The sequence below is a fragment of the Python bivittatus genome, unplaced genomic scaffold (genome assembly GCF_059951505.1).
Source record: "Python bivittatus isolate LINGU-HERP-01145 unplaced genomic scaffold, Pbiv_v1 ctg000020_np1212, whole genome shotgun sequence".
Taxonomy (NCBI): Eukaryota; Metazoa; Chordata; class Lepidosauria; order Squamata; family Pythonidae; genus Python; species Python bivittatus.
Genome location: NW_028277030.1, coordinates 130,898,148 through 131,026,124, shown reverse-complemented (window position 1 = coordinate 131,026,124; position 127,977 = coordinate 130,898,148). Strand labels below are relative to the sequence as shown.

At 39.8% G+C, this 127,977-nt stretch overlaps 3 protein-coding genes across 7 annotated transcripts; 1 reads left to right on the top strand and 2 right to left on the bottom strand.

Annotated features, from left to right (window-relative positions):
- Nucleotides 1–6,693: 6,693 nt before the first annotated feature.
- Nucleotides 6,694–25,428, bottom strand: PEX13 (peroxisomal biogenesis factor 13). The gene is made up of 5 exons (XM_007423571.3): nucleotides 25,363–25,428; nucleotides 24,577–24,772; nucleotides 16,504–17,201; nucleotides 15,249–15,374; nucleotides 6,694–13,054 (listed from the first exon to the last, which is right to left on the bottom strand). Exons 2-5 carry the CDS (start codon nucleotides 24,624–24,626, stop codon nucleotides 12,759–12,761), a joined length of 1,170 nt encoding a protein of 389 aa, XP_007423633.1. The 5' UTR covers nucleotides 24,627–24,772; nucleotides 25,363–25,428; the 3' UTR covers nucleotides 6,694–12,758.
- A 91-nt stretch (nucleotides 25,429–25,519) lies between these two features.
- Nucleotides 25,520–56,687, top strand: PUS10 (pseudouridine synthase 10). 4 transcript variants are annotated; one of them, XM_088149673.1, is made up of 18 exons: nucleotides 25,520–25,540; nucleotides 29,550–29,692; nucleotides 30,888–31,154; nucleotides 33,925–34,011; nucleotides 34,454–34,488; nucleotides 37,326–37,437; nucleotides 39,387–39,448; nucleotides 40,407–40,452; nucleotides 43,664–43,728; nucleotides 45,442–45,527; nucleotides 46,967–47,092; nucleotides 47,844–47,900; nucleotides 50,254–50,330; nucleotides 50,759–50,814; nucleotides 51,890–52,007; nucleotides 54,073–54,215; nucleotides 54,635–54,734; nucleotides 55,332–56,687. In XM_088149673.1, exons 2-18 carry the CDS (start codon nucleotides 29,567–29,569, stop codon nucleotides 55,368–55,370), a joined length of 1,602 nt encoding a protein of 533 aa, XP_088005799.1. In that variant the 5' UTR covers nucleotides 25,520–25,540; nucleotides 29,550–29,566; the 3' UTR covers nucleotides 55,371–56,687. The 4 variants fall into 4 exon arrangements, with proteins under 4 accessions (XP_088005799.1, XP_088005791.1, XP_088005808.1 ...); XM_088149665.1 differs by having other exon boundaries at nucleotides 25,528–25,631; XM_088149675.1 differs by lacking the exons at nucleotides 25,520–25,540; nucleotides 29,550–29,692 and adding an exon at nucleotides 25,566–25,631.
- A 9,149-nt stretch (nucleotides 56,688–65,836) lies between these two features.
- On the bottom strand, nucleotides 65,837–122,505 carry REL (REL proto-oncogene, NF-kB subunit). Of its 2 annotated transcripts, XM_007423577.3 has the most exons (10): nucleotides 120,582–122,505; nucleotides 110,490–110,632; nucleotides 107,025–107,173; nucleotides 97,425–97,516; nucleotides 79,956–80,096; nucleotides 78,453–78,557; nucleotides 74,362–74,574; nucleotides 72,792–72,860; nucleotides 71,911–71,979; nucleotides 65,838–70,522 (listed from the first exon to the last, which is right to left on the bottom strand). In XM_007423577.3, the coding sequence occupies exons 1-10, from the start codon at nucleotides 120,586–120,588 to the stop codon at nucleotides 69,714–69,716; spliced, it is 1,797 nt and encodes a 598-aa protein (XP_007423639.1). In that variant the 5' UTR covers nucleotides 120,589–122,505; the 3' UTR covers nucleotides 65,838–69,713. The 2 variants fall into 2 exon arrangements, with proteins under 2 accessions (XP_088005788.1, XP_007423639.1); XM_088149662.1 differs by lacking the exon at nucleotides 78,453–78,557 and having other exon boundaries at nucleotides 65,837–70,522.
- Between the last annotated feature and the right edge of the window lie 5,472 nt (nucleotides 122,506–127,977).

The following is a 127,977-nucleotide window of genomic DNA, read 5'->3' as shown; positions in this document are numbered from 1 at the left end:
TGCGTTGCGATCTTGTTTCGCTGCCTGCGGCCCCGTTCCTTGCTGGCTCGCGCCGTTATCAGTTTATAGTTAAAAACTTCCGCTGCGGTTTTCCTGTTTGGCTGGGCGCAGGTGGCCCGTTAATTAGCGGCGCTTTCGGTTCCTCTTTTCCCCGCTAGCTACCGCCGGTGGATTCCGCGTGGTCTGGCTGCGAGCTTCCCTGCAGCCCCGTGCTTCCCTGAAGCCTCGTGCTGACCGAACCTGACATGCCGCCCCCCTGAAGACAACTCCCCCCCCCCGGCTCTACTTCGGCTTCCCGGGGTATTTATTGTAAAAGTCCCGCACTAGGTCCGGCGCCCTTATGTGGGTTTTACTCACCCATTCGCTGTGGGACTTGGGGAAATGTTTCCATTGCACTAGGAGCTGGGTCTGCCCCTTGTGCCTCCGGGCGTCCAGTATCTGGTTGATCTCGAAGTGCTGCTCCCCCCCGACCATGATGGGTGGTGGCACTCCCTCTGCCTTGTGCCAGGCGTTCCCCGGCTGGTGCCGCTTTAGCAGGCTGCAATGGAACACTGGGTGGATCTTCCCGAGGCTTTTCGGGAGCGTCAGCCTGACGGTCACCGGATTGATGATCTCTGCAATGGGGAACGGCCCCACAAACCTCGGGCTGAGTTTTTTCGATGCCTGGTGCGTCTTTAGGTTTTTGGTTGACAGATACACCTGGTCCCCCACTTTCCATTTCTCCTCGGGGAGCCTCTTGCGGTCCGCGTGTTTCTTGTAGTCGGCTTTGGCTCTTTGCAATGCCGCGTGCGCCGCTCGCCGGGTCGCGTCGATTTGGGCGAACCAGGCGTCCAGGGAGTTGATCTGGGATTCCGGCTGAGGCAACTCCGGCATGGGGATGAAGTCTCTCCCGGTGGCTACTTTGAACGGAGAGAACCCGGTACTCTTGTGGACGGCGTTGTTGTATGCCACTTCCGCAAATGGTAGTAGCTCCGCCCAATCGTCCTGTTGGTGCCCCACGTAGCAGCGCAGGTACTGTTCGAGCCCCCCGTTCAGGCGTTCCGTGGCTCCGTCCGTCTGCGGATGCGCCGCGGAAGAAAGGGCTTGTTTCGTCCCCACCCGCTTCAGGAACTCCCTCCAGAACCGCGCGATGAAGTTGCCGCCCCGATCGCTGACGATCCGTCGGGGCGCGCCGTGTGGTCGGTAAACATGTTGCACGAACAGTCTCGCCAACCCCTCGGCCGTGGGGACTCGCCGGCACGCTACAAAGTGCGCTTGTTTGGAGAATAAGTCCGTAACCACCCAAATGGCGGTCTTCCCCTTACTCTCCGGGAGCTCCACTATGAAGTCCATGGCGACCTCTTGCCATGGGCCGTCGGGTTCTGCTACCGACTGGAGTAGCCCTCTAGGTTTGCCTTTAGCCCCTTTCGCCGTCGCGCACACCGGGCAACCCCCCGAGTACGCCTCCACATCCTTCCGGAGCGTGGGCCACCAAAACTGCCGCCGGATTAAGTGGAGCGTCTTCACGAAGCCGTAATGCCCCGCGCTCCGACTGTCGTGGGCTCTTTCCATGACCTCCCGTCGGCAACCCTCGGGCACGTACAGCTTTCCTTCGTACCACCACAACCCCTCTTGGCTGGTTAGCGCCTCTCAGTTCTGCTTGAGCCAAGCGTCCCGCTCCGCCGCCTCCGCGAACCCTTGCCTTACTTCAGGCGCCGCGTCCCGTCGCTCCCCCTTGGTCTGGCTTCGGGTCACCGCCTTTGCAGCCAGTCTGCTGGCCGGGATGATGGAGTCCACGATCTCCTCCCATAGGCTGGCGTGCTGGGGCATGCGAGACAGTCCATCTGCTAGGAAGTTGCACTTCCCGGGGATGTGTTTTAGGGTGAACCTGAACCTCCCGAAGAATTGGGACCACCGCGCCTGTTTGGGGGATAGCTTACGCGGGGTCTTCAGGGCCTCGAGGTTCTTATGGTCCGTCCACACCTCGAACGGTTCAGCTGCCCCCTCCAGTAGATGCCTCCATGTGGCCAGTGCCCACTTGACCACGTACGCCTCTTTCTCCCACACCATCCACCTCCTCTCCGTCTCGGTGAATTTGCGGGAGGCGTAGGCGCACGGGTGGATGGGCCCCTCCGGGCTGGGCTGGAGCAGGACTGCCCCCGTTGCCACGTCTGACGCATCTACTTGGATTATAAACTGCCGGTCCGGGTCGGGATGGCGCAGGATCGGCTCCGCTGTGAACCGCCGTTTTAGCTCCTCAAACGCCCCCTGGCATTCTGCAGTCCACGCAAGTGCCATGCTGGGCTTGGGGGGTTTCCCAGTGCCCTTGGTTTTTAGCAGGTCGGTTAGGGGAAGGGCGATTTGGGCGAAGTTCGGGATAAACTGTCTATAGAAGTTCGCAAACCCTAGGAAGCTTTGGAGTTGCCTCCGGGTTCGCGGCGCTTCCCAGCCCAGGACATCCCTTACTTTCGCCGGGTCCATCTCGATTCCCCGGCTGGATATTCGGTAGCCGAGGTAGTCTAGTTACTCTCGATGGAACTCGCATTTCGATAGCTTTGCGTACAGCTGTGCCTTCAGCAATCTCTGGAGCACCGTGCGCACCAGGCTCACGTGCTCCGCCAGGGTTTCGGTGTAGATGAGGATGTCGTCCAGGTAGACCAGGACGCCCTGGTAGAGTAGGTCGTGCAGCACCTCATTTATTAGCTGCATGAATACCCCCGGGGCCCCTTTTAATCCGAACGGCATCACGGAAAACCGGTAGCTTCCGAGCGGCGTGTTGAACGCCGTCTTCTACTCATCTTTTGCGCGGATCCTGACTCTGAAGTAAGCTTCGCGCAAGTCCAGTTTTGTGAACACCCTCCCCTTAGATAGATGCGACATCAAGTCCTTCATCAGGGGGAGGGGGTATTTGTATTCCGTGCTGATTGCGTTCAGCCCCCGGTAGTCCACGCACATTCGGAGTGAGCCATCCTTCTTCTCCCGGAATAGCACCGGGGCCGCTAATGGTGACTTCGCGGGTTGGATGAATCCCCGCGCTAGGTTCTTGTCTATGAACTCCCGCAAGGCCCCCATCTCCCTCCTTGACAGGGAGTACATTTTCGGTTTAGGCAGGGTCGCTCCTGGCTCTAACTCGATGGCGCAATCACTGGGCCGGTGTGGTGGGAGCTGGTCGGACTCCTTCTCCCCGAACGCTGCCGCCAGGTCTCGATACTGCCTCGGGATTCCGCCGCCCATCGTGGGTTCCCCGGGCCCGGCCTCTCGCTTTGCGGTCGTCTCGTCAGTCGCCGCCGCCTCCCCACGCCTCGGGATCGTGGCGGGTCTCCGGGGTCCCGGCGCTGCCGCTGCTGCCGTTGCCGCCCGGGTCTCAGGCTCCATCTGCTCTCGCCCCGTCTCCCGGTGTACCGGACCCTCCACTTGCCCGCCGGTGGTTGCGGCCACCTCCGTCTCCACGGCTCGGTCCCCTCTGCTCTCGCACCTCGCCGGTCTGTCGACCCCGAACCGCACTGCCTCCGCCGTCCAGTCGACTCGTGGGTTCCGCCGCCGCAGCCACGCCAAGCCGAGTACCACCGCGTAGTCAGCCACCGGGACCACCACAAATCTCAGTTCTTCCCGGTGGCTCCCAATCGTCATCTGGACTGGCTCGGTGTAATACTGAGCTGCCCCCCCCCCTGCCAGCGTGCCATCTAGCTGGCTGAATGAGATGGGGTCCCGGAGGCGCCTCAGCTGTAGTCCGAGCCCCGAGACCACCGCTGGGTGCATCAAGCAGTGGGTGCAGCCTGAATCCAGTAGCGCCCGCAGCTGTGCCTCCCCTCCGGATCTCACCCCCCGGATGTGTATTCTCACCCGGAACGGTGGGCAGTCCTCATCTCCTATTGGGTCCGCGCGTCTCGACTCCCCTGCTCGCACTGGGACGCCGTTCAGTGCGAGCGCGCCTCGTTTCCCGCCGGCTCCGAGTCTTCTCCGGAGGACGCCGTCTCCGGGGTCGACCACCCCCCGCGTCCTTTCTCGGTCACCGCCGCCACTGCCCCCTTCCGCGGTCGGTCGCCGGTCCTTTTCCCGGTCGCACGCGGGGGCTTGACTTCGGGCCGTGGTGGGGCTCCTTCCCGCTCCGTCGGGCACTGCGCCGCTCGGTGGCCTCTGCCTCCGCACCGGAAGCACAGGTTTGGGGCTCAGGTCGCCTCTCGCCCCCCGGTGGACTGCCGCCGACTGCTCCGCCTCTCCTCGGGGGTTCTCTCCCTCGGCTGGTCCCTCGTCTGGTCCCGTCGTCTCGCGCTCTGTTGGATCTGCCGCCATGCCGATTCCGCCGTTCCGGCCAGCCAGATCCAATCCTTCACTGTGGGCGGGTCGTCCCGTCCCAGTGCCCGCTCCAGGATCTCTGGGTTGAGCCCCCTCTTAAAATACTTCACCTTCAGGGACTCCGGCCAGTCCGTGAGCTTCTCTGCCAATCTCCGGAACTCCAGGGCATACTCCGATACCGATTTGCCCCGCTGTCTGAACTGCAGGATGTCGTCCTCCACCCGCTTGGCGCTCAATGTGTCCTCGAATCTGTCCCGGAGCGCCTGCATGAAGTCCGGGAAACTCCGTAGCTCCGCAGCGTTGGCATCGTACAGTCCGATCACCCAGCTAGCTGCTTGGCCATCTAGCAGCTCGGCCACGTAGGATACTCTGTCCTTGTCTCTAGCGAATAGGTGACCACCCCTCTGCATGAACCCCCTGACGTGCGTCAGAAAGTGCGGCAGCTGTTCGGGGTCCCCTGAGAACTTCCCCGTGATGCCTCCAAGTCTCAGGGCGTCTGCCGCCCGTTGGTCCTCCGACCGGGGCGCCGTGGGTGGTGCCGGCGGGGGTGCCGGACCGCCACCCCTGTTGCTCGCCCCATCGCTCACCGTCGGTGGTCCCACTCTTTGTAGCAGGGTCTGGAGCATCGCTTCCATGGCGTCTAGGCGCCGCTCGACTCTCTCTAGTCGGGTGAACTTCTCACTCCACTCGCGGTTCCGGAACCCGGAACCTCGGGTCATCGTGACACCTGAACCGTCTGGCCCTTGGTACACGCCCATCGACCACCGCTCGGATGGAGGGCGCCTGGCCCTGGTCGCTGCCCCGTCGCTCCCGGGTGGCTCTGGCCGCTCCTCCTCGAGCCTGGGTTCCTCGCGCTCCAGCTGACCCCCGGATTCCTCGTCGCTGGTCATGCCTGTATTGAGAAAAGAAATGCTCCTCGGTGGTACCGGGTAGTGCTAACGGTGAGTCCTGGCTTTATGTGAGGTTTGCCCCGTTCGACAGAGAAACTCTCGTGACACGTGTGGTTCACAAAGAAGGTTTACTCATGCGTAACGTAGTAGTCACAAGCAAAGCCAGGACTGGCTTGGTACAATTGCATCACTTGTTATATTCCCCCCTTCCCGCGCTTTTTCCCGCCCCGCGATCACGTTGCAGCTGCGGATTATTGGCCCCCCAATAATCCCCCTTGATTGTTCATGATGGCAGGATCGGTCAGAGTCCATTGTCCTTGATCTCCAGTCCCCCTCCGGCTGGGTTGGTTCCTCCCCGCTACGTGCAAGCCCGTGGGTACTGTGCTGCGTTGCGATCTTGTTTCGCTGCCTGCGGCCCCGTTCCTTGCTGGCTCGCGCCGTTATCAGTTTATAGTTAAAAACTTCCGCTGCGGTTTTCCTGTTTGGCTGGGCGCAGGTGGCCCGTTAATTAGCGGCGCTTTCGGTTCCTCTTTTCCCCGCTAGCTACCGCCGATGGATTCCGCGTGGTCTGGCTGCGAGCTTCCCTGCAGCCCCGTGCTTCCCTGAAGCCTCGTGCTGACCGAACCTGACACCTCTCACCCAACCCACCTCACAGGGTTGTTGTTGTGGGGAAAATAGGCAGGAGTATTAGGTATGTTTGCTGCTTGAATTGACCAAAAATATATTTTAAAAGGTGGAATAAACATCTAATAATGATGATAATGCCTTTCCTGCTGGACCTAATGGGATGTGTAAAGGCGGGCTCTCAAATAACCTAGCCCCATGCGATGAAGGGCTTTATAGGTCATGACCAGCACCTTGAATTGAATCTGGAAGTATACTGGCAATCAGTGTAGCTTGCGGAGCAGTGGTATAATGTGCTGAACAAGGAGCATGCATAAGTGCCTGTGCCTCTGCATCATACCGGCTGCAGCTTCTGGATGGTTTTCTGTTGAGCATTTCAGTAGAAAGACAAGGTAATTTGAGTGTTTTTTTTGTTCCTGATTGGGCTTAAAAAGACTTTTCTGGCAGTCATGCTAGGTCTCTACTGCATCATTTTCTTTACTTCTTTATTTATTTAATCACTTTTGTATAGCTGCCTATTTCACATAGTGACTCTGGGTGGTGTATATAATAATAATCAAGACCACTAAAAAACCACTAAAACAACTAATTTAAATTACGTGTTATAAAAAAAGACTGCTTTTAATGTCTTCATCAGAACACGCCCCTTCCTGAATTGTTCTCTTGACAAAAATGGCAAAAGCAGGAAGGAATTCTACTCCTCCTTTACTCACACAACTCAAAGAAACCACAGAATGCTTCGTACTGGTGACCAAGGCCCATAGAAAACATTTCTCCCCATCATATGGTTTTGTTTGCAAAGCAATTTGGCCAAAAAGAGAAATGAAATATAAATAATTGCAAAGGCAGCTCACATAAAGTAGTTGCTGAAAATTAAATCAAGACACTGAAATCCTCATCCTGTAATTAAACTTTTATTTATTTAACTTAGAGTACAGCTGATCTTAAGAGTCCCTTGGCAGTTTACAATAAAAACAAATGTAAAATAAGACATTAAAATATTTAATAAAGCCAATAAAACAAGTATAGTAGTAAAATTAATAATGAAAGTGGATAAACTGTTCATAAATGTATGTTTTAAGGGCCCTTTTAGCTTCTATGAATGGATGAAGCTATGAATGAAAATATGTTAGATCAGTCAGCTTTATAAGGAGTGTATTCTTAAGAACTGGGGAGGCAACAGAGAAAGTGTGACCCCAATCACTGCCAGACAAGCTCATGGCATTCATAGACAAATTTCTCAGGTGATCTCAGTAAGCTTGGAGGTTCATGTAGAAAGAAACTTCTCAAACAGCCTGGACCTAAACATACTTAGGGATTTGAAGGAAAACAATTATTAGCTCAGCGCTTTAAGCACAAGTGTAATACAGTCTACACATTTACATACCAACAGAGGTTTCTGCACTAGACACGAAGGTAGAGCACATTACCAGTCAACCCTCTGTGTTAGTACACATGTAAGTTTTAAGGTAATTTTCTATCAGAAAAGGATGCAGTTAGTGTATCAACAGAAGCTGATAAAAAGTACTCCTGGCCATTGTTTCAGTCTGAGAAACCAGAGACTGACCCAACTCTGTACCTACTATTTCTGGGAGAGTGTAATCCCATTCATGACAGATAGAACTATCAACTCTCCAGAATGATGGGCCCTAACAATAAATACTTCCATCCTTTCTGAATTCAACTTCAGTTTATTACTCCATATCCAACCCATTACTGACTGCAGGCAGGGGTTCAGTAGAGCCATGTTACTTCCTCTCTGTTGAGTATTTCCAACAGAAATTATTGGACAATAATATGGGGCTGCTTCAATGGGACATACCATAATTTCAACCCTAATTCAATTATGCTGAGCTATTTTGTTTTTCATTTTTCATGAAGCCTGCCTCCAAATGAAGCATTGCATTAACATTGAATATGGAGTAACTTTCTCAGGAATATGGACTGTTTGATTTCCAATTTACTGGGTTTGATATTGGTCCTATTTGTGGCTCATACAATAATTCTGTACCCAACTTATCTAAGTATAGTTTAACATGGCCAGAATAAATTGAGCATCTCTATGTCAGTGAAAGGATAGGAGTTGATCACTGGGCATTCTGAGTTAAGTGAACTGTCCTGCTACCCATACCTTGAAAGACTATTCCTAGAGTTTTAACATACGAGACATGTTCACATTTGTGACCATCTAGGGACCAATTAAGAGATTTTGAGCACTTTGCAAACACCATCACTTTAGGCTTGATATACTTTAATTATAACGACAGCTGTTTACAATAGAATAAAACAAAATACAAAATACACCTTAGCCCAGCAGGAATTTGAGAAAATAAAAGTAACATAATCTGCATAAAACAAAGTTCATAATTGCCTACAGTATTTGTCAAACTGCAGTGAATGGTAAATCATCCAGATATGGAGCAGCTAATGGTTAGCCACACAGAGTCATGTGTCAAGTGGGCAGCTATATAAATTTAAATAATAAAAAACTCAAACACATTAATGTAAAAGTAAATAGTTGTGGGACCAAGATGTACCCTTGTCTCACCCCTCTTCTAATTGGAATCTCTTTGGTTTAATATCCTGATATATTGCAATCTGCCTTTAGGAAGGAACCTCCATGTAATTTCTACACTAGTATGAAAAACCAGTGATTTTGGATATCAGAACACATGTACTTCTGATATCTACAAAGGCAATAACCTTTTATGGCTTGATAATATATTTTTATGCAAAATGTTACAGTATTGATGCCCGATTTACAGTGGAACGGCTGATCCTAAAGCCAGCCTACTCATTGTCAAAATATTTTCATGTTCAAATGAAATTTATACATTCTTGTATAAATCAATGAAATCAAGGTGAAGTGGTTACGGTGCTAACTGGAAGCAGGGAGAACAATTTTAAATCCCCATCTGTCTGTGGAAACCATTTGATGGTTCCTTAATCAAATTTACCTCTCACTGTACTGCATACATGTATAAACTTGTGCAGTAAGACTGCAGTCTTATATATACATAGAAATAAGTTGCACTGAACAAGTAGACATGCATAAGAAGCAACATTAATTAACATTAAGAAGCTTAACAAACCATACATATCTGTACTGCAAAAATCCAGATGTTGCTACATAGGAGCAAACAGATACATAAGGCTCTGTGCTGCCATCTTATGGTCATCAGATTTTTGCAACCCATATATGCTATACCTAGTATCAACAAGGAAAGTGCAGGATGTTTTCAGAAATAATTGAGTTGGTACTAGGAAAACATTGAGAATCTGCCAGTGCCCTGTCCAGATTTGAGCACTGCAGACAATTTACTGTATGCACTCTCCTTCATTGTTTAATACAGTGTTTCATAAACTTTTTTTGCTCAGGACCCTTTCCCACTTTTAAAAATTATGGAGGACCCCAAAACAGCTTTTATTTGTATGGGTTATATTTATCAATATTTACCATATTAAAAATTAAAATTGACATATTTGCTGCTGTTTCTCACAACTGTTTGATGGGATTTTAATATTTATTATTTTTCAATATAGGCTGGCAAATAATTTTGATTTCGCAGACCCTGATAGGGTCTTGGGGTCCTAGGATCACACTGTCTAATAGATTACTGGAAGGCAAATTCTGAAAAATTCAGTAAATTTAAAAACAAAGTTTTAAACTGCTAGGAACAAAGAAAAAAAACCCATTATCTTTTCCCAGAAAATGTTGCTTTCAGATTAATTTATTTATTAACTTACTGACTTTATATGCCATTCCAATCATAAGCAACTTTGAGTGGCTCACCCTCCAAAATACAATATTTGGATTAAAAACATAATTAACATAATACAGCAACAATATAGCCTTGAGGAACAGTCAAAACAGCAATCAATGATACCTCCAAAATGGACCAGAATTTATATCAACCCCCAAAGCCCATCTGGTAAAGCCAGGTCTTACTGGCCTTCCAAATTCTTAGCAAGATTAAGGCTACTTTAATCTCTGGGATCATGCTATTCCAAAGAAGGAGAGGAACAACAGAGAAGGTCTGCCATTATGGAGCCTGATGGTTTCACTTTATAGGGGTCAGGATTTCATAATCTTAATTTTTCTTTTAATATAGTAACCAGAAATATAGCTTTGTTCCAATGCCATACATTTAACAGTAACTATGTCCCATTTTGTTCAACACCATCATCACAAAGGTTAACACATGCACGCACACATATTCTCTCCTAAGGGATAAATACATTGTGTTTCTATGGGATGTGTAAAATGCCAGAGGAAAAAAATATTCCTGAGTTTGTTAGATTACTATGTAATACAGAAACACAAAATCTTTTCCATCTAAAATGGTTCCAAGACCCCAATTAGCCTTATTCCACCTAAATCAGAAGATACTCATGTATATTTACCAGAATGTATTTTGTGTGTTATCTTTTGAGCTCCAGAAATTTTCAATTATAGCAACCAATACTGTGTAATATAAAAAGATGGCTGGAACATACTGCCAGCACTAATACATATCATAGTTGTAAGACTGCTTTTCATTTCAAATTGATATCCTACTTGCAATTTTACTGTGAATGTAAGATTCCTAAGAAAAAACAAGGCTGTACTCAAAATTTAGTGGAATTTAATAGATTTAGCAAAGTCACTTCAACTGCATGATAAAATTTTCACTAAAAGCTAAATCATTATAACCATTTGCATTCTGGCTCCACTAAAGCAAGTATGAAGTTAAAGGTTCAGAATTCTGATACACTGATATGCATAGATAGCTACTTCGTTAGTTATAATGAAGTAAGTTCACATATGATAAAGATTGTAAATTCAAGTAAACTTCCGAAGAAGTGAGACCTAACAAATTCAAGACTATTCAATTAAATATTTTTTAGGATCAGGCTGAAAGTCAATGGTCCTTTTTATTAGAATTCAACCCACTGATAATAGTAAACTATCAGAAAAATCAAGTATTTTAAGCCTTGATTTGAAGGCCAATTACAAACTGGAACTTACCCTTTTTCACCACCAATGCTAGTTTCAGTAGGCAAGAAAAACTGGTTTCAGGTATTAGATCTATATCAACATCTTTACTTAAATTTCCTAGTATGTTTTTGGAGGAAAATTGGGGTACCAATTTATGTCACAGAGTTCAATACAAAAGCACCTAATCATGTAAATAATAAAGAATTGCTTGTGAATAGTTGTTCAGGCCTGACCCATCTTCAGTCTAATCCTGGTTTTTCATTTTTCTGGCCTACAGCTGCTAGTCTTATCAAATCAGAAATTCAAGTATTTTAATTAGAAATTACTGCATTGGTTCATCATTAAATGAAAGGGATCAAAGAAAATTCTTCTTTCAAGGCCCTTAGCACAATGATGAATTATACACTGACTGAACCTGAATGCTATGGGGAAAAAATTATTTCCAGCTAAGGTACTCTTTTTTAAGCTCTTTGTTCTGTGCTGTAATTTACCTCAAGTTACAAAATTGTTTAGAATTCTTTAAAAAATTAGGTTTGTAGCAAAGCTGCACATAACATATGTGTAGAAGAATTTTGATTTAAAATTAAGGATGTCAATTTGTATTTTCTAATTTGGAAATTCATTTATTTTAAGATGGTTAGAGAAAAAAATGAACATATAATTGTGTTGCATTGCAAGCTCAAACCATTTTAAGCTATCAATACTATAGAACAATATTATAGAACAGAAGTCTATGTATTTCATCTAACACATTTCACCCTGTAATTAGTTTGTCACTTATCAAGCGCTCTTCAGAATAAACTTGGATTTTTATTGTGGCTGTTCAGAATGGCATGGCCTCAGTATAGTATTAAATGTGATTTTTATGAGCAGAACTTTTATTTTCATATCAGTCTGGCTTTGTAAACATACCTCACACTTTTTGGATACAAAAGCCATGTTCAGTATTCTCACCAGAGCAATTACTACAGATTTACTAAGCAGAATGTTAAGTGAAATGACACTGTTGGCATTTGTAATGTTAAGAAACCAACTACAGAAAAACATGTATTTATGATTTTTATCAATCAATAGGCTCAGATTGCATGTGACAGTGACAGAATTAACTTTAAAACACACAGATATACTGCCATTTTATGCTGAGTTTGAGCCTCCGTGAGATATTCTTGACAGAACATGTTTCAGTAAAAAGACAGAGGAAAGTTGTTACATAATTTATCTGGACGAACAAGTGGCAATGTAGCTTTTTAACATATAGCAAATATTTTCCAATCTAAATAAGAGGACTACATCAGGCTTCAAATGCAATGCTATAGAGCAGTAAAAAACAAAACAAAACCTGACCTTCCAGCTTTTACAATGTTCATATGTGGCATATGAAAAGAGGATCAAGTGATCTGTCAGTATATACCTCAGAACAACAATTAGATGGACTTTTGCTGGTTTTTAAGCACATTACGTATATTGTTTCTATCTAGTGGACACATTAGTTTCAACCCTGTAAGTTTTTCTATTGCTAGCTCATCTCCCTGAATCAGAGATTCTCCTTCCACCTCACAAAAATGTTGTACAAAAAAAGACAACCACAAGGTATGCTCAAAACCTTTGAAAACATTTTCCCTCAATACCACCACAATGCTACTGTATGGAGCAAATTCTTTAGACTTCAAAAATGGCTTCAGCACAGAGAGCTGTCTGAAGCCTTAGTACCAGCTTCTTCAGATCAGAAGATAGGTATTTTGATTCTACAGTCGTCAATGTCTGAGATAATACAATGGACCTTAGCATGCTTTACCCAACTGCCTAATGTTCAATAGACCTTATACAGGTTTAGAGCCAATAACAACTGTCCCTATGACTGACACTACCAGGTATGAATAGCACATTACCTGGATACTGTCAATAACAGTGTTTTGCTACTTACTACTGAATGGCTACCCTAAAGTATTATTGGTGAATGCAGTCCAGTAGCTCTGATAAATCTTCAAGCATCAAAAATCTTTATCTCCACTAAGCACAGAAGAATTTGATCTGACAGGAATTTTATTTGTTTCCACAAAAACAGACTCAAAGGCAGCCTCTTGCTCCTCCAAAGCACCAGCAGTTGTGCTTTCCTGAACCAAAGAGGTATTGCTGAATGTGGACTGATGCTCTGCAACCTTCTCCATCGCTAAGGTTCTTCTCCCTTTTCTTTTACCAAGTATTCGGACATAATTAGCTGGTATGAGTCCTGTTGTTTGACCATCACGGCTGGCCAAAAGCCAACCACGTATCTTGGGTTGTCGTTCTAGTAAGAAAAACAAAACACATGCAATTACCAGAAAACTCTCATGCAGCAACAGTGAACTATAAAAGTGTATTAGAGAACTTAAAATAGTTACATTAGATTTATGTAATACTCCTAAGCTTTTCAAAATGCAATGAAAACCTGTCTGAAGAATGACTTAGAATGTTTATCATTAGCAATAGTTTATTATTTTATATTAATTAATTTTTTAAAATTAATGTTTAAACAAAACAATAAATATATATATAGCCAAATGCAGTGTTCAAAAAGGGACTGGCAAATTTCATTGAAAAATATTAAATCAATTCTCAAGTTGACTGACACCTGGTGAAAGAAATGCATCTTTACGGTTTTTGTAAATACCAAGAAAGTAGTAGCCAACTGCAACTTCCAGATGAGTACATTCCATAGATAGGGAACAATGCAGAAATACTTTTTGTGCATGTCATAAAGACAGATCTAGGACAGTGAAGGCATCTTTAAAAGGGACTCACCTACAGATCTCAACAACCGAACAAGTTTGTAACAGGAATAGAGGTCTTTAGATAGTCAGGCCCTAACCGATTTTAGAGGTTAGCAAAGAAACTGGCAATCTGTGCAGAACTTTCAGTGCACTGTAACTTACAAGAATCCCTGTAACTTATACCAGTTAGCAGCCTAGCTGTCCTATTTTACACAGACTGACACTTTTAAACACATTTCAAGGGTAGCATGTTATTAAAGTCAGAATGATATATAATCAAGGTGTGAGTAACAGTCAACCAGTTGAGGAGAGACTGTAGCTGATATATCAGGTGTACCAGGCATAACTGCATGGAATGACACCTTGCCACAGTTGCCATATACAAATCCAAGAACAGCTGAGGATCAAGATGTACTCCCACACTGTAAATTTGTTTTTTGGGGGGCAATGCAAAGGCTGAATCTTAATCCCAGTTTTCTGTTCACCCATAGTACCTCCATCTTCCAGGTTTCTCTCAGCCAGTTATGACTGAATTTACACAACACTGAATGGCTTACTTCAGAGCTGAATGCTAAAGAGCAATATTGCTGGGTGTCACTAACCCCACTGCAAAACTATTGAGGTCAGAACTTGAGAAAAACAGCATATTATGCTTGAACTCATGAACAGAGAGTAAGAAAAAGAAGAAGAGGTACCAAAACAGTAGAGAACAGAAGCAGTACAACTACGATCCTTAAGAGAAATATAGCCAGATTCAAAACAGATATATTGTTATTGGCCAATTTAATCAGGCATCACCAGTTTGCATCCCATTTCCCAATCACTTTTTTTGTGTGTCATGTCCTTTAGAGTCTAACCTTAAAAGCAGAGGCTGTCTTGTTTTTTAAACACAATTTAGGAAACATTTTTAAACTCAACCACTGCAAAATATGATTTTAGGTTCGAATATACATATGGCAGGATCATTTCCTAAATACAACCTTGTTTCTGGTTACTTGGTCCCTTCTCGGTAAGGAAGGCTTGGGGTATCCCTTGCAGGGTTGTTGTGAGGATTATATAAATCAAATCAAATTGATAACATTACACTATGCATTTGATGGATAAAGTTGCTTGGATCTATTTGGAGTTGAACTACAGCTGTGCTGGTCCTGTGGAGATAACTGGAGTCCAGTCCTGACAAGTTATCTGGGCAGAGTTTGATCTGGTTATACCTGAGGAGGTCGATAGGGTCCTTGGGAGGTTGGGTACTGCCACCTGTATGTAAGATCCATGCCTCTCCTGCTGGGCCCTGGCCTCCCAGGAGGTAACATGCAGCTGGGTTCAAAGCAGAGGTAAATGCCTCTTTGTGGGAGGTGGTTGGTTCTACCTGCCTTGAAGTAGGTAGTGGTTCACCTCCACCTCAAGAGGCCATTGTTGGACCCAGCTGTACTGGACATTTTTTTTCCCAGTCTGCACATGAAGGTGGCTCCAAAGGGCTCTACAGGAAGCGGATTATATGTACCCACTATATGTACCCACTGCAGTTGGATCTCAGGCTGGGGTACAGCACTGAGAGGGCACTGATCGCGTTTATCAGTGATTTCTGCATCCATGAGGTCAAAACAAGCTTTCTCCTAATTTCTCAATAACAGTTAAATTGACCCAGAAAATAAATATATTTTCTGTTTTGATTTCTACACATTGCTTAGAAATTTGACAATGCAGGAATATTTTAAAACAAACTTAACTTACCTCTTGGTGCCAATTTTAACATTTCACCTGCACGGAAAGAAATTTCTTCTTCTGAAGTAGCATTGAAGTCATATTCTGCTCTCCCAACAACATGATCATCCTCTCCACTGGCCCAATCACTGGAAACTGTTTCACAGAACAAAGATTAAGCAACTCAATAATCTTGCTGGTGAGAATGCAATCCTTGAATTTACTACTTGAGAGGCATAGTGTAAGAGCAGTCTTTACAACTAAATACAGGAAACCCACTTGAAACCTTTATAATCCACTCTGTAAATATTTAAAAGCTAGAAATGTAAAATTTGCACAATGCATAACTAATATTTATGGTATATAAATTAAAAGAAAAAAAACACAGTTGCTTGGAAACATTTTTCTTTTTCCAAAGTTGTCCAAGCAAGTAACTTAGAAACCTGGCTCCAAACTGCTCTGTAGAAGTCTGGATGTAGATTAAATAAATATGTTATTTAACAGATTAAATTAACTTTTGATATGTATGGTGTTACACCTATGAAACTTTAGCTTGTATTTTATTTTTTGCAAATTCCACACAAATCCATTAAAACAGTTCAGATCTCCAGTATTCCTGTCATTTAAGCCTCTGGCCTAAAATTTTTTTTAAAGATTTTTTAGATCTTCTCCCTACTTCTTGGAAGGAGCTACACTTATAACAGTCAATTTGACTTTTGAAAAGCTTTTGAGAAGTCAAGAAAACCACTTGAGATTCAGGTTATTCATAGTTACACACTATATTATGCCAGGTCCTAATAAGGATCTTTTAAGTGTCTTAAAATTAATTTATGTTATCCTTTCCCTGCCATTATCTGTCATTTTACCAAACAATTTTAATCTTTTTTCCCAGTTATCTTATGCTTTTATAATTTCTATAAAATGCTTTGACATTCCTAAACGATGAAGTTGTAAATAATTCATTTAATAAATAAATAATAAACTATCTATACCAGCAATTATCAAGGTAATTCATAACAACTAAATCTCTTTTACCTACCTTCTTTCTTCCACATGACATCAAGATTCCATTAGGTATTCATAAATGCATGCATTGCTTCCCACAAATACATATTCAGATAAATGTACTTGCCATTAAAGGCTGCCTTAATATTATTTCACAATTTTCTATTTTAAAAAAGATACTAGGCAATTTGCAAACCCTGCTCATCCTTAGTACCCCGCAGCTTAGTAGCAGAGGACAGAAGACAATGCTTCTATTCCAAATCAGACAGATCTCCTTTACCTGTTTCATCATCACTGTAGGTGGATAGTAGCTTCCATATAAGATAGGGACCTCCTAGAACAACAGCAAAGAATAGGAAAATGGGCCAGGATTTTGCAGAATTAGCTGCCTTTTCTTCGGTACCAATGCAGGCCACAGTTCCTTTGCTTTCTGCCCATAAATCATCATTCTCCGAGCTCTTTCTCATACCCAGTAATCTCTGTAGCCATCTGTAGAAATACCTTATAGTTCTGACTAGTGCAAAGGCTGAAAACACCTTGGTAAAATGTATTTTGAGCCTGGAAAAGTGATTGGCAACATCCAATACAGCTCGGAAACTGTTGTAGACAGCTGAAAAGGTAGCATCCATCATCATGCTGACAGAGGCAAAGGCATGGACTATGCTTTCAATGGACTGAAATGCACCCCGGCTGCTTTCCTCAGCTTGCTGAACAAATCGGCTGCTAGGAATATCATCCATCCGAAAACGATTGTAGCCCAAGCCACCATATCCGTAATTATATGGGCTGTAACTTCCATAAAAAGAATTTCCATATGTGCCATAGCCTGAAGAAAAAGGGCTGCTATATGCAGGCCTGAAGGTATTCAGAGCAGTGCTCCCAGTCTGTTGTGAAGGCCTTGGCAGAATAGGAGGTGGAATTCGAGTGAGTGTGGGCTGTCCAGGTCTAGGCAGTTGACTGACTCCTACATCAGCAGATCTAAAATTGAGAAGTCCACTATTAATATACAGGATAATTCTTAAAACTAAACATAATTCATATCCGCCTCTGTGTATGTTTACAAACTGATACTAACTATCCCTACTCTACCATTTTTTAATTGCTCCTATTAAGTCAGTGCTGGACCTAAAATTCCTTTTACACAGATTTTCAGAAGTACTCAATATAGACACTGCTGATTTCAAGTTCAAATATTAAACAGTTCTGCAGGTATAGAACATGGAAATAAAAAAGGTAAATAAAAGGGAGGCAGAAGGAGAGGCTATGAAATATAAGGACTCATCATCATGTCCTGCTTGCCCTAGTGCAAGCAGAGACTACTTAGCAATTCTAGACAACATGTAGTGATGAGAAACTTGGAGCAATTACAAGTATTATCCTATGGCAAGAGAAGGTTAGTAGAGTACCAAAAACAAAAAACAACATATACAGGACGTGGAAGTGAGGCCAGGCCACAAAGGAAGAGTAGAGACAGGTATCCCAGAACTGTCAGTGAAAGCTTGGAATAAACTAAAGTTTAACAAAGGATGCTAACAATATCACAAATAGCTTCTCTGGATATATTGAATGTAAAAGGAAAAAAGAATCAATGTACCAGCCTTCAGTGAAGAAAGAAAAATGCTAACAGCTAACAAAGAAAAGGCAAAGCTACTTAACTCCTATTTTGAAATTCACCCTTTTCCAACATAAATTATGTCTTCCACCAGGAAACTGTGAAGGACCAGAACTGAAGCTTGACATTGACATAAACATGGTAATGAATGAGTGTAAAACTCAAAGGCAAGATTAAATACATTCTAGAGTATTGAAAAAAGTAGCAGAGGGTCTGACAGTATACTTATGAATGAGCTTTGATAAAACCTGGAGTAGTGGTAAAGCACGGGATGACTAGAAAGCAAACATCCCTATCTTTAAAAAGGAGAAAAAGGAAGATCCAGCAAATTATAAATCAGTCTGACACTTGGTAAGATTCTAAAGCAAATCATAAAGAGACTGATCTTGAAAACAATGCAGTGATTACCAAGTCAGCATGGGTTTGTCAAGAACAAATTTCACCTCATTCTTTTGATGAGGTAACTTTCTTAATAGATTGTGAAAATGCTGTATAAATAATATACCTTTACTTTGGAAAAAAAAATTACAAAGTAACCCAGCTCATGTTGATTAGTAAGCTAGTTAAGTGTGGGCTGAATGGCATGACAGTGGATACATTTTTGGCTCAAAAATCATACTCAGAATGCTCATTAAGAGTTTCTCATCAAATTGGAGAGAGGTGTCAAGCTGGGTACCATAAGGCTCAGCCCTAGATTTTCTCATCTTCAAAATTTTCATTCATGATTGGTTGGAGAAGTTGAGGATCTGCAGATGATATAAAATTGGGTGGGAAAGCCAATATGTTAGAAGACAGAAATACAAGCCAAAAAGATCTTGTTAAGGTTGGAGAAATGGGCTGAAAATAACAGAATGAAATTTGACAGGGACCAGTGCAAGTTGTTCACTTAACTAACAGAATTTAAATGCAGAGATAGATGACGGGATACCTGTTTTGGTAACTGAACTTGCAAAAGAGTTTTTGAAATGTAGCTGATTGCAAACTGAATATGAGCCATAAGTATGGGGTGGGTACAAAGAAGTTAAATGTAATTTTAGACTGCATCAGCAAAAAGGCTGTGCAGAGATCTGGATTCAAAGGGTAACGTGATTCACAGTGATGTAAATATCCATGTAGGACCTATCAGGAACACCTTAAACCAAATGCATCTTTTGCTAGGATTGTGCGCAAGCCGCAGAAGGCAGCTGTATAAGCTCAGAGAAAGATATAGTTGTTGCAATAGGTTAACCCATGCATGCTCTGAATCACATCTTGCTCTTTGAATCCTGATCTCTGCCAGTTTGGTCCAGCTAAGGCACCAGGCTAGAAACCAGGAGACTCTGAGTTCTAGCCCCACCTTAGGCATGAAAGCCAGCTGGGTGACTTTGGGCCAGTCACTCTCTCTCAGCCCAACTCACCTCACAGGGTTGTTGTTGTGGGGAAAATAGGAGGAGGAAGGAATATAAGGTGTGTTTGCTGCCTTGAGTTGTTTATAAAAATAATAAAGATGGGATAAAAAAAATCTAAAAAAAAAGTCCTAATCAACAGAAGTATAATTGCCAAATCACCAGAAGCAATGTGTAGTTCTAAGTACCATAGATTATGAAGAATAAGCAGAAATTAGAACAGGTTCAGAGAAGGTCAGCAAAGATGACTGAAGTATTATGGAGAGAGACTAAAGGAGCTGTTCAGCCTTAAGAAAGAATCACTGGGAGGTAAGAACGTGATACACTTCAAGTACCTAAAAGGATGTCACACAGAATGTGAATGTCTGCTCTTTCATATTCCAAAGTACAGGACATAGAATAATAGATTTAAGAAGAGGAAGGAGATAATATAGAGGTATCATGGCTGATGAACCCGATAGACTTCTCCATGAATTTGTTCAATCCCTTTTTGAACTGATACAATGAGTAGCCATTATAGTACTATATTTTGCAGGCAAATTTCCAGAGTTTAATTTTGCTGTCTGAAGTTCTTCCTTCTACCTGTCCTGAATCTCCCATTGTTCTGTTCCACTGATTCTAGTATTATGACAAAAACTTTTCCCTGACCATTTCCACAACAGAATTGTGTACTCTACCATTTCTCCATCCTACTTGCCTTGTTTCTTAGCTAAAATGTCCTGGACATTGTAACTATTTCTTATATGAGAGCACCAGCTCCTTGACTATTTGGCTGTACTTCCTCTTTGTACTCATGTGGATATTTTTCTCCGCCAACTGAAAGCCTATAAAGCTTACTTTATCTGGCATCCTTCATTCTGCCACTGCCAACTACAAACTATTGTCTAGAGCCATAGCTGGGAATGGAAGAGAAAATCCACTGCTGCTTAACAATATTAACCAATACTGTAATATGTTTTTCCAAATACTTTTTCTAAGTTACAAATATTTTTAGTGGCTTTTTCCCTTCTGCCACCTGTATGAACTCTTTCACAGGAAGTGTGCTGACTGCTATTGAATACTCTTGCAAGTCCTGGATTTTGGGCACAGCAAGCCTGGCTGTGTTGTCTCATCTTCGGTATAATGGGCACTAGGGCCTGGTTGAGTCTCTTGAAGCAGCTTCTATTGTTATCTCTTTCATACTTTGCTTCCTCATGGTATTTGCAAAGAAACCCTTGCCTTTAATTAATTATTAAGGATATCATCACTAGCCATTAATTCAATGGAGATCCCTTTTCTGTTTCTTTTGGCAGAGAAAAGATGCAAGGCAACCTTTGGGTGCATTGAGGTACTCAATCATGACTACTGCTAGGAGGAAATGTGGGACATGCTACAGTGGGGCAAAAAAGTATTTAGTCAGCCACCAATTGTGCAAGTTCTCCCACTTAAAAAGATGAGAGAGGCCTGTAATTTTCATCATAGGTATACCTCAACTATGAGAGACAAAATGGGGGGGAAAATCCAGAAAATCACATTGTCTGATTTTTAAAGAATTTATTTGCAAATCATGGTGGAAAATAAGTATTTGGTCAATATCAAAAGTTCATCTCAATATTTTGTTATATATCCTTTGTTGGCAATGACAGAGGTTAAATGTTTTCTGTAAGTCTTCACAAGGTTTTCACACACTGTTGCTGGTATTTTGGCCCATTCCTCCATGCAGATCTCCTCTAGAGCAGTGATGTTTTGGGGCTGTCGCTGGGCAACACGGACTTTCAACTCCCTCCAAAGGTTTTCCATGGGGTTGAGATCTGGAGACTGGCTAGGCCACTCCAGGACCTTGAAATGCTTCTTACGAAGCCACTCCTTCGTTGCCCGGGCGGGGTGTTTGGGATCATTGTCATGCTGAAAGACCCAGCCACGTTTCATCTTCAATGCCCTTGCTGATGGAAGGAGGTGTTCACTCAAAATCTCACGATACATGGCCCCATTCATTCATTCTTTCCTTTACACGGATCAGTCGTCCTGGTCCCTTTGCAGAAAAACAGCCCCAAAGCATGATGTTTCCACCCCCATGCTTCACAGTAGGTATGGTGTTCTTTGGATGCAACTCAGCATTCTCTCTCCTCCAAACACGACGAGTTGAGTTTAGACCAAAACATTCTACTTTGGTTTCATCTGACCATATGACATTCTCCCAATCCTCTTCTGGATCATCCCAATGCTCTCTAGCAAACTTCAGACGGGCCCGGACATGTACTGGCTTAAGCAGGGGGACACGTCTGGCACTGCAGGATTTGAGTCCCTGGCGGCGTAGTGTGTTACTGATGGTAGCCTTTGTTACTTTGGTCCCAGCTCTCTGCAGGTCATTCACTAGGTCCCCCCGTGTGGTTCTGGGATTTTTGCTCACCGTTCTTGTGATCATTTTGACCCCACGGGGTGAGATCTTACGTGGAGCCCCAGATCGAGGGAGATTATCAGTGGTCTTGTATGTCTTCCATTTTCTAATTATTGCTCCCACAGTTGATTTCTTCACACCAAGCTGCTTGCCTATTGCAGATTCAGTCTTCCCAGCCTGGTGCAGGTCTACAATTTTGTTTCTGGTGTCCTTCAACAGCTCTTTGGTCTTGGCCATAGTGGAATTTGGAGTGTGACTGTTTGAGGTTGTGGACAGGTGACTTTTATACTGATAACAAGGTCAAACAGGTGCCATTACTACAGGTAACGAGTGGAGGACAGAGGAGCCTCTTAAAGAAGTAGTTACAGGTCTGTGAGAGCCAGACATCTTGCTTGTTTGTAGGTGACCAAATACTTATTTTCCACCATGATTTGCAAATAAATTCTTTAAAAATCAGACAATGTGATTTTCTGGATTTTTTTTCTTATTTTGTCTCTCATAGTTGAGGTATACCTATGATGAAAATTACAGGCCTCTCTCATCTTTTTAAGTGGGAGAACTTGCACAATTGGTGGCTGACTAAATACTTTTTTGCCCCACTGTATGTCTGTTTCCTCCTTCATGTATACTCTTCACTACGAGGTAGAAAGAAAAAAGCATGCACAGGCTGTCTTTTTGTTTCACTGAGATTAATTCACTGAAAGTGATGCTTGCAGGAATTTGTTTTCTTTAAGTTCACCTTGAGTGGCACTCTCCTTCCTGCCCGTGTTGTATGGAACAGAAGAAGAGAAGAATGCCCTTTAATCACATGTTGTTCCTGCTGCTGCTCCTCCCCACCTAGCTTTCACTCTCACATGAGGCACAAGAAACAAAACAAACAAACAAATTAAAGGTGGGAAAGAGTAAACATGAATTTACTTTAAAAGTACAAAGAGTGGATTAAATATAAGGGAGTCATAATCTATTAACTAATTTATATTTTTTGTTCTGGTTTCATTTACTTTATGAAATATAGCCACCAACACAGAACTGAAATGCCAATGTGGCCTTGGCTCAGCAAAATTTTGCATTGCTACTTTAAAGAATCACAGATTGATTGTTAGTTTCATTTCAGAATTAGTCCCACTAATACTTTAGTCCCTGTAATACTTTCAAGTAAATAAGAACTGGTTTTTAAAATGATTTTATGTAACAAAGGAATTTCAAGTGACTAGAGTTGCAGATTGAGATCAAAGGTTAATTGCACAACTGCCTGTCTTCATTTCTGCCCATATATATTACAATGTGTATCTGAAACAAAAAAGAAAACCAGGCTGGCACTTCTAAACTCCCCCCAAAACCAAGGATATTGTTTAAAGCACAGCAAACAATAGAAGGGAACAACTGATTGGACAGCTGGACTCAAATATATGTTCAAGACTGAGGTCATCCAAGGAGTTACTGGGTTTCTTTTGCCAAAACATTATATCCAAATTTCAGTTCCTTAACTAAATGAGCACACATCTGTGAAGAGATCAATGAAAATAACATGTCTGCAAGTAACCTGTATGCCAATGTACCATTTAAATAGCTTCTAGTCTATAAGAGAAAATGTTTGCAAAGCTTGATTTGCTTGCTGGTCATGAAAGGAGATATATGGATAATTAAAAATTTGCAACAATTCATTACTTCACAGAACAGTCCTTGGACAAGGTGCTGTTTATTTTACAGAATGAATTAAAGGAAATTGTGTATTTATTTGATTTTTAGACTGCCACGATCATGTGACTCTTGGTGGTTTACAAGAAATAAAAACATCCATAGTACAATAAAAATAATTCATAATTGTCTTAAAACTGGAGCACAGAAAAAGCTTATAGACACCCAAATGTGATTTCTGCACAATATCTTTACAACAAAATTCTATATACGGATGTAAATGTTAAGACTGACAACATTCAGCTGCCTCCGAAGTTAAGTATGGATAGAAATGTGGCGTACGCAGGTATATTATGCAATCTTAATTATCTAGAGAACACAAGTAGGAAACAATGAGGAGTAAGTGCTCTACCCCACCTATTTTGAGAAAAGCAAACATGTCATAATAGGTATAAACTAGCACAATATGCAAGCTACAAGTTGTTGCACTTTCAGGAGGGACAATCCCACTAGAAAAAACCTTTTAAATTAAATTTCCTAGAGCAAAATGTAAAATAACAGAAGTCAGAGAACTTAAGCACATAGAACTTTAACCCACAAACTCAGCATTCTTCCAGATATACAGTCACAGACTTTTCCAGAACAAGCACACAAAGCTGACAAAGTCCAAGGTGGGAAAATAGAAAGTAAACATAAATATTTATATTGATGCCACCATCCAACTCCGTTTTGTCCTTTCTTCCCCAAAGCAAAAAACTCTACTTGAGAAATAAACCTGATTGAGGGAGGCTAGAAGAAAAAAAGAGGAACACTTGAATTTATGGGGAAAAAACTGTCTTTGCCTTGAGGGAGTTCAAACCAAAGCAACAAACCGTTTATGTTTCCAGTCATAAGAGAAAGAGATGGAGGATAATTTGTGTGAAATACAGTAATGAAATGGGGGAGATTAGCGAACCCCCTTTCCTTCTTCAGCCTGCCAGGCTTTTGCTTATTCTCACGCTACAGGATGGAGTAACAGTTGTTCCTCTGTTGCACCCTCACCTACTCAATAACCGAGTGAATCTGGAAGGGCGCCGGAGTGGCGGAGGTGGAGACTTAGAGATTTCATAAGGTGGGCATCCGAAATTTATTTCTCCAGTGATCACCCCAACCAGTAGCTTTGAACGAAAGCACCTAAGCATGCGCAGAGTACCCTCCCTTCCCCACTAAAGACCCCCCACCCCCTTGCATGGTTCAGTTTAAATAGTAATAATTAAGCTTTGAGGTGGAATGGCCATTTCTTCTCCTGTGCTCCTCCCTCGCCCGCCTTGCACCCGCACCCGAACCCACCACCACACTTACAGTCGCCGGTTCTCCCACGGCTTGGGGGGAGACGGTTGATTGGCCGCCATCACCGCGCAGCGGACCCTCGTTCGAGCCTTGCTACTGCTTCTTGGGAGAGAGCCGAACTATCGAACTTACGCCAGCACCGCGCCGGCTCCATCAGGCCGCGCGACGAACGCGTCGATCGACTATCTCTGGATGCGATGCGTGATTCCTACTTATTCAAGTCAAAGAGAAGCGTGAAAATGAAGCCAAGCAGCACTTCCGCAAATATCTCTCTATGTTAATTAATTGCACTATTACCCTAAGTTTTCTAGTTTATTTGAAAACCATATTAAGACAATATTTTCATTACGTTGATTCAAAGTGACCATGCAATTATTAATTAGGTCTATTTTTTCACCCTATTTATATGGCCGTCCACTCGACATATATCTTTCTTATGGCCACTTTTAATTTTAAATTTTATTTAACCCATCACTCGGTCCCTTAATACATTTTAGTTCTGAAACAGCACTGAAGATGGTCTGCAACATTCAAATAAGCAGCTAGCATTAACACTCGCTTCTCCGTTTGAATTATTTTTCTTCCTGCACTGTTAAAAACACTCACTTAACCAAACCTTTCTTTGCTTGGAAAAGTTTTTTTTTACGTCGTGTATAATTACTCTGTCATTAAATCTTTAATAAAATTTCAGAGTTATATTCTAAGGAAAAAAATGAGAATGATCTCTTTCAACAACTAACTCAAGAAATTTTCTTTCTTTCGTTCGTTCTTTCCTCTAGCCACCTTTTTCTTTAATACCTGTATGCTATCACCATCCTTGATCAAAACGTTAGAGATTCAAAGAAATAATCCTGCAACTTTACACGTACACTTACTACTGCACAATCGTGCACCGGAACATTTATTTCCGAGAAAGGGTTTCCTTCCCATCCCGGAAGCGAGGGGCAGCCATTGGTAGGGAGCTGGGGCGTGGCAGGTAAATAGTTCCCCCTTTCCTCCTATCGACATAAGGGAAAAGATAGGCGTTGAGCGAGGTGTTCGGTTTTTTAGCAGAGTGGAGAGGTTAGGTAAGTTACTCTGATTCTTTGATTTCTTGTAGCAAGATAAAGGATAGAGCCAATAATACTTTGCCGATGCTTATTCAGAGGTAAGTCACAATTTCTCTGGGATCTGCGTGCTCGCTAATATATGCTACCAGCGCAGACTTTATACGTCCCAGTATCCCAGTTGAATTGCCATTAAAGTAGATTCCCCAATGGAGAGCGCTCTGGATTTATGCGACTGCTCTCCCGACCATTCTAGGGGGTGATGCGAGTTAGAATCCAGTCCATTTGGAAGATGCAGAGTTGCGAAAGTCTGCATCAGAGGGAGGAGACAGTAGGTGTTCACACATGCAGATCCAGCTGTTAGCTAATCAATTCTGTATTTTTAAGCCAGCCATGGAATTTGTGCTAAAAGTGAAACTCCGATTATGGGTTACTCAGTGCAGTCCTAAACACTTTTTCTCAAGAGAAAGTCTCTATTAAGTTAAATTTACTTAATAAGAGTGTTAGGACTTAGCTTAAGAACTATGCTATGCTTTATGTTAAAAGAAAGTGAGGTTAAAAGAAAAATACGTTTAACTGGACCATATTATCTTTGGAAAAATGTTTTATTTTGTTCTGTGTTTTGAAGTTTGAAGATTTTTAAAAATATGAATGTATACGTAGGCCTTTCCTTTCTTGAGACTTCATAGTCTAGTCTGTTGAATCTCTAGTAGTTAAGAAGGGGATTGAAAATACTATAGATGGATTTAAAGTAGTGTGTATAAGTATACACATATAGATTCCAAATCTCAGTCTATTTGTCAGAGTAAAAAAGCAGGATTTAAATGAATATTTTTTTCTCTCCCTTCTTGAGTGTTGCTCAGTGTTTGATTTACAACTGTTTTGCAAGAACATTTGTTAGGTACTCCCCACCCTTGGTCCTGCTATGCTACCTCATCATGGTGATGGTGTTCCTGGAAAGGATGGGCAAAGAATGCAGGGAGTGTATGCCAAGAGTATATAATCTTACCAGAGTCACCCAATATGTGAAGATCATCCCAGCTCCCCAGCAAAAACAAGCAGGCACCTATATCAGGCAACAATGATATAAGAAGGTGCTGGAGGTGGATGATCACTTTAATGACAACAGCAGAGGTTGTCATTAAACAAGGCAATGGTACATCATGCCTTTATTTTCCTAAGCAAACCATATAGATAGACAATATAAAGTGGCTGCCAATATAGTGCCAGATGATGGGTCCTTCAGGTTGGATGACATTCAATATGCTACTGAGGAATCGCTGAGGGTCTTTTGGAGTAGTAATTGTGTTTATGACGTGGCTAGATTAAAGTCTTCAGGATCTCTGATATTGCCATACAGGAAAAGAATATCCGAAGCTGCAAAGAGAAGTACAATAGGAACATAGAATGTAAAAAGCACGAACACGGGAAAGCTCAACACAGTGAAAGATGAAATGAATTGACTACACATTGACATCTTAGGCATCAAAAAATTGAAATGGACCGGAATTGGATGTTTTCAGTCAGAAGATCACACTGTTTATTACTCAGGATACAAAAAATAAAGAAGGCATAGCATTGCTTTCATAATCAGGAAGGATATGGCAAAAAAAGGTACTTGGGTACAATGCAGTGAATGACTGAATAATATCAATTAGATTTTGCAGACAGCCCTTTTATATGATAGATATCCAAGTTTATGCTCCAACCATGATGCAGAAGAAGAGGAGGTAGACAAGCTCAATCTAAAATCAGCAGAGCATGCAAGCAAGATGTGTTACTTGTGGTTGGAGACTGGAATGCTAAAGTTGGAAATAGGGGGAAAACCTATTTTGACTCTATGGCCTGAGAAACCAAAATTAAGCAGGAGAACAAAGTATCAGTTTCTGCCAATCCAGTGATTTCTTCATTGCTAACACAGTCTTGAAACAACAAAAATTATGCCTATATACATGGACGTTACCAGGTGGAGTAAATACTACTACTACTAATTTAGTAAACGTGATTGCCATCCAACTCTCAACAACTCTGGGCAGCTCACAACAATCACAGAAAAAAAATACAATAAAATCAATAAAACATAAAATATAAACAATGGCAAGTGTGATGATGCTAGGGGTCTCTCTCTCCCTCACCAAAGACCTGAGTGTAAGACAGGAGTCTCTGGCAGGTTTAAAGCTCTGGGACATGAGGGATTGCCATCTTTGCCCAAACTGCAGTGAAGGACATGGTTAACTAAACCTGTTACTTTATACAGTGCAGGCAATTCAACCCCTTCGCTCGCACGCACTGAGCTCTCTTTCTCTTCTTCACTTGTTTGCACACACCAGTGCTCTCCTTTCCCCTTTGCTCGCTTGCATGCATGCACCACATCCTCCTTTACTTGCACACACCACTCCCTCCTTTCCCCTTCACTTGCACACATGCACTGCACCTTCCTTCCCTCCTTCTCTCAATTGCATACACACACCAGTGCTCTCCTTCTCTTGCTTTGGGAGAGATAGGTGGGAGTTGGAGTCAATCCCTTATCTTACTGAGGCTCAAGACTAGGAGGGACCAAGCCCAGAATGGCTTGGATTGGTGTGGGCCCTCTGCTAACGACCGGTGAAACTCACTTAATGACAGGCATGGGGTGTGCCAGAATTGCTGTTGCTAAGCAATGCAGTCATGTGAAGCCTTGCTTTACAACCGCATTGCTTAGCAACGAAATTCCAGTTCCAATTGTGGTCGTAAGTCGAGGACTACCTGTAATGGCCAACTAGTTGGAAGAGATCAGTATCCATACTAGTCTGAAGAATGGAATTTGTACACTATCTATAATTTCACATGCTAGGGAAATAATGCTTAGGATCATCCAAAACAGAGCTGTACATGGAAAGAGATGCCAGATGTTCAAGTTGCCTTTAGAAAAAGCCAAGGAACAGGAGACACTGTTGCTGATGCATGCTGGATAATTGAGAAAGCCAAAGAATATTTTAAAAAAGTCACTATGTGCTTCATTGTTTATAGAAAGGCCTTCAATTGTGTCGATCATGTCAAGCTGCAGAAAGTGCTCAGACAAATGGGAATACCAGAATATCTCATTGTCCTCATATGAAATCTATACACAGGTTAGGAAACCACAGTGTTGATGTTTTTGCACTTTGGTGTTGGAGAAGACTTCTGAAAATATTGTGGATAGCAAGGAAAACAAACAAATGGATCATAGAACAAATAAACTTCAGAGTTCTCACTTGAGGCATGAATGATCAGGCTCAAATTACCTGTGGTTAAGGTGCTGGCCTAGAAACCAGGAGACTGTGAGTCCTAGGCTTCCCTTAGGCATGAAAGCCAGCTGGGTGATGTTGGGCCAGTCACTCTTTCTCACCCAATCCACCTCACAGTGTGGTTGTGGGGAAAATAGGAGTCAGGAGTATTAGGTATATTTGCCGCCTTGAGTTATATATAAAAAGGCAGGATAAAAATCTAATAATAGTAATAATAATTTGGACACTTTGTGCAAAGACCTACCTCTCTATAGAAGTCTATAATGTTGGGAAAGGTGGAAGGAAAGAGAAGAGGACAACTAGCAGCAGGTGGTTGGATTAAATTACAGTTATGATGGGTACACCATTAGAAGGCCTGAAGAGCTACTTTGGGGGTAGATTATCTTGGTGGTTGTTATGAGTCAACACCAACACATAATTATTAGTTACATATCTTCTCTGTTATTTTGTCATTTCTTAATTTGTGTTATCATGATTTTTTCTTAGGAACAAGGGAACCTTCCATTTATTATCAGTTCTTTGGTCAGCTGAGCTTAGTATTGTCTGTGCTGACAGTGGGGGGAAGGAGGAGTTGCATGTAGAACATACACACTGCTAGTGAACTATGGCCCTTCCTTGATCCTCAGTTCCTTCTGGCTATTCTAGTGATTCTGTAAATAACTTTTTCCCCCAGATACAGGCTTCTTCAGCATGGTTGCACTGGCAGAAAAAGACAGACCTGTTGCTCAGATGTTACTGAATTCTGGAACATGTCCCCGCTGTATTTTCAGGTTCTGTGGTGTAGGATTGCAGACTTCCTACAGGCAACCCCATAAGGTTTGATTAAATTAAAATATATAATGTTGATGAGAGTTGTTTTAATGAAATGTTCAGTCTTAGTCATTTCTCTTTTCATAGCATCTTTCTTTAGGATTGAAAAGAGATTTGGAGTGAACAGGATCCAAAAGATATTTGACAGTGAAGGAGGACATGCAAACAATAATATTTATTATTTTGTGCTAATCTGAATGGGGGCAGGAGATGAGAATTAATGCTAAAGAAGTCTACCTCAGAGTCCAGCCAGAGGAAGTGATCAAGCACAACATCATGAAGCCAATAGATTAATAAACTGAAAGTGATCAAAAGTCAATTGTGTCCCATTTATGACTGACTCTTAGAATCCAGGTCTGCGGTAGGAGCTTGGCTATTAAGCCATTGTAGCCTCCTCTGATGGTTCCATTTGTTACTTATTTGCTTTCCTCTTCTAAATCTGTGTTCTTTTCTATCATTGACAGGCCTCAGACTTGTTTTTCAATCCTCTGCCCTTGATCACTTTTTTGTTGTGGTTGGTTCAGGCACTGACTAAAGATGGTGTCATTGTTAGCTGCTTCTTCCAAGGGTTTTAGTCTTACTCTGTCTTGCATCCAGGAAATGTGAAAGGACAAATGTGAAGCTGGAATGTGTAGCTGCTTTATACTGATTTAGACCATTGGTCCATCAAGCATAATACTATTTTGTTTGACTGTCAACTTTTTTTTTCAAACATGGTTCTTTCCTAAGGATGCTGTTGGAGAATTTCCTAAGAGTAGATGAGTAAATTTTACTAAAGATACTATAAGAATCTGTCCCACTGAGCTATGGCCTACCTGAGCTCTGTGTATTCCAACCTATTTTCTTATGTCTTTTATTTTCACCTGCCGAAAAATCCAAGCCAACATTTGCCATATCCTCTAATGGAGAACAAGAGTGCTCATTCTTCTCAGTGTCAGTGTTATGATCCCCAGCCTCATCCTATGCAGGTTTACTCAAAGCTAAAATTCACTGGCTTTAAGTTTACAAGATCACTGACCACCTGACATTAGTTTTGTTAGAAACACCAGTGCAAATAAACAGGACCTGTAGCTTTCAGTTTGACACATCCCTTTAATGATAATGTGGTGCTGTTATGCCTTGCTGAAACCACAAATGGCACCCTTCCAAGCAAAACTATACTGACAGAATTCTGCTTTTGTTTCTTTTTTTTATCAATCAGGATTTACTTCATGAACTACATGAGTTCCTGGAGAGCAATGAACGTGAAAGCAAATTATCTTGTGAAATGGCTAATCCCCCATGTAAAAAGATGAAACTGGAAAATGCTAATGGGATTAAAGATCAAACCCCAAATGGAAGCCATCAGCTAACCAACGTGCACAGTGATGGAAGTGACACTGTGGCAATTGAGAACTTAAATCCAGTTGTGTGCAACATATGTTTGGGGATTCTACAGGATCTCTGTGAAATGGACTTTGTCAAAGCTGTAAGTGTCAGCCTTGTGGAGCTTTATTTTCAGCTTTTCAAAGGATAAAACCAAGTACAACATGCAATATGTATTGTATACATAGTTAGTATGCATACAGGATTTCACTAAACATTTTGTTGCTGCAAATCACACCTATCTGAGAGTAAATATCATTGTTCCCAAATAAGTGCATGTAAGATTAGACAAGAAGAATTGGCTATACTGTAGTTACAGGATCTTGGATAACTCAGAGCAAGTAACTCATTGGACAAAATTTAGAACTCAAATGCAGCCTTTGATCTTTCTTGGTCCAAGCTATTCTTCCAGGTTCTTCCTCCTTCCTGACTTAGGACCTACTTTATATGCTCTCTCTGAGCTGGTGAGATCAGACCAGGAAGCTCAGGGTTCATTGTGTAAAGTATTTCTCCAGAACGGCAATATTAGAGATTTTTACTTATGTGGCTCCTAGCTTACAGGTTTAGATTCAGGGTCAGGGTCACAGTTTAATAGCTCTTATATGGCCAGTATTCCTGAACCAGCTGACTTTTCTCACCCTTACATTTTGGCTGCTCAAGCATCTTTTGGGATAGAGAGGAATAGGGAAAGAATACATCATCAAAACCTTTTGTGGGTTTGAAACTTCTTGAATTGGCAAAGCTCAGCATAAATATTAAATATGACTTTGTGCCTTTTCTTTGTGAAGAAAGCAGTGCTTTCTGCTGTACCTCCAGCTGAAGGTACAAAATTCAGGACTGCTAAATAAACATGAAGTCTCTAAGACAACCATGTACAGTGGGGCAAAAAAGTATTTAGTCAGCCACCAATTGTGCAAGTTCTCCCACTTAAAAAGATGAGAGAGGCCTGTAATTTTCATCATAGGTATACCTCAACTATGAGAGACAAAATGGGGGGAAAAATCCAGAAAATCACATTGTCTGATTTTTAAAGAATTTATTTGCAAATCATGGTGGAAAATAAGTAATTGGTCAATATCAAAAGTTCATCTCAGTACTTTGTTATATATCCTTTGTTGGCAATGACAGAGGTCAAACGTTTTCTGTAAGTCTTCACAAGGTTTTCACACACTGTTGCTGGTATTTTGGCCCATTCCTCCATGCAGATCTCCTCTAGAGCAGTGATGTTTTGGGGCTGTCGCTGGGCAACACGGACTTTCAACTCCCTCCAAAGGTTTTCCATGGGGTTGAGATCTGGAGACTGGCTAGGCCACTCCAGGACCTTGAAATGCTTCTTACGAAGCCACTCCTTCGTTGCCCGGGCGGGGTGTTTGGGATCATTGTCATGCTGAAAGACCCAGCCACGTTTCATCTTCAATGCCCTTGCTGATGGAAGGAGGTGTTCACTCAAAATCTCACGATACATGGCCCCATTCATTCATTCTTTCCTTTACACGGATCAGTCGTCCTGGTCCCTTTGCAGAAAAACAGCCCCAAAGCATGATGTTTCCACCCCCATGCTTCACAGTAGGTATGGTGTTCTTTGGATGCAACTCAGCATTCTCTCTCCTCCAAACACGACGAGTTGAGTTTAGACCAAAACATTCTACTTTGGTTTCATCTGACCATATGACATTCTCCCAATCCTCTTCTGGATCATCCCAATGCTCTCTAGCAAACTTCAGACGGGCCCGGACATGTACTGGCTTAAGCAGGGGGACACGTCTGGCACTGCAGGATTTGAGTCCCTGGCGGCGTAGTGTGTTACTGATGGTAGCCTTTGTTACTTTGGTCCCAGCTCTCTGCAGGTCATTCACTAGGTCCCCCCGTGTGGTTCTGGGATTTTTGCTCACCGTTCTTGTGATCATTTTGACCCCACGGGGTGAGATCTTACGTGGAGCCCCAGATCGAGGGAGATTATCAGTGGTCTTGTATGTCTTCCATTTTCTAATTATTGCTCCCACAGTTGATTTCTTCACACCAAGCTGCTTGCCTATTGCAGATTCAGTCTTCCCAGCCTGGTGCAGGTCTACAATTTTGTTTCTGGTGTCCTTCGACAGCTCTTTGGTCTTGGCCATAGTGGAATTTGGAGTGTGACTGTTTGAGGTTGTGGACAGGTGACTTTTATACTGATAACAAGGTCAAACAGGTGACATTACTACAGGTAATGAGTGGAGGACAGAGGAGCCTCTTAAAGAAGTAGTTACAGGTCTGTGAGAGCCAGACATCTTGCTTGTTTGTAGGTGACCAAATACTTATTTTCCACCATGATTTGCAAATAAATTCTTTAAAAATCAGACAATGTGATTTTCTGGATTTTTTTTCTCATTTTATCTCTCATAGTTGAGGTATAGCTATGATGAAAATTACAGGCCTCTCTCATCTTTTTAAGTGGGAGAACTTGCACAATTGGTGGCTGACTAAATACTTTTTTGCCCCACTGTATGTAAGTTAATGACTTTTTCCCATCATTTTCTGTCTTACACTAAACAATATTTTGGAAGGGCACAATACTTGTAGGCCTTCTGCCAGGTTTGGTTGATCTGTTCTACCTCTGAATTTGTTGTGGTGGGAAAATTCTAGAGTGGTGTAAGTTTTTACCGCACTACTAAAGCCAAGCTGGTGAGAAGCAGTTAGACATTAGGGGTTAAGGTGAAAGAATCAGTACATTTATTCTAACTTAAAAATGCTGTCTCTACAAATAGAATTATTTTGTAAACAATATTATTCAAACAGGTTTGTAAATTTCCCTGTACAAAGTAATCTGTTCTGGGAGGATATGGGTTGACATATGGTAGGTAAATATGCTAAATAAATATATCCATATTTTTCAGGTATGCCATAAGATTAATTCTTCTGAATACCAGTTTTCCAGTTTTGTGTTTTCAGTGTCATTCCCACCACAGCTTTCAGTCAGAGAGGTAGGTAATTTGCTGATACTTTTATTTATGCTTCAAATTGGCCTTTAATGGGAAAGAAAGGATGTTCTTACACTTTACCTTGCTTTGCATGCTAGGAAATATACTTTATTAGGCAGATATTGAGCAATATAGAATTGGGAGTACTTGAGCAAGAGGGTGGATCAGTGGTGAAGCAGAATGGAAAATTGTCTCTCAGCTTTCTTTTTGGGCAGGTTGATTTGAAGTTTAGCATTTCACTTGGAGATGGTACTTTGGCCAAATGTCACCCTGTGTATCAGATATGACCTTGATTTTTGTGAAAAGTAGAGAAAACTTGGTCAGAGTACTTTCAGCCAGTTACTGAGATGGAAAGAATAAAAATGTATTAGATTTACCAATGTTCTTTCTTTCTTCCTCTCCACCCCTTTTGTTTCCCTATTTATTTCTGTGTGGATGCCTAAAGCATGCAGCATGGCTGCTGGTGAAAGAAGAAATGGGGTGAGTATTTTCTGAAGCATATTTGTTTAGTGCTAGTTTCAAATGAAGATGGCATTTATTGCTCTTCCTCATTTTGGTGAGGTGGGAATGGAGAAAGTGAAGAATACAGTATCTTTTACTCTCACCCATTCCAGTGTGGGAATGTTTCCTTGTTCTCCACTGTTCTCATTTACTACTTTACTGCTTCTGTACTAGGTCCCTTTAATGCTGCTGTCCAAGTGTTTCTTAAAATTAGTATGATCCATATGATACTTAATTTAGATCAGTTTTTCCTAGCCTGCAGCCACTCTTTTCCCTTCTAGATGTGCTAGACTTCAGCTTCCATGAGTAAGTTACTCTGTAACAAAAATGTTCTCAGTTACAAGCAGTTAATAATCCAGTCAGTGTCCACCATCAAGAAATGTAAGTAGCACAATTTTATTCCATATCAATAAATATGCTAATAAGCATTGGAATAATTGGATAATGCTAAAACTTCCATAATGTCTAAAAACCAATACTAGGAGCTAAATTAAAATATTACAGTCACTAAAGCACTAAAACCTTTTTAGGTCTGGGGAAAAAAATGCTTGTCTACCACTGGAGACATATCAGTTTAGAACCCAGTTTCTGGTGGGCAATTTTTATTTTTTTTTTTGCCTACCCTGCTTGGGATTATCAGGGTATGGCTGATGACATTGCAATATCCTTTTTTTTTTTTGAGGCACTTAGGGAGATAGGGAAATGGGGTGTTGTCACAGCTTCTTTTTTTGAACCCCCAATAAGCCAGACTCAATAGACACAAAGCACTGGAAATTGATTGGGTTTTTGTATTTCCCTTCAGTGCCTATGGGGAGACTTTTATTTTACAAAAGGAAAGCTTACAAATAAAGGAAAGGAAGTTGAAGACTAGTATAGAAATTAATCTTAATAATAAAACTATTTCCTATTTTAACTACCCATTATCTATAAGCTCTTTACCTATACCAGTGTTTCTTAAATTTTTTGCTGTCAGGACCCCTTCCCACTTTTAAAAATTATGGAGGACCCCAAAAGAGCTTTTGTTTGTATGGGTTATATTTATCAATATTTAGCATATTAAATATTTAAACTGATAATTTGTAGAATATTTATTGAATCATGTAAAAATAACAATATTAAACTCATTAGATATTAACATAAATAAAATATTTTTCACGAAAAAACCTGTTTTAAAACAAATACTGAGAAGAGTGACGCTGTTTTAAATTTTTGCAATTATCTTCAATATCTGGCAGATAATTTTCTTTTTGCAAACCGTTGAGGTCTTGGGGGACCCCGGGGTCCTTGAACAAAAAAAAAAGGGGGTCCTTTAAAAAACACTGATCTACATTATTTTCTTTAAAGTCTTAGTTCACTATATTTTCATTATCTTTTTTAGTCTTTGCTTTCTATTTCTGTTCTGTCAAACCCTTTACTTTTTTCATCTCTTCTCCTTGTTTGCTCCTGGCTGGGCTTCTTGATTCTTCTCTTCTTCATTCTTCTCTCTTCTTTTCCCTCTTTACTTCATCTGAGGGAAATGGCTTAAAGAACTTTTACTTCGTGCCTCTCTCTCCCCAGTTTTCTCAGCTGCTGCCTCTTTTCTGGTTGCTTTTTCTCATCAGGACAGTCTTTTAGTTTGACTCTTTATTTGACTCCTGGCTTTGGTTCTGTTTATTCAGCCTCCTTCACAAGGCCAGTGGTGGCAGAGCTCCCAAGCAGCCATCTTGTCTTCACTTCTTGCATCCTGCCCAGTGCTGCTGTTTGATTGGGAGCTCAGTTGTCCTGATGATGGGGGAGGGCCAAGAAGGGAGGGGAGGGAGGAGCACAGGTGCTTTTAATCTGCTTAGGTAGTCTGTCCTTCCACAGGTGTCCAAAGGATTAAGGTACCATTATATACTCCTTAATCTCTTCAGTTCTCCACAACAGACAATGAGAAAATACCACCTGATTTTTTTTGGCAGGCCTAGGATTTTTAAGGGATACTTTGAGTAGTATAGAATCTACCTTTATTTAGTACAGTATTTCTCAACCTTAGCTTTTTGAGATGTGTTGACTTCAACTCCCAGAATTCCTCAGTCAGCATGAAATACTGATTTACTACATTACATGGACTTGTTATTATTTTTAGTCAGGCCTTTAAATATTCATGATTATATAGTATTTATATTATACTTTTATATCTGAATGAGGCCTTGTCATACTTGTTTTTAAGCTGTTTTGACATTTATATGTTTTTAATGTTAACTATCTTGACCACTGTATGGACTAAATTGGATTGAACTAATAGTAATAATTGAATTAATAGTAGTGATTTCCAGTGGTCAGCTTCAACATAGCCCAGAGGCACATCAGGGTATTTACATAGGGATGGATATGAAAATAGTGAAGGTAAATGTAAATACATCATAAAAGAGGGTTTAAAGCAATACACAGCTCAAGTGTCTGGTACCCCTACTGATTGATACTTCTGTGTCCCTCCAGACAATTTAAGGACCACAGATATATGGTTTAATTATGAATGAAGCAGCAGTGATCTTCATTAGGTCATAGATCAGCTGATTGCTGGGCACATGGTTATAAATAGTAGTATTCTTACACAGTCAAAGCTATTGCCAGTTCTGGAGTATCCTAGCATGGCACAGTGTATTTCTGTCACTCTGGCAAGTGTGGCCGATGTTGCCTGCCCTATATTCTACTTATTTTTAGACCTTTGGATTATAATAGACTGCTTGATATTGGTAACAGAGGAACTTGCTAGATGATAAAAATGTGGGTCAGTTTATTTTTTATCCTAATTGCACATTCTTCAGAAAGAACTGTCTTTTTCTACAATTTAGGAAACAGGGCCTGTCAATTGGAAAAGATGACTTTGTTCAACTGAAAGAAGCATACAAATGGATTATCCATCCCCTGTTCTTGGAGGAGTTGGGGGTCCCTGCTGATGGAAAGGTAGCATATATATACTCAGTTTACTCTGTTTTTGTACACCTAGCTCACCATTAGCTGATGCAACCTGTATCTTGGCTGTGCTAATTTCAGACTGCAGATTGGCCCTCATGTAGTTGAATGCCTTCTGCAAATAAAAGTAGCATGTTAGGGGCAACAACGGGCCAAAATCCTTTCTCGTGACAGGAGAATATTCCTGGTGCAGAATAAATGTTGTTCACAGGTATTTTTTAACTGTATTAGCCTTCACCTGCAGTTTTTTAAAAAAAATTTTTATTGGTTTAACATACAGATGAAAGAGGTATGGAAAAAAAAATACAAAAAAAATCAACCACAAGGAAAACATAAAGATAACTTCTTATATTGTACATAAGAAACAGCTCAGTTTTTAAATACACCATTAAGCCACCACCATAGAAAAGAATTTTGATTTTTTCATTATATCAGTACAGATCTAGTTTATAAGCAGAGAGCAAATGCATATTTTCATTCCAAGACTGTAAAGCCAGGCTGGTACTGTATTTCTTTCATTAAAAAAAAACTTTTTCTCTATATGCCATACTCAATAAGCCTTTATATGTTGATAAATGTTTACACTGGGGAATATAATTCAAAGCTGCAGTCACATCTTTAAACAATGTTGCTTTTCCTTAACAAATGTGCAAATATAAAACCAAAATGGAACAATAGTGGGACCAGCCCATACCATATATGTGTTGCCTCCATAATTTTGCACTTTTAATACCGTGAAGTTGAAAACCATCCCTTTTTGTCGACTGAATCTCATTCGTTCATTAATATATTGAATATTCTTTAATATCCTTAACCATTGATTTGTTAGTATAGAATATTTCTCTTCTTTCTTCCAAAGTTCTGGCAAATAACTAATATTCACTTCACCAATACTTGTTAGGTATTTGTAAAAGACATTTGTTTTGAAGTGTTACAATTCAGTGTAGCTAGATGACCTCATTAGAGAAGGCTCTTCTCAAAGTATCTTTTGCCCCATTATGTGACAAACAGGAAAAGAGCCTTTTATATTATACTGTGGATTGTTCACTTGTGAAATATGTGATTAGTGCTAATGTTGCATTGATTTTGGTACTAGGTCATTTCTCCCTGCATTTTAAATTGTTCAGTTTGCCCTACCATACCTGTACTGCCTTTTCATGTCATTTTGTCCTTGTTTATTCTTCTCATTGCATTTTCTGGTTGTAAGAACATTTTTTAAAAATAAAGAACAGCTGACAAATATCCCAAATAAAGAATAAATTTAGTATTAGCCCACAGTATAATTACTTCTCTTTTTAGAGTGGCGGGACGGAGCAATAGAAAGGAAAATTAAAGAACTGAAAGACTTAAGGGGGCAGTTAAGCACAAGCATGACTTTTTTCAATAGAGAGTAAGATATTTTGGGTTTATCCGAATCAGGAACTATGATGAAGACTTTGAACCAACCCAAGTTATTAAGTCAACTGTAGACCATAGCTTCATATCCTGGCTGTTAATCATGGTTTGGTACATGTTGAAATCATTCTGATTTTCTTTGGTAGAAGGGAATGAAGTGGAAGCACACACAAGCACTGAAGATGTCCAATGTTTACTGCAAGAAATTCTGATGCACCCTAGACACATGCCTGTTTCTTAATGCCAGTATGAATAATACAGCTGATCTGGCCTTTAACATCTGCAGATGTATGTCTGAGAGTCTTGTTTGGATCATTGCCTCCTGCTTTAACAACTTGAAATTGTTACTCACATTTTGTATTTGCTGAGCAGCAAATATAGTTCCTGTATAATTTTAGTCCCATCAAGTCTTTTCCTGCTCATAGGCTTCAGACTATGAATTCAACTTAGACAGACTGAACTCAAACTATTGAAGAAAAGGGTGGTGTGGAGGAAATCAAATTGCCAGTGGTAATTAAAAAATCCTCTCTTTGATTGTGATTCAGAGCCTGTTTGAAGTGAGTGTTGTGTTTGCTCATCCAGAGACAGATGAAGATTGCTGTTTCCTGTAAGTAGTAATTTAACAAACAATATTTTAACTAGCATTTATGACAGTAGAGACAGATGGTATTGGTTGAACATTCTAGGTCTCCCTCCAAGTTTTGAAATGTCTTGAGCAAGCTCCTTTTGGAAATAGTAGCTAGATAAGCTGTTTTGCCTGATAGTGCTGCAGACAATGGCTGGGTGCTCTGCATAATGTCACCATGACTGGGTTGCATCTCTTAGGATGACAACAAGGTAAGTGGCACTCAGATATCACTGCCAAAATATTGTTTCCAATAACATGCTCCTTCTAGCCCATAATTCTGGTGCCAGGAGGACCATTTAAATGGAGAGGACAGAACAAGGATGTAACTCTGTGCACTCATGCCACTAGAGCCATTCTACCCCTCATCTGCTAAATGTCTTCCAGTTAAAAAAAAGAGAAGGCTCCCAAGTCCTGGGGAGTCGAGTGGGAGGATCAGTTTTTCTAGTCAAGAATGAAGTGCAAGGTCCTGAACTGGGATTTAAACAGTTCCAATTGAGTTGATCGTCCCAAGCTGGTATTTTGCTTGAATAACAGTAGATAGTTCTTTGATCTTCTAGTCAATAGAAGAGATCAGAATCTTCTGCCCTTCAGCTTTTTAATCCCTGGGCAAGTGTCAGTAGGAGCTCAATGAGACAAAGCTACTCAGATTGGCCTCAACCTTGCTGTGATGTTCTGCCAGGCAAGCAGAGTTTCATCCTTCCAGTGGTCCTTTGTTCCATGGCCAAAGGAAGTCAGTCTAAGGAGCAAGAGTTGCCTGACTAGATAGAGATGGGAAAGGTGTTTTAAAAAGTATTTATCCTCCTGGTGATTGTTCTTAGTAGAATGTTTTGACACCAGCAAGTATAAACCATTATACTATTGTATTAATTGTCTATCTGGTAGTACACGTAACCATCTTTTTAAAGATATTTGACTGATTTTTGTTGTTTTCATTCAGAGCTTCAGTGTGTCCAAGCTGCTTCAAACCAGCAAAAAATAAACAGGTAACTAACTTTATACAGACAGCAGTACCTGTGCTCCAAATTCTGTAGCTCATGATAGGCACTCTGGTGCTTTCTAAATATTTTGGCCTTGCTGGCTGAAGCTTACATGATTTCTCATTCAAAACATCTGGAGGATAGCAGAGCACTTACCACTGGCTTAGACTCTTTAATGTATGTGACTTTAAAAACAGGCAGTTGCATGTATAATTTCATAACTGCAAGTGATTGGATGTGAGACCCTGTTTGTTAAGTTGGACTCTGCGGGACAGGGGAAATTATTGCTACTATATCAGCTTCCCTGCTGCATAGCAACCTCCCTGCCTGAGCTCTTTGATTCCCTGATCAAAGTTCCCCAGGCTTATAGTCTTAGGGGGCTTTAACTTGCCTTCTCTGGGGGCAGAGTCAGAAATAGCTTGGGAGTTCAAGGCCACCATGACAGCCATGGGCCTGACCCAGGTCGTTGAGGGCCCAACATATAATGGTGTCATACTTTGCATCTGGTCTTCCTTTCCGGCAGTAGTGGCATGATCTGAAGATGGGGGGGGGGGATTATCATCACTCCCCTGTTAAGGTCAGATCACTTTCTGATTGTCTTGGACTGTGTTGGGGCTGCTTCCTGGCACAGGGAGATGGGACCTACTCAATCAGCCAGTTCCAGAGGGAGATTGGGATTGTTCCTGAAGGTGTTGTGCATTGCTTGACTGAAGCTTTAGTTACCACTTGGAATTAGAGTGTGGCTGGGTCTTTAGATTGGATTAAGCATCTGTGGCATGTCCCCTGGCTTCCTGCAGATTCCAGGATTTCTCCTGATTTACAGAGGATCTTAGAGAGATGAAGCTGGGGAAAAGACACTTACTGCCACTGAAAGACTACAAGGAGTAAACCCCATTGAGCATGAGCAAGAGCTGCTATGAAGGCCTGTCTCATGGTGATAGGGGTGGTAAAGCAACATTACTTATCTACCCTTATTTCATCTACAGATAGACAACCTGAGGGCCTGTTTTTCAAGTAACCTGGTCCTTTCTGGGGAAGTGGGGGTATGGAGACTCATTTATAGACCCTCTGTGAGGAATACTCTAGAGATCTGGCAGATGGTTGCTTGGATTCTGGCCTTGGGGCAGGTCCCATGGAGTTGACTGAAGATGAGTCTGACTTGGTTATCTAGGAACAGTTTGATCCTATTAGTCCTGAGGAAGTGGACAGGGAGCTGTAATCTCAGTCACCTCTGCGTTAGATCCATGTCCCTCCTGATTAGCTAAGGCTTCCAAGGAGATGATACATGGTTGGGTTTGGGTGGTGGTGAATGCATCCTTGAGAGAAGTGATAGACCTGATGACACTTAAGGAGGTGGTGATCCACTCCTTCCTCAAGAATCCATCCCTAGGCCTGATCATTTTGGGCAATTTTCATCTGTCTTCAGGCTTCCATTTTAGGGAAGATTATTGAGAAAGTGGCTGTGCTACTATTTCAGAGAGCCCTGGAGGAAGTAGATTATCTAGATCCCTTTTAGTCAGGTTTCAGTCTTGAGGATGATGCTGAGACCACATTAATAGTGCTTGTGGATGACCTCTGGAGGGAGCAGGATGAGGGTAGTGCATCCATCCTTGGTCTCCTTAATCTTTCAGCAGCTTTCAGTATTGTTAATCGTGGTATTCTTCTGAACTAGGTCTGGGGGTTAGGAGTTGAGGGCATGGTCTTATGCTGGTTCTTCTCCAAGCTGGTGTTGACTGGGGTGGGGGGGGAAGAGCTCCAGCTCACGACCCCTTTCTCCCGGGCTCAATGCTCCCCTGATCCTATTTAACATCTACATGAAGCTGGTGAGGTAATCTGACAGCATGGGGTAAAGTATCATCCGTTGTACATCTCTATCCTGGGCTGCTCAGGTGATGCTCTGGAGGTTCTGTCTCAGTGTCTGGAGGCTGTGGAAATCTGGATGAGGAAGAACAGGCTTCAGCTCAGCCCTAGGAAGTCTGAGTGCCTGTGGGCCTCCTGGTGCCAGTAACTTGCCATTGTTAGTTCTAGGTGGATTTGTGCTTCCCTAGACAGAATTGGTGCACAACTTGGGAGTCCTCCTGAACTCACAGCTCCTGTTCAAGGAGTAGGTGGCAGCAGTGGCCAGGAGGGTTTTACATAGCTTTGTGTTGTATGCCCATTGTGTGTCTTTCTGGACCAGGAAGCACAGCACATGGTCACTTATGCTTTGGTCAGTGCAATGTGCTCTACATGGGGCTACCCTTGAAGAACATCCAGAAGCTGCAATTAGTCCAGAATGTGGCGGCACAAGCAATTATGGGCGTATTTGTCCATGTACACCTTTACTTTGTGAGCTGCACTGGCTCTCAGTAGGCTTCTGGATGTAATTCAAGGTGCTGATTGTCACCTATAAAACCCTTCATGGCATGGGACCGGGTCATTTGAAGGATCGCCTTTCTCCAGTTGTCCCTATCAGTCCCATCAGATCTGACAGGAGGGGAATTCTCTGAGTCCCATCCATTAGAGAATGACATCTGGCAGGACCCAGGAAACTTGCCTTTTCTGCCATACCACCTGCCCTTTGGAACACCATACCACCCAACATTAGGTTAGCCCCAACCCTGTTGGTTTTTTGGGAAGCCATTAAGGTCTGGCTATTTTCCTAGGGATGGGGTCAGGAGGTTAGTTGAGTCCAGATGTGTTGGTTGCTGGTTTCCTTTGTTGCCATAATATGTTTGTCTTTGTCTTTGATTATTGTTTGGTTTGTATAGTTTTTAAATTTTGTTAGCAGGCCAGAATTTGCAAGATAGGCAGTCATATTTATTTATTATTTATTTATTAAATTTTTCAACCGCCCATCTCCCCCCAATGGGGGAACTCTGGGCGATTATATGAAATATAATAAATATAAATATTTATATAAATATAAATATATTTATGTATATGAAATAAATAAGACTAATATAAAATACAGGGAGGCACATACTTCCTAGATAAGACTGGCATCCAAAGCAACCTGCAGTTAGAATTTGTAAAGCCTAAGTCTATAATCAAATGTAAGAATTTTCTTCTATAATAAAGCACCAGGCTTAGAACACAATAAGAAAGCAGTGAACAAAGCAATATTATCAGATAAGCCATTGGAGAGCCGCTTCCTAATTAGCTAAAATAAATTAAACAGAAAGAATAAGCTTTGCAATGACTGATAACTTGGGTAATATTTTACTTTTCTCTATAGTCAGTCTTCACCAGAATGGCCGTGGTAAAGGCTTTGGATATGATTGATGAAGAAGAGTTTCACAAGTAAGGAACTCCTGAATTTATTTTATACATATACATAATTTCACAATACAAAGATAGTCAAGCGGCATGTCAGCAGACACTTGGAAAATAATGCTATTACCAGGAGTCAGCATGAGTTTGTTAAGAACAGGATATAAGGCTAACCTTGTATTTTTTTATGACAGAGTGATTTTATGATACAGCAGAGGAAAACTATGGATGCAGTATGCCCTGAAGTCAGTGAAGTGTTTGGGAAGGTCTCTCATGATCTCTCATGATCTCATGTCTCTCATGTAGACAGACTAGACAAAAGTGTGCAGCCCAAAGAACTCCAAGAGACAGGGCAAATACAGTTCTGTTGCGTTTATTAGCTACCACCTCCAGACAGAAAATCTCCCCAGACTGAACCCTAGTTCCCAAGCCAGCCAGCCACAACACCGTGAATTCCTTAGGGAGGTGCCAGCCTCATCTTCTTGAACTTCCCATGCTCCTGCTGGGGGCTAAGAACACACTTATCTCCCTGAGCCTGGCCTTCATAAGTCCATTCCATCACAGCTAGTTAGTGTTATGGATTGGTGGATTTGCAGCTGGTTATACAGCTACATCCAAAGGGCGCTCATATGTGGTTCTGCATTGTCCTGAAAAAAGTATCAAGTAGGTTTCCTGGAGCTCCATCCTTGGCCCAACATCCATACAACATCTTTATAAACGACCTAAAAGATGAAATGGAAGGAATACTTATCAGATTTGCAGATGATCCCAAGCTAAGGTCAAACTGGATAGGGATCTGCCAGAGGGTCATGAACAACTTAGAAAGGGTGGGTAGCGGTGTTGCAAACATTTTTTACAGTATCTTTATTTCAATGTTCAGCCAACATAAAGTAAAAAACATAGTCACTATGAGGTTAACAGCTCTAACAAAAAAAGAGAATGTCTAAAAATAGTAAAGAGAGTGATGATGTGGGATAGGGGTGGGATGGGGATAAAAATGGTAAGCAAACCCAGAATCTATGCTATTTAAAAAGCTAAAATAATAAATCATGGCTACAAAAGCTGTGAAACTGGGCAACAGGAGTAATAATAGCAGTTTAGGCATGAGTTGTGTCAAGCGTGAGTTGCTCAAGCTAACAGTTAATATTTAGTGGGTTTTGCATGCTGTTGTACAGAACGTGGCAATATTATACATTTCGGGGTTGGTATCAGTAGGGAGATGTAAAATTGGCTGGGTCTGGGTAGACTGGTGAGTAGTGGGAGAGTAACAGTACTGCAGATGTCTTTGTGAAATGACTAGGAGAGAAAGGTGTGCTCAGTGGTTTTGATTGCTCATCACTGCAGGAGATGCTACAGAAATGCCAGGAAAGAGATCTTATTTCTTCCTTCTGACAAAGGTGAAGGGTGCATTGCTGTGAGCCAGAATGAAGTCCCTGTGCTGTGCTTAGGGTGCTCTGGGGATGTGCATCCATTACATGCTGCTCAAGGAGCCTACTGGCCTGCTCATGTTTCTTTGGTTATGGTAGATCAGCTCAGATTTTGAATATTACTAAGGTTATGAATTAATTTTTCATCTGCTTCTATTTCTTAGGTACAATATTGCATTCTTTAAATTGTTTACATTATAAAATATGTTTTTGAAACATTTTTAGATACTCCCATATCTATTTATTTTGCACAGTGTTTAAATTTTTCCCTAATTTTTTCTCTAGTGAATTGTTCCTTGTATCTCCTCTAATACAGGAACTATCCATCTCCTCCAAGTTTGCCTAAAACTCCTTGCTCAGCTGTTGATATTCAGTGCAACAATGGTGCCATTTTTGTGGCTGGTAAGAAACAAATGTTTTTCCTCTAATGTCTTTCTCTTTTCTTTACTTAAAAGGTTAGCTACTTGGTAGTCATAATTTCTCACTGGAAAAAATGCATCTTTTACTAGGCCTTTGTGGTCGATGTGCAAGTTTGATAGGCAGTAGCTCTGAGGTCTTTAAACTAGAGGTTGAAAAGGATTACTCCTTTTCAGGACTACTGAGCAATGATGTTCTCTGTTTAATGACAAAAGGCTACTATCAGTTGATACTGGGACAGAAACCAATATGATTATATGAACAAACCCTCAATTTTGTTTTGTATGGAGAGGTATAATGGCACAGCACAGGTGAGCCATGATCAATATTAAGGAAGTGTCAAAAAGTCACTGACATTCACCCCCACTGAAGGATATTGATATGTGTAGTATATCAGTTTGATTTCATTTTTTTAAATAATAATTTTATTAGAGTTTACAAATATAAAGATAAAAACCTAACACAAACTAAGGAAAATATAAAAAGTAAAGTAAAGAAAAAGAGAAGTGCAAAGAGATAGAAAAAAGGAAAGGAGAATATATAAAAGATGACTCCCTCCTCCCTCCGGACAAGTATAAACAATTTCAGTAATTTAACACCTTCTTTAGTATTTCAATAAAAAAAAAGAAAAAAAGATCTCTTCTTCCCATATGTCATCCTTTAACAATAATCAAATGATAAAAACTCATCATTCAGTCGTAATCAGCAAAAGTCTATTAAGAGCTACCAAAAATAGTAATGTGTGTATTTTAACCTTAATAAAAAAAATCCATTTTGTAAAACAACTTATCACTTTCTCTAAGAAGCAAAGCAAATGTATTATCAGTTTGATTTCAAATGAGGGTTTGTTTTTCAAATCACAGTCTATTTCTGATTAAAGCCGGGTATTAGGAAGTGGTATTTATATTTGGCAGTTTTCCTTAGGCCAGGCCTGTACTCACTTGACAACTACTGTACTGTGCTGAAATCATTGGAAAAGCATCTTGGAAATGTGTATGTATCACCAGAAGCATACTGAAATCTGCTGCTGAAAGTCATAGTTGTATTGTTTGCGTTTGCTAGTTTTCTTTATCCGGGGTCAAAAATATTAGATGATATGCAAATATTTATCCAGCTGTTTTTCATCATAGTAGACAGAAACAACCTTAACATGTGATGTGTTGTATATCACAATAGATCAACTAGCTGTAAGCTTATATTTTCAAAGCAAGCTTATATTACAGACTTCACTGCTCAAGGGATGAGGAAAAAGCAACTTAAGAAGCAATTCTTGAGGCATCTTCTAATGCATGCTTTATAATGGTGATTTCCTTTGCTATGCACTTGGCTTCTAGTAAAATGCTTTTATTTACTTTTGCTGAGCTAAAAGTTAATAAATATCATGGCACATTTTTTTGGTATGTGTCGGTTTCTTTTTGAAACAGGAAGATATAATAAATATTCAAGAACATTACCTCAGACTCCCTGGATTATAGATGGAGAGAGGAAAATGGAATCATCTGTAGAAGAATTGATCCTGGAGCATCTCATGGCTGCCTTCAAAGCAGACAGTGAGTGTTTGCATACATATGTTCATCTGTATTACTTTAAGTAAGCTATATATGCACTGATGGAAAAATGCAGGAAAATTATGCAAATAGGTAATCCAGCATCTGTTTAATGTAGAACTAAACTCTGATGGGGGATGCGGTGGCGCAGCGGCTTAATGACGCTGAAAGTTGCCGGCCAGAAATGGTCGACGCTTCAGCGGTTCGAGTCCAGCCTTCGCGTTAGCAGGGTGAGCTCCTGTTTCCTCCCCAGTTCCTGTCAACCCAACAGTTCGAAAACTCACGGGAGTAGATAAATGGGTACTCTCACTCCGGTGGGAGGAAAAATGCTGGCGGCGCCTTGCAAAAGGAGTCGGGAGCAGTTGCCGGTAAGCGCAAAAAACCGCACGTGCCCGAAAAGGGCGCGAAGCAACGGAAACCCCGCCTCCTGCGCTCGCCACCTGGACTCTGCTCTAGGAAGGAGGCTCTGGCAAACCACTTCCGAAACAATTGCCTTGAAAACTGCAAGGACTCGTCCAAGCAGTCACTGCAGAGTCGGTAACGACTGAGCGCAGATAAAAAAAAAAACTCTGATGTGCCTTGATCATGCAGAATAGCTTAGTTTGCATAGTCACCCTCCGGGGGAGATGGGTGGCATACAAATCTAATAAATAATTTAGTAAATAAATAAATAAATGATTTCTAAATCATGCACTAACCCTGCATTCCTCTCATGTAGTGCCTCAGCAAACTCAGTTTTTCTTCTGTTTTTAAGGTTTTAATTTTTCATCCTCTGGAAGGGAAGATGTGGATGTGAGAACATTAGGCAACGGTAAGCTCAACCCTTGAGAATACCCTGAATGGGAAAAAACAGTCGATGATCCCTGGACGAAAACAAGGCCATTTCTGAGATCATAGAATCATGGCGTTGGAAGGGGCCACTTAGGCCATGGTGCCCATCTCCCTGGTCATTGTAGAAGTCTGCTGAGTGGTTAATAAGATCAGCATTTTTCACTGAAACTGCAGCTTGGAAGATCTGTCCAGCAATTCGAACTTAACATTTGGAAGTATTCAGAAGTTGCATCGAATGCATTTTTAAATTATTTATTTTGAATTTAATAATTAAAAAAAACCAGAATAAGAACAGCATTTTTCTCCTTTGCTGAAAATTTGTATGTCCTTTTCAGAACACAGGGAATTTCTGATAATATTGTTAATATTTACATTTCTGGGCACAAAGAGTCTGCTATATTTTCTTGTATTTCTTTTTGTCCTATTCCTGTTGAGAAATGGAATTGGTTGCGATCATATGGACAGCCTATCTAAAGAAGTTTAATTATGAGGAAGTTTACAAGCTAACTACATTCATGTGAAAAAGGAAGCATGTAATTTTTTTTTAAACATGTGGACATATCAATATTTTATCTTCATTCAAACAGTATACAAGGGGGGACCCAAAAAACCTGGAATTTATTTATAAAAAATTGTGTATTTATTTTCACATGTTCAAACTTCAGTCACTTTCAAAGTACTCTCCGTTTGATGCAATACACCTATCGAGACTTTTTTTCCACTGCTCAAAACAGGTTTTGAACTCGTCAGTTTTGATGCCTTTTAGTGCTTCTGCTGTTTTTTGTTTCACCTCCTCCACATTGGCAAAATGTTTCCCTTTGAGGACTTTTTTCATCCAGGGAAACAAGAAAAAGTCGCACGGGGCGAGATTGGGTGAATAGGGAGGGTGGGGCACAAGGGTCATGCCGGTTTTAGTCAAAAACTGCTGAACACTCAGCACAGTGTGTGCAGATGTCAGGGTCAGCCTCCAACTTCTCCTTCAAAGCACAGCACGCAGTCAAGTGATTGTCTCTTTGATCAGGCGTAAGCAAGCGAGGCACGAATCACCCATCACGAAATAGGCAAACGCGTTGAAAGAGTCTCTAAAAAAACCCCAACTCACTGAAGCCAAACGCAGCCTCTCACAACAACCCAGCTGGTACACTGATGCAGATGGGTTCCTAGAACACTCACCTAGTAGGGGAAGCCTGTAGTACAAGGGGCCCGCCCTCCAGAAGATAATTCCGGTTTTTTTGGGGTCCCCCCGGTATAAAGATAAAGGTGATGTAATTGAACCAAAAAACTATGAAATTTTGACTTTGAAATCATTTATTCAACAACAAATACGTCTTCTGGTTCTGTGGCCAAATAACTCTGTTTTTGCCTTGTTTGTCCTGAGCACATTGTTCCAGAAGTCCTGGCCTTTGCCTAGATGTTCATGAGCAAACTTTAGTCTTGCCCTGATGTTTTTTCTGGACAGCAAAGTTTTCCTCCTGGCATACCTCCCAAGCAGATCTAATTTGTGCAGCTTCTTTCTAATGATAGACTCATGTACTTTGACACTGATAGTGGCAAGGGCTGAAATTCACATGATGAAATTCTGGGGTTCTTAGACTTCTTTCAGCATCTTGCGTCTTGCTCTAGGGCTGAACTTGTTGGGATGGCCTGACCTAGACAAGTTGGCTGTTGTTTGAAATCTCTGCTTGTAAATGATCTTCTGGACAGTGGAATTATTGATGTGCAATCATTTGGCGATCTTTTGAAATCCCTTCCCAGACTCATAGGCATCTACAACCTTTCTGAAGGCCTCATTGTGCTCTTTTGATCTAAGCATGGTGATACTACACACTTCACCAACAAAGAGCAAATAAAACTAAATGTCTGAGGTTTAAATAAGACAGGTTCCTCCCACATCCTCTATAATGATGATTTAATCATTTGCATCTGATCCTGTGCACCTGATTCTAACTTTAGGTATTTGAGATTGTGATAAATGTAGGGGTGTACTAACTTTTTCCATCTGCAAAATTTGCATGTATGTTTATTTAAATTACACAATGGAGCAATGTAAATGGTGCCTGATATTTGTTATATTAAATCCCCTTTATCTTTCAATATTGTTGAAATGAAGAACAAATATCTTTATGTTGAAATATGTCGAAAAAGTCAAAAGTTTTGGTGGGGTATAGTTATGTCTTCACATAACTTTATATATAGTATGCTGAAAATGGATTATTTTCCATTTTCTTTTTTCCTCATGTCTAAATCTGTAAACTAGTTTATAATCGTACATTTATTTTCTTCCCACCCTTCTTTCTTAATTGCCACCACCATAATTACACCATTGTTGATAGGAAGGCCTTTTGCAGTTGAGCTGGTTAATCCTCGGAGAGTCCAGTTGGCTGCAGTAGAAATGAAGGAACTTCAACAGGTATAGTGTTTGAAAGCTGATCTGTAATCACTGTCATGTGGATTGGGATGAAGCAGGCAACCAGTGGTTTTCCTTGCAAAAGCTGAATTTACCTGTAAAGCAAAATTGCCTGGGGACCAATATGATCTCCTACTCTTGGAGGATATTAAACAGTGTCCAGATGAAAAACACCTATGGGCCCTGACTTCCACGGAGAACGGAAGACTATCATAGCAATTTTATACATTGTCGGCCTAATTATGAAGTATACATCCTGCCCTGGCGTTTAAGTTGTATGTGCACACTGCTTATTTCATAACTCATATGGCAAGAATTGGATAAGGGGATAGTGCTTTATCTACCCATTGTTAGAAGTAATTGTCAGATTTTAATTGCAAAACAATCGCATGCAATTACTAATATTTTTTACTTTTTAAAAACATTTTTAGAGGATCAACAGTTCTTCAGACAAAGTCCAAGTTCGTGATTTACAGCTTGTCAGCAGGTCAGTTGACTTTGTTAGATAAAGCTTTTTAAAACAGGATTTTTTTAAAAAAAATCTCAAGTTGAGTCTTTTTTTTAGTGAATAACATAGAAAATGGAATCATTTCATTGTTCCTAGTACTGACATAATATGCCCAATTTACTGAAATCAGCAGAAGAGTCTCTTTTAAAGGAGCTAATTGTCAGGCCTAGCCCAAGGAACTCGAAGAGACAATGCCAATTCAGTCCAGCTATGTTTATTAGCTACAACCTCTAGCAAGAATCTTCCCAGACTAAAACCCCAGTTCCCAAAGTCATCCAGCCACAACAGTGTGAATTCCTCAGGGAGGTGCCAGTCTCATCCTCTTGATCCTCCCATGCTGTTCTGGCAAGCTAAGAACATGTTTATCTCTCTGAGCCTGGCCTTCATAATTCCATTCCATCACACTAATTGATCTGTAACATGGGAAGGGGCACTGTCCTGTGGGGCTTCCAGGCAATGGAATGTGTTCCCTGGGTTAATACATTTGATCCCCACTCTCCAGTACTTAGGAAAATAGGAGAGATGCATCTCTCTTTCCAAGCTTTTAATGATTAAACTGATTTCAATTGTCCTGATTTTAGTTTTGATTTTACTACTTTGATTAGTTGAGTTTTACATTTTGTAGTTAGTTTTCTTCTTGTAAACTGCCTTTCATGCTTATGTAAGAATAGTGATTATAAATTTAATAATAATGAGAAAAGAATAACAGTGAAGCCCATAACACAAGATCATAAAAAGGTCTAAAATGTGTTAGATCACAAGTATGAGTTGGGAGATTTGCTTACCTTTTCAGATGATCAGCTTATTTTATTGATTCATTGACCAAGTAACATACCCCAAAGGTCATCAGATTACAGAATGCAGATTTTTGGGAATCCTCTGCCGCTGCAAATTTTCTACTCTTGCCATCAGTGCAGTGCTGCAGGATGAAGGAGGAAATACTTGCCCCCTTCACAAATACATCTGATATCTGATGAGAAATCTTCTGCCCATCAGAAGTCTATGGCTGTTCTTCTGCAACATTGCTATAATTGGTTGTTTGTTTTTACTTCAGAGAGGCCATTGTACATATGAAAGAAGGGGAAGAAGAGAAGACCAAGACCTACAGTGCCTTAATATGGACAGAAAAAGTGATCCAAAATGAAGACATTACATTTCTAGACTCTATGAAGGTTGCATGTCTGGGGTGGTATTTATCATTTGTTTGCTTGTTTTTTAATCTTGTACAAAGATTTTACAAGCCCCATCCTGCTTAGCTTTGATCAGACTCAGGATGAAAATTACTATCCCTTTTTAGTGGAAAACCGCAGAAATCATGCAAATGGCTTTGAGCATAATATATAAAAACGGTTTTGCAGAAGGGTGACACTGGCAGCACAGAGGTTATTTTCTGTAAGAAGCCTCTGTGCAGATGGATAATCTTTAAATGATCCATTGTGTTGGGTTATTTAATGAACAAGTTGCTCTAGGATGAAAGCTGTTACAGTCAACTATTCAACAGAATTAGCAAGAAAATGTCTTGCTCTTTATGTAATGGGTAGGGTATTAAAGAAGGTCCAAGCCACCACTGAGCTATAAAAGGCGTTGGATGTATTTGCTTGTTCCACTCCTTTGGATCAACCTGCTTTCTGAAGAAATGTCCTGTACGCCTGAAATAAATAAGAAATAGTATATGTCCATGTTTCTATAAGTAACTTCAGAAACATAGAAACAATACAGGAAGATTTGTTAATTATTGTCACCAGGTAAAACCACCAGGGAGACCAGGCTAGCAGGGAATTATGGGGATTGAAATCAACACATTTTGAGCTCATCAGATTGGGGAATGTTGGTACCTATTTAGAAAGAAGATTAATTGGAATAATGTTTCATGAATTTATCTGTTTGCTTTTATTGATTTGATATTTGGACTACTACATATCTCTTAAAAATGTTCATGTGTGCTATTATTGTCCCCCAAGCCCCCGGCAGTAGAAATGGCAGTTAGTATTAATGTACAATAAATAGTTCATAGAATGTAAGGATTGGAAGGAACATTGGGGATCTGCCCAGTGCAGGAGTTTACTACAGTATTACAGCATTCCCAGCAGATGGCCAACAGGCCTCTATTTAAAAAACTTCCAGCAGAGTCCATCACCTCTTGTGGCAATCGGTTCCACTGCTGAACAGCTCTTACTGCTAGAATTTTTTTTCCTGATTCCCAACTAAAATATACAGCTTTGTACAGGTAGTCCCCAGTTTAAGAATGAGTTCCGTTACCAAGGTCTGTCCTTAAGTCAAATTTGTATGTAAACCGGAACAGTAATATTGTATAAGTAGTATTGTGTAATTAACTCAAACCATTGTATATTTAACTCGCATAATTTTGCTACAATAGGCTCTGTTCTTAACGATGGGTTGTCCGTAAAGCAGGTGTTCTTAATCTGAGGACTACTTGTAATTTAAATCCATTCTTTCTGTGCTATCCTCTGGAATGTCTTTGAACAATTTTTCCCCATCTCCTACATGACAGCCCTTCATATTACCAAGGACAGCTATCATGTCTTCCAATAGCCCTCTCTTCTCCAAGCTACACATACTCAGTGCCTCTGACCATTTCTTGCAAGTTTTTGCTTCCAGGCCCCTTATCATTTTGGTTGCTCTCCTCTGGACATGTTCTAGTGTCTTTGTTAAAATGTGATGCCCAGGATTAGATGTCGTATTCTAGGTCTTGTCTCACTAGTACAGAATACTACTATGCTTCTGATGATATCATCTAGAATTATATTTGCTTTTTTTGCAGCTAAACTGTTGGCTCGTGTTCAGCTTGTGATCCACCAAGATAGCCAGAATCTTTTCTTATGCACTATTGCCTAGTATAGTTCCCCCACAGTCTGTATGCATGCCTTTGATTTTTCCCACCCTAATGTAGGATTTTGCATTTATCCTTGCTGAAAATCATCTTGCTGGTTTTTGCCCATTTTGCAGCTTGTCAACATTTTCTTGAATCTTGACACTATCCTCCTAAGGATTTGCAATGTTCTTATCCTCATTGTTGATTTGTCTGCAGATTTGATAATCATATTTTCTAGCCCCCTATCGTAGTATTTTATGAATAACTTGACATTTTTAAGGTTACTTTGTTACCACTGTGTTTCTTATAGTAGAAAGGATGGCTGGCTTGACATTTGGATTTTCTATCTCATGGGTTTGTGATGTATGTAATGTACTTCTTGTTTATCTGAAATTCCTGAGCAGGAATTAAAGCTTGATCAAAAAACTCCACTACGTGTACTTCATCGGCGACCACTAGCTGTCAGAATTCGTGTCATCCACAGCATGCAGTCAGAGTACATAGATGAGCATCATTTCCGTCTTCACCTGAAGACACAAGCAGGGACGTATCCTTTCTGAACTGAAATGCCTCAATGATCTGGAATTCTCTCTTGAGCTCTTCAGTAGAATGACAGTATTAAATATTGTACAATGAATGAAAATAAATCTTCAAGTATAGTTTTCCTTGGGGCCGAAAAATTAAATGTGTAATTTAACACAATTCTAACACATGGCTCATGTTAGGCTGTATGTTTTTTCCTATCCTCTTACCCCCACCCCCAGATGCTGTGATTAAAATGTAGTGGTAAAAGTAACAACACTCCCTTCTAACCCCCCCCCCCAAAAAACTTCCTACATGCTGCCATTTAGTCCTAGTTGTGAGTTTGAGAGAGAAAAAATGAAAAAGAAAAAATGAGATGTACATATTCTAAGATCTCATTCTAACAAAGTCATCTTTCTCATTTCCTTAATGGCAATCTGTCAGTTATGTTAAAGAATTTGTACATGGAGATTTTGGAAGAACCAAGCCCAACATTGGTTTCCTGTTGGGGACAACTGCTGACATCTTGGAGCTGGATGTAGAAGTAGGTACACCCGTTTGTATTTCTCTGTAGACAGAAGGATGGAATTGCTGCCATCAGTCTTTCCAGTAGGAAATTAAGGGGCAATCCACAGGGGATTTGTTTAAACTCTGGCAGTCTGACTGAGTGTATCTAATCTCTGCAATCTGTGTCATTTCCTATAGCATCTCATCCCTCCTCATAACCTTTCCTGTTAGACTGGGAGAATTGCAGGTTTAGTTTGTATGTAGAGAGTCCCAAAAGTTCTTTGGGCATCAGTTTTTAGTTTAAACTCCAGACTAGCAGCATAACAGTCAGATCACACCCCAAGTTAGCTTTCAAATGGCTTTTCATCCAGGCTGTTTAAAGGCTAAGCACATGTTAACTTCAGCTGTACTGTCACCTCAGCCTTCCCCAGTCTGGCAGCATACAGATATTTTAACTACAATTGCCATGGTTCTCAGCCTGCATTATTGTAGTGGTGCCTTGGGGGATGATGGAAGTCATAGTCCCATACTTGTTCCATGATTTGTATTGAAGCCATTCTCTGAGGTTAAATACTCTGCAAGCAAATGAGTTAGGTCTGATTCAATTATTATTTTTATTTCTTTTTTTCTGCAGTCAGTGGATGTTGACTGGCCACCAGCTCTAGATGATTAAGAAGCAATTTTAATTTTCAAGATGGGGAAAAACTTGTCCATCGCAGGATTTAGACCACTGTGAGAAACATTTTATAGGCTAGCTGGATGATTTTCCTGGATTCTTGTAAGTCATTTAGATCATGTTGATCTGCTCAAGAGTGATTTGTTTTTAATTAAAAAGAATTGTTTCAAATTGACTTACACATTTTAGAAAGAATGCATTTTACTTTGACCCCATTACCAATACAATGTAGTGTACCTATGTAATGTGGATACAGATCCTCAAAGAGAGGATAATTTCTGTGCAAAGGGGGAGATTTAGATACCAGAAGGTTATGCTGCATGACAGTCCTCAACAAGCATATTTTTCCAGCAGATCCCTGCGCTCTCTTTACCAGAAAAAGGAGGAGATCCTGTTTTGTCTAGCAGTACCTTTTCAGTTAATTTTTTTAATTCCACATTTCCTTGTGTTTGCATGCCTTAAAGTAGCCTTTTCTTGCTAAGTGCTTTCCAGATGTGTGGGACAACATCACTAGAATTTCCAGCCACTACTGTTATTGTTGGAGTTCTGGGAGTTCTATTCCCACACATCTAGAGAGAAGCAAGTTGGGCAAGGCTAACCTATATACACTGTTGGGACCATATTGGTAAATTCAGCTACTTCATCACCTTTTTTATTGTACTGCCAACAGAGCAGTTCATACAAGGAAGCAGCACATTGAATATAGCAAAATTTAAGAATACTTTTTATGCACAATAATCTCTTGCTAATAGAATTCCAGATCCAAAACAGAAGAGAGCAGTAAGATACCTATCAGAGGGCTCCTAATTCTTGTGGTTGAGCTTCTGCTGAATAGTGCAGTTTGCAAGGTTGCTGAGCCATCAGCATGCAATCTTAGTAAAACTGTGTTGCAGATTAGTCCTATATAAGTTTACTCAGTTGTATGGCTGCTCTTCCTGGGAGGTATTCCTGTGCATCATTAATTGGGGGAAGAGTAAGTCCCATTGCATTCAGAGCAACTTGCATCTGAGTAAATGGGATTTATTCTCACACATACATAAATAAACATACACTCACACACCAGTATGGATACAGCCTTAAAAAAATACATTCTCCTAAAGGAAGAAGATGTGTTTATCTTTTGGCAGGGTGTTATTATGCTAAAATGTGGAATCTGTTCCATAAGACTCCTTTGAGGCTTTCAAGGAGTAACATTTAGCTAAGGTTACAACTCTCCCCACCCCCAGATCATGTAAAGTGCAAAGAGAGTTATGAGGTAAAGAAAGATGTGAGGTGAAGATTTTAAACCAAAAATGTTTAGAACTTTTTATAAAGAAAATAAATTCTGTTTTTCTTTCAAAATCTTGTTTGCTACTGTTTCTGATTTGTACACACATATTCACTGGCTGCAAATAAGCAATACGAATCAAGGCTTGAAAATTAACTGAGTTAAAAAGAAACTTAAAAATGGCCCATTAAGCAAAATGTTAGTTCATGGAGTTAATCTGTGCAGTATACTTCATTTCATTTCCCTCTCTGCACATTTTTTTTCTTTTCTCACCCTCTCAGGAGTTACCATTACATGTTGAGTCACCAATAAGCAGTTTTGCTACCTCCCTCAATGGGATTTCCTTCCAAAGGTTTTCTGCATTTCTGTAAAACATGGAGTTCTCTTAAACATGCTATGGGAGGGAGCAGTATTCTGAGCACTGAGATTGCTACTGGTATATCAAGCGAAAGAATACAAAAGGCATGAGATGAGAAAAAGAAAAGGAAATATACAGTAGCTACAACTAGCTTACACCAACCCCATTTACTATCTCTCTCCATATTGTTGTATTTTTGCAAATATCAGTACTTCTACCAAGACCATACACCATTTTATGAATTGTCTTTTGTTCTTTCAAATATTGGCATCTTTTAATAATGTGTTAATATTGTTAAAGAATTAAATATATATCCAGGCAATCCAAAATTGATACTTTTAAAAAATGCTGATTGTCCCAATTTTTATGATTGCAGATTTTGCATTTCTGATTTTGTCATACCCAAATATTGCATAGTTTGCTTTTATGTAAGAGGCTTTCTTTGCTTGGAAAATTATGACTAAGGGAGGATATGATATGCATGACATAGAAAAGTGGACAGAAAAAAACCCTTTTTCATAGATGGAGATTTGTTAACTGCCACCTGGAATCACTTAAAATGTGATTAGACAAATTTATGGAAAATGAACCTATTTATCATGATATTGTATGTTACTTCCAGTGTCAGAAGTAGCAATCATTATGGTCTCAGGAGCTTGGTACCACTACTGGAGGCTACTGCTGCACTCAAATCTTGCTTGAACAATTTTTGGGGCATCTGGTTGGCCATTCTAAGAACAAGATACTGAACAGAGAAGTCTTTGGCTAGTTGAGCAGGCTGGTTCTTTTGATTACCACTTAGTTTCACTTGATTAATCTGGAGGAAGAGGAGAAGCAAGAAATGATTCAGGATGCCAAATCTGCTCTGAACCACTGAAAATTCTTACACAGTTATTCCTCTATTTCCTCGGATTGTAAGATTGCAACATCCAAATTCTTTTACAAGAATATTTGCTAAAACTTTACTTTAGATTTTTTTATTTCTTAAACTTAAGGCTGAGTCAGTATTATATTCTGCAGAGTTAATATGATGTAGGGGCTAGAATGATTGTATTGTATAGAATTGTGTCACCCTTGCCTAGGAAGCAGTAATATGGTGTTTCCAGATGTTGCTGACCCATACCTGAAATCGCCAGGCACCAAGGCGAGTGTTGAGGAATGCTGACAGCTGTAGTCTAATAACATCAAGGGCCCTTCTCTGCTCTTTTTATAAAATTAACCTTCACTTTCTGCTTTTATCAGTCTCAGAGGAAGAGATCAATCAAGCATTTCCCATCTCTCAACTGAACCAGCTGTTCTTTGTTTTTTCCCCCATTCAGGATTGAATTTATTTATTATTAGATTTATTATTGCAGCCCCACTCCAAAAGGTTTGTTCCGTCAACAGCTATTCACACCAGCCTTAGGTGACATATAATAAATAATTAAACAGCTATGACTTTGTGCAGATACATCCATATTCATCAAGACTTTGGCAAGAAAAAGTGCTTTACCAGACTGGTAATGGTCAGCCCATTTAATGGGTCCTAGGGATTGGCATGGCTGTCTCCAGTCCAATTCATTTTCTTGCTTGGTATCTGAAGTTTCATAAACAGTAGTTACAGTTTCAGTTATGCTAAGGGATAATTGGTGTGACAATAAATCAACTGTGGAGCATGATGACATCTGACATAGTTTTACAAAATGGTATCTTTTCAAAACAGATGACCAATTTTTCCAGTATTTAACTGAAAAATTAATCTGTTTATCCACGTCTTTAGTTTATTATTTTTTTCTCACAGTAAAGCTAGACACAAAATGCCATTATCCTTTTTCTTCAAAATTATTTTTTTAAAAAAATAATCCTTTTCATCAAAAATTTTTTTTTTTTTTAAAAACCCATGTTCTAGGCAATATTCTCACAAGGATCATTTCCCTGCAAAATCTCTTCCGTATTTAAAACCAGACATAAGCCTCACAGGTGGACGTCTTGCACAGGTTTTCAAATAAAAAGATATATTGTAGGCTGCTTAAGATTTTAATAATCAGATTAAAGTTTGGGACAGAACCTGTTTGGTTAAGCTTGGAAGTTCTTAGCTGTTCTACCCAGGACCTCTCTGTTCAGCCAAGTTCTAGAAAAATTAAAAAAAGATCCTTTGGATCTCCCTACCCAAAGGCTAGGAGAAGAACCTTAGTGCTAGGGTTATGTAATGCTTCAGATTTGAAGAGGAAGTTTCAAGACAGTAGAGATGCTCAAACAGCACCTCTTTCCAAGTCCCTTAAGCCATTTTTCTGGAGACTGCATAGCTCCCCTCCAGTGCAAGATTGCAATCCTGAGAACATATTTTGTTTAACAAGTTCCTGACTGAAGCACTATTTTCTTTTCAAATGTGAAGCAATGCATTGCCCTACTTAATACTCTTTGTGGCAATCTTGAATCACGAGTAGTGGTTCAGTTGTGCAGCCTTGCACATGAGGAAACTTTTAAAGAGAAATCCCCTGTTAAAACAATATAGATAAATCTCTGACTATAAAAAGAACTTCATTGGAAAAAGAGGGAAATGGGAAGAGCAAATGAAAGCAACTGCCTTGCACACAAAATTTCAAAGCAAAATTTAGTAGTCACAAATTACTGCCCAAATAAGATCACTAGTTGCAGAAGATATTCTCCATCATTAGGACAACATTAAACCATGGGCATATAAGTAAAATCTGATACCTCAAAAGACAACAGACAAAATTCTGAAAAATAGTAATTTATTTATTAAAGAAGCATTAAAGAAAGTTCTAAACCCAAATAAGTGGAGCTAGAATTAGAATCTGAGGACATTAATAGATCAGAAGAATTAAAATAAGTTAATAGTAAATATAAAAAAGGCAGTAAGGCAGACAGATCCATTGAAAATAATATTTGTATTTCTGAGATAGTTTAGAAAACTAAATTTGTAGCATTTCTAATAAAGGTATGTGGCTACTTTTGAAATGAGCGAATTACAGACAAGAGAGTAATAAAGCCAAGGATTCTTCAGTTCTTGAGAAATGAAGATTAAGAACTAATAGTAGAATTGGGAGTAATTTTAAGTAGGGGGAAGAATTAAATGCAAGTTTCAGGGGGATTTACAGATGTTGAGCTTGTGATAAAAAATAAAAATGAGGAAAAAATGGGGGGAGTTCATTGGCTTATGGGCCACTTAGAAGTTATTAGGAATTAGTGCAAAGTTATACCTGGCTTTGTCTGCTAGCTTGGGTGTTGGAGGTATCATAGCTTGTTGTGAAGAAAGGAGGGAGAAAGAGAAATTGGGTAGGATGGAATGTCAGTAGAGCAGCAAATATGAGAGCTCTTTATGGATGGAAAGAAATCCTCCTTCCCACATTTTAGCTTCTGGGTGGCCCATAAGATTGGGAAATCATGAGATATTAATCGGAAAGAAGAAAGGAGAAAGTTCAGGGGAGGAGAAGAATTGGGAAGTTCACATACAAATGGGAAGCAATTTAGTTAGTGAAAGACCGAATTTTTATTTATTTATTTAGCAGAAGTATATAGCCACACATCTCACTGAACATGACTCCGGGCAGCATGCAACCATTAATAGTTAAAAACAATATCACAACCATTAAAACAATTGAAACAATTAAACAAAACAATTAAACAAAAATAATCTCTCCATGATTATTCTAAACCAGTGTTTTTCAAACTTGGCAACTTTAAGATGTGTGGATTTCAACTCCCAGAATTCCCCAGCCAGCATGGGAATCCTGAGAGTCAAATCCACACATCTTAAAGTTGCCAAGTTTGAAAACACTGTTGTAAACAAAAGAAAAGTGACCTAATTACTGACATCAGTAGAATACCATGAGCTTGACAGATTGTTTGCATGTCTCATGATTTAGTCTTTTTCTTTTCAATTAGAAAAGTATACAAATTGTATTTGTGGGCATATACAATAAAACTTTTAACTTAACCTTCCCTTTTGAGCTAGATATGAAGATTAAAATTAGTATCTTGTCTTCAAACAACGTCTGCAATTTTACAATTGTTAATAAAGAGGGATAGAAGTATTAAAAGAAGACAATAAAGTCCACCAAAGATGCTTGCAAATTCAGTATGTCCATCTTTTTGCTTGGAATGTGTCTTAGTTGAGTTTTGGTAATGGAGAGGCTTCTTATATGCCTTTGCCAAGCTGGAATGGAACATTTTCATTGCATGCTATATTTAACAAGAATAATAATTTTCTGGAACTTCCTAGTAAAACTTCCTTTTGGCTCAAACTGAGTGAAAGCTCCACCTTTGATGCCAGAACCCCAACCAGGACACTTTAAAAATTCACCTAATAGTCCCATCAAACACTCTAGGGGTCACTGTTGTGCCACACTAACATATAGGAATTTGTTACACATCTCCCCTTGCCTTAACTCCAGTTTTGAGGAGGTATGTTAAAAAAGAAAAGACTGAATAGGGCAACAAGATAAGCAGAATAAAATCCACAAACCAGCTTGTTCCAATCTCTTGTCTTTCTGGAACTATTCCATAATCAAAAACTTGATTATCTTAACCCAAAGATGATAATACTATAAAATTCCCACTTCTGCTTTAAAAAGTCCCAAATTGGAAATTAAGTGCTTAATATCAGCACAATGTAAGCTGCAAAGATTTTTATGAAGCTCATATTTTATTATGGATTTATAAGTGACATTTCCTTCAGCCACAGATTACCTGGGTATTTCAGGCCAACCTTCAGCAAAGTGGAGATATCTAGGGAGAAAATTAGTGGTGCAGCTACAATTGTGTCCTCCTAATAATGTCAATTATCCACAACCAACATGTTTGGGAGGACGTTTACCTGTGTGGTCAGTAGGTATGTATACTTTTGGCAAGAAATGCATGTCCACTATAAGCCAAGTTATCTGGTTAGTCAGATATTCATTTGCCAAGCACAGATAAATTCTCCTCACTTCCTCTGAGCAGTTCTTGGGTCTTTGAAACAGGGATGCCGCATGTCACCATTCTTTCACTGATCTCCCATGCTCTGGGTTATGGCACATGCCTTCATCATGATTTAGCAAGCTTACTCAATGAGGAGGTTGTAGAAACTCAACATCCTGCAAACATTTTTGTAGTTGTCAAATGGCCCAGTAAAGGGATTGCCTTGATGAAGATTCTGAAGGTTCTCCCTCACCTCATCCAGTTTCTTTTGCTCTTTACCACTTGCTAGGTGTCTTAAGAACTTTTTCTCTACATAACTCACAGGACACATTTACTTGAACATAAGCTTTTGTAGTCATGGATACAGATCAGTGAAAATGTATGTTGTGATATTTGTTTGGGGATCCTCATTGCCCCAAACCAAATGAAAACTAGTTACCGTGTCTAGTTTAAAATAGTTGGTTACCTACAGGGTATGAAAGGAAAGGAACCTGTAGATGTCACTGTAGATCTGTTCTCTGCTACAAAGATAATTACCATCTACAGGCATTGTAGGAGGACTGCCCAAAATCAGGAGTCTGGTAGCACCTTTTCAAACAAGTTTTATTAAAAGGCATAGGCTTTTATATACTATAGCTTGAGAGTTACATCCTACCCCCATATAAGAGATTTTACATGACTTCCACCTCTCCCACCTGGCTTACACTGTGTAAAAACAGAGAATTCCCCCCACCCCACAAGGGATTGGGTGGGTAGAAGCCATGTAAAACCTCCTACATGAGGGCAGTACTTAACGTAATATCTGTAGCAATCTGGTCTCTTAAGAAAAAGAAGGTGGTCTGTATATATTATTCTAAAGATAGACACAAATGTAAAGAAAACTTTAAATCTCTTAGAGCTCAGCAGAATACTGATTCAATATGGTCCTACTTAAACCCACCCCCCATCCAGCTCCAATGTTTCTTTTGATGTACTTGCATTATCAGGGGAAAGCCCCATGGCTTTCCCAGGCCTTTGGCTTCTTAAGACTGGTGTGATTGTGAACAGCTGCTTTTCCCAGTCAAGTGAGTATATTTAGTTATTTTCTTTGGGAAGACATTTTAATTGAAATACAGCTTGTTATGTTTATTTGTTCTGCTGTTCACAGGTAGGGCTATTAGAAGATGGCAGCATCTAAATTGCTTCCTAATCAATGGATTAATTAATATATGCCTATGATGAATGCTTGGATTTCTTTATTCTAGGAGGTGTAGGCTATTCTAGATAATTTTATTTAATAATCCTCCTACTGATATAAAATGGAGGCTGAACAAGCTTGACTTTGGCCAAGTTGTGCCATATGTTTCCCATTCATTATGGTCTGATTGAACACTTTATGTATTATCTCTGAAAAATCCTGGAGAATGCGAGAAGTGCTAGATGACAGGAACAGAGAAAACATGGCCCTTACCATTAAAAAGGGGAAAAGAAGGACGTTGGGAGTTAGAGACCAGGAGAGAGAGTTGAAAAAAGTTTAGAGCAGATAATGAAGAGCTAACTCTGAAAACATCTTAAAAACAATATAAAATTACCAGAAGTCAGTATGATTTTGTCAAGAACGAATTGGCCAGACTAAATTTATCTCATTTGTTTTACAAGGTAACTTCTTTAGTGGATTAGGGGACTTCATAAGATTCAGTCCTGAGTTCTGTATTTGTTAAACATTCATTAGCTATTAAATGGTGAAATGGGGAGAATGCTGATCAGTTTTGAAAATGGAGCAAAGTTGGGTGGGATAGATAATCCTCTAGAACCCAGAAATAAAATTTGAAGCAATCTTCATGGATTATAGAAATGGGCAGAGAACAACAGAATGAAATTTAACAAGAGGCAAATGCATGGTTCTTGAGTGAGGAAGCAAAAATTGAATGCAAAGGATATGATGTGTAATATTTGGGCTGGTAACAATACCTGTGAAAAATGTGAAAGAGAGATTGGCTTCCTGTCACCAAATGTGTTCAATGAAAGGCTAGATAACTCACAGTAGTGCTTTACTTTGGATCCTGAACTGGGCAGAGGGTTATACCTAATGGGTTAAATGGCCCCTCCCAATTCTAAGAGACTTTTTCCACTTGAAGTTAACCATGGTAAGAACATTTCTTGACAATAACAATTTCCCCCCTTGCACCCACAACATAGCCTTCATCTTTTCCTTAGCCCGTGAGTCAGACTTAAGATGTTCTAAGCTGAACAATTTTAAAGTAGCATTTCCCCTATTCTAACACCACCCAGTGACTGTCCCAGGTTGAATAAAAGCTATTGCAGGTTGCTACCCATTAGGAAGGAAGCAGACTCATGTGTCCAGGAGGAGGTGTGAACCCAGGGTGTTTAGTGGGTGTTCAGGCTGATGCAAGTATGCCTCCCCACCTCCAATCCTCAGCCTCCTCTGCCACGGTTTTGCTGTCCTCTTCCCAAAGGCTAAAACAAAAGTGGAAGACACCTTTCAATGTACAAGTTCTGAAAAATTTTACAGACAAAGAAAGGAAGCAGGTGTATTTTAAAGGCCAATCATGAACTGTTTTTCACCTCTAGACTGAGAAAGTACATTGTGTACGTTCTGGTCTCTATGGTGAAGCCCCCTTCTCTCTCCTGCATGCCTGATTTTTCCAAAGCTGTAAAGAGCGAGGATGGAGATGAAATCTCTTCAAATTGTTCAGGAAGATACTGAGCCATTATTACTGGCTAATTTTTGTCTTATTTGTAATTCAGGTAGTTCTTCAGAATTTGTCAGTTTCACTCTTTCCAATGTTATTTATGGGCACGGTGTAATAAAAGAGATAATACTGGGCATGCTGTAATAAAAAAGAAAGAGACAATATTTTTGACTGCAATGCAGTAGGGGGGAGTTCACTTGAAAAGTAGGCTTTTAGAATCCTTTCTCTCTATTTGCCTCCCCCAAATCACTGATTTGCTCCATGTGTGTGTGGTGGTGGTAGTGGTGGGGAATTCAAAGACAGCTGCCATGTATTCAGCTTCACAAACATTTCTGTAAGTTTGGCTTAACTGGTGACACCTGAGATATTTGGAGGGAGGTGACTTGGTGGTAAGCTATGGATGCAAGCTGTAAGTTCCTCTAACTAATACAGTCACTCTCCATCCAGGTCCAGTGCTTCCCTGTTGTTTTGGAGTCACTCAGTTGCACATCTCATCAATTTACACACTTTCAGAATCAGCACGCTGGGTGAAAGAAATTATGTGAGGAGGCAGGAATTAAATATACAGGCTGTCTAAGCAGAGACTGTTCAAAATCTCTCCTTGGCTGTCTCATCTTCCTTGGGAGGATCTGAAGCTCTATTCTGATGCAATATTATTTTTCTCTTCTGGGGACAAGGGAAGGAACTTCTTAAAAACCTCTGGTTACTGTTTTCATATTTATTTATTTAGAATAGTTTCTCCTCATCCTGGGATTTTCAAACCAGTTTTTCTCTCCCACTCTTCTTATGCTTTCTGTTTAGCCACCCAGGAGATTATAACCACTCAGTATGGATTCTGCTGACTCTCTTCATCCCACAATGGACAAATATTAAGACACATCTTAAAACACTCTTGCTTGGAATCTGATTGTCTTATGCTCACTAATGAAATAATTCAGCTGTCCTCCACTCCATTTGGCCAACCAGAATTGCCCAGTTAGCACTAGGTGGTATTATCAGTGGTGCTAATTGGGAGATGTTTTTCCCAATGGCTGGTGATATGTTGAAAAAGGAAGCAAAGCTGGAGGTCTCAACCAATCATTTTGTTTATCCCACACTCTTCATTTTTTTGCCTATGTTATCCTGAAGGGTCTTCAATCCTTCCAAGTGATTTTCCAGAAGGTTTAGGGAGCTGAAAGCATCTGGTTTCATGATTATAGCTCAGTGGAGGCTTAGATGAAGGGCAACAAGAAAACAGCCAACCAAATCTTTTTGACAAAACATTTCTATTTATTTAGAATAAAAATATTTAAGACAGTTAGAAATTGCCATACATCTTAAACATGAACAGCAAATTACTAATATGAGAACTTTAAGCTTTAAAATACATGAACACTATTTAGATTGATGACCTGACTGAACAGACATGAATTCATTTGTTGAATGAATACAAATTTGTTGATTTGTAAGATTGTAAGATTTATGCCCTACCTTTTCTGGAAGACCATCAGGGTGCATGCACAAAATCCCCTTCTTCTGGGGAAGAAATGGCAAACTGAAGATAGCTAAAAGCGGAGCTGACAGCCATGGTGGAAAGAAGAGCCAGGGAGTAGACTGACTCTTTGTAATTCCTCTCTAGACAAGGAGAGGACTTGAGATTGCCTACAAGTGCTCCAGACAGTCGCTCCTCATGAGGAGACTGCAAGACGGCAGTCTCCAGAAGGTTCAGAGCTCTGGGAGATGAGGGAGAGTCATCTTTGCTCACACTGTGGTTGGCCTCTTTTCAAAGGACACTGGGTTTACATACTTCCTTTTCTAATCACTTTTGGAAATTGTTTGTTAATTGATTTTCAGCTATTAGGAACCTTTGGATTGATAGGTTTTACAGCACTGGGTGAGTTTCTTTCAATCCTTAGCGAAAGAAGTTTAAATGCAAATTTAAGGACTTAAAATAATTTTGGGGGGGATAAATAGCAAAAGGGTGATTAGAACTTTGATTTTGGAAAGTTAAAAATGGACTAAGGGTCCAGATGGTTTTGAAATAAGATTTTGGAATTGATTATAGGAATCCTTCCTGTGGGAAAATGTTTTTATTTTGAATCCTTTAAAAAAAAAATGATAGGATGGAACTTTGAAGGTTGGACACTAAGGGAACCAGAAGGAATTAAAGATTACAATTAAAGGAGAAGAACACTTAAATTTGACTTACTAATACAGAATGGAGCAAAATACCTTAACATCAGATGTTTTGAAGGATATTTTTGAACAATGGACCCAGAAGTTAACTTTAAGAGTATCTGCCATTATAGATAGACTGGGTTTAAAAGATATTATGGAAGAGGAACCAGTTTTACTGGACAAGACTGAGACTGACACTGATCTGAAAGTGGATTTAAAAATTACAGGCTAGAAGCATGATATGGAAAAAGATGTTACAAATGGAACTGGCTCTCTTAATAATGAAACGGGATATACAAATAACAAACCAAAAGAGTGACCTGGATAACTTTCTTATAGTAGATTTACAAGAGACGTATTAAATTTTGAGAGAAGGGACAAAGAAAAAAATGAAAAGCAATCTAGGACATTATTTGAATGGATTAAAGATCAAGATTGTTAAAAGTAAAAGGAAGGAATATATAGTTGGTTTATTTGATCAAGGTTAAAATAGGTATGTTGTCGTCTCTGGTAACCCTTAGTGGACTTTTGCTGATCAGGACTGAATGACAAGGCTTTAAGGTTCTGTTTATAGATAAGAAATGAGATATGGGAAGAAGATATCATTTGCTGTATTTTAAGAGAAAGAGATAATTTACTAAAATTGTTTATTCTTGTGATGAAGGGGAAAGTCAATTCTTTACATCTTTTTCTTTACTATATTCTTATTTCTTATATCTTTTCTATTTTTCTATTTTTTTCTTTTCTGCACTATTTTTTCTTTTTATTCCTTTATTTTTTTAGTTTGTATTAGTTTGTATCTTTTTAATTGTCATTTTAATAACATTACTATATAAAAAAGGGTGCATGCACAAATTCCTTTCTTTAATTCTCCCCCTGCCCAAATCTTTTGGGTAGATTGGGCTTAGAGATCACGATGGACCAAAGCTCACTCTGTGAACTTCCATGGTTGAGGGTGGCCTTTAGCTTGGGTCTTCAGAGTCCCTAGTTCAACATCTTAACCATGTGTTACCTTTCCCTTCCTATTACAAAAAAACCCAGGATTTTTATCAGCTATTTTGTATGAAGCATTCAGCTGAATTCTAGACAGACTGAAATCCTACTTGGATCACCGTAACACTGGATAAAGATCTCATCCTGGGCAAATGGGCCAAACTACTTCAACTGTCCATCACACCTCTGCCTGAAAAATGTATTGGATAGAGTTATTCAAACCTTCCAAAGAACAACTATTTTCCATTCTCAGCTGTCCTGGGCCCATAAATGCCTTAGTTCTAGCGTTGCCTGTGATCAAGGCCTGCTCCTAGCATTAGAGCAGGAGAACAAATTGTCCTTGTCCCAGAGAACCAATATCTATTCCAGTCCCTTGTTATTACTGTAGAGCAGTTGACAACACTGGGCAATCAACTTGATTCCTAATTTATCTGAGCTCAAATATGTTGGTTTTCATTAGCTGGTCGTTCGTTGCCAAGTTCTTATACTTTGATATATCTATTCACATGCCAAACACAATCAATTTGCCTTAAGTAAGAGAAGACTGTGATGTGTATCACAAATTAACAAAATTGTAATGCAGGTCCAATCACACTTGCAGGTATTTTAAAGCAATGGAAAGAGCACATCAGTGCCATTCATAAATTATATAGCACATAAGTATGCATCTGAGTATAATGTTCAATGAGAATCCATCCTTGTTTTTGCAGCTTCTGTCTATACCAGAAGCTTTGCAATGTCCTGGACTATAATCTCCACCAGAATAACCAGGTGGTGGTGATGGGATGTATAGTGCAACATATCTAGAGCACTATAGGATGGGAAAAGTTGTTTTAGAAATATCATCAAGACAGAGAAGGGTATTTATATCTGAGATAGTGATTAAGACAGATAATTCATCTAATTTCATGAACGCTTCACACACAAAAAAAACCCCTCTCATAGTGCAAAGAGAACTGGAGGAGTGAGAAAAAGCTTGCTCGCTAGCATATTTCAAATATTGATTGAATGAATTCAAAAATATATATTTTTTAAAAAATAGCACCCCGCATTTGTTACAAGTCTTTTCCTCAATGTGAGAATTCTGGAAATTCCAATTTTAAAAATTATTTCAATACTTTTAAGGCTGTCTTCTTTATTTTAAAAACATATTCACAATGACATAGTCATTACCATTACTGAAATACAGATTTGCCTAAATGCAAACAAAACACATATAATTGTCAAAAATTCAGTGCTTAAATCAATTTTTGGAATGCAAAAAGCTAAAAAAACATACAAAGGTAGCACTGGATAAATGAATTTAACTATGTATTTCACATCAGAGATGTTTCATGTAAAAGAAACAGCTGACCAGCCTTGCAATTCCATTAGTTTTCTTCTTATGTTATGTTGTGACTTATTCCTAGAGGCCTGTGGTTACAATTACAACCCAATATACTTGTCTTCCTCTCTGTATGCACATGGTAACATGTTAAAAGAATCTCAGTCAACTAAAAGAATCTTAGTCAATTAAACATGAGAGGTTCACTTAATTAAGGACATGTTATATATGTGTGTTGTATATGCATAAAACTAATACTGAAATTCCATGCATATCCATTTGTAAAGCAACTCCAATAAATTCAGTGGGAATTTTTCCTAAGCCAGCCTATATAGGAGAGCAGTGTAACTATTGTAATTTCAATAAAATTATCGTTTGGAATCCTTGCAGATGAAAGGAACGTGCTCTGTTCTAAATAGACTATGAATCAAAAGTGTTTCAGAACATGGTTGTTTATCTCTTTATCATATGACAGTACTTTACCCAAACACATCCCATAATTTCTAGGGTGTGTGGGTGTTGTCTTTGTAAACATCTCATGTCAATTATTTCATTTTAAAAGTGGACATAGGTCACACTGAGTATACAGTGATTTCTTTCAGTATACGGTACTTGAGCAACAATCTGCTTCAGTTAAACTTTATGATTAAAGTATGCTATCAAAATTGCTTCCAATGGAATTCAGGAACTCATCGTCTTGGGTGCTGTACGTATCAAAGTTGGACATATTTATGGTGTTTGGGTTGCTGGGCAATCCTGATTCATTAAGGCTAGCCAGATAATTAAAAGTTGGTGTCTCAAACATATTGGACATAGAGGTCAAAGATGAGCTAGAAGTAGCTACTGCTGATATGGCAGGAGGAAGCAGTGGTTGGACTTTCTTCCTGTGGTTGCTTGAATTTAAAATTTGAGCAAAAGATGACTTTTCCAAGTTTACATCTGAGCATCTGGAGTCTTCCATCTCCATGCCAATGCCATTGGGCACTGCAGCATTTAATGGATGAATAGACTGGCTGTTAACAATGCTGGAGACATTCTGCATATCTTGCTGAGACACTGATGCTGATGGTGATGCTGATGACAGTGTTGACTCATGGTCAATCATTGTTCCAAGGAACCCTCGGTAAATGTTCCCCTCTTTCTGACTGGCCCAGTTCAGGCTTTTTTCCTGTCCAAGACATGGAGAGCCACCATTCTGCATTGTAGGATGCAACACATCACCCAAGTTTCTATGTTGCAGCAAAACACTTAGGGGTGAAGCAGAGGAATGCCAGCAAGATGGCAGAACCCCATCTTGCTTAATGGACTCTGTCATTTGGAAAGGTGGGGCAGGATGCCCATTGGAACTTAGGTGGTTTAAAGGAGGGGAATAATATGGCTGCAATGAAGGGACGCTTGCAGATGTTTTCTGCAGTGGGATGGCTGTTTCAATCTGTGAGCAATATATATTTGGTTCTGTGAAAAAAAGTTAGAAAAGTCTTATTACAATTCTTGAACATATTCTACACTATTTTCCTATATATTCCAGACATATAGGAAGTTGTCTTATACTTTATCAGACTCTTGGTCTATCTAGCCCAGTATTGTTGACACTGACCAGTAACATTTCAAAAACATGTCTTTCCATCCCAATTTGGAGATGCTACAAATTGAACCCGGTACTTTCTACATGAAAGGTTTTGACAGTTCATCATGAGGACACTGAAAGGTCTCCTTGAAAATCAATCACTATTATACACTCAAAGTATGGAGGCCCATACACCTGTGTTCCACTTAGCCTGGTGGCCTATTTTCCCATAATTCCAAGCTAGTATGGTCATGATGGCTTACAACTATAAGAACTGTAATCCAATACATCTGGAGGCCACTAGATCAGGAGAAGATTCCTGTACAGCATTCCTCTCCTTTATATATGACATCAACTTCATGGAACAAGTAAAGATGCGCTAGGATTCCCTGAAGCAGAAATTTTAAAAATAAATAGGCTATTTTTAATTTTAATTTCTCTCCTGCCTTTTAATCCAGAATGATCCTAGTTGCAAGGAAGATTCCAGACTATTCTGGAAACTAAGAAAAAAAATCTTACATACAACCTGAGGTCATTTCTATCTACCAGAAATGAACAGAGATATGTAGAATGTTCCATGCATGGCTGTTTTGATCCAGGCATGGATGGTTTAACGGAGTTAGGGTTAGGGAAAAAGCCAAGGAGAATGGTGGCTGAGGTGGGGCAGGGAGGGAGGGAATGAAAAGCACTCAGAAAATCAGGGGACAAGAGGATCAATGGGCTATGTTGTGTTGGGATATTGGCAGCAACAGCAGCTGAAGGGAGGATGGATTGAAAGCTCTGGGAAGACTGGACTAGTGGGACTGAGGCATATTCTGTTCTGGGACAGCAGTAGCTGAGAGGAGGGCAAGAAGGTGCTGAGAAGATTGACACAAGGGCAGACAGACATCAGCAGGTGAGGGAGGGGATGGAGGAGGAAGGTTGGTGGGATATGCTGCACTGGAACATGTTGGGTGAGGCAATGGAGAGAAGGCCAAGCACAGAGAAAAGGGGGTAGATGGCTCAGTGGGATACCCGTGCTGGGAGCTGCTTGGAAGATGGCGGTGCAGTGATGCATTCCAGAAAGCCATACAGTTGACTAAACATGAATCTTTAATTACCAAGAAGCAATGTATAGGCCTCAAAGAATTTAGCCAATATACACCAAAACAAACTTTACAAAAAATTGAATATTTTCTCTTTCAATATATACTATCAAAGCACTGTCATAGAAGAGATAGGAAGAAAGACAGTCAAAGAACCAGTAACAAAGAGGATATTTTAAAAAAGAATCTACCTTTCTTAATGAATTTTCCTTCACTGGTAGCAGTCTGGAACAGAGCAGCATTAGACTTCTCATACGGACCTACCAAGAGAATAGTTGTTATCCTAAAGCAAATCAATCCTATAACATGATGATCTGATTCACCCAACGTGATGACGGCTGCATTCCACAACACACTGAACCCCCAATTATCCAACTGAATTTTAGCCTAGAGTGTTATGCAATCCAGCCTCTGAGTGCTAAGAGAAATGGGGCCAAGAAAAACAAGAGGGATGCATCAACATAGTTTTGGAAGTCCCAAGGTTTGTAATTCCTCCCCACAAAAAAAAAAAAAAAAAGCCCAGACCAAATGGGCAAAATATTCAAAACATAGCCAGTGAGAGCCAAACTCATTTGAATTAAAAAGAAAAACAGGAAGAGGAAAATGCAGAGAGGCCTTCTTGCAGCAAATCAGCAGTGAGGTCTCATCCCATTCCATTTATACAGTAAATGTTTGAGCCAGCCTCCAATTCTTGGTCCTCTACATTCTATTGTGCTTCAGTTTAGTGGACCTGGGCAGATAAGGATAGAACTTAGACCCTGCCCAGTGATACGATGGCATCTTTGTTACTCCTAAACAAGTGAATAGATGCTATCAATTGTAGAGGATCAGAGATGGAATAAATTACAGCATCACAGGTTTTGACTTGAGTATGGCATGGCATGGCTTTAGCCGAAAGGAAACCTATCATGGTTTTGTAAGACACACACTTCTGTCTCTGTGCACAGGACTTCTGTCTCAAAATACTTTCAATCTAAATGATACTAGGAAGCCTCAAGGATAAGCCCCGGTTTTGGAGGAAGGGGTTTCATGTTAGAAGAACAACATGAGATGGGAAGAGATGTACTCTTACCAGAATCTTGAATGAGCTTTTGTAAAGCCATTGGTGATCTCTGTCGTTTTGCCTTATGACCATAAGGATCTAAAACAGGAGGAAAAAAACATCATTTGAACTATCACACACACACACACGCACGATGATGATGTTGGGAATGTTTGCAGAAAAGGAATGGTCCAATTCTGCATTCTGTTAAACTATGCAGTAGAATACAGAAGACTGTCTTACATAGGGTTGTCTTCCCACTGAGCCCAGTATTATATATTTGGATGGAAAATAACTTTCCAAGGTCTCAGGTGAAGCTCCTTCCCACAATCTGCTACCCTGTTTTTTAAGTGGGAATGCTGGGGATTGAATCTAGGAACTTCTGTTATGCAAAGCATGTGCTCTACTGCTTCTTTCTCTGTTAACTTATAACTTAAATATGTTAAATAACTTAAGCATATGTTAACTCCTCCCAAAGAAATTGGTAATATGCTTAAAATGAAAAACTCCTGTAAATCTCTTCTCTCTTACGGCATTTTTTCATTAGGCTTAAAGTTTTCCAAATTAACTAAGCTTGCAGAGGTCTAAATGAAGAACTCCTGTCAGAATGTATTTTCTTCTTTAGAAGTATAAATATTTAGAGTGGCAGAAAAGGAAGTTGTCTAACATAAAACAAGCATATTCTAAGTAAGACAACTGTAAATGCTGCTTCCAAAATTTGGCACTGTTTTGGGAGCAGGGAAGAAAGAAGCTGTACAAAGAATCGGTATGCCCTATTCTCCAACACTCTGGGAGTGGTGGGGATGATCCCTGGAATTAAGCAGATTTGGGGTGCTCACTTCCCAGCTTTTCACATGTGTGCCAACTTGGCAACTTTAAGATGTGTGGACTTTGACTCTCAGAATTCCCCAGCCAGCACACTGATCTACCCCAGGCAAGAAGGCTGCAGCCCAGTGAAAATTGAGGCTCACAGTTACATTGATATCGCCCACCCAGAAGAATGCATTGGACATGTGGGATCAGGATGGGAGATGGGGGTGGGCCACAGGAGCTCTGCAAGCCAGCCAGGCCACCAACCTTCTCATGCTTCAATACCTTTGTTGTGGTTGACCAAAATCTCTTTGTTTTACTTTTGTCTTTGCAAAAGTTTGTTTCCAATAGCTTCCTCCCACCACAATTCTTAGTGCCTCCAAGGAGTCAAAGGTTGCTCTATGGACAAGCCTGCTGTATGGGCAGCCACACCACCAGCCTTGTTTCTCAAGCACAGGCAAAGGTAGGCTGTGGAGGCAGCAGCTTTTAAAATGACATTCCTGCTTTCTGTCTTAAGTCACTCTTCTTCAGTCTGATGCCCTTCAGAGTAATGTGATGCTTCGCCTTAATTCTCACCATTTCCAGCTAGCACAAGGCCATGCTGACTGGGAATTGTGTATATGATGCTCCAGTAAGCTGGGGAAGACTGGGCCACAATAATACCATAGCACTGATGGAAAAAGAAATTGTTCTCAGATCAGAAATGTGTAAGTTGTTCTCTAAATTAGCATGAGCACGGATTCAAAAGCAGTAACTAGTCATACACTAACAAACGTGTATAAGAATGTACCTTTTTCCTCTGGTAAATATCTAAAGTCCATAGGGTCACTGACTTCCTGATCTGAGGGCCTTCGCAATTGCATCTTCACAGTCACAGGATCCATGATATCTTTGTAAAATGGGGGGGTCTTGAAGACAATTGCTACTTGACGATGAACATCAGCTTGTGAAAAAATCCCCTTGGCTTCCCAGTCATTCATGACAAATCTCACTTCTATATCATCTGTTCAACAGAAAGATATAAATGTCACACTAAATAAAAGGAATAAAACAACAAACAATAGTTCAAAGAGTCATTTTTTAGCATGAAATACCAAAAAGGATCAGTTCTGCTTTCTATATGTATTGTAAATGTCATGACAATACATCTGGCATATACATATTAGTACTGTAGAAATATCCTAGTTTAGCCAGCTTTCACATTTTATTAAGACTGAGGTTATAAAGGTCTTGAGTTTAACCTGGAATGGATGATTTTTTACCTAAACAGATTTCTTTTACCTAGTACAGTGTTTCTCAACCTTGGCAACTTTAAGATGAATGGACATCAACTCCCAGAATTCCCCAACCAGTATGTTAAAGTGCACACATCTTAAAGTTGCTAAGGTTGAAAAACACTGACCTGGTAAACTCCAACTGAATTATTGGGCCAGAATGTAACTGGGAGTCTCTTTTGAACAAAGGGCAGTATTCTTCAGCACACAGAAATCCTTTTCAGGGAAGGACATTTAACCCTCCATGCGGACAGGTAAGGAAAGACAGATCATCTTTAAATTATTTAAGTTAATTAATCAAGTGAACTGGTTATTTTTTCATGTAATCAGGTAAGTGATTACTCCACACAGCATGTTTAAAAACATGAGGATTTGGATTTTAATACACAAAAGCTACAAGTTACTGTTCAATGCCAAAGCCATCTTTAATACTTTTCCATCATTTATTATAGTAGAAAAAATGAGCAAGAAAGCCCTTAAACCAGCATCTTATTCATTAGTCTTATCTCAACATAAGTTCATCACTGGTTATTCTAGTTGATGAATATGGAGTAGCTCTTCTAAACTTGGTGCTTACTGAAAGAGTCAGTCTATAGCTCCCATCATCTGTAACCAGTAGCCATGTTGGCGATAATACTGTCCATAAGACATCTGGATGGCCACTGCTTGGGGAGGTCTGGTTTACAACCTAAGCTAGTGAAAGCTTACAACTTTAGTGCCAGTGCTGGCTATACTGTAACACGCGTAATATCACAGACCTCTACTGTAACATGAGTATCGGTACTGCACAAGCTTAGCTGCAGCCCAGGAAATGCTTGAAAGGCAGTTTTGCAGCTTTAATGCCAGGGCTGCAGGACTGGCTGTTTTCCATTGGCAAGGACTCTCACCTTGTTGCTCCCACTTCACCGTGCTTTTTAAATTGAGCAGCGGGACAGTTTTGCAGCTTTCCCTTGCAATAATCAGTTTTTGTTTCTCCTTAGCACAAAAACAAGCATAATGTGTTAACACTAAGGGCAAGGGTGCTGGTCAGAGGCCAGTTTTTGCATTTCCTCCTTGGTCAACTGGAAGGAGTATTGATTGGCTTTTGGGGAGTTCTGGGCATTCTGAGGATGACAAGAGTGAGGACACTTGTGTAGTGGCAGGAAAATGCTTCCGAGTTCAAAACATTGTTTCCTATACCTGAATACTAAGTCGATGGACCATATAATGTTTGGACGGAATTTGAATCAAACTATAGATGTTTTTTTGGGTTGCACTACTCCACCACCCAACTTATATACTCAAAATTGTAATATTTTGCTACGTTGCATATCATAATTCAGCTTGGTGGATATTTGGCGTTCAGTTTAACCTTCCCAGTGGGAGTATACATGTATGCATATAAACTTGGTTGCTTCCATGCATCTCATTCTTCGATATCTAAAGTTAAAGTATATAATATACATGCTATTTCAATTTCAGACCATGCTCCTGTAAATTTTACTGATTTATTTGATAAAGATTTATAGGTTTGCTTCTCCTTTGCTTTAAGTGTTGTTTGAATGAATTCTTCCTGAATGATTTCATTAAGTAGATGGAAGAGGAAATAGTTGAGTTTTTTCATATTAACAGTGTTGATTATACTATTACTTGTAGTACAGAACACCACTAAAATAGTTATTTGAGATTAAATTACTGCATATATTTTATATAAAAAGAAGCAACAGTCCATCTAAAGATACATTTTTAGAGGAGAATGACAAATTATTACTTTTACTTTATCCATTCTAGCCATCTCCTGGTCTATACATGTCTTTGGTTTTTGTCAAATACAAAATAATAAGCTTTATGCTTCTGAAATGAAATGTTTATTACTTTGCACAAGGCAATGATATTGACAAGAATGTCTGGTAAGTTATTAGCTTCTAGACTTAAACAAATTAAGCAACACAATAATATAACATCTAGTTGGGATACAAATGAATGATGTGTACAGATTACAGTTTTATTAATCAGAGTTTTAAAAAATATTCTAAACAATATACTATTAATACTATACTCTTCATTAAAAGATAATGAGAATAGATTCTTTTTTATAGAAATGGGATTTATCCCATTTATCATAGGATCAAGTAATTTTACTTCATCTCTTTCACTACAAGAAATTGTTACAATTGTTTCCTGGTCCCAGTGGTTTTCCAGTGAAAACACAAAATATACAAAAAGTATGTATACAAAAAGTACATACAAAAAGTTCCTGTCTCCTTTTTTATTAGACGTAAAGAAGCCTTTAATGAGACAAATATGACAAATATTCCTAAACTGGGCAAAGATTCTGCTGTATGTTCTAATTATAGGCCTATTTTTTAAAATAAATGTAGGTACTATGATTGTAACAGTTACTTTGGACCACAGAATACAGAGTGTTATTCCACTGTCCACCCAACTTGGGCTGGAATTCTATAGGGCCATCATAAACCCAAAAATTCAATATAGAGGATGAACACATGTATTCAGGACAACTAGGAACCAAAGGCTTGCTGAAACAATGCAGCCTTGAGAATGTGTGCTAGGTATATGGAAAGATGAGGGCTACCACCTGTTTGCTTCTCCTTTGCCCCTCCTAGCTGATTCTATCGGCCAGTTTGGAGGTGGCCCCAAAATTATGGAAATGATACATGCCTCTTCATATCCATATCCTGGTTACATCCCTTCTTGACTATTGCAGATTAGTGCAAGGTACAGGGTTCAATATGGTATCCATACTGAAAGATCTGCACAGGCTACCAATTACTTACTGGACACAATTTAACCGTTGAGGTTGTCCGTTAAAGCCCTAGATGATTTAAGGGCTGACTATCCTTTCAGTTACATAATTCAGCAAGTAGTCCTTCTGAAGAACCTTCTGCTGACAGAAGCTCATCTATCTAGAACATGGGAGAGGTCCTCCTCCTATGCAGCCCCAAGCTGTGGAATGTACTCTGCAATATATGATCCCCATCCTCAAAAGTTAGAGAAAAGGTGAAAACCCATCTCTTGCAGCAACCTTTTGTTAACTGAATTAATTATAAACATTGTAATTTTAATTTTGCTTTGATTTTAATTGTATTGTTTTTATTCTGTAAACTGCCTTGAGTGTTATATAGATCGGTGAGATATTAATAAATAAAAGTCAAGAACAGTGGATTATCTATATGGGGATTGGCTAAAAGAATCACCATAGAACACTACCTGTATAGTACTACCTGATCTGCAACAATGAACAGTTGATATTTGTTGTCTGTCAACATCTGAATAATTTATTTTAGACAAAGGAGCAAGGAAGAAGACTTCAAGCAATATGGTCAAAGTTTTGAAGTTGTTTTGTTTCTAAGATAATTGGCCAACCTCACATTTCCTTCCTTTTAAAATTATTATGATTATGATTAAGTGGCAACTCTGTTTATGTATGTACCCTTTTTTTTCTTCAACTAATTCAGCAGAATAGTTTTCATCAAAAGATGAATACAGTAATGGTCAAAACAACAAAAACCTTTTAAAAGAGAAAATGGTTGTGAAGTGGGGAGGGATAATATGTTTTGCCTTTCTCAGCCAACACAACAGGAATTGTGGAGGGAGCCAAGTTCACCTTTTTGAACTTTGTCACACAAGAGGAAAATTTCATCTCCTCCTTTCACTGTTCCACAGTTCTTGTTCACACGGCAGATTCTCAATTCAGCTGAATTGGGAGCACCTAAACAGAAAAAGTAATCAGTGATTGGGGGAGAGAAGAGTAGGGAGGGGCTATTATGGTTACATAAGCCTAAAAAGTGAAGTGGAGGAGAGGAAGATTGGCAAGCAAGTCTGTTACCTGAGGATGGGTAAAGCAGAGAAAGCAATAGATACATTTCAAGCATTTACTTAGCCCCCTTTTCCCACCAGCATTTTAAATTACATCATTGTGGCCAACAACCCTGATGTTCCTCCTTGATCATGCATTGCTGGTTTTCTTTAGTTCCCAGCAGAGAATTTAATCAGTTTTCTGTTGTCATTTTGTATTCTGAATTAAACACAATTTCTTGCTCAAAAACAGGGCCCTATCATAGCAAGAAAATATGCAGGGTCTATGGGGGTAATTTAGACAGGGGACCTGTTTCTGAGTGTTGTCATGAGTGGGCATAGCCAAAGAAGTGGTCATCTTCCTTTCTGTTTAGTTGTTGGCCAGCTTCTGCCACCACTACTTCTTTTCCAGTGTTGCCTTCTCAATTAGGGCCAAATCTCAAGAAATGTTTCCTGCCTCCCTACCCTTTTAAAAATCAACCTTTAGCTGTATATAAGCTACATGTATCATTTCTTTCAACCCCTTTCTCTTGCCAACCCTGCTTACATATTACATATAAGCACAACGATCTACTGCAACACATTCCAGAAAAGGAGTGGTTTTTATAAAGCAATGAGGTATAGAGTTGTGGAACTCACAAAGGGAGAAATAAGACTTTTCAAATATCCAAAAAATCTCTGTCAATTTCAGTGGCTTTACTGAATACATTCTAGTGAATTTTGCCTTCTGACCCAAGACTCAAGTCTTTCAGTGTCACCAGCCTTTAAAAATCAAACCAGGAACAGAGGGCAGAAGTGAATTTTCACAAAACTGAACTGGTGCAAGGCTGAAATGGCATCAAAGGAAACTAAGAATCCCTCTTTTTCTTTCTTAGGGCACATTGATTTGTAATCATTTTTTGCTTGCAGATGGCATTGACATGGGGGAAGGACTACAACCCTAGAGAGGGGAGAAGGTAGCCGAGGAATAAATTGTGGCCCCAATGTTTTTTCCTACAGAAAGAGATTGGTGATTTAAACCAGCAGTGGGGAAAAGGCCAGGATCTCTGCCATAAACATACTGAAACATAACACAATTTGTAATTAAGTCCAAAAACATATTTCAGCTGGAGAATATATATTCAAATTGAGCTCTCCGATTATTTGAAAATTATGTGTCTGCCAGAGATGCTTTCAGTTAGCTTCCGTATTTTGTCTTTTGGGGAGAAGAGGGATGAAGCAGTTCCATAGAGAGCAACTGGGCTAAGGAGCATGCAAGGAACTTGGCAGAAGAAACTCAACATGAAACAGAATCCCGTTCTTAGATACTTACGGTTATCGTAAATGGGGTTGGAGATGACTGGGCATATGGATCGTGTGCAGTTGCCATGTTCATCAGAGATGAATGCTTGGAAACAGAGTCTTACCACATTGAGGTCATATTCTTCAACTGCCAACAGCTGTTCTTCAGATACTGTGAAAACAAAGAAAATAAGGATGGGATATTGTATCTAAATAGGGAGTAACAAGGTAATGGAAGAATGCTTATATGCCAGACTCTAAATGTTGGATAAATGAAGTTTAGCCAACTTCCAGCTTTTGAATCAGCTTTGTATAAAAGGAGAGGTGAGACTGGGGAATATGATTCTGCATGGCTTAGATTTAATTATAAACATGTCTGTGTGTGTGTGTGTGTGTGTGTGTGTGTGTACAGATATATCTATTTGTAGATATATAATTTGAATTGTAACATATAGATTTTTTTTTTAGTTTTGGTTAGTTGCTTAAAATTGCTTTTGCTGTTTTTTTCCCCCTCCCCAAGTCCACCCCTATTTTCTTGTGATTTTCCCCCTTTTCTTTTTCTGGGTAGTTTACTATAGGATTTTTACTTTTTCCTCTTGTCATCAAATAGCTTTTTATATAAAAGGTTAGATTCCTATCTATATAGTTTTAATTTAATAATATAGTTATATAGCTATTTAGAAATGCTAATTGCAGTGTTTTTGAAATAATAATAATTAACAATTGTGGATAAGAAAGACAAAAAAGTCTGGATAGTGGATATTGCAATACCTGGAGACAGCAGAAGAGAAGAGAAAGAACTGGAGAAAATCACGAAATACAAAGTCCTGCAAATAGAAGTAGAATGACTGTGGCAAAAGAAAGCATAGTACCAATTGTAATAGGTGCCTTGGATGCAATCCCAAAACATCTGGAGCACCACTTGAACGCCATCAGCATTGACAAAATCATCATCAGTCAATTGCAAAAGGCAGCTTTACTTGGAACAGCTTACATCCTGCAACGATACCTTTAACACCATCACACAAACTTCTGTCTATCCCAGGTTCTTGGGAAGGACCTGATAGGTAGATAAAAATGCCAAATCCAGTCTAAACATCTGGCTGACTCTGCAACCAACAACAACAATAGTTTAAAGCTGATCTTGAAACCATATCCTCTTATCTTGGAAAATCTCTCTAAACCTTTCCAATCTGTGGGTGGGTTACTGTTACCAGGGAATATATATATACTGTAAACTGTAAAAAACACATCTAGCAGTGGCCGGACAATGAACCTGTATCTCAGGGGCCAGATGATGTCAAAATCCTACGCCTCATTCTTCCATGGTGCCTTTCTGAGATTAATCTGAGATGATGGAATTTGTAGTTGCTAGCCCAATGTTGCAGAAAAAAGCACTATAAGACTTGGGTCATAATGCTAATCTGGTGATAGGGCTGGAAGCTTCTAACCCTACTGTAGAATTTAGAATTTTGGGAGTAGGGAAGAGCAGTTCAAAATCATTTTTTCCTCCCTGGGAGTTCTCACTGTCCTCAAGTTTCTGTTGCCAACTATGGAATTAAATTTCCAGCATCACATATAACCAATATTCCCATTGGTCTTCAGATTGCTATTTGGTTAGAAAAGACAGCATGAGTGAAATTTAAAATGGAAACGCTACCCACATTGTGCTGATAAAATGCAAATGCTACAGAAAAGTAAAGAATTGCTTCCGTCACAATTGCAGTCCTACCTACACACCACAGGGGATGTGACACTTCTCCCACTATGGTTTTTATACTTTTCTTTTTCTTTTTTTCTTTTTTTCTTTTTTGAGGAGGAGGAGGAGGAGGAGGAGAACTATAGTACACTGCTGTGAATCAATAAGCAGAGGTGAAAGAGAAAGCAGAGAGAGATTCCATTGTGCTGTAGCCTCTTTGCAGCAGCTTATCTAGCTTGGTCCTAAAATATTCATGTCTCAAAATCAATTCTTTATGTAGTGATTTTAGAGTCTTTACATATTTGTTCTTTACACATACACACACAGGAAAAAAATACATTTATTTCAGAAATAAATATTCACGTAGTTTATGGTGCATTTAGAGATGCTTCTAGACAGTCAGCTCCTAGTATAACCCCTCTGCCCAATGTATGTGCAGCTCTTCTTTTTTAATTAGCCAATCTTTTATATGATTAAACAGAAAAAGTAGGGAGAAACCAAAGGAGGTTACAAACAAAAGATGGTAATATCTGAATCCAAACTAACAGACATGCACTTAGAGTACCACTGTTATCCTATACATGTTTCTTTGGAATATAATACAGCTTACTTCTGGGCAAAGCTGCACAACATTGTTCTGTAAGATCTCCCTCTGTGTGTGTGTGTGTGTCCATTTGCACGTAAATGTGCATTTCTGAAAAGGATCATGCACACACTCCCCTCCATCCAGGCAGAATCCTCTCCCACTTGAAAACCAAATGGTACAAAGTGGAAGAAGGCAAGAGCAGCAGGGAAAACATGGACTGGAAAGAATCTCCTGTTGTTTTATGTCGTGAAAGGCAAAAATTAAAGCAATAATTGGCCATCGAAATAATTTACCAGGTTGAAAAGAACAAGCTTTGTGGTACCCATATGCAACTCCCATTCATTCTAAAAAGATTTATACAGAAACTTTCTGATGACGTCCAAGGTCCCTAAGTGTAAGAGACTTCCGTTCATTTTAATGCACAGATTTTTTTCAGTGATTCCTACTTTGGCTAAATAGTGCTTCAGACCGGCTGAACTTTGCAATGTTAGTGTTTCAGTGGACATACAAAGATTTTGAGCATGGGTTTTTTTTTTAAATGAAGAGAAGGACTTCTGCTTGCACCGACAGCAGTGTTGCTTTATAGGAGTCATTGAAGGAAGCATTGATGGGCCTGAGTTCCACGTGCAATATTATAGTACACACATGTTATAGTATATACTCTGCACATGATGGAAATCTTTAAGTGTTTTTCATTACATCCTTAATACAGTGAACTTTTTTTCAATCTGAGGCTCAAAAAGAGGAAGTGCAATGGTCTTGATCTATTTTTAAAATCCACTTCCTATTACAAGAATAAAATAGAACACTGTAAATACTCATGTTTTCCTTTACTACCATTCTGATAATATTGATACGCACTTCACATGAACAATCTGAGTAACCTTTACAAGCATTAAGGTAAGTCAGTGGTATTAATATACTTACTCAAAGACCCTGAATTTGAGACCATCTTCACAGTAGAGTAAACAGAAAAAAAATTATGAGCACAGGGAAAAATGTGCCCAGCTTCTCCACCTTGTCTATCTATGGTTGCCAACCCAACTCAAACCAGGCTTGCAGATCCCCCCTTGTGTCCAATAAATGTGCCCATGTGACATACGTGGAGATGTATATGCATATATTATTCATTCATTTATTTATTTGTCTACCTGGATATACCATGCACTGTCTAAATCTCTTAACAGTTTACAATAAAAAAACTGAAAACAATCCACTAAAACAAAATAGCAATTAAAACCCATAAAGAACATAACACTAATAAAAATGATCATTAAAAATTAACAATTAATTAACAATTAAAAGCCTGTTTAAAAAAAGTGTTTTATAAATGCTAATAAAGATAGTATGTCTCTCATCTCTGCAGGAAGTGCAAGGGTGTATATTCCTGTGCATACCTGCTACAAGCCATACCCCCCATAAGGGCCAAGCCAGGATAAAAAGTAAATACTTATTAATTCAGTTAGTCACCCATTACAAAATATCCCATACACATATATTAACCATCCTTGCTTTCAAACCAAAAGTGTTCTCACGCCCAGAAACTCATAATTATACATACATTCCCCTATCTCTTTCTAGCAGAAAGAGCAAAGAAAGAAAAGAATAAACAGGATGGAAATGGGGCAAGAAGAAAGGGGAACTGCTGTGGGAAGAAAATAAAAGAGAACTGGGGAACAACGCTGGGTGGAGATCAAGTGAGGGGAATTGATAATTGACAAGGAAGGAAAAAGTGAGAGCAGCTCCCTTGAGATGCTACAAAAGGGGGTAAATTCTGCAGGCAAACAGGTCCTCCCAAGAAGAAGCTAATCTTCAAAGGCATCCAGAGTAGCTTTGCAACAATGTGTGCCTCATGTTAATTCTCCAACAGCTTCTTCTGTTCTTACTGATGAATGTAAAATGACCACCACCTCCATTTCTATTCCCAGGTAAGGTATCACCATATTACATGCCTGTAATGTAAAGCCTGGGTGACTTAAGTCTGCCCATGAGCTGTGAAGGAAAGATCAGAAAACCTCATCTGATCTAGCACATTATATTCCCCAAGGGCAACTACTGCACGTTTCCTCCTTTTAAAAGGTGCTTCCTCTTCGGAGCAACTTTATAGGATGTTTTTCCAAAGGTCACATTTCAAACAGGTGTTTCCGGTGTTTCAGCTAACAGTTCTTAACCGCTAGACTGCACTATTTTCCTTATCAACCCTTTTCATGTTAGTACCACCATGATCATCATCATTTTTTGCCCTAGTCCATTGGAAGCCAGCCCAACCTCTGAGTGAATGAGATGTTGGACTCAAGTAGGAAGCATCAACAGTACAAATTCTGTACAACTCATCTCTACATTTGTTATTACTGGCACTGACATTTTGTTGGGTCTGGTACTATACAGTAATGCACAGCTTAAGGAACATACATTGTAAAAATGGGCATGGCAACATGTATCTCATAGTAATCTTATTGATATCTTGCCTTGAGATGCCTTTTTCTTTCTACTTTCATTAGCTTTCACAAGGTGTAATTAATTTGATGGCTGGAAAAGGAGGGAGGCACCTACAACCTTGACCACATTGCAGATGCCACAGACATTGGATAGCACAGAGAGGGTGCTTCCAGATATGCCTTTTATCAAGTAATTGCTGTGCCTTATTTGTAGAACTTGAGAAGAGGTTCAGAGAATGACTTCAGATTGTAGCCCTCCCTCACCTCTTTCGTTCTATAGAAAATATATGAAGGAAAGTAAGAGGCAAATACTGAGCCAGCTTGGTATGGTGGTTAAGGCATCAGGCTAGAAACTGGGAGACCGTGAATTCTAGTCCTGCCTAGGCACAAAGCCAGCTGGGTGACCTCAGGCCAGTCACTCTCTCTCACCCCTAGGAAGGAGGCAATGGCAAACCACTTCCAAAAAATCTTGCCAAGAAAACTATAGGGACTTGTCCAGGCAGTTGCCAGGAGTTGGCACTGACACGAAAGCACACACACACACACACACGAGGCAATAGCACTGCATTGTCAATCACACTAGGAGTAGGGTGCCCAGGCATTCCAGATTCGCAGGTATAGGCTTGGTTTTGAAAGAGGTGTCCTGGGATCCTGGAATATGCCTTCAAACCAGGAAAAGGTCCTGATTTTCAGGAGTCTGAAAACAGACCAGCCAAAAACAGCACAAGCAGAGGAGCCACAACACAGGAAACAAGTTCTTCATTCACAGCTCTTCATACTTCTGCAAGTACTTAAGTAGGGCTACTGTATCTGGGCTGTACAAAACCAGAAGACCACTGGATGGCAGAAATGCACACAGAAAACACTTGCTCTGTGCTGCCATCAGGCAGTTGCCCAAATGTTTACACCCAGAAATGGTAGCCTTAATCTGTGTACTTGAGGAGAAGCAGGCAAAAGCAGCAACAGCGTGGGAAGCAATCATCAAGAATTGGATCAGGTAATCAGGCTGCCTTGGTAGAATTTGAGTTTTCTTTCATTCATCAAGTTTGGGAATGAAACTGGTAGATTGGAAAATGGGGATTGAAGAGAAGATTGACATTTCCTGACTAATAGAAGGGTTTATTGCTAATTATTTAGCCATTAACACAGTTTGACCTGGAAATCATTTCGCACATAATATAAGACCACAATAAAGAATAGGAAGCTTCTGGGGTTATTGAAAGCTGCTTCCTTTCAGTTTCATTATAGTTAGGGTTACGGTTGGAGCCTGAGATGGAGATGGCATTGGTCACTCTGGTGGATGACTTTGTTGATGAGGGTAGTATGTCCCTTTTGATCCTTTTAGATCTCTAGGGGGCATTTGATTCCACTGACCATTGCCTATAAGGGTTGGGAATTGGTGGAACTATTTTCAGTGTTGCATTCCTACCTCAGTGAGCAGTTCCAGATAATGGCAATGGGGGAGAAGAGACCAATCTGGTGGCAAATCCCTTGTGGAGTATCACAAGAGTCAGTTTTCTCTCTAATGTTTAACATCTATATAAAGCCCAAGGGAACAGTCATCTCACAGTAGTGTGTGTGTTACCATCAGTACGCTGACAATACTTTGCCATCTCTGACCAACTTGGAGGTTATGTCGAAGTCCTATCCCAGTATATAGAGGCTGTCAGGGTCTGGATGGGTGAAATAGGCTATAGTTGAATCCCAGCAAGAGGGATCTACTGCTTGTTGATCTTGGTTCTCTGTTAGCTCCACTTGTGTCTTGACGGGGTTGCACTGCTCCTTGAAGGAGCAAATCCATGACTTGAGGGTCTTCTGGACACATGGCTACCTGCTAGATGGGCAGGTAGAGGCCATGGCCAGAAGTGCTTTTCCCCAGCTTTAGCTGGTACCCCAGTTTCCATTCCTGGACCAGGAGGATCTGGCTACACCCACTATCATTATGGAGCTAGACTTCAGTAATGCATTCTCCATGGGGCTCCCTTTGAAGACCACTTGGGAATTAGTGGTGGTGAAAAGGCAATGGCTCACTTGCTGACTGGCACGAATCACTATGGTTATTACATCTATTTTGCAGGTTCTGCATTGCTTACCAATAGATTTCCAGGTGCAGTTCAAAGTGTTAGTTTTGACTTATACAGCCTTGTGCGGCTTAGCACCAATGTAGTTCCAGAATGTTCATGAGGTGAGGGTGGTACAGGCCAAAAAGGATTTTTTTTTTACAATGCACCAATGCCCTAGAATAGGCTGCCTCAGGAAGCTAGACTGTTACCTTGATGGCCTTTTAAAAGCTAGCGAAGGCTGACCATTTCTAGAGGGCTTTTGGGAGGTGACTATTCATCATCATTATGGTTTTACTTTGTACTGTTACTGTTATTATTGTTTTTTACTTTGTGAGTTGTCTTTTGTTTTGGTGTTATTCAGAATATGGATTAAAACTATTTATCTGTTTATTTTTTCTTAGTGCAGATGTTTGATTGTATTTGTTTTTTCCATGGGCACTATGTTGTACCTTATGTTATTGCATTCTACCAGGAGTCTGAGTGATTCAACAATATAAAAATTTAATCAATGCTAATACTGCTATGAACAACAACAGAGAAATCCTTCCAAATATTCACTTCTTCTGTATGTGTGCAATTTTTGCCTGGGACTCATGGGAACTGAGTTATGGATTGTCCAGAGCTATTAGATCTGGACTACAAAAGAGAAAAAAAATAATCATACTAGGAACCCCCCATTTGGAAGAACAAGGATGGGGTAATGAGCAATCTATGGTCTGCAGTTGGATGTAGTTTCTTAGTCCCCCTTGTCTTATGGTCCTCAAAGCCACAAATTCTGCTGCGCTTCCAAAAGCCAGTAAGTAGCTAATAGCACATTATAGCAAACAGTCACTTCGCCTCAGTTTCATGAAACCTCCTGCTGCGTTCTGTGGCAGTGGCCATTAGCATAGATATTTTCCACATAAAACCCACCCAATTCATGGAGAGTTAAGTCCCTCAATTATTGCTCGTTGTAATGGACTGGACAGCCCTTTCCCCTGATTTGTTCTCTCTGCTGCTTTTGCTCTGCAAAGCAAAACCAGTATTACAGGAGCCCTGCAGGTGTTCAGTTAACCCTGTGCCAGGCCACTTAAGGCAGACTTCGTCATACTAGTGCTCTCTCGTGGTCATGGATCAAAATTAGAGAAGCCTCATTTAATATTTTAAAGGCAAAAACTAGAGTAAATATTGATTAAAATAATTTCTATGCTGCTGGTATTGCCATTGAAACTTCGACATGATTTACAATAAAATCTATCAATAACTGGCTAAAATAATGAAATGGTTTTATCACAATTCCTATGGATAGTTGGCAATACTGACAGTCAGAAAAATCCCTGGGCAAACAGGTATGTCTTCAGTGACTGGAAGCAAAAGCGCAAATGGTGAAGGCTATAAAGGAGAATGCTCTTTGTGCAATAAACCCTCAAATGAATTAGCAACCAATGTTAACTGCAGTGACAGTTGCTGCCTAGTATAATTGGTGCGATGCTGTGTAAGATGCTGGAGCTACAACCTCACAGCAGGCAGGACTAGCTAGGTCTATTGCTCCTTCCTCTTTTAAAAGTTTCTAAGGCCATTTAAGCAAAAAGCACTACAGTTACATAGCAATTAACTCAGCTGAGAAATACAGTCTTCTGAACTCATGATTCAGAAGGATGCACTGCTGTCACACTGTGTGGCAATGTGTGGCCTCCACCGCCCTTTATAACTGATAAATCTTACTAGGTACACTACTTCTAGAACATGAAATCTGGCTTCAGAAATGTCAAGAGTCCCAGTTATTCATACTTCAACATGAAGCTTATTGTCAGAACAAGCTTTTTTCCTTCCTCCTTTTTAATCAGTTTTTCCTCGTATAGCAACCAAAATCAGTTACATGGAAAGGTAAACTGAAGTGGACAACATCAACTTTTGAAGTATGGAATGGGTTACCCTGGTTCAGATGTTACAAATAAACCCATTATACTGTGATAGATCAACAGAGGTCTGATCAGAATGCAGCTAATGTCATCTTGAATGCTTTTAGTCTTTTTATGTATATGATCTTTTTATATAGTCTGACTTTTTAATTAACTAACATGGATATTTATATTTTTAACTGTTTTCAGGTTTTACTTTAATTGTGAGCCACCCAGAGTCACTCTCTGGGGGAGATGGGCAGCATACCAATTAAATAAATAAATAAATAAATAAATAAATAAATAAATAAATGTCAAGAGGAAAGCTCCCAGCCCCAGCTCTGGTTGGCTGGAGTCCAGTCTGGAAGGAGATTCTGACCATGTAATGGTCTGTGGGAATGATCTTGGGAGACAGGAGGAAGAGCTGCAGCCTAGACCAATGTCATGCAAAAGGCATCTCAGTCCGCAGAAGGAAAAGGAGCATGGGAAACGACTCAGAAGAGACCCTCCCTAGTTTCAGGAAAGTAAAAGTAAAGGAGGGGAGAAGTGCTTTGAGACTTGCAAGATTCTGTTACTGTAACCTTACAGTAAAGGTAGTGTTAGTACTCATGGTTTGCACTTCTTGTCCGGACTATCTCGAAGGGCTGAAAGGAGGCTATGTAGGGAAGGGTTATTCTGCAGCCTGAAAGCAAGGATAAACAAATAATCTTTTAATCTTGTAAGCTACCCAGAGTCACTTGTGTGAGATGGGCACTTATATAAATGATATAAATAAATAAAATATTAGATAAATACTGCTATTGACTTTGGGCCAGTCCCTCTCTTAGTCCAACCTACTTCACTGGGCTGTTGTGAGGAATAGGGGGAAGTACTGATATGTATACTGCCTTGAGCTCCTGAATGAAAGCTAGGATGTAAATCTAATTAATAAATAAATAATCTAGAGTCAGATGGAACCAGAAAAGGACCATTCCTTTGTCAAAATGAAGTTCTTATGAAAACCAACAAGCCAGAAATCTTGTTCCTGTTATTTTGGTCTCTTCAGCCATTGGAATTTTCGATGGCTCTTCTATTTAAATCTTAAGTTTCTGATTTCACTTCCTCTGTAAAAATTTTCTGACTTTGGCTCCTATTTACCATATTTAATTTTCCTTCTTGATAACAAACTCCAACAGAGACTTTCAGCCTTAGGCAGGACACAGATCCACCTTTTTCTGAGTAAAAACATAGACTGAAGTAGCATATTCTTCAGTGGGGGGTAGTCCATAAATTAAAACTAAATTCATTTTTTTTTCTGAACCAGTAACTGAGCAACTCTAAGCTCATTACACAGAAAGACAAAGTGTTGTTAGCGGCAAAACTGTTCATGACCTTGCTTCTATCAACATCTGGTCTTGGCTTAACCCCTACAGTCCTCCTCGCGTACAACTGGTTCACACATTCACACCCAAAAGTCAATGTTTCTATGCAATGCAGCTGTTGCTCTGACAGTTAAAGAGAAAACACAAGGTATTGGTGAGAAAACTGATTGGTTGTGGGTATCTCCATCCTCCCCTTCTTTCTTCACATTCAGATCGATCTTCTGAGAACTTCACTCTCTGACTGCCAGTCTCATTATTCAGAATGACTGTGGAAAATAAGATCAGGAGCTTCTTCTAAGTATGTGAAAATAGACCTTCAAAACTCCCAAAAGGGAAAACGTGGGGTGAAGGGGAGTAGAATAATGCACCAGAGAAACATATAGCGGGAGTAGCAGTTACACTGCATTTTTCAGTAAGTTTATTTGCTTCGCTACTTGGCGATTGAGCAGCAACTTGGAAATATGGCCCTGTGTATTTTAATAATCCATCCACATTTGGTTAAACTATGCAAGAAATACCATAAATGGAGATCTTCCACATAACATCAGTATTCTGATATGTACATTTCTAAGTCTCAAAGGCAAATCAGCCTAAAGTGCCCTCAATATTCCAGCTGCAAAATAACTGAGGAGTAGGCTATTGTCCCTAAGTCTGAATAACAGAAATAATGTTCCACAAGAAGAGTGTTAAGAATATTTGGCATTTGCATTGTATTACAAGAGAATCCCAACTATTTGATGCATATTAATCACTGGTTTCTGCAAAAATCTGAAGTTGTTCCATACTAGGCATTTACAATAGAATTACCATTCTACGCTGGATCATTGTTTATGGGTTAGCCATATAACTGTGGCTCTCCTGTTTATTCTCAAACAACAGAAGTGCTTTCAAAAGTCCCTAGGTGTAGTGGTAAAAAGGCTACAGTATCAAAGGAACTGTGGATGTGTGCAGAGTTTTAAATGTTCTTGTCTATATCAGACATGTCAGAGATACTAACTGGGCTGTGCAGTGTTCCAGACTGGAAGGGGAAATGGTGATTCAGAGGTATGCATGATGTACCTTTTGACACCTCCTTAAATCAAACGTGTGGTTTCCTGAGAATGTGCAGCAGCTATGCAAATTAAAGAAAAGGCCCATCTTCTTTAAGGGCCCACTGAGAGATGCAGAATGAACACTTATGCATCTTCCAAGTCTGTTTCTTCCTTTCAAATCCAGATCACTGCATAGTCCGAATACATGGTATTTCCAAAGTGGAAAAAGTCAGTTGAAATCCACTTGTAGCTTACAGTAAAAGAGAAATTACTCTGTGGTGCTACTAGCCTGGTCAAGATCCATGTTGTTATTTTCAATAAGCCACAGCATTCTCATCAGGCAGGATACTTTCTGCAGGAGAGTAGTATTTACACACAGCATATTGCCTGCAGAAGAACTTCCGCTTCTTGCATTACTCAGTGTTTGTAAATGGCCACACCCACTTCAGAAGCAAAAAAGTCAACCACAATTATGTTATAATACTAGGCCACAAATTTCCTATCATTCTGACTACTTTAGAAAAACTTGTGTTTGCTGTGGCTAAGACTTCTACCCTCTCACAGCTCAGACTGTTTCTCAAAGTGGAAGACAATTGTACAATTTGGGCAAGCCCAAGGAATAAGTCAAGAGATTCAAGAGAATTTTAAAATGATTTTTCTAGCACCTGTATTTTTAAAAGTAGCTGAACCAACAACTAATCACACTGATCTCTATGTTGTAAATAGCTTTATCTACTAATTTCTGCAGTTCAAAGGCTTTTATAGGTAATAAACATAATGAGCTGTGTTTGTTTTCTCTCTGTAAATTTTTGAAACCCTAATTAAGAATCTGAAAATTGGAAAATGAGTGATTTTCCAAAGATTTCTCAGATTTATCGCTCCAACTGCATACTATACACATTTGCATGACACCTCTGAGTGACTTCTTAGAGGAATTTAGAATATTTTTGTATTAAATATATGCAAAACTCTATACTTACAATGTTCAGTTTAACTGTTATTTCTAAGCTAAGTGGGTTTGCCTGGGTACTAGCAGTTAGAAAAGATAACTTAGAGCAGCTGCATAGAGCATACAAGAGGATAAGTGACAGAAGAGCCAGTTGTGGGGTTACAGAGGCGTTTAGGTCACAACAATGACCTTGCTTACCCCCTTGGGGTTCATGCCTAACCATGGAACTGAACTCACCACTCTCTAACACAGCCTTCCCCAGCCAGACACCTTCCAGGTGTAATTGGAGGATTCCCAGCCAGGTTGAAAGCTGATCTAAAGCCAACTTGGGGCAGAGGTAGGCAAACAGTGCAGAAATAGCAGACTACAGGGCTAGAGGAGACTTATATTAAGGTGCTGCACTGGAGACAAAATAACAGAGGCAGGCCTTCTGTGCATTCAATAATTTGCCAAAATAACAACAGGCAAGGCTGATTGTCCACCTCCTACTGTTCGCTTTCCAATGTGTGCTGTAATTCAGACAGTTTATGTGTGTCAGTCCTGTTATCATTCCAGAATTTCAGTAGACTCCATTCCCAACCTCTACAAAGCCACCAAAATATTCTTTAGAAGAAAAGGAATGCCTAGGGACTGAAATTCGGTGATTTAACTCTGTCATCTATCATTTATGCCTTCTTCTTTATTCCTGCCATATTTTACATATAGTAGATGATAAAAATCACAACTCATCTGGCTTCTTAAAAATCTATCTGAAGTTAATAGAAAGGCAGCATCTTGGTAATGCACTGAATTGAAGCCATAGATGTCCCTCATGTTGCAGCAACAGCCTAGGAAGCTACATCTGTGGTCAGCTGAACAGGACTGATGGATTGGTTTCAGTTGTTATTCTATTACACTTCTAGGATGCAGAGAGATTAAAAACACAATTTTAAAAGAAACTGAAAACCCAGTTTAAATATCAATATCATCTTTGTTCAAGCCGATTCCCTCCAGAAATATTGAATCACTATTCACATCATCTTCAGCCAAACATTGAATTTACCCTTTGTGTAGGTTAGTTCTATTGCATTACATAATATTTTAAATTGGAAAAGCCATTTCTAAAATATTAGAGAATGTGAATGAGATATTATGACTAAAATATAAAAAAATAAAATACTAATATTATTAAAATCGTAATAAAAAATAAGAAAGTTCATGATCTTTGTGGTAATGTCAGACTTGAAAAGTGACTAAGTGCTACATCTCATGATCCCACCTTTCTCATCTCCATGACCACACTGAGGAACACCACCTACTTTAGATTCACTCCATGTTCACACATGGTCAGAAATACGAGCCCCAATCTACCCATTAAACATTTTCTGTATCACCCTTTTAACTGTCTCCCAAAACACCAATCACATTTCCTCATCTAGTACACACTTCACCACGCTGTGACTCACAAAGTAAACAGTCACCTACCCTTAAAGTCCTTCTCATTTGGACCCAGACTCCTACATCTTTGCTGTCCTGCTGTCCTCACATTTATTTATAAAAAAGTATAGATTAGAAATCATGTTGCAACCTACACAGGTCAAGCCAGCTTCATAAAATAGCTGCATACTTTCTCAAAGTTTGTCATCTTTAATCAAAGAATACAGTAAATAATTCAGAGGCTATTTCCACACAATACCGATCACACCAGATTTAGTGTATAATGAGAACACTATGGGGTTCTAGCGTATCATAAGAACAGCTATGCAGTTAGGAAGTGTCAGTTTTAATAACAGCCCTGCATTTTTTTCTGAATTAAACTTCCATGTCATATGAACATCATATCTTCCACAAAAGTGGGATAATTATCCTACTCTGACTACTCAGTCCTCCAAGCAAAAGAGTTGAGGCTCTCCAACAGTTGTAAAAGCCATAATAGAACTCACTGTCAGAATCTTAGCAGACACTACACATGACTAACTAGTACTGATGGCCTGCAGATGCCAACCAAGCCATGATCTCCCAGCATACACAATCAATAATAACTCCAAATGAGGAAAACAGCAGCTTCTCCCACCAAAACTTTGAAAGCATTCATACACTTTCCCATATGCTCCCAAAAATAAACCTAGAATAATGCTTCAAATAGGATTATTTGGGAGCACTGTCTGCATGTCCAGCATAGACTTTTGGGAATGCCTCTGATATCTGCTGCCTGTTTTCCAGGGGTTGCTAGTATCCTGGAGTGTGTCTTGGGTTATTTCAATGTATTTTTCTTGCCTCCCTTTCTTTCTGTCCTAGATTGCCTTGTACTTCTGCAGCACTTCTGAGGGGGACAGCCATCTCCTTTGCTATTGCTTTTTTTCCTTCGTTACTTTGTTTTTCTTGCAATGGTTTCAATATGTAAATAAGGGTGTGTCATCCTATTATAGGTTTTGCTCTGGACTACATGCCTTCCCACAGTTGCTCAATAGTAAAATGTAGAAAAATGACTAAAGTTGCTTAGAGATGTTTAGCTTGACAGATCTCCCTTTGTTCGGACTGACAGACTCTGCCTGGCTAGAAAAATGACAGAAGAAAGAGGACTTGTCCTTCTTCTCCTGTTCTGCAATTCTTTTTACCTTGGATATTGTTATTTGGATGGAGGACTTGGTTTGTTTTCTGTGTTCTCTTTTTGATATCTCAGGATATCTCTTTTTGATAACTTTGATATCTTTTTGATATCTCAGGATGTTTTCCCAAATCTGGGTGCTTTGCATTATTTTTCAACTTCTCTAAAACATTCTACCTATTTTTTTCAGGTCTCTTAATTCTTTAAGATTGTGCTATTACTTTAAGAAATTCTTAAAATTGCTTGCTTTGTTCAGAATTCTGCTGATTTATCTTAGGATGCTTTTAACTATCACTCCTTTCCTACACTTTAAATTTGTTTCTGCTCTTTTTATTGTTCTTCTCTTTCTGTGCTACTTGGGGAGTATTTACATAAGTGTTTTATTCCTGCACTGTGGCATCTATTTCATTTTTGATTCATGACACATTCCTCCAATGTTGGTCTGGCGTGATTTCCCTTCCGTATTTCCTTTGTCTGCTTTTTAATTTTTTTTAAAGGGATTACAATGTCTGAAGGCTGTTAGGCAAAATGTGCTTAAAACTTGCAGTATTTTAGCCTCCCTTAAGCATCTTGTGACAGCCTTCTCTGTCCCCCACCCTGTGACTCCCAAACTACCAACAGTAAGGATAGCAACATATTTAACACTATTTTCTGCCTTCCATAACTGCTCAGCTCAAGGTGGAACTGCAGAGTTCTCTTTGAGGTCAGCTCTAGCAAGAACAGGGGCACACTTCCAATTGTTTTTGTGGATCTGTTTTTGTGGTGGTGTGATAGTGTCTGAAGAGTAAAGTACAGAAAAATGCCTCCAACATGATGACTTGTATATATAGGAGCTCTAGTATGGCTTATTCTCCCACATTCTGATAGCCCTTTCTCTCAGTTTCTCTTCCAACTTGTTGCTGGTCTTTACCATCCCCTTTTCTTCTCATTTTGTTGCCTAGTAAAGCTTATAAAACTAACTATAAAAACTCTTCAGCATTTTTTCTTTCTTTGACATTGTATGGAATCAAGATTAAAGATGTAACTGGCTAGTTTTAGGTTTTACTAGTGCATGGGCTATAAGAGGAAACTGTCATATTCATTTTAATAATCTATATGCTGTTCCTTGAAGAAAAAGATTCATCAGAATTCTTGAAATAAATTAAGCTCTATCTCATCTAATCTGATGCTGTAATTCTTACTGACCGAAATCCCAAGTAGATCTGTGTTAATCTTTCTTAGCTATAGCTGTTCAATGTTCTGATATTCTGAGCTAATCTATTAAACTGCATCCCTGTTTGCTTATAGAGAGAGTCTATGCAACTTTTCAATTAAATTCGGTTTGTTGTTTCTCTTATGTCTGTAGGTTTTGCTTGAAGAATCAGATTTTCTAGTTTCCAGAAATAAATGATCTGATAAGACATCAGCTAAGAAAGATCTCATAAAACTATGAACAGTACCGGATGAAATCACCCAGCTCTAGACCAAGATCACAATATGGATATGGTGAGCTAGTCTGTGCTTGCATCTCAGTGTCATTTTATTTGCTATTTAGCCAGAGCCTAAATTGGCATTCAGTTTGTGCCCACAAATCATACTGAGCTTATATGCAACTTTCTTTAAAAAGCTTTGTGGTATTAACACATGTACTGCTGAATTACCTCTGCCCTCAAAAGCTACATCCCTTTGCCAGTGATGTGAAACAATGCCTAAGTCCACAGAAGACAGCGCTTCTTTCTCATGACCACAGCCTCCCCATGACGTATCAGTTTCAGTGGAACAACTGAACTGTGGGAGGATTACAGTGTGTGCAGAGGTATCATTTTCACATGAACTTGGACTGAAGTTATTCAATGGCTTTCTAATCTGGCTACATAAAGATAGAACCAATCAGATACTAAAGTACTGTATTCTTAAAGTTTGACCTTTAAAACATACACATGGATCCACACACATACTGTACATTTCTCTTTTGGTCCTTGATTTTGGTGTGTGAGGGTGTGTGGGTGGCCGGTGAGTTGCAGCACAAATGCAGCGGGGCTGGGGGAGGCTGTGCGAGTGGCTGGTGAGGTGCAGCGGGTTTGGCTGCTGCCGGGTGGGGGAGGGTGCATGAGGGTGCAGGAAGCCCCAGAGCTGCAATGCTTCCCCGCGTGTGACTGGGATGGTAAGCCCAGCGGAGGGGAGGCAGGCAAAGATGACAAAGGTCAGCTGGGGGGGCAGCAGGGGGAGGCGATCATAAATGTAGGCAGGCTTGAATTTTTATCACGTGACCGCGGGGGCACTGCGGTGGTTGTAAGTTCAAGGACTGACCACAAGTCCATTTTTCTCAGCACTGTTGTAACTTTGAACAGTCGCTGAACAAATGGATGTTAAGCGAGGACTACTTATATATTACTAGATTCTTAGAAAATGACTTGCCATAAAGCATTTTTCTATGATCCACTGTGACTTGCTGCAAAGATTTATATTCTCAGATAGTGAGTTGAATGGTCATAAAGGCTTATTAGTATAGCACACAGGGAAAATTAAGGTCTGTTCCCCTGGTTCACTGCTTGAGTTAAGGGTTAGGGTTAGGGTTAGGGTTAGGGTTTTTAGATATACACTTAAAGACTTTACTGGGTAAAGCTTCTGCACTCCTCACAATTCAGATTTTCCTTCCTTTATTCCCATGCTACTCTTTGGATAAATTTAGAATTCATAGACACAAGAAAAAACACAAGAACTGTTAAAGGTAAGTCTCCAGTAACATGATGCGACAGTCAGTTATGCTAATTCACATGTATATCCACTGCCAGGTAGCTGTTCCATTTTGCTGTTTAACATGTTTGATACATGTTAAGGGAATCAATATTTCAAAAATGTTTGAAAAGTAAATCATTAGGGAATCTCAACAGTCTTTACAGCAATTAATGATCAGTGTTATTTACCATTGAATGGATTGATCTTCTTAGCAATTCGTGAGATGATGGATTCCTTGAGTTCTCTCTTTTTCACACACTGAATGCCCAGGTTCTGAAAACTATAGCAAATACAGTTGAGAGTTAGATACTTAAAACAAATACAATAATGATTCAACTATAGGGACTCTACCATACTGGTAGCAAAATGAATCACTGTGGAATTTTAATTCTGACAAATACTCTGCATCCAGAAGATTTGGTGAGATCCATCATAAGACTAAGATAGATGTCATCATAGTAAATTGCCTGTATTATTCACTTTCAAACATTTAAATGCCAAAAGGAAAGAGCATGCTTAATTTTCCTTTTTAAATAAGCAATTAAGGACAAGAATAGAAGCAGCCAGAACAAGAGCTATACTGAATTATATTAAAGATCCAGCTACAGTGGGCAAAAAAGTATTTAGTCAGCCACTAATTGTGCAAGTTCTCCCACTTAAAAAGATGAGAGAGGCCTGTAATTTTCATCATAGGTATACCTCAACTGTGAGAGACAAAATGAGAAAAAAAATCCAGAAAATCATATTATTATTTTATCTCACCTCACCTAATATTCCTGCCCAGCTGGCTTTCATGCCTAAGAGAGACCTAGAACTCAGAGTCTCCTGCTTTCTAAGTCAGCACCTTAACCACTACAGCAAATTGGCTCTTGTGCAAAAAACATGCAGAATGAATGAATGAATGAATGAATGAATGAATGAATGAATGTATCTGTTTTTGGATAAATTTAACCCTCTAAAGATTAGTTTCCTTCTGTAAAATGATCTGCTTCACCCACACATCTCTTCCGTTTCATTGAAAGCTAATTTATACAAGCATTTTATCCTAATACTATGATGTTGACTTTTCTGAATACAGTAGCCCCTTCCCTGTCATTTCCACTGCACCCACTTGTTATTGGGCAAATGCTACATTCCCTAAGCTCCATTTGTACTAGGAATTGCTAGAAATAACATTCAAATTCTTATGCTAGGGGATACACTGTTCAACTAAGATTTTTTTTCTTTCTGTCTTCCGAGGCATGCATGCTTGCCTCTATGCTTAAGCTAAAAATTAAGCTGTAACTGTTTACATTTGAGCGGTTACTGAACTCATTATTTTCCACATAAATAAGAGCAAAATGCATAAATATGCTACATCCATGGCATGTCCGTACATGTATACCCACATGAATGGAAGATACCCCAGCAACACCCTAGTTTACTCCTAAAGCAATTCAGTCCTAAAAAAAGCCAATCTTGATCTAAAAATATTATGTATTGGAAAGATACTATTTGTATGATATATGACACTATTTTCTGTAAACCACCTTGGGAGGGCTTTATCCTAAAAGGTAGCAGGTGCATATTTTAAATAACTAAACTCTTACACCATGGATGAGTGGCTTCATTGTTCTCATCATTTTTTTTTCAAACTGAAATCTTTGTAATTCACCAACTAAGCAAGAATAAAAATTCATAGTCATTGTCTCTTATTAGTAAAAGCATTATTTGATTCTGAGGATGTAAATTTTGCATAAATATTTAAAAAGCGTCTTGCAGAATTAAAGTGTACATAATCATGTATTCTTCACATGAATCTAGCAACCAGCAAATTGCTTCACTAACCTGATATCTTCCATGGGCATCAGACTTCAATTCCTGTAATTCTAGGACAACATCGTCCAGGGACTGGGAATTACAGGAGTTGGTCTACAGCTAGCAAGGTTGTACTAGAGGCCTGCCATAAACTGACAAGTAATTTACAGAGAAGAGACTACAGTCTACGTTCTGCCCATTCCTGCCCTAAAGATGACCAAAATTTGTACTATCTGGATTAACTTCTGCCAGACGTTTGCAATTTTGGGGGGGGCAAGGATTTCACCTTGCAGCAGAACCTCTACCTCTTACTTGGGGAAACTTCCAGAGTTCTTCCTGCGATTCATGAACACAGGGTGTTGCCCCTGCTGTCCAAGCTCCTTATCAACAGATACTTCATTGTGTAACAAAAGAGAGAGAAGCTGATTGGCTAAAGCCCTCACCCACCTCACCTCTTTCAAGAAATCTGTGGTGCTGAACAACTAATGATTCCCAACCCTAGTTTAACTCTTGATGTGGCATATACAGTGGTACCTCTACTTAGGAATGCCCCTACTTATGAATTTTTCGAGATACGACCAGCTCCGGCCCCAAAAATTTACCTCTACTTACGAACTCGCCTCGACTTATGAACCGGATCCGCGGCCATTTTCCGCCCGTTCCACGTGGTTCGCTGCCATTTTTCCGCCTGTTCCACGTGGTCCGCGGCCATTTTCTGCCTGTTCCATGTGGTCCGCGGCCATTTTCCGCCCGTTCCATGTGGTCCGCGGCCATTTTTCCGCCCCTGACACATGGTCAGCGGCCGTTTTTCCGCCCCTGACGCGTGGCCGGCAGACGCCGAAATGGATTAACGGTAATTACATTGAACCTTATGGGAAAATTTACTTCGACTTGCGACCAACTTGACTTGCGATCAGAGTCATGGAACGGATTAAGTTCGTAAGTAGAGGTACCACTGTAGTTTTCTTGCTCCTCTAAGCAATGAATGTGAGACTATGTTCATATACAATTTCATACTGAAAAAAATGATTTTTGAGATCCTTAGGGGGAAATATATTGAGGCAGATCAATGTATATCTAAATAGAGCTGGATATTGGTTTGAAAATAGAGCTGTCAAGTGTTTAAAGAAATCTGTATTTAATTAGCACATGTATTTGATTAATTAACTGATCAATTAAATATTAAATACTAACATATTGTCAGAATCTGAAAATAATGTTTTCAAGCACCACAAAATAGAATAATATATACTTTACCAAGTATCAAGAAAACAAACAAATGGATCATCAAACAAATCAACCCAGATTTCTATTTGAGGCACAAATTCAAATTATCCTACTTGGGATACATAATGAGCAAAGATACAAAGAGCAAAGATGTAGCTCTCTGAAAAAGTCTATAATGGAAGATGGAAGGAAAAGATGGAAGGAAAGAGGGGAAGAGGGCAAGCAACAGTAATGTGGATGGCCTCAATTACAACAGCAATGGGTGCCCTGTTGGAAGACGTGAAGGAACAGATTGGGAATAGATCCTCCTGGAGAAAATCTATGCAGTCGGTAACAGTTGACACCGACTTGATGGCATATAATCAGTCAGTACTTTACTAAACAAGACTTAACTCATTCAGAGGCATTACTATCTTTCATGTTTCCTTTTTCTATTTTAGTATCATTGCAGAATTGCTTCTTAAAAAGCTACTCTTCAATTGCAGACCGTACACATTTATATATTAAAATTGTTCTTCAGTTAGATGATTCATCTGATGAAAGAGAAAGAGGCTACAATATTATGCATATCTGTCTGGGAGTAAATTTCAGGGACATTACCGAGTTCACACTCACAGGGGTGAGCTGTAAAGTTAGCCCAAAGCCAGGTACTTGGCTGATTGAGACAGAGTTCAATACTCCATTGTCTAAGAGTGCAGTGAGCAAAATGGAGCTTGGTTCTTAATAAAAATGTACAGGACTACAATGTAAAGTTCTTCAATCCCTAAGATCTGTATTGTGTGCATATTTGCTTAGGAGAAAGCCCCACAGAGTTTGGTGAAAAATCTATTCTGAAATAAGCATGCACAGGATTGCAGCTCTGGGTTTTAGATACCTCCCCTCATTTTAAGTGGGAAAAGGAAAATTATCATAGTAGGTCTAGAGCAGTGTTTCTCAACCTTGGCATCTTTAAGATGCCTGGACTTCAACTCCCAGAATTCCCCAGCATCCTAAAGTTGCCAAGGTTGAGAAACACTGGTCTAGAGGGGTATGGTATTGTATATACGTATTCCCACAGAGGGAAGTATGTTTTCCTCTAAGTTTCCAACAAAGAGTGTAGCTATTCATTTACAACCAGGTATCCCTAATTTTTTAAAAAAACACCAAGAAATAGTTGAAATTGGTCTTTCTGGCAGAAGGGGAGGAGCAATTCTGAATCCTGTAATCATGAGAAAAGGTTACAATGGCCAGGCCACTTGTCTGATGAGATTCTGGATAGTGGCAAGAATAGCATCAGCTTCCTAATTTGCATGTAATGGTATCAGGTCACAAGGCAGCTTTAAGGGACTCTCCCCACCTACTCCAGCAACCTGATTCTTTCCCACATGGAAAACCCATGACATCACTCCAGCCCAGGGAAGATGCAAAATAGGAAGCTTAATACCAGATAATTGCTATATGAGATATTAGAACAGATTGCAAAAGAGGCTTATCTTGCACACTAGTCACACAAGTGCTGATATTCCTGAAGACTGGTAGTTGCCATTTATACCTGGAGATACAGCAAAGGAAGTCCTTCAGTGCAAATGACTTACACTTCTCTGATTAATCTACTTCAAGAGACAATCCCACAATAGGCAAGTGTGCAACTTTTCCCAAACTTCAAAATCTATACTTGGGTACTCAGAAACAAATCCCAGGTTGTTCAATGGAACATCATCTCTAGAAGCATGATTTTAATTCTACCTTAATGTTGCACAACTTTCCATACTGTAGAAACCATTTCATCTGATGTAAATTTGTACACAAAGAAAAAAGTAAACAACCACTAGTGATGTTTGTGATATCTCTGAACAAAACTCTTATGAATAACACATCCAAATAAACATTCAGAACAGCAGTCATTGGCAATGACATAATCTGTGTTACTGCTGCTGCTGCTGCTGCTGCTGCTACTACTACTACTACAAGTGAGAAATTCCCAGTCTCAGTTAAACCTTTCAGTTGAGCCAGCTTTTCTTTTAAATGACAGCAATTTCACAGTAGAATTTCTCTCTGAATTGCTTTGTGACTTAGAAAGCAGCTGAATAAGGAAGAAGACTATTCCACAGAAACTGTGGAAGTAATAAATCTATCACCTCCTTGCCACAAGGAGGGACTGGTGAAGCAAAAATAGGTAGGGAGCACTGGACTACCATGAATGAGGCTAAGTCTCCAAACCCAGATCAATTACATCTGAAAATCTTGAAGGAGCTTGAGGATGCCCTCTTGGGGCCCTTTCTGTGATCTTTGAAAAGTCATGGGTGACATATGTTGTGCCAGAAGACTAGAGAAAGAAAAATGTTGTTTGTATTTTTTTTTTAAAGAAGAGCCAAGAAACTAGAGACATATCACTTTCATATTAATACTTGGCAAAACTCTGGAAATGACTGATTAAACCATCAGTTTGTGAGCATTTAGAAAAGAATCCATTGTTTGGCAGGAGATAGCATAATTTTGTGAAGAATAAATTATGCCAAACCAATCTGATTTCCTTCTCTTGATAAACTGACCAGTTGACTGACTACAGGAATATGGTGGACACAATGTACCTTGACTTCAGCAAAGCATTTAATAAAGTCTTCCATTAAATTCCAGTAGAGAATATGGTAAAATGTGGACTGGATTACCCTTCCATTAGTTGAATAAAGACCTGGTTGGACAATCACACCCAACAAATGTATGTCAATGATTCTGCATCAGGATGGAAGGCAGTAACAAATGGCATACCCCTGGGCTCCATTCTAGGCCCTGCATTTTTCATTGTATTTATAAATGCCTTGGATGAGGGGTTTGAAAACACAATTATCAAGTTTGCAGTTGACACAAAGACAGGGGGAAGAGTTAACACCTTAGAGAAAACTATCAATATTCAGGAGGATCATGACAAGTTGAAAAAATGAGTAGAAACCAATAAGATGAATTTCAACAGGGACAAATACAAAGTCCTTCATTTGGACAGGAAAATCTAAGACATGAGTATACAATATAGGGGAATCTTACTGAGCAACTGTATATGAGAAAAAGTTCTGAGTATCTTGGTGGATCACAAGCTGAACGTGAACAGTGTGATACAGCTGTGAAAAAAGCGAATGCAATTCAAGACAACATCAACAGAAGTACAGAGGTCAGGATGAAGAGGAGTCATTACTTCTATTTTGTATTGGTCAGACCAACTTACAATATTGTGTCCAGTACTGGGCTTGGCACTACCTTTATGATGGACACTGCCAAACTGGACTATGTCCAGAGGACAGCAACCAAGATGATAATGGGCCTGGAGGAAAAAAAACTGATGAGGAACAGTTGGAGGCATTGGATATGTTTAGCATGGAGAAGAGAAGACTGTGGGGAGATAGGATAGTTGTCTTCAAGTATCTGAAGGGCTGCCATACAGAAGACAAGAAGCAGTGGGTTTAAATGACAAGGAAGCTGATTTAATTTGGACATCAGGAATAATTTTCTAATGAGGAGCTGTTCACCACCTTCGTTTACCAAAGGATGGTAAAATTGCCTTTGCTATAAGTATTTAAACATGGATGATCATCAGTTGGGGACAATGTAGCAGTGGATTCCAGCACTGGCCAGGGGTTAGACTAAATGATCTCCAAGGTCCCTTCTGACTCTTCCATTCTATCATTAGTCCTTCAGTTTTTGGGGAATAGAGTCTCCTTCACTGCTCTCTTTTCCTAACATGAGGAAGAACTTCAAAAGTTGTGGCTTCAGGTACACTAGACAACCTAAGTTGATGCTTAGAGTATACCTTCCTTACCATATTTCTCTGCCGGGGGGGGGCAGGAGGAAGATAAATAGAAGCCTTTTCCTCCCTGTCCAGCAAGGAAATACAGCAGTCTTCTAGAGTTCAAATATATTGCTTTACAGTGGTACCTCAGTTCACGAACTTAATTCATTCCGCGACTCTGGTCACGACCCAAATTGGTCGTGACCCGAATCAAATTTTCCCATAAGGTTCAATGTAAATACGGTTAATCCGTTCTGACCCTTCCGAATTTGGTCGCGACCCGATTTTGGTCGCGTACCGAATCAAATTTCCGCATAAGGTTCAATGTAATTACGGTTAATCTGTTCTGAACCATATGTATTTTTTTTTTAAAACTGCAAAAATATGAAACAAAATACAGTACGAAGAGAGAGAACACTAACCTTGCTCGACGCGACTTCTGGCACGGAGGACAGGAAGACGGGTGGGGAGGCGGTTATTGCTTGGAGGGAGAGTCCCCCTCCCTACAGGAAGCCACGACCACGTGTCATGGGAGGGAAAATGGCTGCGGATCCTGTTCGTCACCCAATCCGGCGTTCATGAACGGAGGCAAAATTTTGCGAACGGAGCTGTTCGTGACCCGAATTGGTCATGAACAGAAGTGTTCGTGACCCAAGATACCACTGTATTCCTGCTCTGGCATGACTAGACTTTCCAAGGGCGTTGAGGCTAAAGACTTTCTCCCCATTAAGCACAAGAACACAAAGAGGATTATGAAAGAGCGATACAAGTACGGAAAGCCATTGATCAAGTGGGAATGCACATTAGCCTGGAATAATCCCACAGGCGGGAAGCTCCCTACACTTGATTTCAGGCAACAATATTGCAAAGCTTTTCTTCTGGAATAATTTAAATTTTTTAAAAAATGATTGTAATTGGGGACCTCAATGTCTACTTTAGTATACCAATTTCAAAACAACAACAACCTGGTGGTTCCCATGTATTTGTTATCCTATTGTTTAACTTTGTGATAGGTTCAGGGGTAAAAAAACTTATTAAATATACATAACTTGCTAGGGATCTATTGACTCGGATCTAATGATGTCTAAAGATTTTCTTGAAAAAATCTGGACACCACAGCAGAATTGGCTCAAGTGCCCAGTGAAGGGAGAACATGAAAAGGGTAGAACTCTTTGGATGTGTCCCCTATGTAAAATCACACTAAATTACAGTGAAATAGAAACTACTTAAACACTGCTAAAATTCCTAAATATCTATGAGTTTAATAAGCAAGCAAGCAGTTTAGCAACATTATAAACATTCAGTCAATTTATAAGAAAAGCTGATATTACAATTCTTAAAACTGGCAAAATTTCACAACTTTAGAAAGTAGGGCTATGCAGTGCTTCAGAGTATGGGGGGCGGGGTACCTGTTGCAATTGTTGCTGTTTCTCAATACTGTACAAGAATGTGTTATATTTTATATAAAAATGACTACCCTACTTTTGCTTTCTATGGATCACTCAGAGCAGAATGAGGAAATGGTCAGAAAAGTCTCTTAGGCCATGTTTGCTCAGCAAGCTAAACTTTGTTCAGCATTAACCATTGTCCAGGGACTAAGAAATCAATCATGACAGCAACTCTCCCCACCTTCTTTACTTTTCTGCATCTACATTTAGTATAAACAAAGCAGTTTGGTTTTTTGGAGTAACAAATGAATATTTTGCATCCAAGTACTCTTCTCAAGTGCCCTCCTCCTTATCTCTGCGTATCGGACAGCACAGCATGTAGGATGGGCCCTACGTGCAACTAACATCCTCTACATGTATGTGTTTTACTTATTTATACAACAGCAATATCCTTGGTTTTTTACAAAGTGGAAGAAATCCAGTCCCTGCCGTGAGGCTGTGAGGAGCTGGTAATCTGAAATTTGGCACATGTGAAACAAAGGTGCCCAACACAGCACCTCCTTATGTTCTGCAAATGTATGGCAGCCACGTATGTTCAGGATGTGGGGAGCAGCGGCTGTAATCTTGCGTTCTTCCCCACATTGGCTGTGCACAAAAGACAGCAGAAGAAGAAGGCTTTGGGCTCATCCTTGCTGTTTCCTATAAAATCTGTAGAATTAGTGGAATTGCTGGTTTAGGAGAAAACATATCTATCTATCTAACATCTCTCTCTCTCTCTCTCATTATAGGCCTATAATAGATATATACTGTATATTTTTCCATAATGGACTCTTACATGAAATCGAACACATTTAAATACCATAAGAAAAAAACTAATGCACAGAAATGAAAAACAGATCCTCCAGGCAGGATATTTCAGCCTTTGCATACAAGTACAGCAGAAACCTAAGAACTGGCTTCAGAACTCCCCATCTGTTCCTTCCTCACTTGCCTGCTCCTTTTCCAGCTGGGGTAGTTAACAAAGAACTTCATAACTGGGCACCCAAGACAAAGACATACCTTACATCTGCCATACTTTGGAATGTTTTGTTAATTTTCCCCATCTGGAGGAGCAGAAGGTAATAGTAATTAAATGTGTATCCATTAGGAAGGCAAGGAAGGAAAAAGGCTGCAATACTTCAACTGGCATTCAGTTCCCCACGGATATATTTACTTAACACAGGGGTACAAAAAGTGTGCTCCACCAGCATCCTTTCTGTAATCCTCAAAACAGTGGGATACAAGTTTTGCACAAGTTTTTACTTTTTTTTGAAATTTTGGAGAAAGTTAGGAGACAGAATGGGTGTCTCCTAAACCTTGCAGAAGCTTGAAGCTTGAACCTCACCTCCCAAATGGGTGTTGATCCTACCCATTTTTATAAGACCACTCAATATAACATGTAAGAGCTTGCAGCAGTTCTCAAACTGAAAAAAAATGAGCACTTCTAACAATTCTAATTGGATATTATTGAATTGTCAGACTTGAAGACTGACAGCTTATGGTGAACCCCTCACAGCAAGCCCATATTTTGTGTTAGTTCTATTTCATATTACGCATAACAACACCCACTTACTTACATCAGAATTCTGCGCTCTGGCCCAAATTCAGCTTCATAATAACCATTTTCACAGTCCTTTCCAACCAGCTGGTGAGGATGCGGCCTGTAGGGTTCATTCTTAGTTACCAATGTTATTCTGATTTTTACTTTCCCAAAGTAGTTCAGGATCTAAAAATAAAAAAAACACAGAGCATCATATAATGATATAACTACGCCCACAGGATGAAAGATTACAAATCTCAAACCTTTCCCAGAACCCTTCTGGGTCTATACACCCTAGCTTTGTGTCCTGCCTTAGTGATTCTTGCTGCCACCAGCTATCTTGGTATCCTTCCTGCTAATCCTAGTGCATGAGAGAGACAAAACTTCCACAGCTATGTGCTTTACTGGCAGATAAAAAAGATTAAAAATTGAAATAAATTCTATAGTGCTATCTCCTGACTTTGTAGTGTTGAGGGATATGGCTTCAGAAATCAGTCTCTCCCTCTTTGTGAGGAGATAGATCAGTCAATCTCACAAGAGATAAAGAGAATCAAACTTTATTTAAAAAGGAAAAGAGATAATGTAACAATTCCTTTTTAACTTTAAGTAGTTACATGCAAAATAAACAATGGGGGAAGAAATAAAAAAATAAGGCTTCCCAAATCACAGAAGAACCTACAATAGGAAAACATACAGAAAAAATATAAGGTTCTGAACAGATCTCAAAATTATGTGGATCTGCTTCTATTTAGGATCTATTGTAAACAGATGCCAGTGTGCATAAAGTGTACAGGGACTGTGTTTGTGTAGAGACAATAATTAGACTTAAATACGCACAAAAAGTAATTAAACTAAACTCAGATCTTAGCTAACTATTTTCCTGTTCCTCTAAAGAGTAGATGAAGCTTGGAATAAATGTTACCTTTGCACCAATTTGTTACTCTGAAAATCCTTTTTCCTGAAAATTCCAAGTTTAATCAGAGCTTGGAGGAGAATCTTAGCTCTCTTTTTCCCTGCCTGCCCTCCATCACAAGATTGAGTCACCAACAAAATATGGCTACTAAAAGCTAAAGACAATGCAAGGTTGCATAAGTAGAAGTATAGTTTTCAAATGACTGGAAATAACAGTTCAATTCTATTCTGTCATACTCTATTTTGAATACTATGTCCATTTCTGGACATAAGGATTCAGGGAAACAGAATTGGGTTCAGAGTAAAGCAACAAACGTGATTATAGACACTAAGATGTCTCTCAACATTCATAGGATTGCTGGTTCTCAGACAGGGAATATACATACTTGAGTATACTTAGCCTTGAGATAAGAAGACTGAGAGGAAATACGATAACAGTTTGCTAATATATGAAGGGGTGTCACATAGAGTACTTTACCATCTTAAAATGCAGGACATAAAATAATGGCTTTAAGTTAAGGAAGGCAAAAATACTCAGTGGTAATGCAGAAATAATGGGCCCCCTTTCTCTGGATGTGTTCAAATGAAATCTGGAGATGCTTTGATTAGGAATCCTGCACTGACCCAGAGATAAGACTTAATACTTTAATGACCTTTTCCAATTCTATGATTCTAAGATCCTCCTTGTTTTCCAAAGCCACACTATCTTTTAATTTCAGTATTGAGCCAAACAATAATGTAGCTTGCTTAATTTCATTTTAACCAGTCACTATGTTTTACAATGTGCTGTTATGGGTGAGCCCAGGGTGCTTTATTCAATAAACCATGGTTTTGGGTGAGATGCGATTCCTATCTTATTTCACCAATGAATTTACCATGTTACCCATACACAGAAGACAGCCCCTTTTAAATTAATGGAGCTTACTCCCAGGCAAGTGGACACAGGATTACAGCCTGAAGATGTAACCCTGTGCTCACTTAGAATCAGCTTTATTGAACTAAATGAGGATATTTTTCTCAGTAAAAACTCATCAGGGATGCATCAAGCTTATTAGCAGAGCACACATTTTAATGCAGGAGACTCTCGGCTTCAATCCCTGAAGACTCCAGTAAAAAGAAATCAAACAGCAGGCAGGTGTTATCTTTCTGACTTTTCTCTGCCTGAAACCTTTAAGAGCAGTTGGCACTATTGTTGCTCTTGTTGTTTTTGTTCCTCCTCCTCCTCCTCCTCCTCCTCCTCCTCCTCCTCCTCCTCCTCCTCCTCCCAGCTTACAATATATCAAATATGATTAAAAACCCAACAAAAAAACATAACAGCCCAGACAAAAGAACAACCATAAACATCAAAAACATGACAGAGGCTCCACAAATGCACTAACCTCAGGGCTAGGAACAGAGTTTTAATCAAAGATCAGAATTTCTTCCTGACTCAGTTACCTGATAAACTGAAATTGCTGAAAAGTGTGTGGTACAACCTGTACAGTAGCATTCTTCAACCTGGACAACATCTAAATAGGTTGACACTGCCAGCATTCCCCACCCAGCCTAGCCATAGATGAATTCTGGGAGCTGAAGTCCACCCAATCTAGAAGATCCCTAGATTAGAGAAGGCTGCTGTACAGATCATTCTGATAAGAATCATTACAAATATTATGGCCACAGAGGTAGCCCAGCTGCAGCTGGAGCAGACATTGTTTCTCCATTTCACCTTTCTGCTGATGAGATCCAGGAATGGGCAAGGAGGATGGCTAGTTGGGGGTGGCCTAAGAGCAGTAGTGTGGAAGCTGGCTGGTCAGGACTGAGTTTTCTTCAGAAATTCAAATGCTTCTGAATGAGGTCTTTTCCTTCCAGTCAAAGCTATGAAACACTCTGCTGTTTAGGGTTACATGACAGTGACTCTCCTTCCTTGATGTGCCTATAAGGAAATAAGGAACATGGAAATAATCCTGGAACTATGCCTACATCCTGACAGGCAGTTGCTGGCACTACTAGACCTTTTCCTCTATGCCTAATGGGTGGTTCATATGTCTTTTAGATTCATCTATTGTGATAAATGATTCTATAACTTTTAATTGGTCCAGAGTAGGGGAGAGAGACTGCATTTATCAATCCCTTTCTGGGTTCGCTTCAAAAGGCTCACTGCAATCCTTAAATCCTCACAGTCCCAGAGCAGTATACTTGAAGGCCAATTCTTCTTTATTATTGAGTTCACACAAAGTTCCAGAAAAGGCTATAGAAGAGTCCTTTTACAGCAAGCCTTTTCTCAATTTCATTCTCAGGCACATCTTGTTAGGATACCCTTTTACAATATGATTTGTATTTACAGGATTGTTGTATAATTTGATCGGGTGCCAACCGAACTTTCTCGATTGCAGCCCTACAATTTCGTAACATAAGAGCAGCACAAATCAGAAAGCCAGTCAAATCTTCCTAGTGGCTTTCTGATACATTTTGCCTGAAGAAAGAAGACCTTAAACAACGTACTGTATTGCACAATCTTTGCCTGCTGGGCAAAACAATTCCCGCTCCTGATTTTAAAAAGAAGGTTGGGGGTGGGTGGAAGAGCAAGCAGACATAGTATTAGGTATACCTGTATGGAAGGGAAAGTCCGGTTGGTATCAGTACTGTGTTCACCTGGAATACTGCCTGCTGATCTTCCTTCACATTTGTACCGAAAACGCATCCCTCTCTGTCTAGGTTGCTCACATATTTCAATATATGGCTCATGACCACCTTTAGAAGGAAAGAAAAAATACTGTATTTAAAATAGGTATAGATATGTACCTTAACCTGTCCTAAGAGATCAGTGTTGGGAGCAACCGTAGATGAAAAATGCGTCCATATCCCTTGAGTCATAATAAAAGTAAAACATAAAGAAAAAAAGGAAGGTAGGTTAACAGAAAGCATCATTTTAAAGCACTTTTGAAGAAATGTGAGATGTTTATTTGGATATTGATCACCAACGGGCACAAATAAATAATGAAAGGTTGAGAAAATGACACATTTTCAACATATTTAAAATAAAATACAACTTTTGTAAAATTAATATAAAATCAATTGACAATTAAATTTAATGAATAGAAATTATAGAATAGTTATAGAATTATAGAATATAGAATAGAAAATATAGAATAGAAATTAAAGAACAGAACAGAGGGACTGCCCAAAGATCCCTAGTTCCTAAAACTTGTATGTTATTGTTAATTACATGAGAGCTAGAAACTGGCTTTTAAAAGTGAAGATGAATCAGTTAATCTGGAAAGGAGACAAGAAAAATCATGTAAAACATTCACAGTTCCTTCTGATGTTAGTTTTTCAGTTTTAACCACCATGCCCACAAAACTTTCCATCTGGATTCTGTGGCAGAAAGGGCATTGTTATTGGAAAAAACTGAACTAAATTCTGCTGATTATTTTATGAGCTCAATTCAAGGTAAGTTACTCTGCTGTACAAAGCTGCAAAGGCTTAGGTCTAAGATATCAGAACAAACGCTTGTACTGTCCTTCTTGTTCTCTTAGAGCTCATCCATACAGCCTCCTTATTCTGGCTCTGAGACAGCCCACTTATCATTTCTTGAGAATATGTTGCCAGCCTACTGCTGAGACAGGCTGAAGGCAGATCAAGATGGTCAAACAGAAAAGAGATATTTTTTCTGGAAAACTAGAGAAAACCTATGTGAACATTCTACTGGGATGGGGGGATTGTCTTTGGAGGACCAACAATTTGCTGAGCTCCAATCGGCTCTTGACGACCACCCCATCCCATCTGGCTAGAGGACTCCATGCAGTGTTTCTCAACCCCAGCAACTTTAAGATGTGTGGACTTCAACTCCCAGAATGCCCTGGCTGGGGAATTCTGGGAGTTGAAGTCCACACATCTTAAAGTTGCTGAGGTTGAGAAACATTGACTCCATGTCTACATAGCCCTTTGTACTGTTGCTGCCAGCGGAACAGCTTGCTTGTGCAGCTATTCTTTTCTTTTTCTTTGGGGAGATTTGGCAGGAGAATATCGACCTTCTGGAAGACCAAATGTAGGTCTTCCACAAGGTCGATATTCCCATACTCAGTTGGTGGTGATGCTGCCAGGTGCTATGTTCCAGCAGAACTTAATTCCATCAGACATGAGGCAGGCACCCTGGATGCTTAGGGGGTTATGTGACAGGGACTTCTCCTTAAAGGCAGTCTTGTCTGCCAGATCCAAGGCTTCCCAGGAGCTCGCAGCTATGGTGGCTACAATAGTACCAAGGCAGCCTAGGAAATGGAAGAGGCAGAGTTGGAGACCTTGCACAGCAGAATGGAGGGAAAGAGGCATCAGGAGTTGGGAAGGGTATGAGCCTAGTTGCCACCATCCTGGAAGTCAATACGATTCCCATACTGCGTAGTTTGGATTTTGTTTTACTCTTTGTGTTTCCATTCCCTGCTCTTCAGCTCTGCTCATCCATTTCTGAAGCTTTCCCACAACCAGAACATAACAAACATTACATTCTGTACAGGCGTCAACATTACTAGCCTCCTTGCAAAGGCACTGTAAAAAGGTCACTGCAGGAGCAGTCATTTTCATGACATACTTTCCTCCCATCTTGAGGACAGAAGGAAAGCACATCAAAGAGGCTGTATGGATGAACCCTAGATCATTATCATGCCACATCTTGCAGGCCCCACCATGTATACATTTAGCATCAATAATCAATTTTGTTTTCAGGCTTTCAAGATAGATATTTGCCCTTTGAGATAGGCCAGGTCAGAAAACTTATATAAGGATTCCAGGAATGCTACTTTATTGTTATTGGGTATAATAACAGGATCTTGAAAGCCTGCCCCCTTCAATACCAAATAGAATCAAGGCAGAGTTATGCTGTTTCCTTCTCATTCTTCCCAATTTCCCAGGGCTGAACTGCCACTTCACCTCCCTTAACAGTTCCTTCACTCCAAAGTCATCTCTACATTCCTTTACTGAAAGTTTAGAAGGGTATTGTGAACGTATCTTTTCATTCACACCTTTTCGAGTTTTATTTCTTTCATGGATTTTATAATTGAATTATTTTATTATATTTTAGTAAGCACTCAGACCTCTTGGGGTTTAGTGGCACATAAATGTCTAAATAAATAAAGTTGCATGAAAACGAACTTTTTTATATCTACAACTAAAATATTGAACTTTTCAATAAGACAGGCTTATGGCTTTCATGCCAGGTGTGGCTTTCCAAAGTATTAGAAGTCCTCTATAGGATGAACTTCTGTAGAAGTATATGAACTTTGATCAGATTCAGCAGAGCTCTCTTTTTAAATTCTTAAATTCCATTTTCAAAAAGCAGATTCGTAGCAGTGGAATTATGACACTTTTTGCAAAATAATAATAATAATAATTTGGTTACATTTATTTGTTAAAAAAAATCGTTCAGGCTTAACCCTGAAAAAAATATTCTCAAAGCCAGAGATCAGATATGCAAGATCTATATGCACAGATTACATATTCATATACAGATTGCCTTTATTTTAGCACTAATTAAACACTGCCATCCCCAGTAACTGTCTGCAGGAGGAACAATTTCCTGACTAGAGAGAAAAAGAATTCCAAGTTAGCTTATGCATTATCTCAGGCTGAACTAAATGCTAATCTTTAATTATGTTTTCCTATTTTACTGGTAATATTAATCAACCAAATTGCTGTGGGGCCCTCTGAACTAGATTGTACTTGCCAGCTTCAGCCTACTTAAACCACCTTTGTACACTGAGCAGAATTCAGCACTAAATAACTAGCAGGAATAAAGGGGGAAACCCAGGTTTGATGGATCTCATACTGCTTTTTTCCTGAAACCTCAAAGGCCATCAACAAGAATCAGCCTTCAGTAGACTTAGAATTTTGTTCTACCAAACACATATCTGACATTGATTAATCATGGTTTATTGCAGAAGCCATAAATGTGGTTTATTGAATAAACCCAATTGACTGGTTTCAGGTTAAGCATGCAAACCACTTTATGGCTTAGCACACAAAAGCTCTGTCATACTGTCAATAGTGTACTCTGTCATATTCTCAATGTGCTCTTTCTTCGACGATTCTTAACATACTCCGGAATAAGTTGCAATTTAGAGCCCTTTATTACACAATAGATTTAGATACAGCATTCTCACAGTTCTATTATTTTCTCTCCACTCCTCTCCTAAGTCTTTCCTCTTCCTGTCTACTGCAAATTATTCTGGGACTTGTAGTACCATACTACAGTCAGTACCAAAATTGAGATTATTGTACAGCTGTTGTTTCCCTCTGTATGCATTTATGCATTAGAGCACTTGAGTTGTAATGATTATTATACTAAGGTATGGAGTCCAGGGTCAAGGAATTTTTTTGAAAGTCACTCTTAAAAGTGTCAATTTTTACATTGTCCTACCACTAAACTCTGTGAGGCAATGCTATTTCAGAGACTTTCTCTTCATTTTGAATTTGACCATTTGTAAATAGAAGATTAACTGGAAACATACATATGCATTCACTAGGAAATTAGAAACTTCCCCTAATTTCAAAAAATTTGAGGACCCCCTACAGCTTTCTTTCAGATATGAAGCTGAACATATGTTGTCTACTAGGAGATCATGGAACTCTAGTGCTTTAAATCACTCACTTACTTGAATACTTGAACAAGCAGATTCAGCATGAAGCTGTTTATTGAACAACTTTACAGGTCTGATTACATTTCTGGATGTCTTTTGCGACAGATTGCTAAGTAATGCCATAACCCCAAAATGGAAGTTGATACAGCTAAACGGCCAGGCTGTAATGAAACATGCTACGTAATGTTCCGTGTAAACACATTTATACTTATTTTACTGGAAGATTGAGATTAGCCTTTCAATATTAGGATTTATACATATAAAACTCTATATCAGAATGCACTAATATACATTTGAATAAATGAATACGTGGTTTACCCTAAAGTCCATTCATTATAATTTCCAGAAATATGAACTTAATCTACAATGTCTTAATCTCTTTCAGAAAAAAAAAAGTGTCAGCACTATCCCAATCCACCAAATAAAGAGTTTCTCCCCATGTCAGATTTGAAACCATGAGCAATAAAAAATAACAATTGAATGCATTGATATATTCATCCAAAAGATCAGAAGAAATCATGAACAAACCTGGAAAAATAAAATTCTAAGATAAAGTATGCAGACATTTAGTTCAATGGCAAAATATATGATTGGCCTGCCAAAGATTCTGGAATCTTCATTTAAAACTTTTGGAGATTTTGGAGAGCCACTGTCAGTCAAAATAGACAAAACTGAGTTAAATGGACAAACTGTTCGAGTTTAGTCAAAAGTAGTTTCTGATGATACCCAGCTGGTTAAAAAGAGTGGTCTTGTTTCCTAGACTTAGAAGATGCAACCACAGAACGGGAAGCAATGACCTCATTGATGCTTAGGGTACCTTATACGCAAACTTTATATTCAGTCTTGCATTAGTCATTTCAAAAACCCTCAGCAAGTGATCAAGTCAATCTAACAAGCAATCCGATCCTTCTCTGCAAGCTATTGAGCATAGAGAGAAATGGGTTGTCATGCCCACTTTGGGCTGTGCCCCCACCAAGTGTTGTCTTTCAGCTGCCTGTGGCTAGCATGTAGGACTTGACATTTGACTCCAAGAGATATGTGGTCCTTCACAGAAAAAAAAAAATCTTCAAAAATTCAGTGTATGTGATGCAATGGCTTAGTTGCCCATTAAAAAAATCCATACATGTCACGTTTTAAGCATTCTAAATGCACTCAGGCTGGAATGCCCTCTTGGCAAGTTCTTTTCTACAGAAGTAGATTGGAGAATTTTCCCAGCCCTCAATTTTCACTTCTACCTTCTATGTTCTTGAAAGAACAATTGTCATGTTGGACAATCCCTGTCTCAAGTGTCAAAACATTAATTCAAATGCTGTATCTAAGGCAGAGGGGGGTGTAATACAGTTAAAAAGAAAAAGGACCCTCCCCCCATCCTGAAGATCCTGCCTTTATGCATATGAGAACTGGCTGCCCCAACTTTGAATCATCATCCAAGACACTGCAGCCTCTGCCATCTAAAATGTTAAATCCATCCCCAGGTGACCTGCAGATGCCTACCTATAGCCTAGGACAGCATGGATTCCTCCTCCTATTCTACAAGGTTCCAGTATAAATTCATAATCTACTGCACGCATAACTCTTGCTCTGCACAAGCCAGTTCAAGATTCCTCCATAAGACTATTTAGAGACAGGATGGGCAACCTTTATATGGGGATATAGCTGGTGATGCCATTGGCTGAGCTTGGATTTCCCCCCCCAAAACACAGGGAGGAGAGAAAGAAGGAAAGTATGCCACGCAAAATCACCATTTTGATGCCAAATTTCAGTAATGTAAACTTGTGGGCCTCTGGGAGATTGCAGATTGTGCACCCCTGCTTCAGAGTGAGTTATTTCAAATCAGTTCCCCAAATGTTTCTTTATGCATACTGTTACATTGTGAGGGAAAGCTTCTGCAGACTTCATGTAAGCTACCCAAGGCCTATGGGTGCCATTGTACACATAACCCTTCCCAAATAGTTTCCTCAAGACCTTCAAGTTGAATGAAAAACAATTAAAGTTTGGCATAAATTCACACTGTCATCAAACGTAAAAGTGTGAAAACCATTTTGTTTTAAAGATTTGGGCATCCTGTGAGATTCAGCCATTATTATTCAATATGTATGTGTAATTATTTTTATTTACCACCTGAACCACAGTCCACCTGCAGACTCTTGCTAAATATCATTGCTTCATGGACCATAGGCTGAGAACCACCAATCTAAAGAATAACTATTTTGTTTCTCTTTTTTATGTACTGGTAATTTGTTGTAGTTATTTTCATCTCTAATCTTAATAAAACTATGGCTTAATGCAATGTTGATGAAGATTCTCAGTCATCCAGATGGAATTATCTGGAGGTTGAGTCATGGCAACTGGACTTCTTTTCTTTTGGCTTGATACGTTTCGCTGCTTGTCCAAGCAGCTTCTTCAGTCTAGAAAGTTGGTTAGGGGGGACCCCATAAATGTCTTCCAGGGTGGCTGCATTTCTATGCTGAAGAAGCTGCTTGGACAAGCAGTGAAACGTATCAAACCAAAAAGTCCAGTTGCCATGACTCAACCTCCAGCTTAGTGCAATGTGTCAACCAAGCCTAAGACTCTTAGAATCCATATAACATAGTGCCATATTCAAGTTCCCAGTTGATCACAGAGCTCAATCAATGATTTTAGGCCAGCCACAGTCACTCAACCCAATCTAACTCACATGGTTTTTGTGGGGAAAAGCTGATCCCCATATAGCTCCCTGAGCTCCCATAGAAAAGGCAGAATATAAATGCAATTGATAAAAGTGCATAAAAGGCAGAAGGAAAAGAAATACAGCTGCTTAGGAGAGAAGGTAGAAACCTATTATTAATATTAATTCAGCTTTACAGCTTCTCCTTTCAAGGAAATTGTACCTCTGGCTTCCAGGAAAGCCTTGATATTATAAGGAAGGCAAGTCTGGCGCCTCTAAATGGCACCTGCTTGCTGAAATAGAAGTCAGATATTTTGCTGTTTATTCATGTTGGTGAGTCTTTTATTTTTGTTGACATTAGCCTGCTATTAGCTCAACACTCTACTACCTTCTCTTTTCCTTCCTCAAACCCTCAGTCCCCTAGCCACAATCTCAGGGCTAGAAGCTCCCTTTTCTTTTCATGCATTGCCTTTGCCCAGGGAGATTCATGGTGCCCTACATATGCAGAGAGAAAGCTTAGTTCCTTATGTAAAATGGTATAATCTTTCTCTCATTTGTGGTGCCTTGCAAAGGGTTCATGGCAACTTGCTGAAGTGAGACCAGCAGGGCATAGTAAGCAAGGAATTCAAAGCATTTTGGGTAAGTTCTGACTTAAAAAAAAAATCTATTAAGGCATTTTAAAAGATTTTGGCTACCTTGGTTTCTTCTACTATACTTGCTCTAAGTATTTTTACTTCTCTTCACATTTATTATGCTCTTCAGCATGGTCATGTTCAATAGAGAAGATCCATCCTTTCCTACACTGGTTTTGAAATGTCCACATATGCAACTTCAGAGAATGCCTGAAAAAAATATTTCTCCTTCTACGTTTTAAAATATATTTTGTCAATTAGAGGGTGAGTCTACAAGTTGAAAATGCCCAATACACGGATGGTACCATTAGTTTAAGTTCAACATCAACTGAAGATATGGCAAGTCAATCTTCTGATTATATTTAAAGAGTATTAATAGATCATTGCATTGTTTTACTGATTACATTCTACCCTGACATGTATTGAGATAACGAATATTAAATATTTAAATAAATAATAAGTAAAACAGTGTCACCAATCTGGACAAAACAGGAAACTGTATTTAACTGAAGACTTCCTGGTTTTTTTGTTTGCTCAAGAAAAGAGAGAAGTAAAAGTGTGTAAGTGAAAGGTTCATTCATAGCTTGGTATATTAAGCAGAAATATATTAGTATAAACTTTCCCAGTGTGGTACATTTCATAGTATCCTTGAAAATATTTTCTATTGTTCCATATCAAAACCAAAAGGCCTAAAAATCAATATTTCACTATACAAGTGGTCTCACAAAATGACACTGGCAACAGAAATCTAAAAGGTATGTTCTGTGTTATTGTGTGAAATTCCAAGTACAATGATTAAAAAATACAAGACTTAAATGTAGATTTTTATGCCTCAAGCTCTGTAGAATGTAATAATTTATATAGTACCTTTCATATACAAAGTATTATGGTATACACTCACAACAACTGTAAGAGATAAAATATTTTTAAGCAATGTTATATTCTCACCTAGGTATTCTCACAATAAAAAGCTCTTCCAGCAACTACTATTTAGTAGTCACAATGGTACTGTACTACACAGCACACCTACATTCTAATAGTCAACCATAATATATTACAATAGTTACAAACTACTTTGTAACTTTCAAATAACTTTGAAGCTAGCAAGTAAAGAAAATTCGATGTAGTTAATAACATTAAAAACAATTCCAAAATATGATGTCATTAATAGCTGTTTCCAGCAAAAACATTATAAAGAATAAGGATTCAATATTGATAAGTGGAAGATTTTGATTTTCAGAAACTAGGCACAGTTCACCCCTTCAAAACAAAATGAAGCCTAGCTGTGGATCTCCATTAGAAGTTCAGACTGAAATCCTCTGCACTGTTTTCATCTGTATATATAAAGAAATCCTTACAGTGCTTATGTGGAAGTTAATCCACTTGGAATCAGTGATGGTTATTTGAATACACATATGAAACTGAGATGAATTCTGTCCAGTTTCCCAATCTTCTCTGCCCCTCCCCTTCACATCTGAGGTTATACTGCAAATTAAAGAGGCCATTCAAGATGGCAACAGCTGAAATCAAGCAGTAACTACAGGGTACACCCACTGTTTGGTACCCAAACAGTGCCCCCAAACTGTTTGAACACTGTTCAGATTTCCGTAGCAAGAACAGAGAGGTGTGGCGAGACAGTGTTCAGCAAGTTCCAAAGTTTAATGGCAACAAGTGAGATGTCAACAAATACTTGCTATAATTCTTATTAAAAAACCCACATTAATTATGAACTTGGATTTTATCATTCCAGTTCCTCTCTACCTCACCTTGACATACAGTTATTTAAGCACATTTGTTCACAGCAGTTCTTACTCAGAAAAGTTGAGGCTGCCAGTGAGAAAATGACTTCAATGCCTGAAAGTTACCTATTATAGTAGAGACATAAAGCTTCAGCTGCAAACTAGAAGTACCCTAAAGATCAATCGAACGCCAAAGCAAAGAGACTTGTGAGATTTTAAAGACTAGCTTTAGACAAAAGACACAAACTTTGGCTATAATGGATTTGAAGGTGCCACAAGGCCTTCTCTTTCACTGCAGGAAAACAGCACGGATACTTCTCAGAAAGATACAACTCGCAAATATCAACTGACTTAATCAGTAGTACCAATTCTACTATTTCATCAATTACTGTACATCTGAACCCTATTCTTCTTCCAAGCCACTGAAAGTAACATTTTAGCTTGGAAGAACCGATACAGGGCAAATTTTAAAAAGGGCCTTATCTAAGGCAACTCGCTGCTCTTCAGAGCAGAGATTCAAATCTTCAATGGCCCCTAGAGGTCCACCATTTAGGATTCTGACTCTGTTATTTTGTTTTTATTTTCCCTGCATCGAGATGGTTCACAAAAACCTGGCATCGCACCCTCAAAACTTTTCTCCAGCTACTTTTACTTCCACACCAGGAAAAATTTCAGATGATTAATCTACCATCCACCATCACCTCCCTTAGCCTTTAGCTCCTGCAAGAAAGGGAAAGGATCAAGAAGCAAGCGAGATATTTGTCAATACCGTATAATCCCTGTATCTGTATACAACCCCTAAGTCTCAAGACGTCGTTTTCTGCCCAACTCTCCTACCAGGAAAGAAAATACTGTCCCTGGCCCCGGAGACTCAGTCCAGAGGGACTGGAGAGGAACTGCTGACACAGGGAGGCCACCAAAACGCAGAGACCCTGAAGCCGCCCAGCCTTGCTCTCGGCTCCCCTCTCCAGCCCGCCCGTGCCGAGCAGAAGGCGCGGGCCGCCTGGCTAACCGGGAGCCGCGAGAGCCCGACCGCGCGCTCCGAGCGCTTACCGGCCATGGTGGGAGCGCCTCCGGCTGAGGTTCTGCCCGAGAGAGGGTCGCGTCTGCGGAACTGCTTCTCCTTCAGGCTGCAGCCTCCGTCTTGTCTGGAGGTATTTCTGTTCCGTGTCTGAGCGCCGCTCGTCTGGGTCCTGCAGCTAGGATCTTCCTCCCGTCCGCTTACCCGTTACCGTCAGGGAAATTCCCGAGTGACGTAGGAGAAATCTTAACACTTCCCTGATGCCTCTCAGTGAAATAAGTACTGTACCTATAACTTTCTTCGCTTAAATGTCAAGGGAGGGACCGCCCCCCGCCTCCTCCCCGGTTTCCAAGCCTACCTGGGCTTAACACTTCGGCTGCAAACGCTGAAAATGAGGAGGCTGAGCTGTATCGATGGGTCCCTCCCTTTCGTGGGTAACGGGTGTTGCCTCGCCGCAATTCACACTCAGACCCACTGAGCTGAGGTCGGTGGTCCGGCACTTCACGTGCTGTCTTTGCTCACTTCTCACCTTTCTTCAGCAAAGGAAGCCTGCTCAGCCTCTCTCAAAACAAGGGACAACATCTGGCTGACCTGGTCAGGCCTGGTTGGAGCTTGGATGGGAGACCACTAGGAAACCCCAGAGCTGCACACTGGACAGGGAAGTTGGAAAAAAAATCCCTAAAAAAGGGAATGAGAAAGCCCTTTCTTCCTGTTGCCAGGAAAAGTGCACAGAAATGGAGTCACAAGGAGATGAGCTTGACTGAAAGGAGGCCTTACTGCTACTTACTGAATCTTCGTTCGGTCAGGCGTCTGTCAAGAATACTGAAGGACAGGCTAAGACAGGTGGATTGGGATCCTGTCTTAAGGTTGGCTTTGGAAGGCATCTTCCTCCTCTTTTTCTTTTCTCTGAGGAGGTGGGAGCTTCGGAAACTGAGCTGGGAAGAGATTGTGCACCCCTTGAGATAGTCTGGTGGGACACATGAGGCCTAGAGGCCAGAAGTCCCTGCTTCAGAGGCCGTATTTACTTAACAGGTTGGCCGATGAACCTCAGCAAATGGGTGGTACCATTTTTAAACTCCCCCTGCTCCTTAACTGAGATTTTTAAATTTCAAACCCAGGGTGGCTCCCGTTTTGAACATCATAAACCCAGATGTTGTACTTTCCATTTGCGGTCAGTGAGCACTATACTTCCCACTGATGAAATATTCAGGAGAAGTTCTGCTCCCCAGTTACTGAGATTAAATTGTGGATATGGTTATGATTTATAATGATAGATTGGAGCATCTTGGCAGACCTATATTATAATTTATTACTACAGATCAGACTTTCTCAGACCTGTGCCCTGGGCGTCACTCCTTTGATAGTCATATTTGGCTCACCCCCTTTCCAATGACAAAGATAATCTGTTTGTTTTAATCGTGAACAAGCTTCTTTTCATTTCTGCCCTCTGACACGTTATTTTTTAAAAAATTATTGCTGCCTTTTGCTTTATTTTATTGCCTTTATATCCTGCCTTTCCTTTGAGAGCTCAAGATGGCTTAGAGAGGGACTCTTATAATTTTATAGTCTCAGTAACCACCATCTAAAGCAGTGTTTTTCAAACTTGGCAACTTTAAGATGTGTGGACTTCGACTCCCAGAATTCCCCAGTCAGCATGTTGCCCCTTCTCTCTGGAACAATCCCCCGCCCCAATATATGACAGGCCCCAATGCTTCTTGCCTTGAGGAGAGACCTTAGGATTTGGCTCTTCCCCCAGGCAGGGGTCAGCTGAGTGGGAGTCCCCTCCTCTGAGGCTTGTTTTGTTCTGTGCCTGGCTGCCATTTTACATTTTAGCTTTTTGCTTCTGTATTTATGGCTTGGTTTTTTGTTGTTTGTTGTTTCTTATTATTGTTGTTGCGTGTTCATGTTGTATCCCACCCAGAGTCACACCGCCTGGATTGGGTGGCCTTATAAATCTTGAAATACTGTAAAATAAAAATAAAAAATTAAATAAAGTAACTTGCCAGTGTTCTTTCCCAACATCCCATGTATTTGTTTATATTTCTGTGTGAATTTGTAAAAGAACAACCAGAAAAACAAAAACCCTGAAAGGCTGCTGGTGGCTGTACGAGAGATAGCAGTAAGAGACGTTTGTTTGTAAAATACACAAATAAATGCCCCTGGAGGCAGCACTTCATAAACTGGTGCTACAGCTTTGAAACAGCATGGCCAAGCCCTTTTGCAGTTGAAGTAGGGTAGTAAAACACCAACAGACCTCTATTCAAAAGCTCTTCCAGGTGCATCATGCTAACCTACATTAAAGATGCTATTCTGAGCAGAGTGGGGTTATGGGAAGGAGAAGTGAAGGAAGATGGGTTAAAAATAATGCATATGCAAACTTTAGAATGTTGGAAGCTGTATGAATGAGACACTGAACCCCTGTGGAGTGAGTAAAAGAAGGCTGATTGCATGTATTTTCTCAACCCTGGTTTCAGCAGATAGAAATGAAAGCTAAGCACCAAAATGGGTGATAGGCATGGGTGGTGGTGGCGGTGGCGAGGAGTATGGTGAAGAATCGTCCCTGTAGAAAACAGACCACCTTCTGGATAATGAAAAAAGAGCAGAGGTTTCTGATCTACTAGCAATGTCAGTAATGTGGGTTTCAAAATAACGCGCTTTGGCTTTTCAACGTTTGAAAGATGCCAGGGAAGGAAGAAGCAAGTTATGGGAATTGCCAGTTGGTGGAGAATTCTATCAGTAGGCTAGAAACTATTTTGAATGCCTCTTTGGATTGAATCCAGATTTTGTCATGCTTAGAGCAGACTCATAGAAATCCATGAGTTTTAGGTTAGTCCTAAGTTTAATGTTTTGTCAGTTCTACTATCACATCTTGAGGAGGTACTCACTGAAAAGATGCTATTGCACCTTAGTTTTCAGAGATCTCTAAGCAAAGAGTTTAATGGCATGAAAAGAAACAATTATTTGCTGAAGTTGCTATTACAAAGAGTATAGAAGCTGGACAGAGCTGGCAGTCTCTAGCCCTAAACTTATCTGAAAACCACAATCCTTTCAAGTATCAGATTGACCTTAAAAAAGGTTAAGTGTGACATAAAGTTTATAAAAGGGTCACTCTGTGATAATTCACATACCCTTTGGGGTGACATTAACAAGAACCACAGACTGTAACTTTAGTATTTAAAATATAGACCACTATTTAAGAGAAAGAATGAGAAGTGCAACTTTCATTTTCAGTCTATTTCAAACACTACAGGATCACTACAGGTTCATTACTATGAACACAATATGTAGTATATAGATTTTTAAAAAGGAAGAAGCCCATTTAGACATGCATGGAATGATTTAGCATTAATACAAGCTGCACTCCCCCCAAAACAATAGTCCAGCTGACTTTTTTTATTGTAAAAGATCAAAGTTGCCACTGTGACAGAAGATTCTGGGATTCTTTGCTGTGTTTGAAAGATATCAGAGCCCCCCCCCCCCACCTCTTTCATTTTGACACTCACTGCTTTTTTATTGCTGGAAAGAGGAAAAGCCACACTCAGCTACCCCAGGAGTGAAATGCCAGCTCTCCTTAGGATGGAACAGTGTTCATTTTAGGCTTTGGTGTTGGAACTCAAGCATAATATGGCTTGAGACTCTGGCTGAAATTTTGTACTTCACTATAGTTCACACACATACACACATGCACACACAATTCCTGCGGTATAACAACCTAGCTATAAGCAATGATGGAAACTTGTTGCCTCCTCACTAAGCAAGCCTTGGCTAGGAGTTGGAATAAAGCCATTCCTTTCTTTACTCAGGAGGTATGCAGAATGGGCTGCTCGCCCTCTGAGGTTTGCAGAATTGATCCTTGGCTACGTAATCTGTCATGGCCTTTAGAGTCTGTGGGCTAAATCCCTGTGTAAGATACAGGAGTAAGAGGAAGTAATGAATTTGAAATTACAGAAGTACTAATCCCATCTCTCAGCATTACTGTATCTCTTCTTTGCACCAAAGAGAGCATCCAGCAAATGCTACGCTTTGAGGCTTTTTGCTACTATAGCTGCAGCTTCTCTTTCACAGTCAGATCTCCCTATAAATATGACCAGAGTGTTTGCTGCATCTCTTCCTACCTGTCCTGCCAAGGGATGAATGTTAAGTGTGTAAAGTTCTGCCTTGGGTGGGCACAGGTGTCTGGAGGGTGTTGAGGCCCAGAGTGACAATTGCAGAAGTGAAGTGCATTTTTTGATCACAGAGAGAACACAAGAAACTTTATTTCCTTTCTGATGCCAGGAACCCTGCTCAGCCTGGCAATGGAGGGCCAAGTTCCTGTCCACAGGCTGGCTGGTCTGTCAATGGTGAGATTGAAAGCAGACCCAAACAGGCTGCTTCTCTATATGGAGACATGCGCTCCTGGTATTCATTTGAATGGAGAGGAGGGAAAAAGAGGGTTGCTAAACAAGGGTGTTCTCAAAAATAAACATTGCTAGGGCTCCGGAAGAAGAGGCACAGACTCAGAAGAGGAAAGGCACATAGTTTCAGAAAGTTCTCAGCTATATTAAGCCCCGGGAACCCAAAATGGCCCAAGTTCAGATCTTTCAGCCCAGAGCTGCATCTGTTCTGCTATGAGATTCTGGGGATGAATAGAAAAGGGTAGGATTATACTGTTCACTGGATCAGTGAGCTGAAAGAGGCCATGGTAGACTATTAGTCTGACTCTGCTGAATGCAGGAATCTGTGTCAGAGCCTCTCTAAAACATATTCTCCAGCCTTTGCTTGAAGTCATCTAGGGAAGGGGTTCCTTTAACTCGCTGAAAGAAGGGTATATGATGGACTATGAATTCTTACTTTAATCACCAGCCTGGTCTCCTGAAAATCTTAAGGAAACCTTGCCTTTCTGCTGCAAGTTGTCTGCAGGCATGTGAGAGAGAATTATGTAATATAAATACACACGTGATCTTTTTAGAGTATCATGGAAACACCATTTCTGAGGAAGCTGGCTGAAATTAAGAGGAATGTAAGTTGCAAAATTATATTGGCACGTGAAAAATGATATAATAGGCCACTACCCATTAGGTCACTATCACTTGTAATCACTTGGCCGCTCAAGTGTATTTTTCCAAGTTACAGAACGTAATCTAATAAAAGTGGTAGCCTTTTCAGCTACTTGGGGTGTGTGTGTGTGTGTAAATATAGGTACCAATCAAAAGCCATGCAAATAAAATCTGAGCAATAAACTATCTGAGCAGTTCTCTTGTCCTATTACCTGAGATCTTTTAAACTGGAGATATGAAAGTGGAATTCATCATTCTCTGTGTGCATAGCATGTGCTCTGTCTTTGAATTATGGCTATTTCCTCACAAAGGAAATAGAATTACCAGTACAAAGAGACCTTCTGAGGCAAATGTGTCTCTGTGTGTGCATTCTGTGTGTGGAGTTTTAAAACATGAGTGGGGCTCCCATATTTGTAATCTGAAGCTATTTACTGCTCCTCTCCCACTTTTCTCCCAATTCTTTGTACTTTCTCCATAAAAGCCAAGTTAGAGAATACAGAGGCTTCCTTCAAGTTTAATAAAATTGTGTGAAGGAGAAGCATGCAAACCCTGTTCCTGAAGGAGGAAGATTCAAGCTTTCAGACACCAAGGGTGAAGGTCCAAAAGGGACTTCAAGTACACAGACTTCCCAACTGTAGGGAGGATTCAATAACATACTCAAACCCCATTCAGAAATGGAGAAAGTGGACCAAAGAAACGGGGGCAGGGATGGACTCTGTGCAACTCCTGCTTGACCATGACTTCGCTGAGTGATGCCCAGCTAAAACGCCACAGATTTAAGGCAGGTTTGGGCATCAAGAGGTTCTGTTCCATTTCCAAAAAAAATTTCATTCCTGAATCAAATTCTTGTTAGTTTTTGAATATGGAGATTTGATCTTAATTAGTTTTATTTCCCCCCACAGCATATCCGTATTAGTCACAGATCCAATGAGAATTAAGGTATATATTTTCTGTTTTTTATTATTGTTGGTTGCACAGTCAGCCAGATGTTTAGACTGAATTTGGCATTTTTATCCACCTATCGAGTCCTTCTCAAGGAGCTGTGATAGACAGATGTGGTTGTTTGATGGTGTTAAAGGTATCATCGTAGGATGTAAGCTGTTCCAAGTAAAGCTGCCTTTTGCAATTGATTGATGGTGATTTTGTCAATGCCAGTGGTCTTCAAGTGGTACTTCAGATGTTTTGGGATTGCACCCAAGGCACCTATTACTATTGGTACTACCTTTGCTTTCTTTTGCCACAGTTGTTCTATTTCTATTTGCAGGTCTTTGTATTTTGTTATTTTTTTCCAGTTCTTTCTCTTCTATTCTGCTGTCTCCAGGTATTGCAATGTCCACTATCCAGACTTTTTTGTCTTTCTTATCAACAATCTTTAACAAGGGGTGGTAAGTGGCTGGTGCTTGTCTGTTTCAATTCTAAAGTCCCAGAGCATTTTAGCTTTTTCATTTTCTATTACTTTGTCTGTTTTGTGGTCCCACCAGTTCTTGCTTGCAGGCAAATGGTATTTCTTGCAGATATTCCAAAGCACCATTGTGGCTACTTTGTCATGCTGCTGTTTGGAGTCAGTCTGGGCGATCTTCTTATAGCAGCTAACTAGGTGGTCTACTGTTTCTTCAACTTCTTTGCAGAGGCGGCATTTGCTGTCTGCTGCTGTATTCTCAATTCTGGCTTTGTATGCATTTGTCCTTAAGGCTTGGTCTTGTACAGCCAGAATTAGCCCCTCTATCTTTTTATTCAACTTTCCTGCTCTTAGCCATTGCCAGGTCTTGTTGTTATCTGCTTTGCTTGCTAGTTTTGTTTGTGTACTGGCTATGTAATACTTTGCCTTGCCATATCTCTTTTCTATTCTTCATTTGGTCTTTCTTATACGCCAGTTTGGTCTCTTCAGTATTCAGTAAGCCTTCATGGTATACTAGCTTCAATGCATCTTCTTCACTGTCCTTCAGATATTCTTCCAATGTCCTTTTTTCTTCTTCAACTGTCTGGTGTACTTGCAACATTCCATGCCCACCTATGCTCCTGGGTAAGTAGAATCTGTCAACATTGCTGCGTGGATGAAGGACATGATTCATTGTCATTATTTTTCTGATCTTCCTATCCAGGACTTCTAGTTCTGCTTGAGTCCAGCCCACTATTCCAGCTGGGTATCTAATGACTGGAATTGCCCAGGTGTTAATTGCCTTGATGGCATTTCCTCCACTGAGTTTGGACTTTAAGATCTTCTTCACTCTTATGATATATTCATTACTAACCTTCTTCTTGACTTCAGTGTGTTTGATGTTTTCAGCCAGAAGGATGCCCAGGTATCTTCTTCATCCAGACTCTTGGTGTTATTTCCATTGGGCATCTTGATTCCTTCAGATTTTACTATTTTTCCCCTGTTGGTGGTCAA

Bases quoted from the DNA above. Each gene is read 5' to 3' on its own strand.
- PEX13 (XM_007423571.3), bottom strand. From the start codon at position 24,626: ATGGCGGCCAATCAACCGTCTCCCCCCAAGCCGTGGGAGAACCGGCGA. The intron at 17,202-24,576 runs GTAAGTGTGGTG...TCTCAATTTTAG, and splicing joins CCGTGGGAGAACCGGCGACT to ATCTGCTGATGTAGGAGTCA. The intron at 15,375-16,503 runs GTAAAGGAGATC...TCTGTGAAACAG, and splicing joins CTACAGTGATGATGAAACAG to TTTCCAGTGATTGGGCCAGT.
- PUS10 (XM_088149673.1), top strand. From the start codon at position 29,567: ATGGTTGCACTGGCAGAAAAAGACAGACCTGTTGCTCAGATGTTACTG. The intron at 37,438-39,386 runs GTAGCATATATA...ATTGTGATTCAG, and splicing joins GGGTCCCTGCTGATGGAAAG to AGCCTGTTTGAAGTGAGTGT. The intron at 50,815-51,889 runs GTCAGTTGACTT...TTTTTACTTCAG, and splicing joins GATTTACAGCTTGTCAGCAG to AGAGGCCATTGTACATATGA.
- REL (XM_007423577.3), bottom strand. The intron at 80,097-97,424 runs GTAAATAACACT...TTGTTTTCACAG, and splicing joins GAAGATCAATCCATTCAATG to TATCTGAAGAACAGCTGTTG. The intron at 70,523-71,910 runs GTAGATTCTTTT...TTTTTTTCACAG, and splicing joins AGGAAAATTCATTAAGAAAG to AACCAAATATATATTGCTCA.